Raw genomic sequence first — 144,179 nt, forward strand, 5'->3', positions numbered from 1 at the left:
GGGTCCATGGCCAGGAAATTCCCCAGACCTTAATCCCATTGAGAACTTGTGGTCAATCCTCAAGAGGTGGGTGGACAAACAAAAACCCACAAATTCTGACAAACTCCAAGCATTGATTATGCAAGAATGGGCTGCCATCAGTCAGGATGTGGCCCAGAAGTTAATTGACAGCATGCCAGGGCAGATTGCAGAGGTCTTGAAAAAGAAGGGTCAACACTGCAAATATTGACTATTTGCATCAACTTCATGTAATTGTCAATAAAAGCCTTTGACACTTATGAAATGCTTGTAATTATACTTCAGTATTCCATAGTAACATCTGACAAAAATATCTAAAGTCACTGAAGCAGCAAACTTTGTGGAAATGAATATTTGTGTCATTCTCAGAACTTTTGGCCATGACTGTAGGTAGTGTAGAGAAGCCTATGAGCTCTGATCCCATCTGGACCAGGGGAAATGTAATTGAACCAGGGGAAATGTTTTCATAGCCTAAGTTATGTATTTATAGCCTAAAAGAGCCAATTTTATTTGTGTTCTGAGAAAATGTGAATGTGATCAAATTTGATTTATATTAACACTTCGGGTGCTAGGCTTCCTAGGCCTTTTTAATAAAAAATGGATTGACTGGAATTAATCAATCAACTCTAGTGATGCCATACTTAAGAGCACATTTTTTTTACAGAAGTGAAGGCCTACACATTGCAACCCTGCATACAGTGAGTTCAGCCCTGTTAGTTTTATGTACATTTTCGTCCAATCGCAGTTGTTGTCTGTGTAACGGGTTTTAATGTTTTCATTCTCCTTAGGGCCAGGACTTTTTCCAGGATTCTTTTTTTTTACCATATCACGTGATAAGAAATATAATCTGCTCCTATCATTAGTCCATATCAAAGCCCATATAGAATAGTTTTTTACAGCTGATTTATTACTATGTCATACGCTACAACTAGGGTCCGGCGTTGGTTAGGTTAGCCTACTACCAGCTCAGGAAAAACTCTGGGCCCCAGGAAAACAATACCACCCCACCACTCTAAGACCTGTGTGGCCACCTCTGAAATCACCACCCAATATTACAAATAAAAAAACATATCCTGTTTGTATGATCAACATTTTACATGGTTTTGGTGGTGGGGATGGACTTACATGGTTTTACATGGCTCAGTGCTGCCGGCAACTACTGCAACAATTTCAGAATGTAACAGGCAGTTACTGCAATTTCAGGTAAAACCCCAATAAAACCACGGGCATAGCACAAACCCCAGAAGCCCCCGCAAGGCAGGTTTGTGAATTTTAAAGCTGCATATGGAAATGTGAGTTATAGATATGTCATAGTCATTGAAAGCAAGTCTAAGAAGCGGTAGATATGCTCTATGTGTGCTATTTCTATACTTCCCTTTTTTAAGTTTAGTTTTCGTGTCTTTTACCTTCGGTTTTGTACACCAACTTCAAACAGCTGAATATACAATATTTTGGTTATGGAAAATATATACAACGGTTTAGATGGTACAATAATTCTCTACACTATACTTGCTTGTTTTGACACATAAACTGAAATTAGGCGAACTATTAGAATTTTAGCAACCAGGAAATGGCGGAGCGATTTCTGCGTAGTGCATCTTTAACTGTGTCATTGCAGGAGCTGTCCCATGCTGAAAATTATTCCAGAATAGAGGCTATAAAGAGTTATCTGTAGCTCTTAAATTATTTATGGCTATTCAAATTCATCTTTATTTATTTTTATTTTACAAAATACAGTTTTTCCATCAAGCGAAATGTTCTTTAGCCTATTGTGTATTGTATGTTTTCCATATATTGGAGAGTTCATCAATGAGCTTGACGCCTTGATAAGTTCCTTTCCTGAAGATGGCTCACCTCTCACAGTTCTGGGTGACTTTAACCTCCCCACGTCTACCTTTGACTCATTCCTCTCTGCCTCCTTCTTTCCACTCCTCTCCTCTTTTGACCTCACCCTCTCACCTTCCCCCCCTACTCACAAGGCTTGACCTCATCTTTACTAGATGCTGTTCTTCCACTAATCTCATTGCAACTCCCCTCCAAATCTCCGACCACTACCTTGTATCCTTTTCCCTCTTGCTCTCATCCAACACTTCTCACTCTGCCCCTACTCGGATGGTATTGCGCCGTCCCAACCTTCGCTCTCTCTCTCCCGCTACTCTCTCCTCTTCCATCCTATCATCTCTTCCCTCTGCTCAAACCTTCTCCAACCTATCTCCTGATTCTGCCTCCTCAACCCTCCTCTCCTCCCTTTCTGCATCCTTTGATTTTCTCTGTCCCCTATCCTCCAGGCCGGCTCGGTCCTCCCCTCCTGCTCCGTGGCTCGACGACTCACTACGAGCTCACAGAACAGGGCTTCGGGCAGCCGAGCGGAAATGGAGGAAAACTCGCCTCCCTGCGGACCTGGCATCCTTTCACTCCCTCCTCTCTACATTCTCCTCTTCTGTCTCTGCTGCTAAAGCCACTTTCTACCACTCTAAATTCCAAGCATCTGCCTCTAACCCTAGGAAGCTCTTTGCTACCTTCTCCTCCCTCCTGAATCCTCCTCCCCCCCCTCCTCCCTCTCTGCGGATGACTTCGTCAACCATTTTGAAAAGAAGGTTGACGATATCCGATCCTCGTTTGCTAAGTCAAACGACACCGCTGGTCCTGCTCACACTGCCCTACCCTGTGCTTTGACCTCTTTCTCCCCTCTCTCTCCAGATGAAATCACGCGTCTTGTGATGGCCGGCCGCCCAACAACCTGCCCACTTGACCCTATCCCCTCCTCTCTTCTCCAGACCATTTCCATAGACCTTCTCCCCTACCTCACCTCGCTCATCAACTCATCCTTGACCGCTGGCTACGTCCCTTCCGTCTTCAAGAGAGCGAGAGTTGCACCCCTTCTGAAAAAACCTACACTCGATCCCTCCGATGTCAACAACTACAGACCAGTATCCCTTCTTTCTTTTCTCTCCAAAACTCTTGAACGTGCCGTCCTTGGCCAGCTCTCCTGCTATCTCTCTCAGAATGACCTTCTTGATCCTAATCAGTCAGGTTTCAAGACTGGGCATTCAACTGAGACTGCTCTTCTCTGTGTCACGGAGGCTCTCCGCACTGCTAAAGCTAACTCTCTCTCCTCTGCTCTCATCCTTCTAGACCTATCTGCTGCCTTTGATACTGTGAACCATCAGATCCTCCTCTCCACCCTCTCCGAGTTGGGCATCTCCGGCGCGGCCCACGCTTGGATTGCGTCCTACCTGACAGGTCGCTCCTACCAGGTGGCGTGGCGAAAAATCTGTCTCCGCACCATGCGCTCTCACCACTGGTGTCCCCCAGGGCTCTGTTCTAGGCCCTCTCCTATTCTCGCTATACACCAAGTCACTTGGCTCTGTCATATCCTCACATGGTCTCTCCTATCATTGCTATGCAGACGACACACAATTCATCTTCTCCTTTCCCCCTTCTGATAACCAGGCGGCGAATCGCATCTCTGCATGTCTGTCAGACATATCAGTGTGGATGACGGATCACCACCTCAAGCTGAACCTCGGCAAGACGGAGCTGCTCTTCCTCCCGGGGAAGGACTGCCCGTTCCATGATCTCGCCATCACGGTTGACAACTCCCTTGTGTCCTCCTCCCAGAGTGCTAAGAACCTTGGCGTGATCCTGGACAACACCCTGTCGTTCTCCACTAACATCAAGGCGGTGACCCGATCCTGTAGGTTCATGCTCTACAACATTCGCAGAGTACGACCCTGCCTCACACAGGAAGCGGCGCAGGTCCTAATCCAGGCACTTGTCATCTCCCGTCTGGATTACTGCAACTCGCTGTTGGCTGGGCTCCCTGCCTGTGCCATTAAACCCCTACAACTCATCCAGAACGCCGCAGCCCGTCTGGTGTTCAACCTTACCAAGTTCTCTCACGTCACCCCGCTCCTCCGCTCTCTACACTGGCTTCCAGTTGAAGCTCGCATCCGCTACAAGACCATGGTGATTGCCTACGGAGCTGTGAAGGGATCGACACCTCCATATCTTCAGGCTCTGATCAGGCCCTACACCCAAACAAGGGCACTGCGTTCATCCACCTCTGGCCTGCTGGCCCCCCTACCTCTGAGGAAGCACAGTTCCCGCTCAGCCCAGTCAAAACTGTTCGCTGCTCTGGCACCCCAATGGTGGAACAAGCTCCCTCACGACGCCAGGACAGCGGAGTCAGTCACCACCTTCCGGAGACACCTGAAACCCCACCTCTTTAAGGAATACCTAGGATAGGATAAAGTAATCCTTCTAACCCCCCCCCCCCTAAAAGATTTAGATGCACTATTGTAAAGTGGTTGTTCCACTGGATATCATAAGGTGAATGCACCAATTTGTAAGTCGCTCTGGATAAGAGCGTCTGCTAAATGACTTAAATGTAATGTAAATGTAAATATGTTATTTATTCTAAGGGTTTTCTCGTGCTATTTTGTATTTCATGTTTGATTATGTAAATTCTGCATTCAGTTTGTGTAAACTGTGAGCAAGAATGAATAAAGCCAAAGTCAGTCGCGCTTTCCTTTGTTCGCTATGGAAAATATCAATGTGACCTAAAAAAAAGGATGACAGAGGTTTTTGTAACTGCTCAACAAATCATTTTAGCCTAATGGCAGGCAGGAATTGGGCTTCAAGTAAGCCTACAGATATTCTCCAATTAAATAATTCAACAATTAAAATTAAATAATTCAACATGAAGTAGCAAGTTAAGCGAAGTTGCCATATACGTAATATGTTGACCTTTAGGTTATTGGTTAGGCTGCTGAAGGCCTAATGGATACTAATATTGAAGTGGCTCAGATGTAGCCTAATGGCTTAATACTAGGTAGTTCTATTTATTGCACATACACTTAGTGTAGAGAACATTAAGGACACCTTCCTAATATTGAGTTGAACCCGCCCCCCTTTTGCCTTCAGAACAGCCTCAATTTGTCAGGGCAGGGACTCTACAAGGTGTCGAAAGCGTTCCACAGGGATGCTGGCCTATGTTGACTCCAATGCTTCCCACAATTGTGTCAAGTTGGCTGGATGTCATTTGGGTGGTGGAGCATTCTTGATACACACGGGAAACTGTTGAGCGTGAAAAACCCAGCAGCATTGCCGTTCTTGACACAAACCTGTGCGCCTGGCACCTAATACCACTCCCCGTTCAAAGGCACTTAAATCTTTTGTCTTACGGATTCAGCCTCTGAATGGCACACATACACAATCCATGTCTCAATTGTCTCAAGGCTTAAAAATCCTTATTTAACCTGTGACATCAATAAATAACATATAAGGGATCATAGCTTTCACCTGGATTCACCTGGTCAGTCTATGTCATGGAAAGAGCAGGTGTCCTTAATGTTTGGTACATTCAGTGTACATGAAAGTGATGTCAATATTTAGCCTGATTATCTCGATATTAAATCATTTGGTTAATATGGTTTTCATACAAATAAATGTGTCTTTGCTTGTTTATAACATTGTAAACTTTTTAGTCTATTTATATTCAACAAATTAGTTTTCAATGGTCACAGCTAGACAAATAAACATCTTCATTCTATATTTAACAGAGATTTTCTGCGAGTAAAGTGACGCAGGAGGGCAAATCGTGATCTAATGACGCACTTATCTGTCCTATGAGTGGTCTGAGACAGGCATTAGATTACAAGCAATTGCAATGTTAATGAGGATGGTTTTCAGAAACTGCTTGGAAATTTAAAGATGCTCCTACGAAGATTCTAATGATGAACTGAGCCTTAAGATACTTTTGGGAAACCGAGCCCAGGACCAAAGCCAGATCCCAGGACGGTACCATAGGCTTAGACACTGGTCTGAGCCAACGCAAGCCTTCAGGAACCACACCACCAGAGGATGAGACCCCGGGGTAGAGCCATCAATCCCAGCATGTCACAGCGATATGGCTGCCACATAAACTTTCAATGTAAAAAAAGAAAAGCCAAGCTCAAAAAGCTCTTGCAAGATATCAAAGCGTCCACCAAAGATCTCTGAAAAGCTCCTTTAATCTGACACCAACCCTCAAATGCGTCACTTATACGTATTCAACCCCCTCGTAGAGGTCGCTCGTGCTGACTGTATAGTCATAGTCATATTCGAGGGTAAACCCCTAACTGTCAATGTCAGCCTTTCAGGGGCCAAACCCACAGATTCCGCGACAGAAAATGCACACAATGAAGGGCAAGGTTCAGGAGAGATAGAGACCACGCTCCCCCTGCCTGATGAACACCACCGATATCCTGTTGTCAGACCTTACCAACACATGCTGGCCCTCCAATATCGGAAGAAAACGCCTGAGCGCCAGCAAAACAGCCAGTAGCTCCAGGTAATTGATATGCAGCAACCTTAGCACTGTCGTTCCCAGTATCCCACACACAGCACTCCCCATCCCAGTGAAGATGCATCTGTTGTGATCACCTGGCCCATGGGAACGCCTTAGGGCATGGTCGGAGGTTCAAATACGGTTGGTTAGCCGTTTAGAGCTTATAGGCTGACCACACCGCTCGCGTCGCATGCGCGAGCGTTGCAAAATAAATTTAGAAATCCATGTTATTCAATTATTGCACCCACACTGCTCGCCCGCGCCAACAAGCATCTGCGTTGCCAAGGGCTAAAATCCAAGTAATTCCTATTTCTGATGCAGATTGCGCTGCAATTTCTGCCTCTCCCATCTCCTCATTGGTTTATAGAAGCAGGTACCCACGTGGGTGACTGAAAGACGAAATGTTTTGCCGGTCGTTGTGGTAATTCTATGAAAGTTTAGATGCCAATCACCAAGTTCTAAGTTCAACGATGAAAAAGCTTGGAAGGAGGAGAGATGACTAGAAACGATTCGGTTGACCGTTTTATGTGTGGATTAATTGTCGGAGTAGAGGACCTTGTGCGTTTCAGGTAAAATAACAACTCAATGTTTATATCCCAGGACAAATTAGCTAGAAACAGCAAGCTAGCTAAATAGGACAAATTAGCTAGCAAGTGCAAGCTAACTAGCTAAATTGCCATAAATGTTTAATGCTTTTCGACCTGTCCCCAAATTAATGTAATTGGTTCAGTGTTTGTTTTGATATTTTAACCTGCATGTCGTGATCGCGTTTGGTGCGGGAGGACAAAATATATTTATGCACGATGGCGCACACTCGCAGCCGGTTTGGGTTCCGTGTTACTCTTACCACTAGCCATTTTATTCAAGCAGGGAAGCACAAGCAGAGCAGAAGTGTTAAGCTTTTAGCCAACACAAATGCTACCCAAGCAAGCAAGCATTAGCTACACAAACAGAGCAGAAAGTAGTTAGCTTTTAGAAAACACAAAAACCGATACCAAGACCCAAAACTCGCTACATCTAGGGGGACGAGTACTCTCTCCCCACTAACAGACACCTAAGTCAGAGCCGAATCCAGTAGTCTTTGTGTGACACGTTGCGTGACACGTTCTCCTTCAGGCGGGCTGAAGAGCGAAGAATTTAGGAAATTAATGTGAGCCCCGGTGTTCTAGCCAGGAAGGCAGGACTTCCGAGGGCACGCTCTGCATTCATTGACCCGTTGGGCGTTTTTTGGTCGTTGACTTCCCGTAGTATGTTATACCAAGTGACCGACTGAAAGGGAACTGCCTATTTTTCTCTCTGCCCCATAGTAAAAAATCCCCCCCCCCCTATTTTTTAAAAAATTGTTGTAGTGGCCCTTGCTCGAACCTTGTGGGGGGCTCAATGAGACAATTCTGTTTACACCGCCCTGCTTCAAGGGGGGCAACTGTCAAGACATAGCAAGTACACGACTTTACTGCGCTACGCCACTGAATAAAACAAGTCTCAAATATTAGATGTCTGTACATTTCAGCTGTTACAAAAACATTGCGCTGCTATTAACATTTAAACTGTAGGAGTGTTGGCTCAATGAGACAATTCTGTTTACAACGCCCTGCTTCAAGGGGGGCAACTGTCGAGACATAGCAAGTACACACGTTTACATTTGAGTAAAATGTGCAGCCCATGGTATTTTTATGAAAAGTAGTAAGTGTGAAGAGGCTCTTTCATTGGGCCCTGCTGGTGGGCGTTTTCCATTGCGCTCTTCAAACCACATCCAGTGCCGTAACTGGAGGGGTGCCAGGCCACATCTGGAGCTCATTGCAGCTGACGCCACGCTGCACAAGTGGAGAGAGAGGGGGTGAATGTCATGCTGGCTAACCAGGCCAAGTGAGCCATTAACCCTCAGTGACAAGATTGTCCTTCCACATTGTGTTGTGAGTGTGACTTCAGCATACAGTACATGTGATAATACCTTGTGTTGCTGTGATGCACAGAGTTGGGATGTCCTTTGGCCGTTAGCCTCTGCCGAGTCCCCAACAACCTGATGTTCTGTTTTTCAGGTGAAATGGAAAGAGCCTGTGACACAACTTCCACTTTGGACGTTAACAAGGCGACAATCTATCTTAACTCCTCCTCCACATTTACTGTATTGGTTGAACAGTACAGAAGAGAACCTCCCCCGACAGTTATTTATCTTCTCATCAAGACCAGTATGTAGGAGATCTAGTTTCAGGCGTTTCGTTTACGCCTGCTACGTCAAGTTATTTGGCCATTGGAGGATATGGGAAGATATTTGGGGGAAAAATGGCTATTGCAATGTTTTGAGGGTACCATGGAAAATAAAGAATAATATGCAACGTAAGTGAGCTGATTCATTTCAGATGGCACACAGATAATCATAGCTAATCATGGCAGCCTATCTGATTGTATCTTTGCCAGATTTTGTGAAAGACAAACAATCACTCTAAAACGTTTATGCCGTCTCTGGTTTGCCAATGAGCGAGCTAATGAAAACCTTATGTGGCATTGGGGGAAATGGAGGAATGTTAAAAGGCTTTCTCATTCCTTTTTGATATGTTTTCATGTGTCGGCTTGAATTGGAGAATTGCTTACACTTTTATGTGAGAAGCACATCATAGAGCGAGCAATTGTAATTGGGACAAATCTGCTCTTGAACTGTGTTAATCAACATATTGCTGAACAACAATGCAACTTTGCTACCCACGTTATATGTACTTAAAAAACACAGATCTAAATGTAGTTTGCACTACATTTGAACTTACATTGTGTTATATACGCATTTCTCAAGGTTTCAAAACCTTTTACAGTTAGCGTTGACTCATCTCATTCACAATGTTACTATACAGTCGAAGAATGGATTGATTTCCACAAATCCCACATTTTGATTATTTGTGTATACATCTGCATACCTGAAAGTGTAAACAATATGGATGATTCACTGAAAAAGAATGTTCTTCTCTCTCTATCTCTCTCGCTCTCTCTCTCTCTCTCTCTCTCTCTCTTTGAAACTATATTCTCCCTGTGTGAAAACTAGAGGAGGACTCCACAAGACGAGTAAATGTATACTGCTCTATTTCGTGGGATTTTTTGGGCAAGCAATGAAACTTCCATTGGCCCGAGAACCCACTTCCTCAATAATGAAACCAAGTTAAGCCAGGACTGGATGTTTTTCCCCTCAGAAATAGAAGGTGGTCTGAAAACGCTGGTGTTGGAGAACTTTAGTGCAGGAGCTACATTTTAAACAGGGCCTACTGTGGCCAGAGGAGCAGAAAGAGTGGATTGTGTGCATATGTGTAGAGCATGTTTTCTCCCTCTTGCCTTCTGTAAACTTTGGAAAACAGGAAAGGACATAAACGGAGCTCAAGGCTGTACATCTCTGGTAAAGTTGAGTCAATCAAAACTGGGTCTGAATTAATGTTATTGCACTATAAGAAATAATGTTTTGATACATGAACTGAACTGTGTTTACCATGTTAAATACATTTAGTCCCGGAAACGTTACAATTTGATTCGTTTTGCTGGATTTTAGACTATTTTAGACTCTAAACTGTGCCAGAAAAAAAAGCCCTGAGGCCTATGATTTCTTAATCTGGCCCTGCTGAGTTCCTTTTGTGTGTTTGACCTACACAGGCCTGGTCACTGTCATCTTGGCTGCTGGAAAAGCTCTCCTTCCACCTGTTCTCTACACAGGAGCCATTCCCTGGTCTCCCAGCTGCAGGACCAGAGAGCAGGGCCTGGCTGGTTGAGCCTGAAGTAATCAGCTAAATGGCTGGCAGATGGGAACACATCTAAAAGGGAGTGGACTTCCAGATACTGGCATAGAAGACTGCCCAATATTATCAAATGTAACCTGGAATGAGGAAGGGGGGTCATAATCAAATCTCAGGGGGCTACTCCTCAGAGATCCAACTTAATCTAATTCAACTCCACTCCTGCTTTATAGCAGCCTGATGATTGAAGTGATGTTGGAAATCTTACTCTCCCACTGTCCAGGTTAGGTGGTAACGGAAGGCTACACAGACTCAGATCCAGGGGCTGCTGCTCCTCTCAATCAGCACTGTCACTATCTAGGGTTTTAAAACAGAAGTGTCAAACGCGCTTTGACATGACGCCCAAAACAAAGCTAAAGTTGTTCATATTGTCAGATCCTGCCATAAATACTTGAATTTGCAACCCTTGACCATGGGACACTAGCATCCTCGAAGTTTTACTGCAGGGAGTGACTTTAGTAGAGGAGCATTTTTAACCAGCCCTTTAGAATATATTGACAATAAGGAAGAGGCCCAAATTCCCGTCAGTCATCTAAAGGTGGATTTCAGTGGTTCCGCCTTAAAAAGAAATGTATTAATTAAGATCCCCTTTAGCTACTGCTAAAGCAGCAGCTACTCTTCCTGGGGTTCACGCAAACATAAAACATGACATAATACATCACATTAATAGACAAGTACATCACACGGACAGAACTACATGCATTTAAAATGAATACACACTTTTGTACATTTATTCCTTCATAATTATGTGATTAATAGACGCTACTAAATGGCTTGCCCCTCAGTCATACCCAGTGGTGACCCGTCATTCAGGGCAGGTGCAGAGCTCCACCTGTTTTGAGCCCCACCTGTTTAGCTAAAGAAAGAAATATATCTATATTTTTGTTGTTGCCTGTTTTGCATGTTATTTTGGCATTAATACGTGTCACATATCAGTTTGCAAACAATGTAAAAACATTGAGTTAATAAAGCCGTATACAAACATGGTCTCTTTTTTACTTTCTTGAGTGAGGCAGCTCCAAAATGCAAGTGTTTCAGCCTAGCTCAGTGCTTTCTGTGATGGTGGGGGAGCTAGCAGAAAATACGGAGCGTAGGTGTTGGTAATGTTCTCTAGTTGCGCCGTGATTGGCTCAGTGTTCTGTCACTCATGGGGACACTACGTCACCACAAAATCTACGGTGTGAGCTTGAAAATTCAAGCCGCTTGGGTACTGCCATAGAGTTACATTAGAAGTGCCCATCCAAGAAGGGTCAAGGTCATTGGCCACAGATAAAATGACATTAAATTACATTCTATCTACCATAGCATTGATTGGAATGATCATGTCAACATCATACTTTCAAAATCTTAGTTAGCAAGGTAGCAGTCATCACCATGAATCAAGTTGACAATCTACTGGAAAATCCTTTTCAATCCTTGACATCTGAAGAGAAATTATAGATAAAATGTATCATCAGCCATTGGACATAAACAAAATATTGCAAATTAAACAATGAGTGGTTTGGAAGGAATCAGTGGCTAACTGCAAGTGTTGCAAAGCAATCACTAGCCTATTCAGTGGAGTGGGTGTGTGATCCAAGTTTGGGTTTAAGAGTCTCTTTCCCAAGCTTAAACGATAAACGTTCACATGCCTTGGGCCAGAAAAGGTTGAATACATTGACCATGCTGTCAATCCAGCATGACTTCTGCTGCATTGAAAACAACTGGAAACTCGGAATTGGGAAATCTCAGACTCTGAAAAAAACAAGCTCTGACTGGGAAAATTCCAAGTCAGGAACTCTGGCCTCTTTCTAGAGCTCCGACATGAAGATCACTGACGTCATGATTCAACATTGTTTTTTTCCGAGTTCCCAGTTGTCTTGAAAGCACCGTATTATGCCAGGGAGATATGTATACTGTAGCTACGAAAGTAATACTAAGTGTATGTTGTGTAGTAAGCTGTTAGTAGTCCATGTGCCTCACCCTAATAAAAACCTCACTGTTCCCCTCACTGTTCTGACTTGGTGGTGCACATGTAGCCTAAAGCCTGTTTTAGTTATATTGACCACGGACAGCCTAGCTTGCTCATTCATTTCTTAAATTAAATTACGGATTGCCTCTTATCCACTCTTCGTCCCCTTATGCCATAGTTTGTACATCTCAATTGTCAGTAGAAACCATATCAGCTATGTTTTTTAAAAGGCAGTAAATGAGGCTGAATGAACTGTTTCGCTGCCAGACAAGGCTCTGCTGACAGCCAGGTGTAGCAGTGGTAAGGATTCACTCCATGGTGCTGAAAAGAAAGCTTTGCTGTTGCGACAGCTTTATGTAGGCACTAACAGTTTGTGGGCACCGTTTGTCACCGTTATAGTGTGATTGATGTATTGTTTAGTTATGTGTTGTGTAGTGGCTTTGCTGGCATTCATCCCTAATGTTTTTTGTTGAGTTTGCCCCACCAAGATTTACATGCTAAAATTACCACTGGTCATACCAATGGAGGATGACATGTCAGTGTGATGTGTGGAATACGAGAATGTGTGTCTAATTAAGACATCGTGTTTCTGTGCAGCTAGTTCCTACATGCCTGGAATGAGACTGAATGACATGCAATCATAGACTGCAGTGGACCTCCGGCATACTTCCTTCTGAGGTAACCAGAGAATGCAGTTGTAAAAATTTTCCCATATGTCTCTTCCTTCACTGGGTACAAGCTATCTATCCAGTATAATTACAGACATTTTATGACGTCAACATTACTTTTTATTTAGTTGTTTAAATGTTGGTAAGTGCAGTTTTAGGTAACGTAAAGACAGTGGGACAGAGCTCGCAAGTGCATTTGATAACGTGAAACCATCTGAAAGACCTAATTTGCAGTAAATTGACATTACAAGCAATTATTTACTGTTCCATGCATCCCATTAGTTAGATTCTCAAGAACTTTGCCTTATCATAGTACTTTCTTTTGATTCATAACCAAAGATGACAACATCAGAAATGTGTAAAACAGATCATACTCTCCAGCCATAAAAGTTTACAGCACACCAAATGCTGTGGATATACAGCTCTGGAAGACCACTGCAAAATGTTAGTTTCTCTTTACTATTTATAGGTATGTGTTTGGGTAAAATTAACATTTTTATTTTATTCTAACTACTGAAAACATTTCTCCCAAATTCCAAATAAAAATATTGTCATTTAGAGCATTTATTTATAGTTCAGAAATCAATATTTGGTGGAATAACCCTGATTTTCTATCACCGCTTTCATGCGTCTTGGCATGCTCTCCACCAGTCTTTCACATTGATGTTGGGTGACTTTATGCTTTTCCTGGTGCAAAAATTCAAGCAGCTCGGCTTTGTTTGATGGCTTATGACCATCCATATTCCTCTTGATCACATTCCAGAGATTTTCAATGGGGTTCAGGTCTGGAGATTGGGCTGGCCATGACAGGGTCTTGATCTGGTGGTCCTCCATCCACACCTTGATTGACCTGGCTGTGTGGCATGGAGCATTGTCCTGATGGAGAAACCAATCCTCAGATTTGGGGAACATTGTCAGAACAGAAGGAAGCAACTTTTCTTCCAGGACAACCTTGTACGTGGCTTGATTCATGCTTCCTTCACAAAGACAAATCTGCCCGATTCCAGCCTTGCTGAAGCACCCCCAGATCATCACCAATCCTCCACCAAATTTCACAATGCGTGAGAGACCTGGAGAGGCCTACAAGCCACACCGTCTCGCACCCACCGTGAAATTTGGTGGAGGATCTGTGTTGATCTGGGGGTGCTTCAGCAAGGCTGGAATCAGGCAATTTTTTTACAGAAATTCAATGGTTCCTTCGATCAGTCTAAAACTTTGCACATCCACTGCTGCCATCTTGTGGCCAAAATCTAAATTGCGCCTGGGCTGGAATAATACATTATGGCCTTTCTCTTGCACTTCAAAGATTATGGTACAAAAAAAATACAAAATAACTGTTTTTTTGTATTATCTTCTACCAGATCTATTGTGTTATATTCTCCTACATTCCTTTCACATTTCCACAAACTTCAAAGTGTTTCCTTTCAAATGGTACCAAGAATATGCATATCCTTGCTTCAGGGCCTTAGCTACAGGCAGTTAGATTTGGGTATGTCATTTTAGGCGAAAATTGAAAAATAAGGGGGGATCCTTAAGAGGATTTATTAAAACATTAGTATTGTGTTGTTTAAAAATGAATATGAACTTATTTTCTTTGCATTTTTTGAGGTTTGTTATTTTGATCATATAACGTTTCAGGTAAGACCCAAGTGCAGACTGTGTTGAAGTAACAATGTTTAGTACAGCAACAGGGGCAGGCAAACAACAGGTCAAGGCAGGCAGGGGTTGATAATCCAGAGTGGTGGGGCAAGCAGGCTCAGGTCAGGAAGAGGTCGGTAATCCAGAGTAGGGGCAATGGTACAGGACGTCAGGCAGGCTCAGGGTCAGACAGAGTGGTCAGGCAGGCGGGCTCAGAGTCCGGACAGGCAAGGGTCAAAACCTGGAGGGCGAGAAAAAGAGAGACTGGGGAAAAGCAGGAGCTGAGCAAGCAGAAGGTTCACTTGACAAACAAGATGAACTGGCAACAGACAAACAGAGAACACAGGTATAAATACACAGTGGATAATGGGGAAGATGGGTTAAACCTGGAATGGGGTGGAGACAATCATAAGGACAGGTGAAACAAATCAGGGCATGACAGATCAGTTGTCATTTTCTGCAAATAAATGCTCTAAATGACAATATATTTATTTGGAATTTGGGAGAAATGTTGTCAGTAGTTTATAGAATAAAACAAAAATGTTTATTTTACATAACTATAAATAGTAAAACCAGAGAAACTGATTTTTCATTTGCAGGGGTCTCTTAATTTTTTTTCCAGAGCTGTATATATATCATATATGTTGTACATTGCTTGTGAAGGGTCATTTTGAAGAATGGTTGGTGTGTTTGATTTTCAGATGGAGGGAATAAGTATGCACTTATTATTTTATGATTATGGAGATGTAATCTCCTGAAAAGCATACCCAGAAAAACAACCCCTAGCCTTCACCACATCACTCAGAGGACAATTAGTGAATCTGCTGTATACATTAACATGAATCATCTGTTCTTCCTGGTTCCCATCATGCAAGAGTAATTGGCAGTTAATCACCTTAACAAGAATCTCATGTAAACATTGATGGACCTACATTACTGATGAAACTGTAAAAACGCTGCGCTCGATTCAATCACAACTGGGTACTGGAATACTGGGGTAAGGATAAATCAGCATCCTTCTTGTACCTGAGTTGCATGTACTATCGGGTTCATGCACAATACAAAAAAACAACAATATTGTTTTTTCTTATCGTGGAAATCCCAGGTAAAAGTTTTACATTCATAGAGCCCTTGGGATCTGTAAAATGCAGGCCCTACCAGAGCTCTATATCTCTTTTAGAAAGTAGAATATGTCAGGTTGGGTTTTGTCCATACATTTATCATATGAAACAATAAAACTTCAATGGATGAGCACATATGTGGACAAGATGCTGTATGTAAGTACTTGTTGTGTACTATCCCTCTCCTCCTCACCCTAGGCACTATATGAAGAGGTCCTCTCCCATCTGGCTTCCCTGAAGCTCTGTTTTCTCAGTCGTACAGATAGTTGATCATGCTGTTGAAAGAACCTACAGAAAACCTTGTGCTCAAACTGATTGGCAGGCTCAGTGATTCACCAAGAAATGGGAAATCAGGAGGGATGGGGTGGGGAGAGTTTTGGGGAAAAGACAACAAAAAACATATTGCATCAGGTGATATTGATCAGTTCCAGTTAAAACATTGAAGCAGATTTGGCAGTCTTTGCTGCTCCATCCACTGAGTTATGTCACACAGCACTGAAACACAAAGCAACAGCACAATCCGCACAAAGACAGAAACAATGGACAATCTCTCTGCATGAATAACAAGAGAATGCAGCACCCGGCTACACATGTAATTGAACAAGATGATTGTGCTGGTGAACTGAGACACACACAGGCATACAGGCCCTGTTTCAGCAGGTGCCCAGCACACACTAGCCCATTCATATGCGCATTCCTGTCTCTCCGCTCGGAGCCCAGCAGGTTCCTCCAAGCCACTCAGGACAGGCCTGACACAAAAGGGTCTTCAATTTGCCTCAGACAACAGCCAGCATAAAGGCCCGGAAAGCCACAACAGCGTGATGTCAAAGACCAGGGTGGGGGTGGGGGTTGAAGTTGGGGGCTGCGTGAGGAATGGGGGCATTGCTGATGGATGGATGAGGGCTGGGTTTGGTTTTGATGTAGAGGAGGGATTGACAGAGGCTTTTTTGTTGTCTATGAAAAAGGTTATTTGTACTTGGCCAGTGACAATGGAATGCAAACAGGGAAAGGGAGGACGATTTAACAGCACTTTTGGATGTGGAGAAGCTGGTATGCAAATCAGCATGCAAACCAATCCCAGACAGATATTGTTGATATTGTTGGTACAAGAATGCCCTCTCTGTTCTCATGCTGATGTGTGGTTTTACCTACCTTTGGTTTTCTTTTGCAGAGGGCATTCTTGGGTTAAACAGTATCCTGAACATTTACTTACTTTGAAAGAGAGGGAATAGAAATTAGTCTATCCTAAACCAATATCTATGGACCATTGTGGGACAATAAACGTTCAACTGACTTTGAAACATACGCAGCAAAGGCAACTCAGTGCAACTCATAAATGAGGTTGAGACCTATGTTTTTCTAGACATTTCTTGGAAAAACTATATTAATCATCTTCCTCAGATGGGGGTTGGAGTAAAGTATCCGGTTAAAGGAACCAAGTGAATAAATCACTAAATCCATCAACATATGTTCTGAATTTGGTCCCGTCTTTCATGTGTCTTTGGCATAATTCTGTAACTTCAAATTCATACCCCACACATTCATTTTCATAGTGGATGACCTAATGCTTTTATGGGCTCCCGAGTGGCGCAGCGGTCTAAGGCCCTGCATCTCAGTGCAAGAGGCGTCACTACAGACCCTGGTTCGATCCCGGGCTGTATCACAACTGGCAGTGATCGGGAGTCCCATAAGGTGGCGCACAATTGGCCCAGCATTTGTTTTTATTTTATTTTATTTCACCTTTATTTAACTAGGCAAGCTAAGAACAAATTCTTATTTTACAATGACGGCGTACCCAGGCCAAACCCTACCCTAACCCAGACAATGGGCATCACCACCCTGGACAGTTCTGACCTATATGTGGACAACTATAAATACTTAGGTGTCTGGCTAGTCTGTAAACTCTCCTTCCAGACTCATATTAAACATCTCCAATCCAAAATCAAATCTAGATTCGGCTGTCTATTTCGCAACAAAGCCTCCTTCACTCATGCTGCCAAACTTACCCTAGTAAAACTGACTATCCTGCCGATCCTCGACTTCGGCGATGTCATCTACAAAATAGCTTCCAATACTCTACTCAGCAAACTGGATGCAGTCTATCACAGTGCCATCCGTTTTGTTACCAAATCACCTTATACCACCCACCACTGCGACCTGTATGCTCTAGTCGGCTGGCCCTCGCTACATATTCGTCGCCAGAACCAGTGGCTCCAGGTCATCTATAAATCTATGCTAGGTAAAGTTCCGCCTTATCTCAGTTCACTGGTCACGATAACAACACCCACCCCTAGCACATGTTCCAGCAGGTATATCTCACTGATCATCCCCAAAGCCAACACCTCATTTGGCCACCTTTCCTTCCAGTTCTCCGCTGCCAGTGACTGGAACAAACTGCAAAAATCGCTGAAGCTGGAGACTTTTATTTCCCTCACCAACTTTAAACATCAGCTTTCTGAGCAGCTAACCGATCGCTGCAGCTGTACAAAGTCCATCTGTAAATAGCCCACCCAATCTACCTACCTCATCCCCATACTGTTTTTATTTACTTTTCTGCTCTTTTGCACACCAGTATCTCTCCTTGCACATCATCATCTGCTCATTTATCACTCCAGTGTTAGTCTGCTAAATTGTAATTCTTTGCTACTATGGCCTATTTATTGCCTACCTCCTCATGCCATTTGCACACACTGTATATAGACTTTCTTTTTTCTACTGTGTCATTGACTTGTTTATTGTGTTATTGGCTTGTTTATTGTTTATTCCATGTGTAACTCTATGTTGTTATCTGTGTCACACTGCTTTGCTTTATCTTGGCCAGGTCGCAGTTGTAAATGAGAACTTGTTCTCAACTAGCCTACCTGGTTAAATAAAGGTTAAATAGAATAAATACAGCAGCTCTGAAGGTGGTTTTACCTACCTTTGGTTTTCTTTTGCAGAGGGCATTCTTGGGTTTAACAGTATCCTGAACATTGACTTACCTTGAAAGAGAGGGAATAGAAATTAGTCTATCCTAAACTAATATCTATGGACCATTGTGGGACAATAACCATTCAACTGACTTTGAAACATACGCAGCAAAGGCAACTCAGTGCAACTCATAAATGAGGTTGAGACCAATGTTTTTCTTGGGCTACCATTATATGTGCATATCAGAGAGAATAGTTAATGATTAGTTGAGAGTGCATGCTTTTTATAAACCTCAGATAACACAGGGCCTTAAGTTTTATTGCTCCTTTGTGACAGTCAGGGAGTTGTGTTCTTTGTTCCTCCTCCCTCTGCTGTAGTTGGCCAACACACACTGGGAGGCCTGGAGTCTGTTCATCTATCTAGCACATAACCCCCCACACACCCCATCCCATCCCTGCCACACACCTTGAGAGTCCCATCCCAAACCTCTGTTACCACCACAACCCCTTATTACCATACCTCTTCACTGAGCAGAGGGAGAGAAACAAGTTCATTCAAAACACCTGCTTTTAAAATTCGTCATTTAGCACTACCTTTGTTATAACAGTATTTGCTTACATTTATTCACAACACACCACCCACAGAGGTTTGTTTACACAGACTGTTAGTCCTATTATACTTGCGCATGAAATCACACCATGAATACTTACTAGTACATTCAGTAAAAAGACAGTGATATGCACGGTTGGGTAGGTTACTTTCTAAATGTAATCCATTATAGTTACTAGGTACCTGTCCAAGATTCTAATCAGTAACGTAACTTTTGGATTACCCAAACTCAGTAACGTAATCTGATTACTTTCAGTTACTTTTGGATGACTTTAACCTTAAGAGGCATTAGAAGAAGACAAAAAGGATCCATCAAGCGTATTTGGTGTGTCATCATATGGAGCGGCAGGTAGCCTAGTGGTTAGCGTTGGGCCAGTAACCAAAAGGTTGCTGGATCGAATCCCCGAGCTGACAAGGTAGAAATCTGTCATTCTGCCCCTGAGCAAGACAGTTAACCCACTGTTCCCTGGGTGCCGTGGATGTTGATTAAGGCAGCCCCCCGCACCTCTCTGATTCAGAGGGGTTGGGTTAAATGCGGTAGACACATTTCAGTTGAAGGCATTCAGTTGTACAACTGACTAGGTACTCCCCCTTTCCCATAGTGGTCTCTGACTTATCCTCTCACTCAGGTGGAACAAACTTAAACTTGTGCCTTTTTTCAATGCTGAATTGAGAAAACAGAAAGGTCTCATAATGCATTTTTTTCCCCGAAAACATCCTTTCTGAATTTAAAAGTTATCCAACAAGTAATAAATAATACATTTTTCTACATGTACATGTAATCAGTTACTCCCCAACCCTGGTGATATGTAAGGTCTAGTTGTCCTCTAGTAATTAAAATGGCTACTGACTCTCTCAAAGAAACTAAGATTAAACAAATGAATCTCAAAATGTATAGCCTCTGCCTTTGCTATCCTATCATTATAATGTTTGACAGAACGCACTTATGAAAAATATAAATATAAAAGTAGACATTTCTTGGAAAAACTATATTAATCATCTTCCTCAGATGGGGGTTGGAGTAAAGTATCCGGTTAAAGGAACCAAGTGAATAAATCACTAAATCCATCAACATATGTTCTGAATTTGGTCCCGTCTTTCATGTGTCTTTGGCATAATTCTGTAACTTCAAATTCATACCCCACACATTCATTTTCATAGTGGATGACCTAATGCTTTTATGGGCTCCCGAGTGGCGCAGCGGTCTAATCCCCTGCATCTCAGTGCTAGAGGTGTCACTACAGACCCTGGTTTGATCCTGGGCTGTATCACAACTGGCAGTGATCGGGAGTCCCATAGGGTGGCGCACAATTGGCCCAGCGTTGTCTGGGTTAGGGTAGGGTTTGGCTGGGGTAGGCCGTCATTGTAAAATAAGAATGTGTTCTAAACTGGCTTGCCTAGTTAAATAAAGTAAATGCTGCAGCTCTGAAAAATTATACAAATAGAAAGTGTATGTAGGGTCTCTGGTTTGAAACCATTCCGTTTACATCTAAGCTTTGTGTGATAAGCATAGCTTTGGCAAGATTGAGTGCTGTGTAATAACGTGATGTGGTTTTTCAGCACGTCTGGGGCTTTAGCTCATGTGCTCCCCACTAATATGTAATTTGCCCAAGTCCTATAGTATGGGTTTTTGGTTCTGCTAACCTGAGTGTTAGGCCTAGATGTCTAGGTCTGTCTCAGATCATCCTTTGATAAGATATCTATTTCGAGTAGATTGTGTGAGGCACGATTATGCTTTCTATTTCATAATGAAGAGGCACTTTTGATACAATGCCCGAAAAACAAACGTGTTTTCTAACTGCATACAACCATCAACTCATGTTTCTGATCGTCAGTTCCAAGGCCACCTTACCCTTCCCAGCCCTAGAGCCTCCCTTTATGTTTGTGATGATGAACAGATAGGAAGATATTGGGGTTGTGAGGAAATTAATCTACCTAGTAGAAACTCTGCACTAGTTGCCTGGAGCTGTAGCCAATGCAGCAGCAGAAAGATTATGCTTGTTCAGTTTTTCATTAGAGGATAAACGTACACCTATAATACCGGAGGAACACAATGCCATTGTTTGAGGCTTGTAAGATAGCTGGGGGGTAATTTCCACCAGTAAATCTATACAGCAGCTTTTATCCTGAGTGTCAAGACAGAGTTAGTGATAAGCCTTGAGGTTGCTCCTCACATTACATATCCATACAAATAAGCATAACCATACTCTGTCACCAACATAAACTCTGTTTTTTGTGTATTTATCAATACAATAAAGACAACAAATTAAATATGACTGATTGATATACTTTTTAATACTATAGAATATTGATTTCGGCCTATCCCTTCCATCTCTGCCCCCTTCCATCTCCTGTATGGCCATACAACCAAACTGGGACGCATGTGTCAATGCATATGAGATTAGGAGACCTTCATTTATTAGACATGCAAATCAAATGAGACATGGCAGGGGTGACATAGCATCAAAGACAATATAAAAGAGAATATAAAAGAATATAGAGAATATAAAAGATGTGATTGATCGGAGTCAGAGAGCAGTTGCTTTTATGTTTTGTAGTGAGTAAGTTACCAGATGTGCTCATACAGCTGCTATTTGAAATAGTGCCAATATCCTCATATGGTTCTCTATCGAGTTACTGTGAAGTGGTTTTAGATGTGACATACAGTATTAGCTTGCTATTGCCATCAAACATGGGCTTGGCATTTCTGATCTCTTGGAATGTCTCAGCCAGAGAAAAAAAAAGAAAAAGCATATACTTAATATTCACCACAAAACCTTATGTCTGACAGGATTTTATTTACCGGTATGTATCATTATCTGTTGCATAGATACATCTTTAGGGGGCTTATTTACATCCTTCAAACTAGTTTATTTTACTTGTCCCCCTCCTGTCTCTCTCCCCCCTCTCTCTCTCCCTCCCTGCCCCTCCCTTCCCACTCTCTCTCCTCTCTCCCTCTCTCTCTCCCTCTCTCTTTGAGTATGCTCCTCATTAGTCTCTGTTGGTCTAGTTCACACCTCATTGCCACCTCCATTCATTGCTATATTTGGTGATAAGCTCTCTTTATTAGGTCAATGGGGGCCTTTCAGATCCGCCTGTGTGCTCTCAAAAAAGAATAAGACTGGGGGTAACGGACAATTAGGTAGATTTATTCTTTCTTTCTGGCATTTTCTGTAACAAGCTTCAGTAACTGCTTCCTGTTCTAAGTAACTAACTTGTGGCCCAGCCTGAGATGAGGTATTTGTCTTTCAGTAGCAGAATCTGTAGCATAATCTGAGAGTGCTCTCTATCAAGCTCAAAGTGGAAGGGATGTACAATCCTTTAAAAGATGTTGGGTGTGGTAGTTCTTCCACCAAAAATATACTGAAATGATATGTCTAATTGCCAACACATTGTGTTCTACACAGATAAGCCTAACTGCCAAGCAGCTACTGTGTTAAATAGAATGACGTGTGTGTAAGAGAGAGAGAGAAAGAGAATAAAATGATAAAAACATGATGACCATCATAAAGGGAAGAACTAAAGTTCCGCTAGGGTTACATCTGGATTTTGTAGGTCATATAAAAAATGTCTTTGTCACATGCTTCGTAAACAACATGTGTGGACTAACAGTGAAGTGCTTACTTACGGGCCATTTTCAACAAAGCAGAGAGAAAGAAAATAGAGAAATAATAGAACAGTAAAACATGTAATGATAAAAGTTTATAATAGATACACAATGAGTAATGATAACTTGGCTATAGACAAGGGGTACCAGTACCGAGTCGATGTGCTGGGGTACGAGGTCATTGAGGTAGACATGTACATTAAACAGGGAATAAAGTGACAGATAATAAACAGTAGCAGCAGCGTATGTGATGAGTCAAAGTAGTTAGTGCGAAAAGGGTCAATGCAGATTGTCTGGGGTAGAAGCTGGCTTGGTGATAGAAGCTGTTCAGGGTCCTGTTGGTTCTAGGTTTGGTGCATTCGTACAGCTTGCCATGCGGTAGCAGAGAGAACAGTCTATGATTTGGGTGGCTGGAGTCTTTTAAAATTTTGGGGACTTCCTCTGACACCGCCTGGTAGAGAAGTCCTGGATGGCAGGGAACTCAGCCCCAGGGATGTACTGGGCTGTACACACTACCCTCTGTAGGGCCTTGCCAAGCAGTTGTCATACCAAGCCGTGATGCAGCCAGTCAAGATGCTCTCAATGGTGTAGCTATATAACATTTTGATGATCTGAGGGCCCATGCCAAATCTTTTCATCCTCATGAGCACGAAGAGGCGTGGTCGTGCCCTCTTCAAAACTATGTTGGTGTATTTGGACCATGATAGATACTTAATGATGTGGACACAACGGAACTTGAAGCTCTCAACCCGCTCCACTACAGCCCTGTCGATGTGAATGGAGGCGTGCTCAGCCCTCCGTTTCCTGTAGTCCACGATCAGCTCCTTTGTCTTGCTGACGTTGAAGGAGAGGTTTTTGTCCAGGTACCACACTACCAGGTCTCTGACCTCCCTATAGGCTGTTTCTTTGTCGTCTGTGATCAGACTTACCACCGTCGTGTCATCGGAAAACTTAATGATGGTGTTGAAGTCGTGCACAGCCGCACATTCGTGGTTGAAAAGGGAGTACAGCAGGGAACTAAGCACGCACCCCTGAGGGGCCCCCGTGTTGAGGGTCAGGGTGGCAGATGTGGTGTTGCCTACCTTCACCACCTGGGGGTGTCCCGTCAGGAAGTCCAGGATCCAGTTGCAGAGGGAGATGTTCAGGCCCAAGTGGTGAAACAGTGCCCAAATGGGCTTTTATAATAAGTCTGTTCTGGGATAAATACTGAGGATTCAAAGGAACATCAGCATACACATTCAGTAATTAGGATAAGTGAGGGCAAAGAGTGAGGGCAAAGATGGAGCATAGAACTAAAATCCCATAATGCAAAGTATGTGCTGAAAAACTTGGATAGGCTCATAGACTTAGATAGACATTGCATCATTGTATCTGCCTCATTATGGCATCTGTGAGAGCCCGGGTAGTGCCATTGAGGCCAAATCTTAATTTTGAAGTAGTACATTTTCTTCTTCTACTACGTCTATGAGCTGGCAAACAAACTGAAAGGCTGCATACTGCCTGGAGTGTGTAGTTTGAACAGGTATAAAACCAAGGTTGGTGATTTACTGCCACCTGTAGTTATGGAATGTTTGCTCACGAGTATAATTCATTGGCTTATCCCTCCTGGTGACCTGGATGGATTTATGTGATCCTTCCTTAACTCATAGGAAGTCCCACCCAGTTGACTACTTCAAAAGGGTGAAAGCAGGGTTGCCATGTCCACGGGTTTCCAGCAATTTGGCTACTTTGAAAAACAATGTCATGGGTGAAAATGTATTGGTCGGGGGTTGTGGGTTTTTGGGCTACTTTTAAATTGCACCGTGGCCGCGATGGCATTTAAAAAAAAGAAATATATATATATACACACAGTACATTTGAAAAGTATTTAGACACCTTGACTTTTTCCACATTTTGTTACTTATTCTTATTCTAAAATGTATTAAATTGTTTTGTTCCCTCATCAATCTGCACACAATACCCCATAATGACAAAGCAAAAACAGATTTTTTTATATTTTTGCAATGTATTAAAATAAAAAAATTGAAATATCACATTTACATACGTATTCAGACCCTTTACTCAGTACTTTCTTGAAACAACTTTGGCAGTGATTACAGCTTAGATTCTTCTTGGGTATGACGCTAAAAGCCTGGAACACCTGTATTTGGGGAGTTTCTCCCATTCTTCTCTGCAGATCCTCTCAACCTCTGTCAGGTTGGATGGGGAGCGTCGCTGCACAGCTATTTTCAGGTCTCTCCAGAGATGTTCGATTAGGTTCAAGACCGGGCTCTGGCAGAGCCACTGAAGGACATTCAGAAACTTGTCCCAAAGCCACTCCTGTGTTGCCTTGGCTGTGTGCTTAGGGCTGTTGTCCTGTTGGAAAGTAAACCTTTACCTCAGTCTGAGGTCCTGAGCACTCTGGAGCAGATTTTCATGAAGGATCTCTCTGTACTTTTCTCATTTCCTCGATCCTGACTAGTCTCCCAGACCCTGCCACCACTATGCTTCACCGTAGGGATGGTGCCAGGTTTCCTGCAGATGTGACGCTTGGCCTTCAGGCCAAAGAGTTCAATCTTGGTTTCATAAGACCAGAGAATCTTATTTCACATTATCTGAGAGTCCTTTACGTGCCTTTTGGTAAACTCTAAGCAGGCTATCATGTGCCTTTTACTGAGGAGTGGCTTCCGTTTGGCCAGTCTACCATAAAGTCCTGATTTGTGATGTGCTGCAGAGAAGGTTCTCCCATCTCCACAGAGGAACTCTGGAGCTCTGTCAGAGTGAACATCGGGTTCTTGGTCATCTCCCTGAACAAGGCCCTTCTTTCCTTTTTGGTGGGTCCAAACTTCTTCCATTGAAGAATAATGGAGGCCAGTGTGTTGTTGGGGACCTTCAATGCTGCAGAAATGTTTTGGTACCCTTCCCCAGATGTTTAGCCTCGACACAATCCTGTCTCAGTGCTCTATGGACAATTCCTTTGACCTCATGACTTGGTTTTTGCTCTGACATGCACTGTCACTGGACATTATATAGACAGGTGTGTGCCTTTCGATATCATGTCCAATCAATAGAATTTACCACAAGTGGACTCCAATCAAGTTGAAGAAACATCTCAAGGATGATCAATGGAAACAGGATGCACCTGAGCTCAATTTCTAGTCTCATTGCAAAGGGTCCGAATGCTTATGTAAATAAGGTATTTCTGATTTTAATGTTTTATACATTTGAAAAAAATATATAAATTCCCCCCCCCCCCCTTGACATAGTGTGGTATTGTGTGTAGATTGATGATGATGTTACATTTATTTAATCCGTTTTAGAATATGGTTGTAACGTACTGTAGTTCACTTTGGCCTGCTGCTGCTGACTATTAGTCACTGAGCTGGCTGTTGCTGAGTGAGTGAGTAAGTGATTGGTGGGGTTGGCCGGAGGGCTGTATGTGTGTTGAGAGCACTGGTTAAGAGAGCGCTGCAGCCGGCAGCTGAGTCACTTGCTCATTTCGTGATAACTTTTTACCAGTTGTACGTAGGCTATTTAGATTGTCATTATGGAGACATCTATTTCAAACCCTCTTCCCATAAAATATATGAACGTGCGCATCAAGAAATAACAGCGACAAGGAATTGGAAAACAACATTCGGTGCACTAGAACGCTGTAGATAACTTTAAACCAGTTCTGAGCGAATTTAACTGCATTCTAATGTCTGCTTACGGAAAACCGTATCAAGTTAAGGGTTTTACGAATGCTCCGTTTTTGGGTCTAGCCCCGCGGCGGCGAGTGGACATTTGAAATGGATGTTATGGAACTCCCTCCTGTGCTTCTGTCATGGGGGGTGGGGAGTCCACAATGAAACTGACATTAAATGTGGAGAATGACACATTTGCATCTGTTGGCCATCAAGTAGTCTATACATTTTATTTATGCCATTGAAGGCTACTGTAGCCTAACGTTACCATTTGATACAATAAATATGTTGAAATTATGATATCGCTGGAGTCATTGCAAATCAATTTGTGCCACTTGTGTAGCCTACCTGGAGCTGGCAAACGGATTTAATAAATAGCCTATAATTTAAGTTTATTGTTGTTGTAGCCTTGTGTTATAATGCAATTATTCATGGACATGTTTAGTTAATTAATTGGAAGTTATGAATTGTGATCATGGTCACAGCTCCATCGCAAATGTATCATTCTTCATATTTATTGTCAGTATTATTGTGGACCCTGAAATTAGATGTAGGCCTATCAGGGGCTATAAGTTACCTGCATCTAGTTCAGTAACCCATAGCAAAATTGAATTACAATCATAAACCCAGATTTTCTTCAGCAGCCTATGCTTATTGAAATGACAAGTCGATTTCACAAATAGGTCATTTATAAGGGTTTATTGTCTTTTGGGGCGGCAGGTAGCCTAGTGGTTAGAGTGTTGGGCCAATAACAGAAAGGTTGCTGGATCGAATCCCCGAGCTGCTTAGATATACAATCTTTCATTCTCCCCTTGAAAAAGGCAATTAATCCCCGGTAGGCCGTCATTGTAAATAAGAATTTGTTCTTAACTGACTTGCCTAGTTAAATAAAGGTGAAATGAAAATGTAATTAACATCTGGCACATAGTAGTATCAATGGCGCTGTCCATGCTAAAACAGGGTTTTGGGTACTATAGTCCTCTATGGGTACGCTACAGCGGTGTTGCGGATGGGATGGCAGGGGGAGCCAGCTTTCTTCAATCCGAGTGATGCGAAAAGGCATTTGCTATGCAATGCTAGGGGGGAAGGCTTCCACGAGTCCGGAATCTCGTTGTCTATGCAGTCATTTGACCCGGGGTGGTGAGGAGAAGCCTGAGTCGAGAGAAGTTAGATAGGCATGAGCGCACAATTATTTTTATTTTTTTATACATTTACCCTCTCGTCTTTCGGGCAGTAAAATCATAGTAAAGGAATATTTGAGCCGGTGAGTAAATGGATTTATGAAAAACGACGAACGGATCTTCTATCGATTCTAAAATCTCTTACAACTGGAGTAGGGGAGATTTGTGACAAAAGTACAACTAGACTTAATCATATTTTATTGTAGCCGATGTAGGCCTATGCTAAATGTTTTCCTCTTTCTACGTAGCTACTGACATTTTGAGTTCTGTGATCTGGGATTGGGGCACGCTTTTCTCAGGAGCGATTTTTCTTTTGATGCCTTGCACATTTTATTTTATTTTGGGCAAGTAGGGTAAAGGCAAATATCTTCTAAAAGTTTCCTCTTAATACTGGAGTGTCTTTACGGGCTAAAGTTAACGACGTTGGATATTCAAGCTTTTATAAAGTTTTAACATCAATCTCGCACTCTTGAGTACGACATTTTTCTACGCTGGCTGTTTCGTCGACCCTCAAGAAGGTAGGTTTTTCCAAGGTGGGAATTGGGATCATTACTTAAGGCTACATGTTCGGCACAGAGCGTGCGGTTCGAATAACTTTTAGGGAGGTATCTAGCATGAGTTAGATCAGTATCAGGTATCCACATTTTGACAGATACACACAGGTCCCAGCAAGGACATTTTGTTAGTGTTTTTATAGTCTGTAGTAGCACTAGTCCCCCCTCCTATATGGAGTCTCCAGAGGGCATGTGTTTCTAGTTTGGAAACAAACCCTGACACTAATGACGTGACTAGAGCTTTTCTTTTCCCCTTTTTCACAGATTTTAGAATTTTGTTTTCCCTCCTGTGAAGTCCGGTTGACAATTTATTAACATTTGGTGCTAGTTTTGTATTTTAATTTGTTTTTCATGTGCTTAATTGGTTGGGAAGAGTGGGGGGCAATTAAGTTGCCATCTGTGGACGCTCAGTCACCACTGCTAACATTTTGGGAGAGATGACATTAAAGTTGTCAGTATTTGTTGGAATTTGTGACTTTCGCTTGATCTCTTCAATTAGCCCACGCATAAGCTTACATTAGGATTCAAATTACCCTAGGTCAGTGTGACATGCAAAATGTAAATACATTTAGCGTAGGGTTGTGCATCGGTTTGCATTTTAAATCAAGAAGTGTTAGGGCATGGTGGCTATGCAATGTATTTTACTGTTTTCTTTGTTTGATTTGATCATTGTTTGTCATTCCCAAGCTTTACCAGAGATATTCTATAGGCTTTTCCTCCATCACCTGTGTTACTGACAAATTACAAATACAAGTCGGTGCTTGTTTTGACATAAAACACTTTTGCGCAAGAATTTGCTTGAGCGCATCATCAAAATAGCCAATCATCTGAAATGAATATCTGAAGAACAGTTTTAGTTTCCTTAGCATGCTTAATTTACACCAGCGAGATTGGAAGTAGGTGCCCTTAACTTTAAAAAATGAGAGGGTGTCGTACTTTAAAGGTAGATGGTCACCTTTTGCTTTAGAAGAGATAAGACTAAGGGGATCACCACGCCCCTGCTCTCTCTATATATAGCACATCACTAATTTTCCAGTGGAGTCATGAAGTCATCACCCATCCTAACATCCCCAATCTTTTCAAGAGGGAAGAATCCTGATTTACACCAGCCAAATCACTACACCATCATAGTCCATCTCCCTCAGATTCAGCATCTTTGGATAGTTTTTAGGGAAAGATGCTTCAGTACTCCAGAGGTGTTCTGTTAAACAAAAACAAGAAAACTATAAACGGGTTTTCGAGAATGAGCTCAGTCAAAAATGACATGCAGTAGCAAGAATGCACATGTTGAATGTACACAACAAAAGTGTTTAGTGCGAAACAAACATTTACATTTAGCATACGCTCTTATCCAGAGCCACTTACAAACATGCTCTCAAAAGCATATTGATTGAATTAGGCGTTCTTGCTGTACAAAAACACTGCTTACTGGTTTCAGTTCCAGGTTTTGATTTCGGCCCCTCGGTTGTCAACCCCAGCTAGGGGTGCGTACTTACTGGGAGAATAACATATACAATGCGAACAGGTGACTGTGCTGTTTGCCGATTAATCCTTACATGTGACTCTTCTTGAAAACAACTGACTGAGATCTACCATCTCTTGCTATGTGAATTAAGGTAAAGGATAATGTCCATGACACTCACTCTGGGTATCATCCTTGTAGCCTATGTGTTGCAAGGAAAATTTCTCCCATCACTTTCTGTAGTACACACCTCAGTGAAACTCACTACGTGAAATCATCTGTCCGTCCCTAAAGCCCGCTTTGCCAATATTAGTGTTGCTGATGCTGCCTGCCTTTGGAAGCAGGTTAAGCATGGATAGTGTCAATGCACCCTAAAATGTTACTTCCAAGTTGGTTTGAAATGAGAGAGAGAGGATGGATGGTTGAGCTAAGAGGCATTCCCTTAAGGAGTTCACCAGGAAAACAGTTGTTCTGTTGAGCTGTAGGAAAGGAAGTTAAGAGTTTTCCTGCCCTCTAATTTACTGGGTTGCTGGGTTGGCACATCATTATTGTTGCTTGCTGTTGATGTGGAAAGTTGTGGCATTAAATAACTTATCAAGATGTTCTCGAATGTAGATTATGTATAACTTACACTGAGTTTGCAAAACGTTAAGAACACTGACTAGGTGAATACAGGTGAAAGCTATGATCCTTTATTGATGTCACTTGTTAAATCCACTTCAATCAGTGTAGATGAAGGGGAGGAGACAGGTTAAAGAAGGATTTTTAAGCCCGGAGACAATTGAGACATGGATTATGTATGTGTGCCACTCAGAGGGTGAATGGGCAAGACAAAATATTTATGTGCCTTTTGAATGGGGTATGGTAGGGTTTTCTAATGTTTGGTTTACTCCGTGTATATGAAAAAATAGACTGAAGTTGCACATCTTTTGAAATGGAGATCAGCTACAATACAATAATGAGTATGCATAATAACTAAAAAATAGTTATACACTTGGGAGAATTCAAAGGACCAAACAAATCTGACTGCTGCCGTCATGTGAAAGCATCATAACTGGGTGGAATTGGCAAATTTAAGTCCTCAAAATTGAACTGACAACACCATGGTTGTAGGCATGAAAACCAACAACAACGAGTCAGCCTATAGGGAGAAGGTAAGTGAACTGGCATTGTGGTGCCAGGACAACAACCTCTCCCTCAACATCAGCAAAACAAAGGAGTTGATTGTTGACTACAGGAAGCAGAGGAGGGAATACGCCCTGGTCCATATCAACGGGACTGCAGTTGAGAAAGTCCACATCACCGAGGATTTGACATGGACCAACAACAGCACCACTCTTGTCGGGAGGGCGCAACAGTGCCTTTGCTTCCTAAAGTGGCTGAAGAAATTTGGCATGCCAGCCAGGTCCTCTTGAAATACTACTACTGCACCATCAAGTGTCCTGACCAGTTGCATCACAGCCTGGTACGGGTATTGCTCCGTCCACGACCGCAAGGCTCTCCAACAGGTGGTGAAGAAGTTTCAGTACATCACTGTGGTCGTGTTCCCACCCATCCAGGACATCTACACAAAATGGTGCCTGAGGAAGCCCAATAGCATCATCAAGGACCCCACACACCCCAGCCACAAGCTGTTCACTCCCTTACTGTCGGGTTGAACCGAGCACCTGCACTGACTCCCTGCACCTGAGCACACTCCCACACCTATACCTACAGTGCCTTCAGGATGTATTCACACCCCTTGACTTTTTCCACATTTTGTTGTGTTACAGCCTGCATTTTAAATGGGTTCAATTTAGATTTTGTGTCACTGGCCTACACACAATACCCCATAATGTCAAAATGGAAATATGATTTTACAAATTAATACAAAATGAAAAGCTGAAATTTCTTGAGTCAATAAATATTCAACCCCTTTGTTATGGCAAGCCTAAATAAGTTCAAGAGTAAAAATGAGCTTAAGTCCCAATAAGTTGCATGGACTCACTATGTATGCAATAGTGTTTAACATTACTTTTTAAATCACTACCACCTCTTTGTACTCCAAGCATACATTTATCCGTAAGCCCCTCAGTCGAGCAGTGAATTTCGAACACAGATTCAACCACAAAGACCAGGGAGGTTTTCCTTGCAAAGAAGAGCACCTATTGGTAGATAGGTAAAACAAACATAGAAAATGCAGACATTGAATATCCCTTTGAGCAAGGTGAAGTTATTAATTACACTTTGGATGGTGTATCAATACACCCAGTCACTACAAAGATACAGGCGTCCTTCCTAACTCAGTTGACAGAGAGGAAGGAAACCGCTCAGGGATTTCTCCATGGGGCCAATGGTGCCTTTAAAACATTTACAGAGTTTAATAGATGTAATAAGAGATACTAACCTAAATGACAGAGTGAAAAAAGGAAGCCTGTAAGGAATACAAATATTCCAACACATGCATCCTGTTTGCATTAAGGCACTAAAGTAAAACTGCAATATAAAGGGGCAAATAATGCTTTGTATTCAGGACAAAGATAATTTATGTTTGGAAATCCAAATTCAGCAACACATCACTACCACATTTATATTTTCAAGCATGGTGGTGGCTGCATCATGTTATGGGTATACTTTAGCCAGCAACACATCCCACACATCCCCCTACATCCCACTGATGGCTTCCCTCTGAAGCTATGCAGGGTTGGTCCCTGGATGGGAGACCAGGTGCTGCTGGAAGTGGTGTTGGAGTGCCATTAGGAGGCACACTTTCCTCTAGACTAAAAAATAAATAATTATCCCAATTCCCCAGGGCAGTGATTGGGGGCATTGCTCTATGTAAGGTGTGTTCTTTTGGATGGGATGTTAAACGGGTCTCCTGACTATCTGTGGTAACTAAAGATCGCGTGGCACTTATTGTAAGAGTAGGGTTGTTAACCCCTGTGTCCTGGCTAAATTCCCAATCTGGCCCTCATACCATCATGGCCACCTAATCATCCCCAGCTTCCATTTGGCTTATTCATCACCCCTTCTCTCCCTGTAAGTATTCCCCAGGTCGTTGCTGTAAATGAGAATGTGTTCTCATTCAACTTACCTGGTAAAATAAGAGTATAAAAGTAATCGACAAGGACTAGGGAGGGATTTGGGATAAAACAGAATAGAGCTAAGCACAGGCAAAATCCTAGAGGAAAACTTTGTTCAGTCTGCTTTCCACCAGACACTGGGAGACAAATTCACCTTTCAGCATGACAATAACCTAAAACACATGGTCAAATCTACACTGGAGTTACTTACCAATGAGTACATTGAATGTTCCTGAGTGGCCTAGTTAGTTTTGACTTAAATCGATTTGAAAATCTATGGAAAGACTTGAAATTGGCTGTCTAGCAGTGATCGACAACCAACTTGACAGAGCTTAAAGAATGTTCTAAAGAATAATGTGCAACTATTGTACAATCCAGGTGTGGAAAGCTCTTAGAAATGTACCCAGAAAGACTCAGCTGTAAGCGCTGCCAAGGTGATTCTAACATGTAATGACTCAGGGGTTTGAATACTTATGTAAATGGAATATTTCTGTATTAAATTGTCAATAAATGCGTAAAGGTTTCTAACATGTTTTCACTTTGTCATTATGGGGTGTTGTGTGTAGATGGGTGAGAAAATGTATTTCATCAATTTTGAATTCAGGCTGTAACAAGATAATGTGGAATAAGTCAAGGAGTATGCATACTTTCTGAAGGCACTCATACATGCTACACACACATTACAATGCATTATTGCAACCACATGAAAGGTATTCCTCTCCTCTCTTGCAACTTTGGTGTCCACCTACAGTCCCATTTCCTGGTCGATCAAGGAAGTGGTTAATAGAAATTGGCGCATTATTTCACAGCGACCCCAGTTTTGGTAAAGCATTTCAATCCGTCCTGAGGTTTTTCCTATAAAAGACCCTCAAATTTAAGGAATTGCTTAAGGTCAGATTTGCCCCCCCAAAAAAGCATAGCATTTCATGTCTATCATTCTAGGTGGCAATTTCCCTTGTCACAACTACGTTCACTGTTATGCCATGATCAGAGGGAGCTCTCTTATCCATTCCATTCGGGTGACAGGACAAAGGTTTGAGGTTGAATAACCTGTAACATGAAATATGTTGTATATCTCCTTAAGTGTTCCTCTAACTGAATGGCGCTGAAGGGAATAGCAGTCTTTTTACGGGCTCCTGACCAATTCTGCTATTTTGTGGGGTTTTTTTCGCTGATCTTACCTTTTTATGTACATAAAAAGTTCCCGCCATCGTTTCCTATGACTGTAAAGAGCTTCTGGACATCAACAGTGATCACTATCCTCGATTTGGATGAAGATTTCTACTTCAATGAGTCGGAAGCGAAGAACAAACTGCTCATCCAGGACCAGGCCCAAATCCCTGACACTCAAAAAAAGAAAAGGCGTTATAGAGTCCGGCGTGCGGGATACCTGACGAGCCTACGTTGGAAAGTGGATAAACCGCCTCTAGCCTCCATTCCATTGACGAGCGTGCAGTCACTGGAGAATAAACTAGACGAGCGCCGTTTGAGACTATCCTATCAACGTGATCTGAAGAACTGTAATATCCGGCGTTTTTCAGAGTCATGGCTGAAAATAGAAAACATACATCTATACATCGGCAGGACAGAACTGCAGATTCAGGTAAGGTTGGGGGGGTGTCTCTTTATTAACAGCTGGTGCTCGATCTCTAATATTAATGAAGTTTCGAGTTTCTGCTCCAATCAGGAGAATACCTCTTGATAAGCTGTAGACAATACTATTTACTTAGTGGTCTATTTACCACCATAAACTGATGCTGGCACTAAGACCGCCCTCAACAAGCTGTATAGGGCCATAAGCAAACAAGAAAATGCTCATCCAGAGGCGGCGCTCCTAGTGGCCGGTAATTTTAATGTAGGAAAACCGGTTTACCTAATTTCTACCAGCATGTCACCTGTGCAACTAGAGGCGAAAAACTGTAGATCACAACTCCACGCATAGAGATGCATACAAATCTCTCCCTCGCACTCCATTTGGTAAATCTGACCATAACTCTATCCTCCTAATTCCTGCTTAAAAACTCAAACCGGAAGTTTGTCTCTGTGCCCAAGAATGCCAAGGTAACATGTCTAAATGACTATCACCCCGTAGAGCTCACATCTGTAGCCATGAAATGCTTTCAAAGGCTGATCATGGCTCACATCAACACCATCATCCCAGATACCCTGGACCCACTCCAATTTGCATATCGCCCCAACAGATCCAGAGATGACGCAATCTCTATTGTACTCCACACTGCCCTTTCCCACCTGGACAAAAGGAACACCTACTTGAGAATGCTGTTCATTGACTAGAGCTAAGTGTTCAACATCGTAGTGCCCTCCAAGCTCATCACTAAGCTAAGGACCCTGGGATTAAACACCTCCCTCTGCAACTGAATCCAAGACTTCTTTACAGCCCATCCCCAGGTGGTAAGGGTAGGCAACAACACATCCGCCATGCTAACCCTCAACACGGGGGCCTCTCAGATGGGCATGCTTAGTCCCCTCTTGTACTCCCTGTTCACCCACGACTACGTGGCCGTGCATGACTCCAATACCATCATTAAGTTTGCCGATGACACAACAGTGGTCGGCCTGATCACTGATGACGATGAGACGGCCTACAGGAAGGAGGTCAGAAACCTGGCAGGAGTCGTGCCAGGACAACAACCTCTCCCTCAATGTCAGCAAGACAAAGGAGCTGATCGTGGACTACAGAAAATGGAGGGACGAGCACGCCCCCGTTCACATCGACAGTGCTGTAGTGGAGCGAGAGCTTCAAGTTCCTCTGTCTACATCACTAAGGATCTATCATGGTCCAAACACACCAACACAGTCATGAAGAGGCCAAGACTATGCCTCTTCCCCCTCAGGAGGCTGAAAATATTTGTCATGGGCCCTCAGATCCTCAAAGTTCTACTGCTGCACCATTGAGAGCATTTTGATTGGCTGCATCACCGTTTGGTATGGCAACTGCTTGACATCTAACGGCAAGGCACTCCCAGCCATCCAGGACCTCTTTACCAGGCGGTGTCAGAGGAAGGCCCTAAAACTGTTCAGACTCCAGCCACCCAATTCATGGGCTGTTCTCTCTGCTACCGTACAGCAAGTGGTACTGGAGGGTTTAGTCTGGGGTCCAAAAGGCTCCTGAACAGCTTCTACCCCCAAGCCATTAGACTGCTGAACAGTTAATCAAATGGTTACCCGGACTATTTGCGTTGAACTCCTTTTTTTGCATTGACTCTTTTTTTTAACTGGCTCTATGCACACTCTCCAGACTCTACCCACACACTCACATATACTAAACCAACATACACACGCTCACACACACATACGCTCAAACACAAAACACACACATGCATATTGACGCCACACACACTCTCACATACAGTACCAGTCAGAAGTTTGGACATAGCTACTCATTCCAGGGTTTTTATTTTTTACTATATGTGAAAATAAGACATGGAATCATGTAGTAACCAAAAAAGTGTTAACCTCTTTGGGCTAGGCGGGACGATTTCGCAACAGCCAGTGTAATCCCGTGGCGCGATTTTCAAATACCTTAGAAATGCTATTACTTCAATTTCTCAAACATATGACTATTTTACACCATTTTAAAGACAAGACTCTCGTTAATCTAACCACACTGTCCGATTTCAAAAAGGCTTTACAACGAAAGCAAAACATTAGATTATGTCAGCAGAGTACCCAGCCAGAAATAATCAGACACCCATTTTTCAAGCTAGCATATAATGTCACAAAAACACAGAAGACAGCTAAATGCAGCACTAACCTTTGATGATCTTCATCAGATGACACACCAAGGACATTATGTTATACAATACGTGCATGTTTTGTTCAATCAAGTTCATATTTATATCAAAAACCAGCTTTTTACATTAGCATGTGACGTTCAGAACTAGCATACCCCCCGCAAACCTCCGGTGAATTTACTAAATTACTCACGCTAAACGTTCACAAAAAAACATAACAATTATTTTAAGAATTATAGATACAGAACTCCTCTATGCACTCGATATGTCCGATTTTAAAATAGCTTTTCGGTGAAAGCACATTTTGCAATATTCTGAGTAGATAGCCCAGCCATCACGGCTAGCCATTTAGACACCCACCAAGTTTAGTCCTGACCAAACTCCGATTTACTATTACAAAAGTTTGATTAACTTTGATGTTCTTCATCAGAATGCACTCCCAGGACTGCTACTTCAATAACAAATGTTGGTTTGGTCCAAAAGAATCCATCGTTATATCCAAATAGCGGCGTTATGTTCGTGCGTTCAAGACACTATCCCAAGTGTAAATAAGGGTCACGAGCATGGCGCAATTTGTGACAAAAAAATTCTAAATATTCCATTACCGTACTTCGAAGCATGTCAACCGCTGTTTAAAAGCCATTTTTATGGCATTTTTCTCGTTAAAAAAGCGATAATATTCCGACCGGGAATCTGCGTTTAGGTAAACAGAGGAAAGAAAACAAAGCATTCGGTCGACGCTGGCACGCGCCTGAGTCTCACAGTACTGTAACCAGCCACTATCCAAACGCGCTACTTTTTTTCAACCAGAGCCTGCAAAGCCACGATTCAGCTTTTTCCCGGGCTCTGAGAGCCTATGGGAGCCGTAGGAAGTGTCACGTTACAGCTAAGATCCTCACTCTTCAATAAACAGAGACAAGAAGAACGACACCTTGTCAGACAGGCCACTTCCTGCATGAAATCTTCTCAGGTTTTTGCCTGCCATATGAGTTCTGTTATACTCACAGACACCATTCAAACAGTTTTAGAAACTTTAAGGTGTTTTCTATCCAAAGCCAATAATTATATGCATATTCTAGTTACTGGGCAGGAGTAGTAACCAGATTAAATCGGGTACGTTTTTTATCCAGCTGTGTCAATACTGCCCCCTAGCCCTAACAGGTTAAACAAATCAAAATATATTTTAGATTTGAGATTCTTCAAAGTAGCCACCCTCTGCCTTAATGACAGATTTGCACACTCTTGGCATTCTCTCAACCAGCTTCACGAGGTAGTCACCTGGAATGCATTTCAATTAACAGGAGTGCCTTGTTAAAAGTTAATTTGTGGAATTTCTTTCCTTAATGCGTTTGAGCCAATCATTTGTGTTGTGACAAGGTAGGGGTGGTATACAGAAGATAATATAGATTTGGTCTTTTACCAAATAGGGATAAGGCAAGAACAGCTCAAATAAGCAAAGAGAAATGACAGTCCATCATTACTTTTAAAACATGAAGGTCAGTCAATATGGAAAACTTCAAGTACTTTGAGTGCACCCGCAAAAACCATCAACGGCTATGATGAAACTGGCTTTCATGAGGACCGCCACAGGAAAAGAAGACCCAGAGTTAATAAGTCCATTAGAGTTAACTGCACCCAAATAAATGCTTCACAGATTTCAAGACACATCTCAACATCAACTGTTCAGAGGAGACTGCGTGAATCAGGCCTTCATGGTTGAATTGCTGCAAAGAAACCACTATTACTAAAGGACACCAATAAGAAGAGACTTGCTTGAGCCAAGAAACACGAGCAATTGACATTAGACCGGTGGAAATCTGTCATTTTGTTCTGATGAGTCCAAATTTTTGATTTTGGTTCCAACCGCCGTGTGTTTGTGAGACGCAGATTAGATGAAAGGATGATCTCTGCATGTGTGGTTCCCACCCTGAAGCATGCTGGTGTGATGGTGTTGGGGTGCTTTGCTGGTGACACTGTCTGTGATTTATTTAGAATTCTAGGAAAATTTAACCAGCATGGCTACCACAGCATTCTGCAGCAATACACCATCCCATCTGGTTTGCGCTTAGTGGGACAATCATTTGTTTTTCAACAGGACAATGACCCAACACACCTCCAGGTTGTGTAAGAGTTATTTGACCAAGAAGGAGAGTGATGGAGTGCTGCATCAGATGACCTGGCCTCCAGTTGAGATGGTTTGGGATGAGTTGGACCGCAGAGCGAAGCCAACAAGTGCGATTATTCTACAATTTAGAAAATAGTGAAAATAAAGAAAAACCCTTGAATCAGTAGGTGTGTCCAAACTTTGGACTGGTACTGTCCATGTCGACACACTTACACACCTTTCACATACGCTGCTGCTACTCTGTCTATCCTGATTGCGTAGTTACTTTTAGCCCTACCTACATGTACATATTACCTCAACTGCCTTGTACCCCTTCACATTGACTCAGTACCGGTACTCTGGTATATAGCATTGTTATTTTATTGTGTTACTATTTCCTTTTTTTTTATCCATTGCAATGGCTCATAAGTAAGCATTTCACTGTAAAGTTGATACCTGTTGTATTCGGTGCATGTGACAAATGCATTTGATTTGTGCTTCTATTTTTATTATGTGGGTAAGACCAAACGGGGACTGAAGACAAGGATTTTTGAGCAAAAGAGCTCCATTTGCAACCTCGCATTTCAATAGCCATAATCTTGAACTAAGTGCCTTGCGTGATATGGGCATTGAAATGGTGAAGATGCCATGTAGGGGAGGAGATTGGGATAAATTACTTCTCCAAAGAGAGACATATTGGTTAGACCACTTGGGCATTCTTGCCCCAGCAGGTCTCAATGAGTTACGTTCCTTTTCTTGTTTTTTGTGGAAGGCTATACATTTGTAGGCCAAATATACCCTCCTATTGGCTTTAACATCATAATGTACTGTGTGTGTGTGTGTGTGTGTGTGTGTGTGTGTGTGTGTGTGTGTGTGTGTGTGTGTGTGTGTGTGTGTGTGTGTGTGTGTGTGTGTGTCTATATGTATGTATGTATGTATGTGTGTGTGTGTGTGTGTGTGTGTGTGTGTTTCCCCCACAACTCCCTCTGCTGGGATCTCTTGATTGGAGTAATACTGACATTGTGAATCTATAATTATGCCCACCTGTGTGTGGCCTGTATTCTTGTCGTAACATTGCCTCCTATGCATGCTGAAGATGGGCTCATACCCAAAACATTTGTGCGGCAATACAAATATGTTTAGTTAAGTTTATTCACCGGAGTGCTCTCCTATTGTTTTTTTGTTCTTCATGTACATACGACTAATAAAACTTAAACTTGAACCCCCGTGGAGAGAAGCTTGGTGAATCTGCACTGTAGACTGGCGCTGGGGGTGGAGAAATTAGTGGGGTTGGACTACAGAATCAAACGGAGAGCTAAGGAATTTCATGCATGGATGGATGGATACAGTGAACAGTAATTACGGGGCCATGCTTGGGCTTATACCCTGTCTCTGCATGTTTGGGTGGGAAGGAAAATAAATGCACCATAACTTTTCATTGTCAATGTGAAGGCAGAGCATTCTGATTTCTTAATAACTTTACCTTTTATCTTCTCAGATTTCTGTGTCTCTCTGTAAAAGTGTTTGTTTTTGCAGAACTCACCACTCGGGTGTAAACTTCATTGCTCATCTCTGTCTCAGCTAGTGTGGCTCAGTGTGGATTCAGTGTGATCGTAAATTCAGTGGAGGCTATGTGACACGAGGAGCAGCTATTGTTTGGGAGAAAATGTTTTTGTTTACTTGGATGAATGTCTGCTTACTTTCAGTGTGATTGTATTGAAGCAGCCTTAGGGTCCCATTTCAAGGACCCATAAACAATGTCCGTGTCAACTGTCCGAGGCTACGTGTTTTTAACATCCGTGAGACGAGGAGGATATTTTTCCACGAGTCAAGCTTTTCTGCAGACTCGCAATGCATAATATGTCAATGACTGTTATTCTCCTTAGTTGTAGGAAATGCTGAGAATAAATGTAATTTCATGTCTTGTTCCTATTTTGTGTGCTTTTCTCAAAATGTCTTATCAGGTCCCAGAAAAGACTAGCAGACCACAACCTAGGCCTGAACACTTTGTTCATGTCAATTATCCCTTTTATGTGAACTTAAAAATAACCGTCAAAGGTGATGGGTTTTTCTGATTTACGTAATATTCAGAAAAACTCTCACTCACCATTAGTGTGTGTCTTATGCAGTATGTTTTTAGCATAGGCCTACAGTAAAAACACAGGTTGCACTTGACAAACTTGGAAGTGGGCCGTTGCATCATATTTCACTCCCCGAAGACCCCATTTGTTCCTTCATCATGAAACGTTGTCTAAATGGTTGTGTAGTGGTCGCGCTCGGGGAACGTGGTTGGCTGTGTGGACTTCTGTCTGGCAGCTGAAGTGGATACTTGGAGCCTGACCAGGCACTGACTCACTGCTTACGGGCCTGTGATGACCAAGCTCCTTTATCCCCCGGGACCCTCTGATACAACTCAGCTGCCGGAACACTGGGCCATTCTTGGAAAGTGAAATTGAATTTCTTTAGATGACAGTACAAGGAACATGTTTAAGTGAAGAACACTTATGAAGACCATCAGAATTGACTGAACATTATTCCTCTGTCGAGTCATGGGGATGACCTGACCTCCATTGGATGTTTCCCATAGATTATTTTCTGATTGCTTGGATCTGTAGAATCTGGATCACACCAACCTGCTTTTACATAAGTGAACTATGTAGACTGTTACCACATGCACTGACACATCCTATATCTCCTCACGTTTATTGCTGATTCATTCTAGAGATTATTCATATTTCCATATGTCTTTTAATGCTTGATACTTTGGACAAACTGTAAGTTAATTGTGTATAGCCTACTTCATGAATGTTTTAATGCAACAATTAGGCTAGTTCTCAGAAGCCTGCACCCTACAACAAGCATTTGTTTCACACCACTTGACAGGCATGAGAACAAATGGGGGTTGGGGCCAAAACCAACTGTTAGGTGATAGATCTGTAAGTGTGGAAACTACGTCTTCGCTGCCTCTCTACAGGGGTATCACATAACAACCCTGAGTTTTGGGGTCCTTTAACAAATTCCTTAAGGGGGATTATGGGAGTTAGGGGCAAGTGTTAATCTCCCTGGCCAGATGCTGCAGGGTGATGGGGCGAGCAGATGTGCATGTGAGGGTCACCCACAGCAGCGTGCCTATTTACAACACGTCCTCAGCTTCATTATGCCATCGACAGCCATGGGGGAGCAATACTCTCAATGCTCTTGGGATTCCCCATCCCCCCTGTCCGTGACATGAGCTCTGCCTGCCCAGTTATCTATCGCCTTTCATGAATCCCTATAGGAATTCACCTTTTGTTTCCTCTCTTCATTCTTCTTAATTGTATCGTCCTTGTTGTATCTTGGCAAGAAGATGACTAACACTCATTGTAGCCTTTTCTTTTTTAGAACACGCTTATTTAAAGTTACTGTTTGTGAAGAAAGGTGTTTTAGATACTGTTGCATATAAATACTTTTTGTTACAATGTGAGTTAAAGTAACCCTTTTCCTCTGTGTAATTAGAGACTATCTGTATGAGTTTGACAGTGAAACATTTGCATCTCGCCTCCCAGGGTTTGTATGTAGTAATACTATTACGTACAGGCCATGAAAATGTATCATGCCTCTTGTTTCTTTTGTTCTTACTTCTTTAGAACTACGTAATACAATTTCACTTGTTTGTTTTGTAATACCTGAACAATCTGATGCATGCTTTGTTTGTATTTTCTTATCACACTGGGAGTATCTGCATTTGCAAAAATTGCAAACCACCAAGCTCATTTGAAATTCAAAATCATACTGTCCAAAAATATATATTTTTTTAATCAAATCAAACTTTATTTGTCACATACAACACATACAATGCCGAATACAACAGGTGTATTATACCTTACCATGAAATGCTTACTTACAAGACCTTAACCAACAATGCAGCTCAAAAAGATTCTAACACAATTTTTAAATCTGCTGTACTTGTTAATTCTCAATTGTACAGTGTTAGTCTTTACATGAATAATGAGTGAGTTTGGCTTAAAATGCAATAGATCCCTTGTGAGAAATCCCTCTGAGTGTTTCAGCACAGCTCAGCATCTACTCTTCCTCCGCACGCTAACTCTCAAAGCTCTCGTTTTCTGCAAGGCACTCAACAAAGGCTCATAACTTCGCATTTGTGTTTGACATGCCTCATTTGTGAGCACAGTTTCACCTGGTGGTGTTTTTGTTCCTCCAGGTTGGCACAGTGAATGGCTCACTGCTGATTCCCCAGAGGTCCCGATGGCATTCCATTCACAGAGCAATCAACAGCTGTAGCGGCCCTCACAGGATGTTGGCGGTGCGGAGTACGCTGGTGGTTCTGGCCTTGCTTGCCCACATTTTACCATCCCAGGCCCGGCCTGCCATCCCCGATGAAGGTAAGGCTCCTGCCTGGCCTCTTTTAAAATATACACATATATGGCGCAGTCCGTCACCTAAATGTATGTCTTCTTGTGTGTCACATTTCTCTTGATCATGTTTTCTAGTCAAAATGAACCACAATATATTTTACTGGCTCTTATCCCAGACCCTTTTGAAATGGGTCATACGATGGCCTTTTCTATTATTCATTTACATCCGTACATGGATTTAGAGATGATGTAGTTTTATTTTACAAGCACTCCATTTTACCAGTAATTCTTTAATTCCTCTGGTCTCTGTAGCTGTGCAATAATCTGGAGACTTTTCCAGTGTTTGAAGTTTTTCTCTTTGTAGTCTGTGTAGCCCCCTCCCATTTCCCTGTATTTGATGTAATGTAGTGAGCCTGACTGGATCTAACTTGACGGGGCTGCGTTTGTAACCCTGGAGACATTTCGCTGTATGCTCTCAGTATCTACTCTTTAATATTCTTGTAAAGCTCAGATAGGTAACTTCTAAGTTGCCTTTTCGTAGGCTACCTATTTGTTACACAAGCTCAGCTGGAAAAAATGGAATAGAGTCACTGAAATAGAATCCTGAAAAATGTTTATTTGGGCTGAATTCCAATACTGTAATGGCTGCCTGGACTTGTGGGTGGATAGTTTTGGGTGTTTACACTCTGGAATCGGAAGTAGAGTGCTGCAAATGGAATATAATGAAGTCCAGCATTATAATTAGAGTAATTATGAAAGAGTGTATTTTTTTGGGCAGTAAGCCTTAAAATAAAACTAGTCAGAGCTGTGTTTATCCCAACACTGAGACAGGGAGGGAGTAAATAGCTCCCATCTGTAGCTTCAGGCCCAGGCAGCTACACTACATAGCTAGAAATTCCTGCTCCTATCCTCTCCTCCTTTGTAATGAAAAGGTTTTTTTTGTCACAGAGGGAAGAGTTAACTGCCAGAGACACTATAAATAAGCTGTACAACTTTTTTTAACCTTTGTTTTAAGGTTGGAACCCTTGGAGCCCTTTCTAAGCCAAAGAGAGATGGTTTTTAAGAAAACAGTGTATTTTCTTACAGCTAGAATGAGAGAGACCGGAGGATATATGTGACCGCCCAGCTCGATTCGGTCTTGGGTAGCAAAATTTGAAATGGTGTTTTTTACATTGGATGAAAGTAGAGACTAAGAGCTAGAAAATTGTTCCTCAACTGTAGTGTATGATATACAATGTAAAAGTAATTCTGCTTTAAAAGTTGATCAACTTTTGAGAAAATGGCCCTTGAATGATTTGGTACATGAACTGTAGAGCTCTTCTTTGTCTACACTCATTCAGCATAGTTCACACCCTCTTAAGCCTTAGCCCCACCCATCTCTTTTAAGGATTCACATGCGTCAGCAGCCTGGTGGTCCAAAATAGTATAACTGGTGTATTTTAACACCAACAAACCCATCCTTTAAAAAAATAATTTAGTATATGTCAATATAGCATACCAGGCAACTAAAAGCAACTTTCTACACAATATTATTTTTTGTTTCTAGCTTGTACACCTGACAAGGATAAATCGTGCTGTCTCGGGGGTGCGGGGAGGGGGCCTCATGTTGACTCGTGGGAACCCTTCGTTCCCTTCTGACATGAAGTCTGGTTGACGCAGAGCAAACTGTCTCTGGCATGTTAGTGCAGGGAGGTAAATGGCTAGCCAGTTCAAATAATGACCACATCATATAGCTGACAACGTCTTAACTTTAGCTAATTTGTATTCATTATTACAGGAAAATAAACTCACAACATGATAATTATTTACAAGTTAATAGCAAGCTAATTACAGAAAATAGCTTACGGTTGTGAGTCTCGAAACAAAAGCAGGGCATTCTACTGGATCATTTTAGAACTTGGACACTTTCGTTGACCTAACGTTATATCCTAATTTGACTTTGGTGAAGGTCATGTTGTTCTTCACATTAACGTCTCTGGTAAACACACACTATATGAAATAAAATCAAAGTTTCACATGCGCAGGATACAGAAGGTGTAAACGGTACAGTGAAATGGTTACTTGCATAGTGGAGTCTTTTGTTTAGACATGTAGCTAGCTAGCTAAACAATGAACCGTAATCCCAACTCATAATGTTAATACCCTGAGATTCAATATTAGCCTGCGAGCTAACATTAGGCTATATAACTAGCAATGCAAATGGCTCTGAGATACGAATAATAGTACTACACAGATCATACAATTAATGTTAGCTAACGAGCCAGCCAGTCAGATAAGTGGAGGAACAATGCGCTTCATCTTAAATGTTTAAAATCTGAAAATGAAGCTAGATAGATGCTGTTACCCGTATACATGGTTGCACGCTTCTCCTTCTCTGTCACGGATGCCATGGTTGCCCTTATTTTTGTATTTATTTGACAAGGCAAGTCAGTTAACTTCTTTGGGATAGGGGGTGGTATTTTGACGTCCGGATGAAAAGCGTGCCCAAAGTAAACTGCCTGCTGCTCAGGCCCAGAAGCGAGGATATGCATATAATTGGTAGATTTGGATAGAAAATACTCGAAAGTTTCTATAACCGTTACAATAATGTCTGTGAGTATAACAGAACTGAAATGGCAGGCGAAACCCCGAGGACAAACCATAAAAATAAAAAGAATATCAGCATACCACTGATTTCAATGCCTGGCACTTTTATAATAGGGTGAAATCGTGCCCGATTGCAGTTCCTAAGGCTTCCACTAGATGTCAACAGTCTTTAGAAAGAGTTTGAGGCTGGTTTTTGTAAAAATGAGGGAGAAGTTGTAGTTTTTCTAAGTGGCTCCCATTTTGGCTGTAGTTTCCAAGCGCATGGCCGAGACAGCGCATTCTTTTTGTTTTTGTTTATCTCCGGTAAAGACAATAACGATTCTCTGTCTTAAATGTTATTGTTTATTTGTGTATTAGGGTACCTAAGGATTGATTATAAACGTTGATTGACTTGTTTGGATAAGTTTATTCTTAACGTTTGGGATTCATTTTGTATGCATTTTGAAAGAGGGAAACCGAGTGGATTATTGACTGAAGCGCGCCAGCTAAACTGATTTTTTTTTTATGGATATGAAAAAGGACTTTATCGAACAAAAGGACCATTTGTAATCTAACTGGGACATTTTGGAGTGCCAACAGAAGATCTTCAAAGGTAAGGCATATATTATATCGCTATTTCTGACTTTCGTGTCGCAACTCCCTGGTTGAAAATGATTTGTTATGCATGTGTGTGCTGGATGCTGTCCTCAGATAATCGCATGGTTTGCTTTCGCCGTAAAGCCTTTTTGAAATCTGACACCATGGCTGGATTAAGCTATAAGCTATAAATTAAGCTATATTTTGATGTATTGGACTTGTGATTTCATGAAAGTTTTAATATTTATAGTAATTTAATTTGAATTTCGCGCTGTGCAATTTCACCGGATGTTGGCCAGGTGGGACGCTAATGTCCCACCTATCCCAAAGAAGTTTTAACAAATTCTTATTTACAATGATGGCCTACCCCGGCCAAACCCTCCCCTAACCTGGACGATGCTGGGCCAATTGTGCGCCGCCCTATGGGACTCCCGATCACGGCCAGTTATGATACAGCCTGGGATCGAACCAGGGTCTGTTATAACGCCTCTAGCACTCAGATGCAGTGCCTTAGACCGCTGCGCCACTCGGGAGCCATTACAATGTAATCCAGAGATGGGTGTTTTATACAACAGCCTTCTGTGTGTTCTCTTTTCGACTCCGCCCGCATATCAAATGCCAGAATTTTCTCCACCTCCTTAGCTATCCTACTCTGCTTCCACCGGGCATTCCACTGATTTCAAAACTGTCCTCCAGAAAGTGTAGAGCAACACTTTTGCAGTTATTTGTGATATCTTTCAAAAAAGCTATGTTAGAAAGGATTACCAACACATACTGAGCAGCCCTTCAGTTACAGACTGAAGCGTTCTACATGGAGGACCAATCGCAACTCCTCTCTCGGCATGTCCAGCCCATCCATTATCTCAGCCAATCATTGCTAGCTGGAAGGTTCCAGTCTTTTTCCGTGGCTAAACCAACTCGGCTCGTCATTTAACAATTGTATTCATATTTACAGATGGCATACAAGTTGGTTATTAAGTTCACACGTTCCAGAAGGCATTTCTGCCAAAAAACGCATTTTGACAAAAAAAAAAGTTAAATTTACATTCAAATGCCTCTCGTGTGAAGTAGTGACGCATGACATACGCCTAGTTTTCTGAAACAAGTCACATATTGCCAGTGGGGTGGGGAGCATGATGCATTGTCTTTCTCCAAACAGTTTTCGTACCCAAATGGTCAGGTACTGTCTAGGGCCCCCTCTGCATTTCCTCCAGTCCTTTCCCTGTGCTCTCCCACTGGGGGACTGATCGCTTCAGCTGTCCACAAACCATCACGGTAGAAGCATTTGGTCACATTCTTTTTGCACATGAGTGGGAAACAAAATAGCTTATGTGGAAATTGTCATGTTTTTAGGCCTCAGGACAGGAGGACAGCACAGTCAAAAGATTCCACTGGGAAACAATATATAATTCTAGGGAGGGCCTTTTAAACACAATCCTTCTCACAGACAAACAAGCCACAAACAAATACTCAAGCCTCCACATGTTTATAACACTCAAGATAGTGAGTGCGCTAAGATAACTTACTTTAAAATACAAAGAGAAATACTCTTTTGCCTGTGCTTAGCTCTATTCCGTTTATCCCCCCCCCAATAAAAACCAAGCATACCCATAACATTATGCAGCCACCACCATGCTTGAAAATATGAAGAGTGGTACTCAGTGATGTGTTCTGTTGGATTTGCCCCAAATACACTACATGGCCAAACGTATATGGACACCCCTTCAAATTAGTGAATTTAGCTATTTCAGCCAAACACGTTGCTGACTTGTACATAAAATCAAGCACACGACCATGCAATCTCCATAGACAAACATTAAGCAGTAGAATGTCCTGTACTGACGAGCTCAGTGACTTTCAATATGGCACCGTCATAGGATGCCACCTTTCCAACAAGTCAGTTCGTCAAACCTCTGCTCTGCTAGAGCTGCCCCGGTCAACTGTAAGTTATGTTATTGTGAAGTGGAAATGTCTAGGAGCAACAACACCTCAGCTGTGAAGTGGTAGAATACACAAGCTCAAAGAACAGCACCGCTAAGTGCTTAAACGCGTAGCGCGTAAAAATCGTCTGTCCTTGATTGCAACACTCACGACCGAGTTCCAAATTGCCTCTGGAAGCAACGTCAGCACAAGAACTGTTCGTCAGGAGCTTCATGAAATGGGTTTCCATGACCGAGCAGCCGCACACAAGCCTAAGATCAACATGCACAATGCCAAGAGTTGGCTGGAGTGGTGTAAAGCTCGCCGCCGTTGGACTCTGAAGCAGTAGAAACGCGTTCTCTGGAGTGATGAATCACGTTTCACCATCTGGCAGTCCGACTGACGAATCTGGGATTGGCAGATGCCAGGAGAATGCTACCTGCCCAAATGCATAGTGCAAATTGTAAAGTTTGGTCTGTGGCTTTTTTTCATGGTTTTAGGCTATGCCCCTAATTTTCAGTGAAGGGAAAATGTAATGCTACAGCAAGTCCCTGCAGCAATGTTCCGACATCTAGTGGAAAGCCTTCCCAGAAGAGTGGAGGCTGTTATAGCAGCAAAGGGCAGACCAACTCCATATTAATGCCCATGATTTTGGAATGAGATGTTTGACGAGCATGTGTCCACATACTTTTGGCCATTTATTGTGTGACGCTTTGTATTCATAAAGTTAATTTCCCATTTTTTGCAGTTTTACCTAAGTGACTTATTGCAAACAGGATGCATGTTTTTGGAATATTTTTATTCTGTGCAGGTTTCCTTGTTTTCACTCTGTCATTTAGGTTAGTTAGTATTGTAGAGTAACTACAATGTTGTTGATCCATCCTCAGTTTTTCCCTATCACAGCCATTAAACTCTAACTGTTTTAAAGTCACCATTGGCTTCATGGTGAAATCCCTGAGCGGTTTTCTTCCTCTCCGGCAACTAGGTTAGGAAGGGCGCCTATATATCTTTTAGCGACTGGGTGTATTGATACACCATTTTGTTGTTTTTACACATCTACAAATAGGTGCCCTTCTTCGCGAGACATGTCTTTGTGGTTGAATCTGTTTGAAATTCACTGCTCGACTGAGGTACCTTACAATTATCTGTATGTGTGGGGTACAGAGATGAGGTAGTCATTCAAAATGATGTTAAACACTATTATTGCACATAGTGAGTCCATGTAACTTATTATGCGACTCGATAAGCACATTTTTACTTCTGAACTTATTTATGCTTGCCATTTAAACGCGGTTGAATAATTATTGACTCAAGACATTCCAGCTTTTCATTTTTTATTAATTTGTAAAGAAGTCTAAACATAATTCCACTTAGACATTATGGGGTATTGTGTGTAGGCCAGTGACACAAAACCTCAATTAGCTCCTTTTTAAATTCAGGCTGTAACACAACAAAATGTGGAAAAAGTAAAGGGGTGTGAATACTTTCTGAAGGCACTGTATACAGAGAGCGGGGTTAAAGGCACTGTATACAGAGAGCGGGGTTAAAGGCACTATATACAGAGAGCGGGGTTAAAGGCACTGTATACAGAGCGAGAGGTTAAAGGCACTGTATACAGAGAGCGGGGTTAAAGGCACTGTATACAGAGCGAGAGGTTAAAGGCACTGTATACAGAGAGCGGGGTTAAAGGCACTGTATACAGAGAGCGGGGTTAAAGGCACTGTATACAGAGCGAGAGGTTAAAGGCACTGTATACAGAGAGCGGGGTTAAAGGCACTGTATACAGAGAGCGGGGTTAAAGGCACTATACAGAGAGCGGGGTTAAAGGCACCATACCTGCTGAACATCAGGGATATTATGGTGCTAATGAAGTAGACATGAGGGGTCCAGATGGAAATGTTGGCCATTGAAAAACTTTAAGCAAAGGTTATCCCATTAATGTAAACTTTTGGGTTTGCTAATAGACTCTGTGTTGTTCTCACTTCCTGCTATTCCTGTCTGCTGTCACGATCAACCCTTCACTCACTCTGTGTCGGGGTCAAATCAGTGGGGGTAGACTGGCCACAGAGAGAGCGAGGTCTTTCTTCTCACGCCATCTCCCTGCTTTAACTGGTCTCTGTGCTGCACTCAACCATCACTCCGGCAGGAAATCCCAACAGTCATTCACATGGCATATTGCTTCCTATCTGGAAGCCAGCACAGGTTCTATAGACTGCTGCCTATATGTTCCGTTTTTGGATTCAGTCCTGCGCTCATAAACTCATGAACTTTTTGTTGTTGTTGTTCAAACCCTGTCTTGCATGCTTACTTCTCGGTCAAAATACCTTTCATGATTTTGTGTAATTAAGTTGATTTTCAGGAATGTCAATCAATTTTTCCAAATAGTTGGAAGAAAGCATGCAAGCAGGAATATTCCAGCTGGGGTGCTTTCTGAAAATATGGTCTCTAATCCAATCATTGAAGCAGAAGGATTAACTGAGCCACAATTTTCTAATGGGCTAGCTGTCTGTTCACCTTTTATATTTTGAGTTACACACAGATACCGCTTACTGAATGGAAATAATGATGGAATGACTGTTTGTGAAAATACTGTGACTCACAGTATTAGTTAAGATGACACTTTCTTTCTAAATACACAAACTAGACAGGCCTCAACTGGACATTGACTCAATCTCCTTACAGCATGTGCGTTTCCCACTTGATTCTCCCATTTGGAAGAAAGAAATAATGTATGCAAGGTATGTCTGCTCCTCAATAGTGATGACAATGTTGTACTTTGTTGCTGTTCCCAGCGGTAATTATAAAACTGGATTGACTTTGCTCCACAACAGTGACGAGTACATTTTGTACATCTTTCATGGGATATTTATGGGGCGTCTGCAGCTAGATTAATAACTAATGTTGACATAGCCTTATCAGGTTTAGGACGAGGAGGAAAAAGACAAGCAAGATCATGGCCCCACACAGAGCATGGTGGAGCCCTTAACGTTTTAGCCCAAGTCTCAATTGGATAGTTCTGGGCTTCCCGTCCCCCCCTTCCCTTTGGTTTTGTTTTTGAGGAGAAAGTTGATCCTACCCCCTGGCCCCTTTTCCTGCTGGGATTAAAGGCCTGTCAGACATATGTGATCCAGGAAATACCTTTACTAGGCCCAACTGAGGGTCACCATGGCAACTGGCACTAGAACTTGCCACTGCAGGCCCTAACTCGCTCTCTCTCTCTCTCTCCCTCATTCTCTTGTGCACATGCTCTTTCTCTCTCCCCCTTTATTGTTGAGAGGCCTTTGTTGAGATGGAGGGAGGGATTACTGTGATCAGGTTTGCTAACGTTGTCCTGAGGGTATGGTATATGGGTGTGCTCCCTGTGTTGGAGGAAGAGCCTAGTATATGTTACATGTAGCAGTGTGCTGTATGTTCAGTCTTCACTTCATTATGAACGCACCAAGAATCTGTCTTCTTTGGACCCAGGAAGAAAGTAGATTCAACAACACTAACTTTTCTTTACATCAATCTGTAGGTTATCTGTTCATAACTAAGCGATCTTTAGATTATGTCTAGAAGCATTTGGGATTCCATGTTCTTGGAATCATAATTGTTGGAATGTATGGATTTTAATCCATCAAGGATATAGGAGGACCTAGGTACGTGAGATGTACAGATAGTTGTGACAGAGGAGCAATGAGAATGGCAAAGGATGCAGAACATGTATTTGGGCCACAGTGTTTGTGACAGACATTACCATCTGGAAATGGCAAAGATGGCTTTTTCACTGTATAGCCCAGTCCGCAGCCTATAGCTAAGATTCAGATCACATTGTCCTCTAATGCTTTTCCAGTGTCTTTTCAACAAATGTCCCCATAAAGAGCAAGACTCCCAGGCAAGTTTAGCTTGTGACGCTGTGTGCTTTTGTAACCAGACAGACAACACCGTTGTGATGGACAATGTGTCAACATAATTGGGTTACCCCCTCCCCCTGGTCGACTGTGTAGTCATAGAGAACAGGGGCTCAGGTGTCTAGCTCTGTGTCGCCGTCCCCCTCCCCATTCCTCAAATCTAATTCCACCTTCCTCTCCCGAGGAGCTCCTTGCCAGCCTCACAATTTGGCCCTTGACTAATTCAGGGTGCGATTGAATTTAAGGGAGAGGATAGGCAGGGATTGGGTGAAGAAGGCAAGAGGCTGTAGCTCGATTTTCAGCTCTGCAAACGCAAACAAGAGCCTAGATTCAATAAGCTGCCTGTGAATGTGGACGATGGTTCTTTCAGGGACATCGAGGAACGAGCTGCTCCCTTATCTTTGTCATTCCTTTCTCATGTAGCTGGGCACAACATTTAGACAGATGGTTGCATCACAGTATATGAGCTTTTTGGACATTTACCGAATGTCAGACATGTTGCAAATTTTACGTTGAGTTATATGCACTTTTGAGTTATGCACTTTTTTCTTCAATACATTTCCTCAAGACCGGTTGTTGTGGATACTATATGCTGTCTCCTGCTGTATACTATTACATACATGTTGATATGCATCTCCCAGTATCATATGAACAATTGAGTCTGTCTGTGGTTTTACTATTTGCCCAGTGAAGCTATTGTGTTAGTTGGACCTTGCCTGCATTTTTGATGTATACTATTGTACTGGAAGGTACTCAAATAAATCACATTTTATTTGTCACATGCTTCGTAGGTGTAGGACAACAATCAGTGTCGACAAACAGTGAAATGTTTACTTACTGGTCCTTTTCCAACAATGTAGGGTTAAAGATAAGATAAAAAATTGAAATAGTGACATGAGTAATAAATACATACTGAATAACAATAACGAGTAAGAATAACATGGCTATATACAGGAACTAGAAAATAACATGGCTATGTACAGGGAGTAGAACATAACAACATGGCTATGTACAGGGAGTAGAAAATAACAACATGGCTATGTACAGGGAGTAGAACATAACAACATGGCTATATACAGGGAGTAGAACATAACAACATGGCTATGTACAGGGAGTAGAACATAACAACATGGCTATGTACAGGGAGTAGAACATAACAACATGGCTATATACAGGGAGTAGAACATAACAACATGGCTATGTACAGGGAGTAGAACATAACAACATGGCTATGTACAGGGAGTAGAACATAACAACATGGCTATATACAGGGAGTAGAACATAACAACATGGCTATGTCCAGGGAGTAGAACATAACAACATGGCTATGCACAGGGAGTAGAACATAACATGGCTATATACAGGAACTAGAAAATAACATGGCTATATACAGGGAGTAGAAAATAACAATGTGGCTATGTACAGGGAGTAGAACATAACAACATGGCTATGCACAGGGAGTAGAACATAACAACATGGCTATGCACAGGGAGTAGAACATAACATGGCTATATACAGGAAGTAGAACATAACATGGCTATATACAGGGAGTAGAACATAACATGGCTATATACAGGGAGTAGAACATAACATGGCTATATACAGGGAGGAGAACATAACATGGCTATATACAGGGAGTAGAACATAACATGGCTATATACAGGGAGTAGAACATAACATGGCTATATACAGGGAGTAGAACATAACATGGCTATATACAGGGAGTACAACATAACATGGCTATATACAGGGAGTAGAACATAACATGGCTATATACAGGGAGTAGAACATAACATGGCTATATACAGGGAGTAGAACATAACATGGCTATGTCCAGGGAGTAGAACATAACATGGCTATGTCCAGGGAGTAGAACATAACATGGCTATGTCCAGGGAGTAGAACATAACATGGCTATGTCCAGGGAGTAGAACATAACATGGCTATGTCCAGGGAGTAGAACATAACATGGCTATGTCCAGGGAGTAGAACATAACATGGCTATGTCCAGGGAGTAGAACATAACAACGTGGCTATGCACAGGGAGTAGAAAATAACAACATGGCTATATACAGGGAGTAGAACATAACAACATGGCTATATACAGGGAGTAGAACATAACAACATGGCTATGTACAGGGAGTAGAACATAACATGGCTATGTACAGGGAGTAGAACATAACAACATGGCTATGTACAGGGAGTAGAACATAACAACATGGCTATGCACAGGGAGTAGAACATAACAACATGGCTATGTACAGGGAGTAGAACATAACAACATGGCTATGTCCAGGGAGTAGAACATAACAACGTGGCTATGCACAGGGAGTAGAAAATAACAACATGGCTATATACAGGGAGTAGAACATAACAACATGGCTATATACAGGGAGTAGAACATAACAACATGGCTATGTACAGGGAGTAGAACATAACATGGCTATGTACAGGGAGTAGAACATAACAACATGGCTATGTACAGGGAGTAGAACATAACAACATGGCTATGCACAGGGAGTAGAACATAACAACATGGCTATGTACAGGGAGTAGAACATAACAACATGGCTATGTACAGGGAGTAGAACATAACAACATGGCTATGTACAGGGAGTAGAACATAACAACATGGCTATGTACAGGGAGTAGAACATAACATGGCTATGTACAGGGAGTAGAACATAACAACATGGCTATGTACAGGGAGTAGAACATAACAACATGGCTATGTACAGGGAGTAGAACATAACAACATGGCTATGTACAGGGAGTAGAACATAACAACATGGCTATGTACAGGGAGTAGAACATAACAACATGGCTATGTCCAGGGAGTAGAACATAACAACATGGCTATGTACAGGGAGTAGAACATAACAACATGGCTATGTACAGGGAGTAGAACATAACAACATGGCTATGTACAGGGAGTAGAACATAACAACATGGCTATGTACAGGGAGTAGAACATAACAACATGGCTATGTCCAGGGAGTAGAACATAACAACATGGCTATGCACAGGGAGTAGAACATAACATGGCTATATACAGGGAGTAGAACATAACATGGCTATATACAGGGAGTAGAACATAACATGGCTATATACAGGAAGTAGAACATAACATGGCTATATACAGGGAGTAGAACATAACATGGCTATATACAGGGAGTAGAACATAACATGGCTATATACAGGGAGTAGAACATAACATGGCTATATACAGGGAGTAGAACATAACATGGCTATGTCCAGGGAGTAGAACATAACATGGCTATGTCCAGGGAGTAGAACATAACATGGCTATGTCCAGGGAGTAGAACATAACATGGCTATATACAGGGAGTAGAACATAACATGGCTATATACAGGGAGTAGAACATAACATGGCTATGTCCAGGGAGTAGAACATAACAACGTGGCTATGCACAGGGAGTAGAACATAACAACGTGGCTATGTACAGGGAGTAGAACATAACAACGTGGCTATGTACAGGGAGTAGAACATAACAACATGGCTATGTACAGGGAGTAGAACATAACAACATGGCTATGTACAGGGAGTAGAACATAACAACATGGCTATGTACAGGGAGTAGAAAATAACAACATGGCTATGTACAGGGAGTAGAACATAACAACATGGCTATGTACAGGGAGTAGAACATAACAACATGGCTATGTACAGGGAGTAGAACATAACAACATGGCTATGTACAGGGAGTAGAACATAACAACATGGCTATGTACAGGGAGTAGAACATAACAACATGGCTATGTACAGGGAGTAGAACATAACAACATGGCCATGTACAGGGAGTAGAACATAACAACATGGCTATGTACAGGGAGTAGAACATAACAACATGGCTATGTACAGGGAGTAGAACATAACATGGCTATGTCCAGGGAGTAGAACAAAACAACATGGCTATGTACAGGGAGTAGAACATAACAACATGGCTATGTACAGGGAGTAGAACATAACAACGTGGCTATGTACAGGGAGTAGAACATAACAACGTGGCTATGTACAGGGAGTAGAACATAACAACATGGCTATGTACAGGGAGTAGAACATAACAACATGGCTATGTACAGGGAGTAGAACATAACAACGTGGCTATGTACAGGGAGTAGAACATAACAACATGGCTATGTACAGGGAGTAGAACATAACAACATGGCTATGCACAGGGAGTAGAACATAACAACATGGCTATGTACAGGGAGTAGAACATAACAACATGGCTATGCACAGGGAGTAGAACATAACAACGTGGCTATGTACAGGGAGTAGAACATAACAACGTGGCTATGTACAGGGAGTAGAACATAACATGGCTATGTACAGGGAGTAGAACATAACAACATGGCTATGCACAGGGAGTAGAACATAACAACATGGCTATGTACAGGGAGTAGAACATAACAACATGGCTATGTACAGGGAGTAGAACATAACAACATGGCTATGCACAGGGAGTAGAACATAACATGGCTATGTACAGGGAGTAGAACATAACATGGCTATGCACAGGGAGTAGAACATAACAACGTGGCTATGTACAGGGAGTAGAACATAACAACGTGGCTATGTCCAGGGAGTAGAACATAACATGGCTATGCACAGGGAGTAGAACATAACAACATGGCTATGTACAGGGAGTAGAACATAACAACATGGCTATGTACAGGGAGTAGAACATAACAACATGGCTATGCACAGGGAGTAGAACATAACAACATGGCTATGTACAGGGAGTAGAACATAACAACATGGCTATGTACAGGGAGTAGAACATAACAACATGGCTATGCACAGGGAGTAGAACATAACAACATGGCTATGTACAGGGAGTAGAACATAACAACATGGCTATGCACAGGGAGTAGAACATAACAACATGGCTATGTACAGGGAGTAGAACATAACAACATGGCTATGTACAGGGAGTAGAACATAACAACATGGCTATGTACAGGGAGTAGAACATAACAACATGGCTATGTACAGGGAGTAGAACATAACAACATGGCTATGTACAGGGAGTAGAACATAACAACATGGCTATGTACAGGGAGTAGAACATAACATGGCTATATACAGGGAGTAGAACATAACAACATGGCTATGTACAGGGAGTAGAACATAACAACATGGCTATGTACAGGGAGTAGAACATAACAACATGGCTATGTACAGGGAGTAGAACATAACAACATGGCTATGTACAGGGAGTAGAACATAACAACATGGCTATATACAGGGAGTAGAACATAACAACATGGCTATGTACAGGGAGTAGAACATAACAACATGGCTATGTACAGGGAGTAGAACATAACAACATGGCTATGTACAGGGAGTAGAACATAACAACATGGCTATGTACAGGGAGTAGAACATAACAACATGGCTATGTACAGGGAGTAGAACATAACAACATGGCTATGTACAGGGAGTAGAACATAACAACATGGCTATGTACAGGGAGTAGAACATAACAACATGGCTATGTACAGGGAGTATAACATAACAACATGGCTATGTACAGGGAGTAGAACATAACAACATGGCTATATACAGGGAGTAGAACATAACAACATGGCTATATACAGGGAGTAGAACATAACAACATGGCTATGTACAGGGAGTAGAACATAACAACATGGCTATATACAGGGAGTAGAACATAACATGGCTATGTACAGGGAGTAGAACATAACAACATGGCTATGTACAGGGAGTAGAACATAACAACATGGCTATGTACAGGGAGTAGAACATAACAACATGGCTATGTCCAGGGAGTAGAACATAACAACATGGCTATGTCCAGGGAGTAGAACATAACAACATGGCTATATACAGGGAGTAGAAAATAACAACATGGCTATGTACAGGGAGTAGAACATAACAACATGGCTATGTACAGGGAGTAGAACATAACAACATGGCTATGTCCAGGGAGTAGAACATAACAACATGGCTATGTACAGGGAGTAGAACATAACAACATGGCTATATACAGGGAGTAGAACATAACAACATGGCTATATACAGGGAGTAGAACATAACAACATGGCTATGTACAGGGAGTAGAACATAACAACATGGCTATATACAGGGAGTAGAACATAACATGGCTATGTACAGGGAGTAGAACATAACAACATGGCTATGTACAGGGAGTAGAACATAACAACATGGCTATGTACAGGGAGTAGAACATAACAACATGGCTATGTCCAGGGAGTAGAACATAACAACATGGCTATGTCCAGTGAGTAGAACATAACAACATGGCTATATACAGGGAGTAGAAAATAACAACATGGCTATGTACAGGGAGTAGAACATAACAACATGGCTATGTACAGGGAGTAGAACATAACAACATGGCTATGTCCAGGGAGTAGAACATAACAACATGGCTATGTACAGGGAGTAGAACATAACAACATGGCTATGTCCAGGGAGTAGAACATAACAACATGGCTATATACAGGGAGTAGAAAATAACAACATGGTTATGTACAGGGAGTAGAACATAACAACATGGCTATGTACAGGGAGTAGAACATAACAACGTGGCTATGTACAGGGAGTAGAACATAACAACGTGGCTATATACAGGGAGTAGAACATAACATGGCTATGTACAGGGAGTAGAACATAACAACATGGCTATGTACAGGGAGTAGAACATAACAACATGGCTATGCACAGGGAGTAGAACATAACAACATGGCTATGTACAGGGAGTAGAACATAACAACATGGCTATGTACAGGGAGTAGAACATAACAACGTGGCTATGTACAGGGAGTAGAACATAACAACGTGGCTATGTACAGGGAGTAGAACATAACAACGTGGCTATGTACAGGGAGTAGAACATAACAACATGGCTATATACAGGGAGTAGAACATAACATGGCTATGTACAGGGAGTAGAACATAACAACATGGCTATGTACAGGGAGTAGAACATAACAACATGGCTATGTACAGGGAGTAGAAAATAACAACATGGCTATGTACAGGGAGTAGAACATAACAACATGGCTATGTACAGGGAGTAGAAAATAACAACATGGCTATGTACAGGGAGTAGAACATAACAACATGGCTATGTACAGGGAGTAGAACATAACAACATGGCTATGTACAGGGAGTAGAAAATAACAACATGGCTATGTACAGGGAGTAGAACATAACAACATGGCTATGTACAGGGAGTAGAACATAACAACATGGCTATGTACAGGGAGTAGAACATAACAACATGGCTATGTACAGGGAGTAGAACATAACAACATGGCTATGTACAGGGAGTAGAACATAACAACATGGCTATGTACAGGGAGTAGAACATAACAACATGGCCATGTACAGGGAGTAGAACATAACAACATGGCTATGTACAGGGAGTAGAACATAACAACATGGCTATGTACAGGGAGTAGAACATAACATGACTATGTCCAGGGAGTAGAACATAACAACATGGCTATGTACAGGGAGTAGAACATAACAACATGGCTATGTACAGGGAGTAGAACATAACATGGCTATGTACAGGGAGTAGAACATAACATGGCTATGTACAGGGAGTAGAACAAAACAACATGGCTATATACAGGGAGTAGAACATAACAACATGGCTATGTACAGGGAGTAGAACATAACAACGTGGCTATGTACAGGGAGTAGAACATAACAACATGGCTATGTACAGGGAGTAGAACATAACAACATGGCTATGTACAGGGAGTAGAACATAACAACATGGCTATGTACAGGGAGTAGAACATAACAACATGGCTATGTACAGGGAGTAGAACATAACAACATGGCTATATACAGGGAGTAGAACATAACAACATGGCTATGCACAGGGAGTAGAACATAACATGGCTATGTACAGGGAGTAGAACATAACATGGCTATGCACAGGGAGTAGAACATAACAACGTGGCTATGTACAGGGAGTAGAACATAACAACGTGGCTATGTACAGGGAGTAGAACATAACATGGCTATGTACAGGGAGTAGAACATAACAACATGGCTATGCACAGGGAGTAGAACATAACAACATGGCTATGTACAGGGAGTAGAACATAACAACATGGCTATGTACAGGGAGTAGAACATAACAACATGGCTATGCACAGGGAGTAGAACATAACATGGCTATGTACAGGGAGTAGAACATAACATGGCTATGCACAGGGAGTAGAACATAACAACGTGGCTATGTACAGGGAGTAGAACATAACAACGTGGCTATGTCCAGGGAGTAGAACATAACATGGCTATGCACAGGGAGTAGAACATAACAACATGGCTATGTACAGGGAGTAGAACATAACAACATGGCTATGTACAGGGAGTAGAACATAACAACATGGCTATGCACAGGGAGTAGAACATAACAACATGGCTATGTACAGGGAGTAGAACATAACAACATGGCTATGTACAGGGAGTAGAACATAACAACATGGCTATGCACAGGGAGTAGAACATAACAACATGGCTATGTACAGGGAGTAGAACATAACAACATGGCTATGCACAGGGAGTAGAACATAACAACATGGCTATGTACAGGGAGTAGAACATAACAACATGGCTATGTACAGGGAGTAGAACATAACAACATGGCTATGTACAGGGAGTAGAACATAACAACATGGCTATGTACAGGGAGTAGAACATAACAACATGGCTATGTACAGGGAGTAGAACATAACAACATGGCTATATACAGGGAGTAGAACATAACATGGCTATATACAGGGAGTAGAACATAACAACATGGCTATGTACAGGGAGTAGAACATAACAACATGGCTATGTACAGGGAGTAGAACATAACAACATGGCTATGTACAGGGAGTAGAACATAACAACATGGCTATGTACAGGGAGTAGAACATAACAACATGGCTATATACAGGGAGTAGAACATAACAACATGGCTATGTACAGGGAGTAGAACATAACAACATGGCTATGTACAGGGAGTAGAACATAACAACATGGCTATGTACAGGGAGTAGAACATAACAACATGGCTATGTACAGGGAGTAGAACATAACAACATGGCTATGTACAGGGAGTAGAACATAACAACATGGCTATGTACAGGGAGTAGAACATAACAACATGGCTATGTACAGGGAGTAGAACATAACAACATGGCTATGTACAGGGAGTATAACATAACAACATGGCTATGTACAGGGAGTAGAACATAACAACATGGCTATATACAGGGAGTAGAACATAACAACATGGCTATATACAGGGAGTAGAACATAACAACATGGCTATGTACAGGGAGTAGAACATAACAACATGGCTATATACAGGGAGTAGAACATAACATGGCTATGTACAGGGAGTAGAACATAACAACATGGCTATGTACAGGGAGTAGAACATAACAACATGGCTATGTACAGGGAGTAGAACATAACAACATGGCTATGTCCAGGGAGTAGAACATAACAACATGGCTATGTCCAGGGAGTAGAACATAACAACATGGCTATATACAGGGAGTAGAAAATAACAACATGGCTATGTACAGGGAGTAGAACATAACAACATGGCTATGTACAGGGAGTAGAACATAACAACATGGCTATGTCCAGGGAGTAGAACATAACAACATGGCTATGTACAGGGAGTAGAACATAACAACATGGCTATATACAGGGAGTAGAACATAACAACATGGCTATATACAGGGAGTAGAACATAACAACATGGCTATGTACAGGGAGTAGAACATAACAACATGGCTATATACAGGGAGTAGAACATAACATGGCTATGTACAGGGAGTAGAACATAACAACATGGCTATGTACAGGGAGTAGAACATAACAACATGGCTATGTACAGGGAGTAGAACATAACAACATGGCTATGTCCAGGGAGTAGAACATAACAACATGGCTATGTCCAGTGAGTAGAACATAACAACATGGCTATATACAGGGAGTAGAAAATAACAACATGGCTATGTACAGGGAGTAGAACATAACAACATGGCTATGTACAGGGAGTAGAACATAACAACATGGCTATGTCCAGGGAGTAGAACATAACAACATGGCTATGTACAGGGAGTAGAACATAACAACATGGCTATGTCCAGGGAGTAGAACATAACAACATGGCTATATACAGGGAGTAGAAAATAACAACATGGTTATGTACAGGGAGTAGAACATAACAACATGGCTATGTACAGGGAGTAGAACATAACAACGTGGCTATGTACAGGGAGTAGAACATAACAACGTGGCTATATACAGGGAGTAGAACATAACATGGCTATGTACAGGGAGTAGAACATAACAACATGGCTATGTACAGGGAGTAGAACATAACAACATGGCTATGCACAGGGAGTAGAACATAACAACATGGCTATGTACAGGGAGTAGAACATAACAACATGGCTATGTACAGGGAGTAGAACATAACAACGTGGCTATGTACAGGGAGTAGAACATAACAACGTGGCTATGTACAGGGAGTAGAACATAACAACGTGGCTATGTACAGGGAGTAGAACATAACAACATGGCTATATACAGGGAGTAGAACATAACATGGCTATGTACAGGGAGTAGAACATAACAACATGGCTATGTACAGGGAGTAGAACATAACAACATGGCTATGTACAGGGAGTAGAAAATAACAACATGGCTATGTACAGGGAGTAGAACATAACAACATGGCTATGTACAGGGAGTAGAAAATAACAACATGGCTATATACAGTGAGTAGAAAATAACAACATGGCTATATACAGTGAGTAGAAAATAACAACATGGCTATGTACAGGAAGTAGAACATAACAACATGGCTATGTACAGGGAGTAGAACATAACAACGTGGCTATATACAGGGAGTAGAACATAACATGGCTATGTACAGGGAGTAGAACATAACAACATGGCTATGTACAGGGAGTAGAACATAACAAAATGGCTATGCACAGGGAGTAGAACATAACAACATGGCTATGTACAGGGAGTAGAACATAACAACGTGGCTATGTACAGGGAGTAGAACATAACAACATGGCTATGTACAGGGAGTAGAACATAACAACATGGCTATGTACAGGGAGTAGAACATAACAACATGGCTATATACAGGGAGTAGAACATAACATGGCTATGTACAGGGAGTAGAACATAACAACATGGCTATGTACAGGGAGTAGAACATAACAACATGGCTATGTACAGGGAGTAGAACATAACAACATGGCTATGTACAGGGAGTAGAACATAACAACATGGCTATGCACAGGGAGTAGAACATAACAACATGGCTATGTACAGGGAGTAGAAAATAACAACATGGCTATATACAGTGAGTAGAAAATAACAACATGGCTATGTACAGGGAGTAGAACATAACAACATGGCTATGTACAGGGAGTAGAACATAACAACATGGCTATGTACAGGGAGTAGAACATAACAACATGGCTATGTACAGGGAGTAGAACATAACAACATGGCTATATACAGGGAGTAGAACATAACAACATGGCTATGTACAGGGAGTAGAACATAACAACATGGCTATGTACAGGGAGTAGAACATAACAACGTGGCTATGTACAGGGAGTAGAACATAACAACGTGGCTATATACAGGGAGTAGAACATAACATGGCTATGTACAGGGAGTAGAACATAACAACATGGCTATGTACAGGGAGTAGAACATAACAACATGGCTATGCACAGGGAGTAGAACATAACAACATGGCTATGTACAGGGAGTAGAACATAACAACGTGGCTATGTACAGGGAGTAGAACATAACAACGTGGCTATGTACAGGGAGTAGAACATAACAACATGGCTATGTACAGGGAGTAGAACATAACAACATGGCTATATACAGGGAGTAGAACATAACATGGCTATGTACAGGGAGTAGAACATAACAACATGGCTATGTACAGGGAGTAGAACATAACAACATGGCTATGTACAGGGAGTAGAACATAACAACATGGCTATGTACAGGGAGTAGAACATAACAACATGGCTATGCACAGGGAGTAGAACATAACAACATGGCTATGCACAGGGAGTAGAACATAACAACATGGCTATGTACAGGGAGTAGAACATAACAACGTGGCTATATACAGGGAGTAGAACATAACAACATGGCTATATACAGGGAGTAGAACATAACATGGCTATATACAGGGAGTAGAACATAACAACATGGCTATGTACAGGGAGTAGAACATAACAACATGGCTATGTACAGGGAGTAGAACATAACAACATGGCTATGTACAGGGAGTAGAACATAACAACATGGCTATGTACAGGGAGTAGAACATAACAACATGGCTATATACAGGGAGTAGAACATAACAACATGGCTATGTACAGGGAGTAGAACATAACAACATGGCTATGTACAGGGAGTAGAACATAACAACATGGCTATGTACAGGGAGTAGAACATAACAACATGGCTATGTACAGGGAGTAGAACATAACAACATGGCTATGTACAGGGAGTAGAACATAACAACATGGCTATGTACAGGGAGTAGAACATAACAACATGGCTATGTACAGGGAGTAGAACATAACAACATGGCTATGTACAGGGAGTAGAACATAACAACATGGCTATGTACAGGGAGTAGAACATAACAACATGGCTATATACAGGGAGTAGAACATAACAACATGGCTATATACAGGGAGTAGAACATAACAACATGGCTATGTACAGGGAGTAGAACATAACAACATGGCTATATACAGGGAGTAGAACATAACATGGCTATGTACAGGGAGTAGAACATAACAACATGGCTATGTACAGGGAGTAGAACATAACAACATGGCTATGTACAGGGAGTAGAACATAACAACATGGCTATGTCCAGGGAGTAGAACATAACAACATGGCTATGTCCAGGGAGTAGAACATAACAACATGGCTATATACAGGGAGTAGAAAATAACAACATGGCTATGTACAGGGAGTAGAACATAACAACATGGCTATGTACAGGGAGTAGAACATAACAACATGGCTATGTCCAGGGAGTAGAACATAACAACATGGCTATGTACAGGGAGTAGAACATAACAACATGGCTATATACAGGGAGTAGAACATAACAACATGGCTATATACAGGGAGTAGAACATAACAACATGGCTATGTACAGGGAGTAGAACATAACAACATGGCTATATACAGGGAGTAGAACATAACATGGCTATGTACAGGGAGTAGAACATAACAACATGGCTATGTACAGGGAGTAGAACATAACAACATGGCTATGTACAGGGAGTAGAACATAACAACATGGCTATGTCCAGGGAGTAGAACATAACAACATGGCTATGTCCAGTGAGTAGAACATAACAACATGGCTATATACAGGGAGTAGAAAATAACAACATGGCTATGTACAGGGAGTAGAACATAACAACATGGCTATGTACAGGGAGTAGAACATAACAACATGGCTATGTCCAGGGAGTAGAACATAACAACATGGCTATGTACAGGGAGTAGAACATAACAACATGGCTATGTCCAGGGAGTAGAACATAACAACATGGCTATATACAGGGAGTAGAAAATAACAACATGGTTATGTACAGGGAGTAGAACATAACAACATGGCTATGTACAGGGAGTAGAACATAACAACGTGGCTATGTACAGGGAGTAGAACATAACAACGTGGCTATATACAGGGAGTAGAACATAACATGGCTATGTACAGGGAGTAGAACATAACAACATGGCTATGTACAGGGAGTAGAACATAACAACATGGCTATGCACAGGGAGTAGAACATAACAACATGGCTATGTACAGGGAGTAGAACATAACAACATGGCTATGTACAGGGAGTAGAACATAACAACGTGGCTATGTACAGGGAGTAGAACATAACAACGTGGCTATGTACAGGGAGTAGAACATAACAACGTGGCTATGTACAGGGAGTAGAACATAACAACGTGGCTATATACAGGGAGTAGAACATAACATGGCTATGTACAGGGAGTAGAACATAACAACATGGCTATGTACAGGGAGTAGAACATAACAACATGGCTATGTACAGGGAGTAGAAAATAACAACATGGCTATGTACAGGGAGTAGAACATAACAACATGGCTATGTACAGGGAGTAGAAAATAACAACATGGCTATATACAGTGAGTAGAAAATAACAACATGGCTATATACAGTGAGTAGAAAATAACAACATGGCTATGTACAGGAAGTAGAACATAACAACATGGCTATGTACAGGGAGTAGAACATAACAACGTGGCTATATACAGGGAGTAGAACATAACATGGCTATGTACAGGGAGTAGAACATAACAACATGGCTATGTACAGGGAGTAGAACATAACAAAATGGCTATGCACAGGGAGTAGAACATAACAACATGGCTATGTACAGGGAGTAGAACATAACAACGTGGCTATGTACAGGGAGTAGAACATAACAACATGGCTATGTACAGGGAGTAGAACATAACAACATGGCTATGTACAGGGAGTAGAACATAACAACATGGCTATATACAGGGAGTAGAACATAACATGGCTATGTACAGGGAGTAGAACATAACAACATGGCTATGTACAGGGAGTAGAACATAACAACATGGCTATGTACAGGGAGTAGAACATAACAACATGGCTATGTACAGGGAGTAGAACATAACAACATGGCTATGCACAGGGAGTAGAACATAACAACATGGCTATGTACAGGGAGTAGAACATAACAACATGGCTATGTACAGGGAGTAGAACATAACAACATGGCTATATACAGGGAGTAGAACATAACAACATGGCTATGTCCAGGGAGTAGAACATAACAACATGGCTATGCACAGGGAGTAGAACATAACATGGCTATATACAGGAACTAGAAAATAACATGGCTATATACAGGGAGTAGAAAATAACAATGTGGCTATGTACAGGGAGTAGAACATAACAACATGGCTATGCACAGGGAGTAGAACATAACAACATGGCTATGCACAGGGAGTAGAACATAACATGGCTATATACAGGAAGTAGAACATAACATGGCTATATACAGGGAGTAGAACATAACATGGCTATATACAGGGAGTAGAACATAACATGGCTATATACAGGAGGAGAACATAACATGGCTATATACAGGGAGTAGAACATAACATGGCTATATACAGGGAGTAGAACATAACATGGCTATATACAGGGAGTAGAACATAACATGGCTATATACAGGGAGTACAACATAACATGGCTATATACAGGGAGTAGAACATAACATGGCTATATACAGGGAGTAGAACATAACATGGCTATATACAGGGAGTAGAACATAACATGGCTATGTCCAGGGAGTAGAACATAACATGGCTATGTCCAGGGAGTAGAACATAACATGGCTATGTCCAGGGAGTAGAACATAACATGGCTATGTCCAGGGAGTAGAACATAACATGGCTATGTCCAGGGAGTAGAACATAACATGGCTATGTCCAGGGAGTAGAACATAACATGGCTATGTCCAGGGAGTAGAACATAACAACGTGGCTATGCACAGGGAGTAGAAAATAACAACATGGCTATATACAGGGAGTAGAACATAACAACATGGCTATATACAGGGAGTAGAACATAACAACATGGCTATGTACAGGGAGTAGAACATAACATGGCTATGTACAGGGAGTAGAACATAACAACATGGCTATGTACAGGGAGTAGAACATAACAACATGGCTATGCACAGGGAGTAGAACATAACAACATGGCTATGTACAGGGAGTAGAACATAACAACATGGCTATGTCCAGGGAGTAGAACATAACAACGTGGCTATGCACAGGGAGTAGAAAATAACAACATGGCTATGTACAGGGAGTAGAACATAACAACATGGCTATGCACAGGGAGTAGAACATAACAACATGGCTATGTACAGGGAGTAGAACATAACATGGCTATGCACAGGGAGTAGAACATAACAACGTGGCTATGTACAGGGAGTAGAACATAACAACGTGGCTATGTCCAGGGAGTAGAACATAACATGGCTATGCACAGGGAGTAGAACATAACAACATGGCTATGTACAGGGAGTAGAACATAACAACATGGCTATGTACAGGGAGTAGAACATAACAACATGGCTATGCACAGGGAGTAGAACATAACAACATGGCTATGTACAGGGAGTAGAACATAACAACATGGCTATGTACAGGGAGTAGAACATAACAACATGGCTATGCACAGGGAGTAGAACATAACAACATGGCTATGTACAGGGAGTAGAACATAACAACATGGCTATGCACAGGGAGTAGAACATAACAACATGGCTATGTACAGGGAGTAGAACATAACAACATGGCTATGTACAGGGAGTAGAACATAACAACATGGCTATGTACAGGGAGTAGAACATAACAACATGGCTATGTACAGGGAGTAGAACATAACAACATGGCTATGTACAGGGAGTAGAACATAACAACATGGCTATATACAGGGAGTAGAACATAACATGGCTATATACAGGGAGTAGAACATAACAACATGGCTATGTACAGGGAGTAGAACATAACAACATGGCTATGTACAGGGAGTAGAACATAACAACATGGCTATGTACAGGGAGTAGAACATAACAACATGGCTATGTACAGGGAGTAGAACATAACAACATGGCTATATACAGGGAGTAGAACATAACAACATGGCTATGTACAGGGAGTAGAACATAACAACATGGCTATGTACAGGGAGTAGAACATAACAACATGGCTATGTACAGGGAGTAGAACATAACAACATGGCTATGTACAGGGAGTAGAACATAACAACATGGCTATGTACAGGGAGTAGAACATAACAACATGGCTATGTACAGGGAGTAGAACATAACAACATGGCTATGTACAGGGAGTAGAACATAACAACATGGCTATGTACAGGGAGTATAACATAACAACATGGCTATGTACAGGGAGTAGAACATAACAACATGGCTATATACAGGGAGTAGAACATAACAACATGGCTATATACAGGGAGTAGAACATAACAACATGGCTATGTACAGGGAGTAGAACATAACAACATGGCTATATACAGGGAGTAGAACATAACATGGCTATGTACAGGGAGTAGAACATAACAACATGGCTATGTACAGGGAGTAGAACATAACAACATGGCTATGTACAGGGAGTAGAACATAACAACATGGCTATGTCCAGGGAGTAGAACATAACAACATGGCTATGTCCAGGGAGTAGAACATAACAACATGGCTATATACAGGGAGTAGAAAATAACAACATGGCTATGTACAGGGAGTAGAACATAACAACATGGCTATGTACAGGGAGTAGAACATAACAACATGGCTATGTCCAGGGAGTAGAACATAACAACATGGCTATGTACAGGGAGTAGAACATAACAACATGGCTATATACAGGGAGTAGAACATAACAACATGGCTATATACAGGGAGTAGAACATAACAACATGGCTATGTACAGGGAGTAGAACATAACAACATGGCTATATACAGGGAGTAGAACATAACATGGCTATGTACAGGGAGTAGAACATAACAACATGGCTATGTACAGGGAGTAGAACATAACAACATGGCTATGTACAGGGAGTAGAACATAACAACATGGCTATATACAGGGAGTAGAACATAACAACATGGCTATATACAGGGAGTAGAACATAACAACATGGCTATGTACAGGGAGTAGAACATAACAACATGGCTATATACAGGGGAGTAGAACATAACATGGCTATGTACAGGGAGTAGAACATAACAACATGGCTATGTACAGGGAGTAGAACATAACAACATGGCTATGTACAGGGAGTAGAACATAACAACATGGCTATGTCCAGGGAGTAGAACATAACAACATGGCTATGTCCAGTGAGTAGAACATAACAACATGGCTATATACAGGGAGTAGAAAATAACAACATGGCTATGTACAGGGAGTAGAACATAACAACATGGCTATGTACAGGGAGTAGAACATAACAACATGGCTATGTCCAGGGAGTAGAACATAACAACATGGCTATGTACAGGGAGTAGAACATAACAACATGGCTATGTCCAGGGAGTAGAACATAACAACATGGCTATATACAGGGAGTAGAAAATAACAACATGGTTATGTACAGGGAGTAGAACATAACAACATGGCTATGTACAGGGAGTAGAACATAACAACGTGGCTATGTACAGGGAGTAGAACATAACAACGTGGCTATATACAGGGAGTAGAACATAACATGGCTATGTACAGGGAGTAGAACATAACAACATGGCTATGTACAGGGAGTAGAACATAACAACATGGCTATGCACAGGGAGTAGAACATAACAACATGGCTATGTACAGGGAGTAGAACATAACAACATGGCTATGTACAGGGAGTAGAACATAACAACGTGGCTATGTACAGGGAGTAGAACATAACAACGTGGCTATGTACAGGGAGTAGAACATAACAACATGGCTATATACAGGGAGTAGAACATAACATGGCTATGTACAGGGAGTAGAACATAACAACATGGCTATGTACAGGGAGTAGAACATAACAACATGGCTATGTACAGGGAGTAGAAAATAACAACATGGCTATGTACAGGGAGTAGAACATAACAACATGGCTATGTACAGGGAGTAGAAAATAACAACATGGCTATGTACAGGGAGTAGAACATAACAACATGGCTATGTACAGGGAGTAGAACATAACAACATGGCTATGTACAGGGAGTAGAAAATAACAACATGGCTATGTACAGGGAGTAGAACATAACAACATGGCTATGTACAGGGAGTAGAACATAACAACATGGCTATGTACAGGGAGTAGAACATAACAACATGGCTATGTACAGGGAGTAGAACATAACAACATGGCTATGTACAGGGAGTAGAACATAACAACATGGCTATGTACAGGGAGTAGAACATAACAACATGGCCATGTACAGGGAGTAGAACATAACAACATGGCTATGTACAGGGAGTAGAACATAACAACATGGCTATGTACAGGGAGTAGAACATAACATGACTATGTCCAGGGAGTAGAACATAACAACATGGCTATGTACAGGGAGTAGAACATAACAACATGGCTATGTACAGGGAGTAGAACATAACATGGCTATGTACAGGGAGTAGAACATAACATGGCTATGTACAGGGAGTAGAACAAAACAACATGGCTATATACAGGGAGTAGAACATAACAACATGGCTATGTACAGGGAGTAGAACATAACAACGTGGCTATGTACAGGGAGTAGAACATAACAACATGGCTATGTACAGGGAGTAGAACATAACAACATGGCTATGTACAGGGAGTAGAACATAACAACATGGCTATGTACAGGGAGTAGAACATAACAACATGGCTATGTACAGGGAGTAGAACATAACAACATGGCTATATACAGGGAGTAGAACATAACAACATGGCTATGCACAGGGAGTAGAACATAACATGGCTATGTACAGGGAGTAGAACATAACATGGCTATGCACAGGGAGTAGAACATAACAACGTGGCTATGTACAGGGAGTAGAACATAACAACGTGGCTATGTACAGGGAGTAGAACATAACATGGCTATGTACAGGGAGTAGAACATAACAACATGGCTATGCACAGGGAGTAGAACATAACAACATGGCTATGTACAGGGAGTAGAACATAACAACATGGCTATGTACAGGGAGTAGAACATAACAACATGGCTATGCACAGGGAGTAGAACATAACATGGCTATGTACAGGGAGTAGAACATAACATGGCTATGCACAGGGAGTAGAACATAACAACGTGGCTATGTACAGGGAGTAGAACATAACAACGTGGCTATGTCCAGGGAGTAGAACATAACATGGCTATGCACAGGGAGTAGAACATAACAACATGGCTATGTACAGGGAGTAGAACATAACAACATGGCTATGTACAGGGAGTAGAACATAACAACATGGCTATGCACAGGGAGTAGAACATAACAACATGGCTATGTACAGGGAGTAGAACATAACAACATGGCTATGTACAGGGAGTAGAACATAACAACATGGCTATGCACAGGGAGTAGAACATAACAACATGGCTATGTACAGGGAGTAGAACATAACAACATGGCTATGCACAGGGAGTAGAACATAACAACATGGCTATGTACAGGGAGTAGAACATAACAACATGGCTATGTACAGGGAGTAGAACATAACAACATGGCTATGTACAGGGAGTAGAACATAACAACATGGCTATGTACAGGGAGTAGAACATAACAACATGGCTATGTACAGGGAGTAGAACATAACAACATGGCTATATACAGGGAGTAGAACATAACATGGCTATATACAGGGAGTAGAACATAACAACATGGCTATGTACAGGGAGTAGAACATAACAACATGGCTATGTACAGGGAGTAGAACATAACAACATGGCTATGTACAGGGAGTAGAACATAACAACATGGCTATGTACAGGGAGTAGAACATAACAACATGGCTATATACAGGGAGTAGAACATAACAACATGGCTATGTACAGGGAGTAGAACATAACAACATGGCTATGTACAGGGAGTAGAACATAACAACATGGCTATGTACAGGGAGTAGAACATAACAACATGGCTATGTACAGGGAGTAGAACATAACAACATGGCTATGTACAGGGAGTAGAACATAACAACATGGCTATGTACAGGGAGTAGAACATAACAACATGGCTATGTACAGGGAGTAGAACATAACAACATGGCTATGTACAGGGAGTATAACATAACAACATGGCTATGTACAGGGAGTAGAACATAACAACATGGCTATATACAGGGAGTAGAACATAACAACATGGCTATATACAGGGAGTAGAACATAACAACATGGCTATGTACAGGGAGTAGAACATAACAACATGGCTATATACAGGGAGTAGAACATAACATGGCTATGTACAGGGAGTAGAACATAACAACATGGCTATGTACAGGGAGTAGAACATAACAACATGGCTATGTACAGGGAGTAGAACATAACAACATGGCTATGTCCAGGGAGTAGAACATAACAACATGGCTATGTCCAGGGAGTAGAACATAACAACATGGCTATATACAGGGAGTAGAAAATAACAACATGGCTATGTACAGGGAGTAGAACATAACAACATGGCTATGTACAGGGAGTAGAACATAACAACATGGCTATGTCCAGGGAGTAGAACATAACAACATGGCTATGTACAGGGAGTAGAACATAACAACATGGCTATATACAGGGAGTAGAACATAACAACATGGCTATATACAGGGAGTAGAACATAACAACATGGCTATGTACAGGGAGTAGAACATAACAACATGGCTATATACAGGGAGTAGAACATAACATGGCTATGTACAGGGAGTAGAACATAACAACATGGCTATGTACAGGGAGTAGAACATAACAACATGGCTATGTACAGGGAGTAGAACATAACAACATGGCTATGTCCAGGGAGTAGAACATAACAACATGGCTATGTCCAGTGAGTAGAACATAACAACATGGCTATATACAGGGAGTAGAAAATAACAACATGGCTATGTACAGGGAGTAGAACATAACAACATGGCTATGTACAGGGAGTAGAACATAACAACATGGCTATGTCCAGGGAGTAGAACATAACAACATGGCTATGTACAGGGAGTAGAACATAACAACATGGCTATGTCCAGGGAGTAGAACATAACAACATGGCTATATACAGGGAGTAGAAAATAACAACATGGTTATGTACAGGGAGTAGAACATAACAACATGGCTATGTACAGGGAGTAGAACATAACAACGTGGCTATGTACAGGGAGTAGAACATAACAACGTGGCTATATACAGGGAGTAGAACATAACATGGCTATGTACAGGGAGTAGAACATAACAACATGGCTATGTACAGGGAGTAGAACATAACAACATGGCTATGCACAGGGAGTAGAACATAACAACATGGCTATGTACAGGGAGTAGAACATAACAACATGGCTATGTACAGGGAGTAGAACATAACAACGTGGCTATGTACAGGGAGTAGAACATAACAACGTGGCTATGTACAGGGAGTAGAACATAACAACGTGGCTATGTACAGGGAGTAGAACATAACAACATGGCTATATACAGGGAGTAGAACATAACATGGCTATGTACAGGGAGTAGAACATAACAACATGGCTATGTACAGGGAGTAGAACATAACAACATGGCTATGTACAGGGAGTAGAAAATAACAACATGGCTATGTACAGGGAGTAGAACATAACAACATGGCTATGTACAGGGAGTAGAAAATAACAACATGGCTATATACAGTGAGTAGAAAATAACAACATGGCTATATACAGTGAGTAGAAAATAACAACATGGCTATGTACAGGAAGTAGAACATAACAACATGGCTATGTACAGGGAGTAGAACATAACAACGTGGCTATATACAGGGAGTAGAACATAACATGGCTATGTACAGGGAGTAGAACATAACAACATGGCTATGTACAGGGAGTAGAACATAACAAAATGGCTATGCACAGGGAGTAGAACATAACAACATGGCTATGTACAGGGAGTAGAACATAACAACGTGGCTATGTACAGGGAGTAGAACATAACAACATGGCTATGTACAGGGAGTAGAACATAACAACATGGCTATGTACAGGGAGTAGAACATAACAACATGGCTATATACAGGGAGTAGAACATAACATGGCTATGTACAGGGAGTAGAACATAACAACATGGCTATGTACAGGGAGTAGAACATAACAACATGGCTATGTACAGGGAGTAGAACATAACAACATGGCTATGTACAGGGAGTAGAACATAACAACATGGCTATGCACAGGGAGTAGAACATAACAACATGGCTATGTACAGGGAGTAGAAAATAACAACATGGCTATATACAGTGAGTAGAAAATAACAACATGGCTATGTACAGGGAGTAGAACATAACAACATGGCTATGTACAGGGAGTAGAACATAACAACATGGCTATGTACAGGGAGTAGAACATAACAACGTGGCTATGTACAGGGAGTAGAACATAACAACGTGGCTATATACAGGGAGTAGAACATAACATGGCTATGTACAGGGAGTAGAACATAACAACATGGCTATGTACAGGGAGTAGAACATAACAACATGGCTATGCACAGGGAGTAGAACATAACAACATGGCTATGTACAGGGAGTAGAACATAACAACGTGGCTATGTACAGGGAGTAGAACATAACAACGTGGCTATGTACAGGGAGTAGAACATAACAACATGGCTATGTACAGGGAGTAGAACATAACAACATGGCTATATACAGGGAGTAGAACATAACATGGCTATGTACAGGGAGTAGAACATAACAACATGGCTATGTACAGGGAGTAGAACATAACAACATGGCTATGTACAGGGAGTAGAACATAACAACATGGCTATGTACAGGGAGTAGAACATAACAACATGGCTATGCACAGGGAGTAGAACATAACAACATGGCTATGCACAGGGAGTAGAACATAACAACATGGCTATGTACAGGGAGTAGAACATAACAACGTGGCTATATACAGGGAGTAGAACATAACAACATGGCTATATACAGGGAGTAGAACATAACATGGCTATATACAGGGAGTAGAACATAACAACATGGCTATGTACAGGGAGTAGAACATAACAACATGGCTATGTACAGGGAGTAGAACATAACAACATGGCTATGTACAGGGAGTAGAACATAACAACATGGCTATGTACAGGGAGTAGAACATAACAACATGGCTATATACAGGGAGTAGAACATAACAACATGGCTATGTACAGGGAGTAGAACATAACAACATGGCTATGTACAGGGAGTAGAACATAACAACATGGCTATGTACAGGGAGTAGAACATAACAACATGGCTATGTACAGGGAGTAGAACATAACAACATGGCTATGTACAGGGAGTAGAACATAACAACATGGCTATGTACAGGGAGTAGAACATAACAACATGGCTATGTACAGGGAGTAGAACATAACAACATGGCTATGTACAGGGAGTATAACATAACAACATGGCTATGTACAGGGAGTAGAACATAACAACATGGCTATATACAGGGAGTAGAACATAACAACATGGCTATATACAGGGAGTAGAACATAACAACATGGCTATGTACAGGGAGTAGAACATAACAACATGGCTATATACAGGGAGTAGAACATAACATGGCTATGTACAGGGAGTAGAACATAACAACATGGCTATGTACAGGGAGTAGAACATAACAACATGGCTATGTACAGGGAGTAGAACATAACAACATGGCTATGTCCAGGGAGTAGAACATAACAACATGGCTATGTCCAGGGAGTAGAACATAACAACATGGCTATATACAGGGAGTAGAAAATAACAACATGGCTATGTACAGGGAGTAGAACATAACAACATGGCTATGTACAGGGAGTAGAACATAACAACATGGCTATGTCCAGGGAGTAGAACATAACAACATGGCTATGTACAGGGAGTAGAACATAACAACATGGCTATATACAGGGAGTAGAACATAACAACATGGCTATATACAGGGAGTAGAACATAACAACATGGCTATGTACAGGGAGTAGAACATAACAACATGGCTATATACAGGGAGTAGAACATAACATGGCTATGTACAGGGAGTAGAACATAACAACATGGCTATGTACAGGGAGTAGAACATAACAACATGGCTATGTACAGGGAGTAGAACATAACAACATGGCTATGTCCAGGGAGTAGAACATAACAATCATGGCTATGTCCAGTGAGTAGAACATAACAACATGGCTATATACAGGGAGTAGAAAATAACAACATGGCTATGTACAGGGAGTAGAACATAACAACATGGCTATGTACAGGGAGTAGAACATAACAACATGGCTATGTCCAGGGAGTAGAACATAACAACATGGCTATGTACAGGGAGTAGAACATAACAACATGGCTATGTCCAGGGAGTAGAACATAACAACATGGCTATATACAGGGAGTAGAAAATAACAACATGGTTATGTACAGGGAGTAGAACATAACAACATGGCTATGTACAGGGAGTAGAACATAACAACGTGGCTATGTACAGGGAGTAGAACATAACAACGTGGCTATATACAGGGAGTAGAACATAACATGGCTATGTACAGGGAGTAGAACATAACAACATGGCTATGTACAGGGAGTAGAACATAACAACATGGCTATGCACAGGGAGTAGAACATAACAACATGGCTATGTACAGGGAGTAGAACATAACAACATGGCTATGTACAGGGAGTAGAACATAACAACGTGGCTATGTACAGGGAGTAGAACATAACAACGTGGCTATGTACAGGGAGTAGAACATAACAACGTGGCTATGTACAGGGAGTAGAACATAACAACGTGGCTATATACAGGGAGTAGAACATAACATGGCTATGTACAGGGAGTAGAACATAACAACATGGCTATGTACAGGGAGTAGAACATAACAACATGGCTATGTACAGGGAGTAGAAAATAACAACATGGCTATGTACAGGGAGTAGAACATAACAACATGGCTATGTACAGGGAGTAGAAAATAACAACATGGCTATATACAGTGAGTAGAAAATAACAACATGGCTATATACAGTGAGTAGAAAATAACAACATGGCTATGTACAGGAAGTAGAACATAACAACATGGCTATGTACAGGGAGTAGAACATAACAACGTGGCTATATACAGGGAGTAGAACATAACATGGCTATGTACAGGGAGTAGAACATAACAACATGGCTATGTACAGGGAGTAGAACATAACAAAATGGCTATGCACAGGGAGTAGAACATAACAACATGGCTATGTACAGGGAGTAGAACATAACAACGTGGCTATGTACAGGGAGTAGAACATAACAACATGGCTATGTACAGGGAGTAGAACATAACAACATGGCTATGTACAGGGAGTAGAACATAACAACATGGCTATATACAGGGAGTAGAACATAACATGGCTATGTACAGGGAGTAGAACATAACAACATGGCTATGTACAGGGAGTAGAACATAACAACATGGCTATGTACAGGGAGTAGAACATAACAACATGGCTATGTACAGGGAGTAGAACATAACAACATGGCTATGCACAGGGAGTAGAACATAACAACATGGCTATGTACAGGGAGTAGAAAATAACAACATGGCTATATACAGTGAGTAGAAAATAACAACATGGCTATGTACAGGGAGTAGAACATAACAACATGGCTATGTACAGGGAGTAGAACATAACAACATGGCTATGTACAGGGAGTAGAACATAACAACGTGGCTATGTACAGGGAGTAGAACATAACAACGTGGCTATATACAGGGAGTAGAACATAACATGGCTATGTACAGGGAGTAGAACATAACAACATGGCTATGTACAGGGAGTAGAACATAACAACATGGCTATGCACAGGGAGTAGAACATAACAACATGGCTATGTACAGGGAGTAGAACATAACAACGTGGCTATGTACAGGGAGTAGAACATAACAACGTGGCTATGTACAGGGAGTAGAACATAACAACATGGCTATGTACAGGGAGTAGAACATAACAACATGGCTATATACAGGGAGTAGAACATAACATGGCTATGTACAGGGAGTAGAACATAACAACATGGCTATGTACAGGGAGTAGAACATAACAACATGGCTATGTACAGGGAGTAGAACATAACAACATGGCTATGTACAGGGAGTAGAACATAACAACATGGCTATGCACAGGGAGTAGAACATAACAACATGGCTATGCACAGGGAGTAGAACATAACAACATGGCTATGTACAGGGAGTAGAACATAACAACGTGGCTATATACAGGGAGTAGAACATAACAACATGGCTATGTACAGGGAGTAGAACATAACAACATGGCTATGTACAGGGAGTAGAACATAACAACATGGCTATGTACAGGGAGTAGAACATAACAACATGGCTATATACAGGGAGTAGAACATAACAACATGGCTATGTACAGGGAGTAGAACATAACAACATGGCTATGTACAGGGAGTAGAACATAACAACATGGCTATGTACAGGGAGTAGAACATAACAACATGGCTATGTACAGGGAGTAGAACATAACAACATGGCTATGTACAGGGAGTAGAACATAACAACATGGCTATGTACAGGGAGTAGAACATAACAACATGGCTATGTACAGGGAGTAGAACATAACAACATGGCTATGTACAGGGAGTAGAACATAACAACATGGCTATATACAGGGAGTAGAACATAACAACATGGCTATATACAGGGAGTAGAACATAACAACATGGCTATGTACAGGGAGTAGAACATAACAACATGGCTATATACAGGGAGTAGAACATAACATGGCTATGTACAGGGAGTAGAACATAACAACATGGCTATGTACAGGGAGTAGAACATAACAACATGGCTATGCACAGGGAGTAGAACATAACAACATGGCTATGTACAGGGAGTAGAACATAACAACGTGGCTATGTACAGGGAGTAGAACATAACAACATGGCTATGTACAGGGAGTAGAACATAACAACATGGCTATGTACAGGGAGTAGAACATAACAACATGGCTATATACAGGGAGTAGAACATAACATGGCTATGTACAGGGAGTAGAACATAACAACATGGCTATGTACAGGGAGTAGAACATAACAACATGGCTATGTACAGGGAGTAGAACATAACAACATGGCTATGTACAGGGAGTAGAACATAACAACATGGCTATGTACAGGGAGTAGAACATAACAACATGGCTATGTACAGGGAGTAGAACATAACAACATGGCTATGTACAGGGAGTAGAACATAACAACATGGCTATGTACAGGGAGTAGAACATAACAACATGGCTATGCACAGGGAGTAGAACATAACAAAGTGGCTATGTACAGGGAGTAGAACATAACAACATGGCTATGTACAGGGAGTAGAACATAACATGGCTATATACAGTGAGTAGAAAATAACAACATGGCTATGTACAGGGAGTAGAACATAACAACATGGCTATGTCCAGGGAGTAGAACATAACAAGATGGCTATGTCCAGGGAGTAGAACATAACAACATGGCTATATACAGGGAGTAGAAAATAACAACATGGCTATGTACAGGGAGTAGAACATAACAACATGGCTATGTACAGGGAGTAGAACATAACAACATGGCTATGTACAGGGAGTAGAACATAACAACGTGGCTATGTACAGGGAGTAGAACATAACAACGTGGCTATATACAGGGAGTAGAACATAACATGGCTATGTACAGGGAGTAGAACATAACAACATGGCTATGTACAGGGAGTAGAACATAACAACATGGCTATGCACAGGTAGTAGAACATAACAACATGGCTATGTACAGGGAGTAGAACATAACAACGTGGCTATGTACAGGGAGTAGAACATAACAACGTGGCTATGTACAGGGAGTAGAACATAACAACATGGCTATGTACAGGGAGTAGAACATAACAACATGGCTATATACAGGGAGTAGAACATAACATGGCTATGTACAGGGAGTAGAACATAACAACATGGCTATGTACAGGGAGTAGAACATAACAACATGGCTATGTACAGGGAGTAGAACATAACAACATGGCTATGTACAGGGAGTAGAACATAACAACATGGCTATGCACAGGGAGTAGAACATAACAACATGGCTATGCACAGGGAGTAGAACATAACAACATGGCTATGTACAGGGAGTAGAACATAACAACGTGGCTATGTACAGGGAGTAGAACATAACAACATGGCTATGTCCAGGGAGTAGAACATAACAACATGGCTATGTCCAGGGAGTAGAACATAACAACATGGCTATATACAGGGAGTAGAAAATAACAACATGGCTATGTACAGGGAGTAGAACATAACAACATGGCTATGTACAGGGAGTAGAACATAACAACATGGCTATGTACAGGGAGTAGAACATAACAACGTGGCTATGTACAGGGAGTAGAACATAACAACGTGGCTATATACAGGGAGTAGAACATAACATGGCTATGTACAGGGAGTAGAACATAACAACATGGCTATGTACAGGGAGTAGAACATAACAACATGGCTATGCACAGGTAGTAGAACATAACAACATGGCTATGTACAGGGAGTAGAACATAACAACGTGGCTATGTACAGGGAGTAGAACATAACAACGTGGCTATGTACAGGGAGTAGAACATAACAACATGGCTATGTACAGGGAGTAGAACATAACAACATGGCTATATACAGGGAGTAGAACATAACATGGCTATGTACAGGGAGTAGAACATAACAACATGGCTATGTACAGGGAGTAGAACATAACAACATGGCTATGTACAGGGAGTAGAACATAACAACATGGCTATGTACAGGGAGTAGAACATAACAACATGGCTATGCACAGGGAGTAGAACATAACAACATGGCTATGCACAGGGAGTAGAACATAACAACATGGCTATGTACAGGGAGTAGAACATAACAACGTGGCTATGTACAGGGAGTAGAACATAACAACATGGCTATGCACAGGGAGTAGAACATAACAACATGGCTATGTACAGGGAGTAGAACATAACAACATGGCTATGCACAGGGAGTAGAACATAACAACATGGCTATGTACAGGGAGTAGAACATAACAACATGGCTATATACAGGGAGTAGAACATAACATGGCTATATACAGGGAGTAGAACATAACATGGCTATATACAGGGAGTAGAACATAACAACATGGCTATATACAGGAAGTAGAACATAACATGGCTATATACAGGGAGTAGAACATAACAACATGGCTATATACAGGGAGTAGAACATAACATGGCTATATACAGGGAGTAGAACATAACAACATGGCTATGTACAGGGAGTAGAACATAACAACATGGCTATGTACAGGGAGTAGAACATAACAACATGGCTATGCACAGGGAGTAGAACATAACAACATGGCTATGTACAGGGAGTAGAACATAACAACGTGGCTATGTACAGGGAGTAGAACATAACAACGTGGCTATGTACAGGGAGTAGAACATAACAACATGGCTATGTACAGGGAGTAGAACATAACAACATGGCTATATACAGGGAGTAGAACATAACATGGCTATGTACAGGGAGTAGAACATAACAACATGGCTATGTACAGGGAGTAGAACATAACAACATGGCTATGTACAGGGAGTAGAACATAACAACATGGCTATGTACAGGGAGTAGAACATAACAACATGGCTATGCACAGGGAGTAGAACATAACAACATGGCTATGCACAGGGAGTAGAACATAACAACATGGCTATGTACAGGGAGTAGAACATAACAACGTGGCTATGTACAGGGAGTAGAACATAACAACATGGCTATGCACAGGGAGTAGAACATAACAACATGGCTATGTACAGGGAGTAGAACATAACAACATGGCTATGCACAGGGAGTAGAACATAACAACATGGCTATGTACAGGGAGTAGAACATAACAACATGGCTATATACAGGGAGTAGAACATAACATGGCTATATACAGGGAGTAGAACATAACATGGCTATATACAGGGAGTAGAACATAACATGGCTATATACAGGAAGTAGAACATAACATGGCTATATACAGGGAGTAGAACATAACAACATGGCTATATACAGGGAGTAGAACATAACATGGCTATATACAGGGAGTAGAACATAACAACATGGCTATGTACAGGGAGTAGAACATAACAACATGGCTATGTACAGGGAGTAGAACATAACAACATGGCTATGTCCAGGGAGTAGAACATAACAACATGGCTATGTACAGGGAGTAGAACATAACAACATGGCTATGTCCAGGGAGTAGAACATAACAACATGGCTATATACAGGGAGTAGAACATAACAACATGGCTATGTACAGGGAGTAGAACATAACAACATGGCAATGTACAGGGAGTAGAACATAACAACATGGCTATGTACAGGGAGTAGAACATAACAACATGGCTATGTACAGGGAGTAGAACATAACAACATGGCTATATACAGGGAGTAGAACATAACATGGCTATATACAGGGAGTAGAACATAACAACATGGCTATGTACAGGGAGTAGAACATAACATGGCTATGTACAGGGAGTAGAACATAACAACATGGCTATGTACAGGGAGTAGAACATAACAACATGGCTATGTACAGGGAGTAGAACATAACAACATGGCTATGTACAGGGAGTAGAACATAACAACATGGCTATGTACAGGGAGTAGAACATAACAACATGGCTATATACAGGGAGTAGAACATAACAACATGGCTATGTACAGGGAGTAGAACATAACAACATGGCTATGTACAGGGAGTAGAACATAACAACATGGCTATGTACAGGGAGTAGAACATAACAACATGGCTATGTACAGGGAGTAGAACATAACAACATGGCTATGTACAGGGAGTAGAACATAACAACATGGCTATGTACAGGGAGTAGAACATAACAACATGGCTATGTACAGGGAGTATAACATAACAACATGGCTATGTACAGGGAGTAGAACATAACAACATGGCTATATACAGGGAGTAGAACATAACAACATGGCTATATACAGGGAGTAGAACATAACAACATGGCTATATACAGGGAGTAGAACATAACAACATGGCTATGTACAGGGAGTAGAACATAACAACATGGCTATATACAGGGAGTAGAACATAACATGGCTATGTACAGGGAGTAGAACATAACAACATGGCTATATACAGGGAGTAGAACATAACAACATGGCTATATACAGGGAGTAGAACATAACAACATGGCTATGCACAGGGAGTAGAACATAACAACATGGCTATGTACAGGGAGTAGAACATAACAACATGGCTATGTCCAGGGAGTAGAACATAACAACATGGCTATGTCCAGGGAGTAGAACATAACAACATGGCTATATACAGGGAGTAGAAAATAACAACATGGCTATGTACAGGGAGTAGAACATAACAACATGGCTATGTACAGGGAGTAGAACATAACAACATGGCTATGTCCAGGGAGTAGAACATAACAACATGGCTATGTACAGGGAGTAGAACATAACAACATGGCTATGTCCAGGGAGTAGAACATAACAACATGGCTATATACAGGGAGTAGAAAATAACAACATGGCTATGTACAGGGAGTAGAACATAACAACATGGCTATGTACAGGGAGTAGAACATAACAACGTGGCTATGTACAGGGAGTAGAACATAACAACGTGGCTATATACAGGGAGTAGAACATAACATGGCTATGTACAGGGAGTAGAACATAACAACATGGCTATGTACAGGGAGTAGAACATAACAACATGGCTATGCACAGGGAGTAGAACATAACAACATGGCTATGTACAGGGAGTAGAACATAACAACGTGGCTATGTACAGGGAGTAGAACATAACAACATGGCTATGTACAGGGAGTAGAACATAACAACATGGCTATGTACAGGGAGTAGAACATAACAACATGGCTATATACAGGGAGTAGAACATAACATGGCTATGTACAGGGAGTAGAACATAACAACATGGCTATGTACAGGGAGTAGAACATAACAACATGGCTATGTACAGGGAGTAGAACATAACAACATGGCTATGTACAGGGAGTAGAACATAACAACATGGCTATGCACAAGGAGTAGAACATAACAACATGGCTATGTACAGGGAGGAGAAAATAACAACATGGCTATATACAGGGAGTAGAAAATAACAACATGGCTATGTACAGGGAGTAGAACATAACAACATGGCTATGTACAGGGAGTAGAACATAACAACATGGCTATGTCCAGGGAGTAGAACATAACAACATGGCTATGTACAGGGAGTAGAACATAACAACATGGCTATGTACAGGGAGTAGAACATAACAACATGGCTATGTCCAGGGAGTAGAACATAACAACATGGCTATGTCCAGGGAGTAGAACATAACAACATGGCTATATACAGGGAGTAGAAAATAACAACATGGCTATGTACAGGGAGTAGAACATAACAACATGGCTATGTACAGGGAGTAGAACATAACAACATGGCTATGTACAGGGAGTAGAACATAACAACGTGGCTATGTACAGGGAGTAGAACATAACAACGTGGCTATATACAGGGAGTAGAACATAACATGGCTATGTACAGGGAGTAGAACATAACAACATGGCTATGTACAGGGAGTAGAACATAACAACATGGCTATGCACAGGGAGTAGAACATAACAACATGGCTATGTACAGGGAGTAGTACATAACAACGTGGCTATGTACAGGGAGTAGAACATAACAACGTGGCTATGTACAGGGAGTAGAACATAACAACATGGCTATGTACAGGGAGTAGAACATAACAACATGGCTATATACAGGGAGTAGAACATAACATGGCTATGTACAGGGAGTAGAACATAACAACATGGCTATGTACAGGGAGTAGAACATAACAACATGGCTATGTACAGGGAGTAGAACATAACAACATGGCTATGTACAGGGAGTAGAACATAACAACATGGCTATGCACAGGGAGTAGAACATAACAACATGGCTATGCACAGGGAGTAGAACATAACAACATGGCTATGTACAGGGAGTAGAACATAACAACGTGGCTATGTACAGGGAGTAGAACATAACAACATGGCTATGCACAGGGAGTAGAACATAACAACATGGCTATGTACAGGGAGTAGAACATAACAACATGGCTATGCACAGGGAGTAGAACATAACAACATGGCTATGTACAGGGAGTAGAACATAACAACATGGCTATATACAGGGAGTAGAACATAACATGGCTATATACAGGGAGTAGAACATAACATGGCTATATACAGGGAGTAGAACATAACATGGCTATATACAGGAAGTAGAACATAACATGGCTATATACAGGGAGTAGAACATAACAACATGGCTATATACAGGGAGTAGAACATAACAACATGGCTATGTACAGGGAGTAGAACATAACAACATGGCTATGTACAGGGAGTAGAACATAACAACATGGCTATGTACAGGGAGTAGAACATAACAACGTGGCTATATACAGGGAGTAGAACATAACAACATGGCTATGTACAGGGAGTAGAACATAACAACATGGCTATGTACAGGGAGTAGAACATAACAACATGGCTATGTCCAGGGAGTAGAACATAACAACATGGCTATATACAGGGAGTAGAACATAACAACATGGCTATGTACAGGGAGTAGAACATAACAACATGGCAATGTACAGGGAGTAGAACATAACAACATGGCTATGTACAGGGAGTAGAACATAACAACATGGCTATGTACAGGGAGTAGAACATAACAACATGGCTATGTACAGGGAGTAGAACATAACAACATGGCTATGTACAGGGAGTAGAACATAACAACATGGCTATGTACAGGGAGTAGAACATAACAACATGGCTATGTACAGGGAGTAGAACATAACAACATGGCTATGTACAGGGAGTAGAACATAACAACATGGCTATGTACAGGGAGTAGAACATAACAACATGGCTATGTACAGGGAGTAGAACATAACAACATGGCTATGTACAGGGAGTAGAACATAACAACATGGCTATGTACAGGGAGTAGAACATAACAACATGGCTATGTACAGGGAGTAGAACATAACAACATGGCTATGTACAGGGAGTAGAACATAACAACATGGCTATGTACAGGGAGTAGTACATAACAACGTGGCTATGTACAGGGAGTAGAACATAACAACGTGGCTATGTACAGGGAGTAGAACATAACAACATGGCTATGTACAGGGAGTAGAACATAACAACATGGCTATATACAGGGAGTAGAACATAACATGGCTATGTACAGGGAGTAGAACATAACAACATGGCTATGTACAGGGAGTAGAACATAACAACATGGCTATGTACAGGGAGTAGAACATAACAACATGGCTATGTACAGGGAGTAGAACATAACAACATGGCTATGCACAGGGAGTAGAACATAACAACATGGCTATGCACAGGGAGTAGAACATAACAACATGGCTATGTACAGGGAGTAGAACATAACAACGTGGCTATGTACAGGGAGTAGAACATAACAACATGGCTATGCACAGGGAGTAGAACATAACAACATGGCTATGTACAGGGAGTAGAACATAACAACATGGCTATGCACAGGGAGTAGAACATAACAACATGGCTATATACAGGGAGTAGAACATAACATGGCTATATACAGGGAGTAGAACATAACATGGCTATATACAGGGAGTAGAACATAACATGGCTATATACAGGAAGTAGAACATAACATGGCTATATACAGGGAGTAGAACATAACAACATGGCTATATACAGGGAGTAGAACATAACAACATGGCTATGTACAGGGAGTAGAACATAACAACATGGCTATGTACAGGGAGTAGAACATAACAACATGGCTATGTACAGGGAGTAGAACATAACAACGTGGCTATATACAGGGAGTAGAACATAACAACATGGCTATGTACAGGGAGTAGAACATAACAACATGGCTATGTACAGGGAGTAGAACATAACAACATGGCTATGTCCAGGGAGTAGAACATAACAACATGGCTATATACAGGGAGTAGAACATAACAACATGGCTATGTACAGGGAGTAGAACATAACAACATGGCAATGTACAGGGAGTAGAACATAACAACATGGCTATGTACAGGGAGTAGAACATAACAACATGGCTATGTACAGGGAGTAGAACATAACAACATGGCTATGTACAGGGAGTAGAACATAACAACATGGCTATGTACAGGGAGTAGAACATAACAACATGGCTATGTACAGGGAGTAGAACATAACAACATGGCTATGTACAGGGAGTAGAACATAACAACATGGCTATGTACAGGGAGTAGAACATAACAACATGGCTATGTACAGGGAGTAGAACATAACAACATGGCTATGTACAGGGAGTAGAACATAACAACATGGCTATGTACAGGGAGTAGAACATAACAACATGGCTATGTACAGGGAGTAGAACATAACAACATGGCTATGTACAGGGAGTAGAACATAACAACATGGCTATGTACAGGGAGTAGAACATAACAACATGGCTATGTACAGGGAGTAGAACATAACAACATGGCTATGTACAGGGAGTAGAACATAACAACATGGCTATGTACAGGGAGTAGAACATAACAACATGGCTATGTACAGGGAGTAGAACATAACAACATGGCTATGTACAGGGAGTAGAACATAACAACATGGCTATGTACAGGGAGTAGAACATAACAACATGGCTATGTACAGGGAGTAGAACATAACAACATGGCTATGTACAGGGAGTAGAACATAACAACATGGCTATGTACAGGGAGTAGAACATAACAACATGGCTATGTACAGGGAGTAGAACATAACAACATGGCTATATACAGGGAGTAGAACATAACAACATGGCTATGTACAGGGAGTAGAACATAACAACATGGCTATGTACAGGGAGTAGAACATAACAACATGGCTATGTACAGGGAGTAGAACATAACAACATGGCTATGTACAGGGAGTAGAACATAACAACATGGCTATGTACAGGGAGTAGAACATAACAACATGGCTATGTACAGGGAGTAGAACATAACAACATGGCTATGTACAGGGAGTAGAACATAACAACATGGCTATGTACAGGGAGTAGAACATAACAACATGGCTATGTACAGGGAGTAGAACATAACAACATGGCTATGCACAGGGAGTAGAACATAACAACATGGCTATGTACAGGGAGTAGAACATAACAACATGGCTATATACAGGGAGTAGAACATAATAACATGGCTATATACAGGGAGTAGAACATAACAACATGGCTATGCACAGGGAGTAGAACATAACATGGCTATGTACAGGGAGTAGAACATAACAACATGGCTATGTACAGGGAGTAGAACATAACAACATGGCTATGTACAGGGAGTAGAACATAACAACATGGCTATGTACAGGGAGTAGAACATAACAACATGGCTATGTACAGGGAGTAGAACATAACAACATGGCTATATACAGGGAGTAGAACATAACATGGCTATGTACAGGGAGTAGAACATAACAACATGGCTATGTACAGGGAGTAGAACATAACAACATGGCTATGCACAGGGACTAGAACATAACAACGTGGCTATGTACAGGGAGTAGAACATAACAACGTGGCTATGTACAGGGAGTAGAACATAACAACATGGCTATGTACAGGGAGTAGAACATAACAACATGGCTATATACAGGGAGTAGAACATAACAACATGGCTATGTACAGGGAGTAGAACATAACAACATGGCTATATACAGGGAGTAGAACATAACATGGCTATGTACAGGGAGTAGAACATAACAACATGGCTATGTACAGGGAGTAGAACATAACATGGCTATGTACAGGGAGTAGAACATAACATGGCTATGTACAGGGAGTAGAACATAACATGGCTATGTACAGGGAGTAGAACATAACAACGTGGCTATATACAGGGAGTAGAACATAACAACGTGGCTATGTACAGGGAGTAGAACATAACAACATGGCTATGTCCAGGGAGTAGAACATGACAACATGGCTATATACAGGGAGTAGAACATAACAACATGGCTATATACAGGGAGTAGAACATAACAACATGGCTATATACAGGGAGTAGAACATAACAACATGGCTATATACAGGGAGTAGAACATAACAACATGGCTATGCACAGGGAGTAGAACATAACATGGCTATGTACAGGGAGTAGAACATAACATGGCTATGCACAGGGAGTAGAACATAACAACGTGGCTATGTACAGGGAGTAGAACATAACAACGTGGCTATGTACAGGGAGTAGAACATAACAACATGGCTATATACAGGGAGTAGAACATAACATGGCTATGTACAGGGAGTAGAACATAACAACATGGCTATGTACAGGGAGTAGAACATAACAACATGGCTATGTACAGGGAGTAGAACATAACAACATGGCTATGTACAGGGAGTAGAACATAACATGGCTATGTACAGGGAGTAGAACATAACAACGTGGCTATGTACAGGGAGTAGAACATAACAACGTGGCTATGCACAGGGAGTAGAACATAACAACATGGCTATGTACAGGGAGTAGAACATAACAACGTGGCTATGTACAGGGAGTAGAACATAACAACGTGGCTATGTACAGGGAGTAGAACATAACAACATGGCTATATACAGGGAGTAGAACATAACAACGTGGCTATGTACAGGGAGTAGAACATAACAACATGGCTATGTACAGGGAGTAGAACATAACAACATGGCTATGTACAGGGAGTAGAACATAACAACATGGCTATGTACAGGGAGTAGAACATAACAACATGGCTATGTACAGGGAGTAGAACATAACAACATGGCTATGTACAGGGAGTAGAACAAAACATGGCTATGTACAGGGAGTAGAACATAACAACATGGCTATGTCCAGGGAGTAGAACATAACAACATGGCTATATACAGGGAGTAGAACATAACATGGCTATGCACAGGGAGTAGAACATAACAACATGGCTATGCACAGGGAGTAGAACATAACAACATGGCTATGCACAGGGAGTAGAACATAACAACATGGCTATGTACAGGGAGTAGAACATAACAACATGGCTATGCACAGGGAGTAGAACATAACATGGCTATGTACAGGGAGTAGAACATAACAACATGGCTATATACAGGGAGTAGAACATAACAGCGTGGCTATGTACAGGGAGTAGAACATAACAACATGGCTATGTACAGGGAGTAGAACATAACATGGCTATGTACAGGGAGTAGAACATAACAACGTGGCTATATACAGGGAGTAGAACATAACAACGTGGCTATGTACAGGGAGTAGAACATAACAACGTGGCTATGTACAGGGAGTAGAACATAACAACGTGGATATGTCCAGGGAGTAGAACATAACAACATGGCTATGTACAGGGAGTAGAACATAACAACATGGCTATGTACAGGGAGTAGAACATAACAACATGGCTATGTACAGGGAGTAGAACATAACAACATGGCTATGTACAGGGAGTAGAACATAACAACATGGCTATGTACAGGGAGTAGAACATAACAACATGGCTATGTACAGGGAGTAGAACATAACAACATGGCTATATACAGGGAGTAGAACATAACAACATGGCTATATACAGGGAGTAGAACATAACATGGCTATGTACAGGGAGTAGAACATAACGTGGCTATGTACAGGGAGTAGAACATAACGTGGCTATGCACAGGGAGTAGAACATAACAACATGGCTATGTACAGGGAGTAGAACATAACAACATGGCTATGTACAGGGAGTAGAACATAACAACATGGCTATGTACAGGGAGTAGAACATAACAACATGGCTATGTACAGGGAGTAGAACATAACAACATGGCTATGTACAGGGAGTAGAACATAACAACATGGCTATATACAGGGAGTAGAACATAACAACATGGCTATGTACAGGGAGTAGAACATAACAACATGGCTATGTACAGGGAGTAGAACATAACAACATGGCTATGCACAGGGAGTAGAACATAACAACATGGCTATGTACAGGGAGTAGAACATAACAACGTGGCTATGTACAGGGAGTAGAACATAACAACATGGCTATGTACAGGGAGTAGAACATAACAACATGGCTATGTACAGGGAGTAGAACATAACAACGTGGCTATGTACAGGGAGTAGAACATAACAACATGGCTATGTACAGGGAGTAGAACATAACAACATGGCTATGTACAGGGAGTAGAACATAACAACATGGCTATGTACAGGGAGTAGAACATAACAACATGGCTATGTACAGGGAGTAGAACATAACAACATGGCTATGTACAGGGAGTAGAACATAACAACATGGCTATGTACAGGGAGTAGAACATAACAACATGGCTATGTACAGGGAGTAGAACATAACAACATGGCTATGTACAGGGAGTAGAACATAACAACATGGCTATATACAGGGAGTAGAACATAACAACGTGGCTATATACAGGGAGTAGAACATAACAACATGGCTATGTACAGGGAGTAGAACATAACAACATGGCTATGTACAGGGAGTAGAACATAACAACATGGCTATGTACAGGGAGTAGAACATAACATGGCTATGTACAGGGAGTAGAACATAACAACATGGCTATGTACAGGGAGTAGAACATAACAACGTGGCTATGTACAGGGAGTAGAACATAACAACATGGCTATGTACAGGGAGTAGAACATAACAACATGGCTATATACAGGGAGTAGAACATAACAACATGGCTATGTACAGGGAGTAGAACATAACAACATGGCTATGTACAGGGAGTAGAACATAACAACATGGCTATATACAGGGAGTAGAACATAACAACATGGCTATGTACAGGGAGTAGAACATAACAACATGGCTATGTACAGGGAGTAGAACATAACATGGCTATGTACAGGGAGTAGAACATAACAACATGGCTATATACAGGGAGTAGAACATAACAGCATGGCTATGTACAGGGAGTAGAACATAACAACATGGCTATGCACAGGGAGTAGAACATAACAACATGGCTATGTACAGGAAGTAGAACATAACAACATGGCTATGTACAGGGAGTAGAACATAACAACATGGCTATGTACAGGGAGTAGAACATAACAACATGGCTATGCACAGGGAGTAGAACATAACAACATGGCTATGTACAGGGAGTAGAACATAACAACATGGCTATGTACAGGGAGTAGAACATAACAACATGGCTATGTACAGGGAGTAGAACATAACAACATGGCTATGTACAGGGAGTAGAACATAACAACATGGCTATGCACAGAGGTACAAGGTTGTTGAGGTAGCTATGTGTTGTACATGTAGGTAGGGGTAAAGTGACTAGGCAACAGGATAGATAATGGACAGTAGCAGCAGTGTGTGTGTGTGTGTGTGTGTGTGTGTGTGTGTGTGTGTGTGTGTGTGTGTGTGTGTGTGTGTGTGTGTGTGTGTGTGTGTGTGTGTGTGTGTGTGTGTGTGTGTGTGTGTGTGTGTGTGGCGTCAGTATGCATGTGTGTGCATAGTCGGTGCAAAAAAAGGGTCAATGTAGCTAGTCCGGATAGCCGTTTGATTAGCTATTTAGCAGTCATGTTTAGAAGTCTTATGGCTTGGGGATAGAAACTGTTCAGATTCCTTTCCTGTTGGTTCCAGACTTGGTGCATTTGTACTGGTTGCCATTTGGTAACGGGGAGAACAGTCTGTGGCTTGGGTGACTAGAGTCTTTGAAAAATGTTTGGGCCTTCCTCTGACACTGCCTGGTATAGAGGTCCTGTATGGCAGGGAGCTTAGCCCCAGTGATGTACTGGGCTGTACGCACTACCCTCTGTAGCGCCTTGCGGTCGGATGTCAAGCAGTTGCCATACCAAGCGGTGACGCAGCCAGTCAAGACGCTCTCGACGGTGCAGCTGTAGAACTTTTTGATGATCTGAGGGCCCATGCCAAATCTTTTCAGCCTCCTGAGGGAGAAGAGGCGTTGACGTGCCCTTTTCATGACTGTGTTGGTGTGTTTGGACCATGATAGATCCTTAGTGTTGTGGACACCGAGGAACTGGAAGCTCTCAACCCGCTCCGCTATAACCCCCGTTAATGTGAATGGGGGCGTGCTCTGCCCTCGGTTTCCTGTAGTCCACAATCCGCTCCTTTGTCTTGTCTTAACAAGATTGAGGGAGAGGCTGTTGTCCAGGCACCACACTGCCAGGTCTCTGACCTCCTCCCTATAGTCTTATTGTTGTAGGTGATCAGGCCCTCACTCCTTGCCCTGTTTGTACCCTAGTCATCCCTGTGCCACCTGTGGAAATCCAAGCAGAGCGTTACACCCTTTACCCTGGGGACCGACTGGAGCTGAGCTGTAAAACCGACTCGGTCAACTGGACCAAGGACCATGCAGTGGTGCTGGACGGGGAGCACACACGCTTACGAGATGGCCAGCTGGAGATCGAGGGGGTGGAGCCGGCTGACTCGGGCCTGTACACCTGCGTCACCTTTGGCAACCACAGCTCTTACTTCTCTGTCAATGTCACAGGTAAGGTCAAAACAACCACTGAGGGCTCAAATCACTGGTCCTGTAGAGAGAAACAATTCAAGGTATGTGGTAATGCAGCTACGCCCAAGTCAAATGACATATATTGTCCTATCTGCCTATTCACCAGTTGATATCCTGGCATCCTCTGAAGATGAAGACGAGGAGGATGAGTCTTCCTCAGAGGAGGCAAAGATGTCTAGCAGTCAAAAGCTTTTACGTAAGTGTCTGATCCTCCTAGTCCACCTGTCACTGGAATGGTAGACCAGGACTGGGTTTGGACCCGATTCTGCTCCTGTTGAGGTTAATGCCCTGAACTTAACATGACAACCCTGACTAATTTGGTTATTTCCTGTTACATTTCATATGTGATTCACCTATTAGGCATTTGCTGTTCATATAAGAGTGATTTGTTCACAGTTGTGATTCAGAGGGCCAGTAGCACCACACACTGCTGTTTACACTTGAGTAAGGAATGTCACACTAGTGACTAAACTCAGTACATTCCAGACGTCCCCTGATTACTGTTTGTCTACGCAGCATTATAAAGCCAGTCAGGCGTGGTCAGCTGCCTACTGCCGTCTGGTGAACGCCATGTGCCCACAGGGAAGTAAGCAGCTAGCGTGGCGGGCACCCCTGACGATGACCTTGGGCCCCAAGAGACTAGGCAATCCTATATTGGAGTTTTGTATGTTTTTAAGCAAAACTGGAAATTGTCACTTGACTTGTACTGTTTTTGTGGATCTTTGTATAGAACTCTCCTAAGCCAGATGGAAACTACCTGCACACACAATTGTTGTGTCAATTCTTCTGTCAGAATAGGTGTTTAAGTGTTCTCTCTTTCTCCCCATTGTTCCTCAGCAATGGCCCCTCAGTGGGCTCAGCCCGAGAAGATGGAGAAAAAGCTACATGCTGTCCCAGCCAGTAAGACGGTCAAGTTCCGCTGCCAGGCCAGTGGAAACCCCACCCCAACACTCAAGTGGTTCAAGAACAGCAAGGAATTCAAGAGGGATCAGCGCATCGGGGGCTTCAAGGTAAACCCCCTCCCTGTATTCACCCCTTGGTACTGGACGGCCAGAGACCATACTGTATTATCCTAATTGAAGATCCCCAAACTCCCTGAACATGAGTGCAGGTGTGATGGTGATCTCGTCACTGTTAAATCACCAACCCCCACCCACAGCATTAGAGGCATGTTGCACCTGACTAGGGAACAATGCACAGTGAAATCCAATGCCACAACGAGATGATTGTGCCACAAAAAAGCATGCCTCGAGGATGGCAATTTTTGCCCTGGAGGCAGAATACGCCTGGCTGTCCTCATTTAACATATCTGGGTATCTGCTGTTTACAGCATTTGTTTTCAGTCCAGATTTCTCTGCTTATAGCAAAACCAACTTCTCAAAGGAAATGTGTTTATAATGAGGAGACGGAATAAATCCTGCAGATCTCCCACATCTCAGTGTTGGGGAGCAGGACAGGACAGCTCACTGTCACAGAGGAAGTGAGACGGGGTAAACATTTCACAATAATGGGCGTGGTGGTGATAAGTCCGTTTCCTTTTCTTTTCCCTGGTGCAGATAGCATGTGTATACTGTGCGCTTGGCTTTTAAAGTTGACCATATCCGTGCCGTGGTGTGGACGATGGTGAGTGTGTTGGCTTGCGACAGCCTCATGTAGGATGTGCTGGGATGTTGTAGGAGTCTAGGGTCCTGTGCATCTGCTCTTCCCATCAAGGTGTTGTCCAGCCTTGTCCTCGGCAGCCCCCCCCCTCCCCCCTGCTGGGAAACATTAAAGAGTTTCCTTTCAGCTGCCTTCTCTCCCCCAGCTCGGCCCTGCCGGGCCACGCAGCACACTTTACCATCTGGCTGCTGTTTTTTCAGTTAAGGTGCAAAGGTCTAGATGGGCAGCTGGGGACGTCTATGAACGAGGCTCGCCAACCCCCCCCCCGCGCTTTGGTTTTATGACCACAGCTCCATTGTTTATATAGTCTTAATGTATGGAGAGGGAAGGCAGGGGGAATAATACAGACCACATGTATTAACCCAAGCACAACACATCTGGCCAACAGCAGCTGTGGAACCCCAGCGCATTTAAGCTAAATGAGGGAAACCTTAACGCAGGCTCTGTGTACGCATGTTTGATGTTGCCATTGCCTGAGAGGTTTGTTAGTTTAATCACACACTGCCGGTCTTGGTCAGATATATGGAAGAAAAATAATAACTTGGAATATAGAGAACAGGATTTAGCCTTCGATGTGCATAGGATGTAACCTGGTCATAGTGAGCTACAGTTTTTCCCGGAGCAGGTTGTGACAAGTCATGTAACCACTAAGAAAACCGTTTCCCCGCTCCAATATGTTTCTAAGGGTGCATTAATGTACTGTTTCTCAAGCAATGGAGCACAATATAGTTTTATGTGACATGGGAAATAGTCTCCTGACAGCAAGTTCCTCCTTCCCATGGATGTTAAAATAAAAACAAAGTAATTATGGTTTGATCTGCATTTCATTACGCGTCATTGAACTCGTACATTTTCCCCCATTTTGTACAAATAACTAACTAGCAGTATGACAAATTAAATGTGCTCTGGAGAGGTTATGTACACCCCAATGTCAAAGAAAATAATTCCAGAAATGAACTTATGAATGAATAGTGTTGTATCAGGCTGACTTGCCCATCTTTTTTATAATCTAGACACAAGTGTCTCACTAAAGTGTTTTATAGTAGGTGTTATAGGACGTTTTGTGAAAGTATGGGGCTTTGGGGATCTATTTAAGTCTTAGTGCTTTGGTTGGACCAGCTGTCATCTGGAAGTGCATTCCATACTTCCTCCTCTGACTACATATTTTACCTTTCTCTTCTCCCATTTGTAGGTTCGAGAACACATGTGGACCATCATCATGGAGTCTGTAGTGCCATCCGACAAGGGAAACTACACCTGTGTAGTTGAAAACAAACATGGAAGCATCAACCACACTTACCAGCTGGATGTTGTTGGTAAGTCTCTTTCCTCTCCGGGTCATTTTGCTAATCCATTCACCTGGTTTAATCATCAATTGGATATTTATGTAGCTTAAATGTGTTGTTGGTTCAATATCGCTAATGGTTTACAACACTAAGCGCTAGTAATGGTGTGCCCTTTTTCCAAGGAGAGAGTCATATGGTCTGAACTGTTGTCAAATTAGCATTTTTTTTTTTTATTAACCTTGTTTACGTTGTGGCCCTGCCAATGAAGCTGTCTGAAAAGGTGAAATTATTATTTTGTCCTGGACCTGCCCTGTGACTTACTCATGCTCCATTGGTTCTATAAATCAAAGCTCCACCTCCACAGACAGTGGTGTCTCCTGGGATATTTGCGGCCAGGGCCTGTGTTGGCGTGACTTCACTCCCCAACCTCGGTCAACTGTGAGATCATTTTGCAGAAAGAGTAATTCTACAAAATGTGTGCGAAGCGCCACACTCATCTCTGTATCAGGAAAGCAAATGAAGCCTGAACAGTTTGTTTCCCTGCCAGATGCTGGGCTCATTAGTATGGTTTGGCAAGTTATCAGTCATCAAAATGGCACACAGAGAACATTTCTCTCTCAGGGCAATGGCTCGAAACTTGTCTGCAAGCTTGTGTTTCCAGTAATTTGGGAAAAATGGCAGCAATTATACAGGCGGCAGAGTAGTTGGGGGAGCTGCTATTTCCCTGGCTGTGAAATTACCGTCTGTAAGTAGTGAAAGGACATGAGATCTGGGTAACCTTGTAACCTGGCCTGAGATCAACCTCTACCAAGGCCAGACTGACAGAGCTGTCCTCCTCCTGTTGTCTTTTACTTTCCCAGATCAGCCATGCCTCAATGCTTATTCATTACTGGAATGAACGAGAAACATGGCCTAATCATTTGCCGTTGTTTTCCAATGATAATGCATGGTGGTTTTTACCAAGGTATTTCTGTTGCACTGACCGCTTGGATTCTCCACGACTATGTCTTTGACGTGTCTTCGTATGTGATTTAAGGTGTGTCTTTGTATGTGATCGCTGTGTCTTTTTTGTTATTAATGTTCGTATTTCAATGTTATTGTCATGCGTCTGTGTGTATCTGTTGCAGAGCGTTCCCCCCACAGACCCATCCTGCAGGCCGGACTGCCAGCCAATCTCACTGCGGTGGTGGGCAGTGATGTGGCGTTTGAGTGTAAGGTGTTCAGCGACCCCCAGCCTCACATCCAGTGGCTGAAGCACATCGAGGTCAATGGGAGTCGCGTAGGCCCTGATGGCTTACCCTACGTCCGCGTCCTCAAGGTAGGGGCTCGCAGCGCACTGACTGGGTCCACCACCAGCCTACACAGGACACAACATAGCTTTGTTTATTCTGTTCAGTCAGGAACTAAATGTGAGAACCTCCATTAAGTAAGAGATGACACCCCATGTTATGCTTGGGGGAATGCAGACATACAACTGTGTAGTAATACAGCCAAACCGTATTAGATTTCAATGAAATTGTGTAGTACAGTCTTAAGCGCATGTCTTTGTTGAGTAGTTTGTATCATTTTCATTTCCTGTTGCATCATGTCTATTATAACCCTTCAAGACTGTCTGGCAAAGGATGGCAAATAGTATCCCTCTTCGAGGATATGGCAGGTAGGTAGCCTAGCAGTTAAGAGCGTTGGGCCAGTAACCAAAAGGTCGTGGGTTCCAATCCCCTAGCCGACCTAGTGAAAAATCTGTCGGCGTGCCCTTGAGCAAGGCACTTTAACCTTAATTGCTTCTGTAAGTCACTCTGGATAAGAGCGTCTGCTAAATGACTAAAATGTAAATGTTATTTTTCTATATACCGTAAATTCCAGACTATAAGCCGCAACTTTTTTCCCAGCTTTGAACCTCGCGGCTTAAACAATGATGCGGCTAATATATGGATTTTTCCCGCTTTCACATTTTTTTTCTCCAACAACACACATTCTGTGACGTGCTCAGTTTTTTGGCGGCATGAAGCCTTCATTAGACCAATGAAATTGCCGAACGGGTTAAGGTCAAACAACTTTTTTGTTTACTGTTTAGATTAAATCGAGCGCTCTCAAACTTCCCATCATTCTGATTACGGTAGTCATTTTGTCACCCTCATCATGGCAAAGACACGGAGAAATGCATATGATGCAGCTTTCAAGTTGAAGGCGATTGATCTGGCTGTTGGAAAAGGAAATAGAGCTGCTGCACGGGAGCTTGGTCTTAATGAGTCGATGATAAGACGTTGGAAACAGCAGCGTGAGGAATTGACTCAGTGCAAAAAGACAACTAACGCTTACTGCTCATTTTTTATTTTTTGTTACAAGCCGTGTTTCGTTAAAGCCTATTTATTTTTTGTTACAAGCCGTGTTTCGTTAAAGCCTATTTATTTTTGTTACAAGCCGTGTTTCGTTAAAGCCTATTTATTTTTGTTACAAGCTGTGTTTCGTTAAAGCCTATTTATTTTTGTTACAAGCCGTGTTTCGTTAAAGCCTGTGTAAAGTTAATTTGTTTCAATGTACCGGTAGGCACCTGCGGCTTATAGACATGTGCGGCTTATTTATGTTCAAAATAATATATTTTTTTAAATTCAGTGGGTGCGGCTTATATTCAGGTGCGCTTAATAGTCCGGAAATTACGGTAAGTAGTTTCCTGTGCCTTGTAAAAGTCTATGCTTGAGAGGGGAAAGTCAATGCTAACAAATGATTGTAATCTCATTCAACAGAGACGTTTGTTACAACCTCATCTTGATTTGTTGTTGCACATGACATGTTTTTGTTTACAGCACTCTGGGGTCAATAGCTCGGACACTCAGGTGTTGACCCTCTACAATGTCACTGAGGAGGAGAGCGGGGAGTATATATGTAAAGTGTCCAATTATATAGGAGAGGCCAATCAGTCGGCCTGGCTGACCATCGTCAGGCATGAGGCCCAAGGTAACCGCCCCACGCAGCAGCAGCAGCAGCAGCACATTGAGAGATCCTCAGCCAGGGGCTGCTAGGGCCACCTGGAGACCTAGGGACTTGTTTAGGGATGACCTCAGCTGTTTCTCTCCTCCCTCGCTCCCTCCCTCCCTTCTATCCCGCCTCAGTGCTCCTGACTGTAAATTACACTATGGAAAATTCCCAGCAGAGCGGTTGAATGTGTTTAGTCTTGCTTTATGTTGGACTGCTTTCTCTTTCCTGCCCCATGCCTCTCCCGTGCCCTCCTAATAAGGGCCTCTCCTGCCATCCACTGCTGTTAGTTTCACTCCCTCGCCCTTCAAAGTCTTCTGCTCAGATCTCTGACTGCCTCTCTCTTATTACTGCCTTGTCCCCCCTACTTTTCAGCTGTCTTACTCAGCCTTTCCGTCTTTCACTGAGCTCCTGCTGTTTGCCTCGTGGATTTGTTGTATAGTGAACTGTGTGTGTGGCCTTGAGAGTGAGTGTGTGTGTGTGTGTGTGTGTGTGTGTGTGTGTGTGTGTGTGTGTGTGTGTGTGTGTGTGTGTGTGTGTGTGTGTGTGTGTGTGTGTGTGTGTGTGTGTGTGTGTGCTCTGCTGAGGGGTTTTCCATGTAGCCCATCTCTTGCATGTAGAGATGAGTCTTTAGGGTATGGGATGTCCGTCCCTGCTCCTTCTCAAATGGTGATGGTCCAGTGAAGGGTTCAGTGCTGCGGTGCGGTCTCTACCTAACTAGCTCCTCCACTAACTGACTGGAGGGCCAATACTGGTTTTTACTCTTGGGGGGGATGGTGTTGGACAGAGGGGAGTATGAACACCCCACCCACCCTCTGTCCTGTCCCCTCCTCTACCAGAAGTCTTTCCCTTTCAGAATCTTTTACTCATGCCTCCATTTTTCCTCTGGGCCTCTTGTCGGGTCTGCTACCATTGTTCTTTTCTAGACTGCTGGCCTTAACACCACCGACAAGGAAATGGAAATCCTCCAACTGAGGAATGTGTCTTTTGATGATGCTGGGGAGTATACCTGCTTGGCGGGCAATTCTATCGGGTTCTCTCATCACTCTGCATGGTTGATCGTTTTTAAAGGTATCAATGGTTTTCTCCTCTGATCTCCTTCCCCTCCCTCCTCTCCACTTTGGCTTGGCCATCCACTGCCCACATTTATCTGAATATGGTCTCTGTAGACCCTACTTCAGTGAGCAATGTGGATGTGTGTGGAAGCCAGGCCAAGTTGTGATACTAACCTTTTCCCTTCCCCTGTCAGCATGGTTCCATGCCCATCCAACCTTTTCTGGATGGGACGGTATGGTCCATGTTGAGAAATGATTCCCAGAAATCACAGAATGCCAAACAACCCATCTGACCCATAAAATCTACCTCAACTGACAACCCCTGAATCAGAAAGTTTAGGTGTTTCATACCCTCAAAATAAATGACCATTTCCTCTGCCAATTTCATAAAAATCATTTGTCAGATTTCCACATTGTTTCAAATGGTTAACGGGTAACTTTACAATGCACTTCTACTTGACTGCCTTAAGATGAAGTTTTCCATTCAGAAGGGGTTGTTTGGCAATACTGTTGGTGTTTCACTCCAACTTGTCTTTCCCATTCTGGTTTCAATTTGGTGTTTACATTTGATTCCTTGTGAGGCTGATTTTTTTCTGACAAGCACTACAAATGACATATGTCCCTGATGTCATTTCCTGCTGTGAGGACGAAGCCTGCTCTTAAGGCTAGCTTTGATAATTGGCTCATTGTTGTGGACGGCTCATTCCTCTGGGTTGGAATAGGCATTTGTCCAATTATCAAGCTGCTTGTCATTCAGCCTCAAGACACAAGGACAGCTCACTTGTGTTGCTGGTGTTTGTGTCATTCTGGTGTTTTTTGGAAAGCGAGGTAAAAAAAGAAACATCCAATATGTTAATTTTAAACCATATTGTAAAATTTTGGAGATAATTAGATTAAACATTTTATCTTTTGTGTCTTCAGCACGTAGGTAGATTTGATCCTCATACCGAGAGACAATGTCACATTTTGTACTGTCTAAATTACAAGGGAATCATAATGACAATTGTTTGTACCAACAATCACCACACAAGCCGCCATTTTAAAACCAAACTGGGCTTTTATGCAGAACCACCATTTTATGTGCTCTAAGGAAGTCAGAATGGGACATTTACTTTAAATAAATAATTAGCTTAAGTTAAACTACTGAACACATTCTATTTATAACATATATTACAACATTTATGAATGAGTAGTATGTTTGAAAAATGTGTATTAGTGTGGAGTGGCATGGTTTTTGTCTGTGATGTTAACACGCATTGTCCTGAATAACCGAGCCTTTGCACACAAAAAGAAATACATTTGGGGGAAAAATGGTTTTAGGAAGCTAAGATTGAACTTAATGTACATCCGTGTTAATGCTCATCAGTTTGCACAAGGCTCTGTATTATTTGGGTTTGTCCCAGCTCAAGAGGACTTGGCCGTTCTCTGCCACTAGAGACTATGGCTGCTGGTCAAACTGGCAAAGAATGTGGAGTGAAACCCTATGCCTGAAAGAAGTGATTATGGTGCCACAATAGGAGTTTGTGCTCCGCTCTCTATGCCAGTGGTGTTAAGGGCTCTGTTTTTCTGTACATGTCAGCTGAGTGGTCTTAGTGAATGTATCAGGGTGGTGTTTGTGTGTTCAGTGTTTTTGTTACATGCCTGTTGTGAAAGTGTGATTGATATTTGAGAATGCATGGACCTCTGTTGTTGTGTGATTTGACCCTGTGTGGCTGACCTATTGCCCCGTATCCTATTGTCCCCCGTCGCGTTGCCCTCATCCAGCAGTCCCCCGCTCCCCACCACCCAACCAAACCTACCTGGAAGTGCTGATCTACTGCGTGGGCTTCTTCCTCATTGCTGTCATGGTGGCCGTGGCCATCATCATCAAGATGCGCACCTCGTCCAAGAAAAGTGACTTCAACAGTCAGCTGGCTGTCCACAAGCTGGCTAAAAGCATCCCCCTGCGCAGACAGGTAACAGAAAGTAGATAGGGGGTTTGACATCTTTATACCTTTTCTGCTTTCTCATCCCATTTAGTGTAATCTTTATGGTATCTTAATAATTTTTTTTACGTATTCCTATCACTTATTCTTATCAAATGGAAGTGTTCATTATCTTGTGAAAATAAAAAACCTTAATTCCTCGAGCTTCTGGTTCCTCAAAGAGGCCATGAGGTGAGTCAGGTTGGTATGAGTAGAGGGCAGGTGTTCGTCTCATCCTGCTATCTGCTTCCACTGGGATTCAAGTAGTTTTAGTTGTTACATTTAGTGTCTACAGACTTATTTATGTAACATTTTGAAGGTTTAACATAATTTTCTGTCCACACACTGGATATCCTTCTGTCTGTCTCTGTTGTACCTTCCCTGGCTCCACTATGAGAGAGTAATGGCAGGCTTCTGTATTCCAGGTGTCAGTGGACTCTAGCTCTTCTCTCCACTCCGGGGTGATGTTGGTGCGGCCCTCCCGCCTCTCGTCCAGCGGCTCTCCTATGCTGTCTGGGGTGTCTGAGTACGAGCTGCCCCAGGACCCACGCTGGGAGCTGCCCAGGGACAGGTACACAGATGACTGGAACACACCTATTAAATACAGACATAACATCACACTCCTTTGAATGGGAACATTGCCTGACTGTTTCAATCATCTCACATTTGTTGTTTTTTCCTATCCCTGTGACCCACTTAGACTGGTGCTTGGGAAGCCCCTGGGAGAAGGCTGCTTTGGCCAGGTGGTGATGGGAGAGGCTTTAGGGATGGACAAAGAGAAGCCAAATAGGGTCACCAAAGTGGCCGTCAAGATGCTCAAATGTAAGTCAAGTTTTTTTTCTTTCATAAACCATATCAAACCTGTGATTTAGGCACATGTCTGGGTTGCCGATACTGCATGTTGGAAAGTTATTTCAAACGCAAGGAGCACAGAATTGAGCAGAAAACCACAACTGCTATTACAGGATGGGAGGAGAGTTCTACTTAGTGCTGTGATGCACAGACATTATAAGAGGCATCTGCCACTGGCTCCTGGCCACTGTGCAAATGGGAGACCAGAGTAAACATTTATGAGAACCCCTGAGTTTGGATATATGACAGGGTTCATAAAACTGTGAAGAGTGGGGATGTAGGAAAATAACCATTTATTGCTTGGTACTTTTTAAGTGCCTCCCCCCAGAGTGCTGCCTTCATCTCCGCCTCCCCCTACCTGCATGTCCCTCTGAAAGTAGACTCTCCTCTTGGTTAGCTTAGTGGTGTCTGTAGACTTTTCCCTACAGTTGGTGCCTTTGAAACATTTTTAAATAGGGTATGTAAATTTACTTTGAAATCATTTTGCATAGCAGTGTCCTTTGCGCTGTACACAACTGGGATGTTTTACATGAGAACTCTTTTTGATTTGCCAATCATAGAGAGTTCAGGGTTGGGTGATTTGTTGTAATGAGTCTAATTTCTTTCTCATTTTTTCCCTCCCCTCAGCTGATGCTACAGAGAAAGACCTGTCAGATCTGATCTCCGAGATGGAGATGATGAAGATCATTGGGAAGCACAAGAACATAATTAACCTGCTGGGAGCCTGTACCCAGGATGGTAGGTCTCACACTGGCACACTCCCTTCAAATCCTTCATTCAGAAAGGCTGAAAACATGTTTCATTTTGGAGAGGGGAAAGGGAGTGTTTTGGGAATGTGTTTTTAGACCCTTGCATTGTTCAGTTGTTTAACAAGACCACAAAAAGCACAGCATGATCAGATCAGCATGCAAAAATGTGTGTAATGGTATGAGTAAGGGGATTCTGACACCAACTTCCGAGCTCTCAGTTTGAGATGACCACAGCTGCTGCCAGGGTTGCCATATCTTTCAAATCTTGACTGACAAGCCCTGGCACCATGAGCTGTGTTCTGCTGGGGAGGAACATTAGCCTTCTCTGACCCTGCTGTGAACATTGGAGAGCTCTCTGTTCTAAATATCATGTAGCAGAACACAGGAGGCTGCTCTTTGTTCCACCTGGTCCCTTGAGAAGTTCCAGTAGGTTATTGTAGCAATCTGTTAGCATTTCACACCTTATTACCCAAACCTGTTTGACATACAAACTTTCATCTTTGGCAAAATGTTTTCAAGTCTTTGCATTTACTTACTATAGATGGTGGAGATTTTTTTTTTTTTCACACGGCATACAAGTGTTAACAGACATTTGGTTTCTTTTTCTTGTTCTTTAGTTACAGCTTGTAAATTCTTAATGCCTTGATTTGTAATGGTCTTTTTCCCTGACCACAAAATAGCTGTCCAGAATACACCATTACTCTTGGCGCTCATTGGCATGTTAGGAGAAAGATACAGCTGTTGGTTATAATTCAGAGCTTAACTCTCTCACCATGACCCCTCCACCGCTCAGTGACATCCCTCCTCACTGCCGGAAATGCTGTTCTCTGACAGTAAAGATGGTGTGCTCCTATCAGTCTGTCTTGTTGCGTTAGGTGTCACATAAAAGGTATTTCAAATGTCACGTCCTCCAGTGGTGTTGAGGAGTGACCCTTGTCTCCCTCCCCAGGCCCTCTTTATGTTATTGTGGAGTATGCCTCCAAGGGAAACCTCCGGGAGTACCTGAGAGCTCGGCGTCCACCAGGCATGGAGTACTGCTACAACCCTGACCAGGTGCCCATAGAGAACATGTCTATCAAAGACCTGGTGTCCTGTGCCTACCAGGTGGCCCGCGGCATGGAGTACCTGTCCTCTAAGAAGGTAACATCAGGATCCGACTCTACCTACATCAGCACAGTTGAGTATAGAGTACACAGTAAAGATGCAGTGAATGTACCAGGCCGGCTGGACCTTGTTCTTATGTTTGTTTGTGTACAGTGTATCCACCGAGACCTTGCTGCCCGCAACGTGCTGGTGACAGAGGACAACGTGATGAAGATCGCAGATTTTGGCCTGGCCAGAGATATCCACCATATTGATTACTATAAGAAGACCACCAATGTCAGTGTGCTACTAATTACCTACCTCAGCCATGCCAATCAATGTGAAAATTGCTTCCCCTGACCTTATTCCATCTCCTGTGTCAATTTGCCAATTTACACTAGCATTTAACCCATAGGGTCGTTTACCAGTCAAGTGGATGGCCCCAGAAGCTCTATTTGACCGGATATACACGCACCAAAGTGATGTGTGAGTATGGAAGAAATACACATTTACCATATTTGGAATGGGCAGAAGTTGGCCAGATACCCGTGGCTTGTATGATATGACCTGTGTGTTGACTGATGGGGCTTGTCCTGTCCCTCTGTATCTGCAGATGGTCTTTCGGGGTGCTGCTGTGGGAGATCTTCACCCTGGGGGGCTCGCCGTACCCGGGGGTCCCTGTAGAAGAGCTGTTCAAGCTGCTGAAGGAGGGCCACCGCATGGACAAGCCCTCCACCTGCACTCACGAACTGTAAGCCTCCTTCCTCCGCGTTCTATCATTAGAATGGATGCTATGGGTTTATCCCAGAGCACAGGGATGCAGCTGCTGCAAAGACATTGATCTCTGATAATAAAAAAAGACAGGCAAGCCAGCAGCAGAATTAGGACTCTTTCCCACTCTCTTACTCTCCCTCTCTATTCTCTCTATTTCTCCACCTCCCTCACAGATACATGATGATGAGGGACTGCTGGCATGCCGTTCCCTCTCACCGGCCCACGTTCAAACAGCTGGTGGAAGACCTGGACCGCACCCTGGCCATGACGTCCAACCAGGTGAGTCTCCACATTGAGCACACCTCAGCAGTTCACACAGTCAACAAAGGTGATAAACTCACATCCTTGTATTACTGTCAGGACCGAATGTTAAAATGTTGTGTTTACTTGATATTTAAGCCACTTGTCTGTATGTGGGTGTGAAATGGATGATATCCAAAGACAGATATATGACTGTGTTCTGGCCAGTGTGTCCAATCCTCTCTCTCATAAATTCCATCTGTGTGTGTTTGCAGGAGTACTTGGAGCTGTCTGTGCCTCTGGACCAGTATTCCCCCAGCTACCCCGACACTCGCAGCTCCACCTGTTCCTCTGGCGAGGACTCTGTCTTCTCCCACGATGCTGGGGCTGAGGAGCCCTGCCTGCCAAAGTTCCCTCCCCATTCCAACGGGGTGGCCCTCAAGAAGCGCTGATACCTCACTCCCCTCAAACACCCTGACATTCCTCTTACTGTCGTTCCTTCTCTGCACCGCTGGCCTGGTATGAACTCTCCCAACCCTCCCAGAGACTAGGCAAAACACTGGTTTAGAGTGGGACAAGCTTAATTCTGAAACTTTTAAACGTACCGGTTGGGCATCAAGGACTCAAGGCCGCAGCAGTTTCTTGGCTCGTGATTGAGGTGGATATGTTTTCGGGGCACTTTGCATTGCTGGGATTGTCTTTTTGTGTCAAACGGTGCAGGAGAAGGAAAGACTAATTTCTCCACTTTGGGCATTCCATGGAACAAGATAAACAGACCGTACTAAACTGAAAGAATTATGAATTGGATGGATCTGAGTTAGGATTATGTCTGTTGTATTTTTTCCAATGTTCATCAATAATAAATGAAAGTATTTTGCTTCTAAGACCAAATCCAGAGAATATATTAACAAGGGACATTCATTCAGTGCCTTCAGAAAGTGTTCACACCCCTTGACCTTTTTAAAATGTTGTTGTGTTACAAAGTGGGATTAAAATAGATTTAATTATCATTTTTTGTCAACGATCTATACAAAATAGTAATATCTAAGTGGAAGAAAAATATGTAAAAATATGAAAAATAAAACACTAATATACCTTGATTAGATAAGTATTTATATTCCTGAGTCAATACATGTTATAATCACCCTTGGCAGCGATTCCAACTGTTAGTCTTTCCTGGATTGTAAAATATCTGCCCATTATTCTTTAAAAAGTTATTCAAACTCTGAAGTTCTTTGTGATCATTCCTAGACAGCCATTTTCAAGTCTTGCCATAGATTTTCAAGCCAATTTAAGTCAAAACTGTAACTAGGCCACTAAGGAACATTTGATGTCATCTTGGACAGTGTACGCCAGTGTATTTTTGGCCTTGTGTTTTACATTATTGTCCTGCTGAAAGGTGAATTTGTCTCCCAGTGTCTGTTGGAAAGCAGACTGAACCAGATTTCCCTCTAGGATTTTGCCTGTGCTTAGCTCTATCTGTTTATTTTTATCCCCCCCCCCCAAAAAAAAAACTCTAGTCCTTGCCGATGACAAGCATACCCATAACACGATGCAGCCATCACCATTCTTGAAAATATGAAGAGTGGTACTCCATGATGTGTTGTTGGATTTGCCATAAACATAACACTTTGTATTCAGGACATAATGTTTAATTCTTTGACAATTTATTTGCAGTTTTACTTGCATGCATGTTATGGAATATTATTTTTACCTTTATTTAACTAGGCAAGTTAGTTAAGAAAAAATTCTTATTTACAATGACGGCCTAGGAACATGACGGCCTATGAACAGTGGGTTAACTGCCTTGTTCAGGGGCAAAACAACAGATTTTTACCTTGTCAGCTCGGGGATTTGATCTAACAACCTTTCGGTTACTGACCCAACGCTCTAACCACTAGGCTACCTGCCGCCCCAGGTACAGGCTTCCTTCTTTTCACTCTGTCATTTAGGTTAGTATTGTGGAGTAACTACAATGTTATTGATCCTCAGTTTTCTCCTATCACAGCCATTAAACTCTGTAACTGTTTTAAAGTCACCATTGGCCTCATGGTGAAATCCCTGAGCGGTTTCCTTCCTCTCCGGCAACTGAGTAAGGAAGGACGTCTGTATCTTTGTAGTGACTGTGTGTATTGATACACCATCCAAAGTGTAATTAATAATGTCACCATGCTCAAAGGGATATTCAGTCTCTGCTTTTTTTTATTTTTACCCATCTACCAGTAGGTGCCCTTTGCGAGGCATTGGAAAACCTCCCTGGTCTTTGAGGTTGAATCTGTGCTTGAAATTCACTACTCAACTGAGGGACCTTACAGATTATTGTATGTGTGGGGTACAGAGATGTGGTAGACATAAAAAAGAAAATGTTAAACACTTATTGCAACTTATTATATGACTTATTAAGCAAATGTTTACTCCTAGACTGTAGGCTTGCCATAACAACGGGGTTGAATACTTATTGATTCAAAACATGTCAGCTTTTTATTTTTTTGTAATTTAAAAAAAACTTAATTCAACTTTGACATTATGGGGTATTGTGTTTAAGCTAGTGACACAAAATCTCAATTTAAAATAGATTAAATTAAGACTAACACAACAAAATGTGGAAAAAGTCAAGAGGTGTGAATACTTTCTGAAGGCACTATACCTTGTATATGTTGGTGCAGTGGTCAGTTATTTCATTCATACTACAATCTCCTTGTAAATACAGTTACATTTATAAATATGAATATATATTTACACAGCACTCTTTATTTTTATTACCATATTTGTTTTATTTTCTTTTTGTACAAGGAAGCTTATGTTTGATCCATTTTTGAGTATAGTCCATAAGGGGAGTCGCTACATGAAAATAACTATAAATTGTATTAAATATTACTTGGCCAGTTTTCGCTGTTTCTAAATTTGTCAGCTTTGCTTTTTTCTCATTAATCAATTGGCTGCTTAACCACTAGTGGAAACGTATGTATTTTCTATCAATCTTTTCAGGTCCAAATGGTTTTTCATGACATAACCTGCAATACAGCGTTATTCTTAGCTCAATATCTGCAGTTGGTGTCGATCAGAGACACCAACAATGTTCCTTTTACTAAAATCCATGCTGTAGTTGTGTGTGCGTACATATGTTTAATGTCTGAAGTGTATGCTTGTGTACTTGTACGTTGTGGGAGTGTGCGTGTGAGGGTTTAGTCTTTTATGTACCTCTTCTCATTCATGATCTGTCGTTTATTTTAAGTATGATCACAACTGTAAAGATTTCTAGTTGTTAACCATGCTTATTAAAAAGAACCAGAATTCTATGCTTTAGATAACACCATGCACTTTCATTGTGCATGCCTGCCATGTAATGAACTGATCCTCTTCATGCTTTAACAGGAGGCCCATTTGTTTTTAGGGATCTTCTGATAAAGGTTTGCAGAGCACTTATGTCATCGTAAAAGAATTACATTAAATGAAATGCTATCGAAAAAACAAATCAATAAAGCTTTCAGAGTTTGAAAGGACTTAATAAACAGGTGCATAAATATCTTGATTTTGTTGTTTATGATGTAAATCATACTTACAAAGATGGACTGATGGCCACTTCAATCTCCTACCCATTTAGTGCAGGTTACTGGGGGCGATTAAATATGATAATGTGCTGCTGACACCAGAAGAAATGTCCGCTAGTACAGAGAGCTGTGGGCAGCCGTAAACATTTAATTTATTGAAGTGTAAATGGCTTGCTTTGGCTGGCTCTCCAGTGCCATCCATCAACCCCCACAGACCCTGATACCCATGTCTGCCTCTGGCTTCCTGCTATGGGCTGATGCATCACCTGGATTGCTGTCTCCATGCAACAGGCTTAAACTAACGCCACGCAATGGGACAGCTCCTGATCCCTGTTAAGAGCTAGCTTTGACTGCTGGGTTCAATGGAAGTAGCCTTTAGTGCTTGCTGAAGGTAAATATGGAAGGATGCAAGAACGAGTTAGGTTTTTGATTCATGTGTGAGCTGTTTTATCCTTCAGACCTGTGTGTTTGAACTGAAATAACGTCAACTAATGACTAATTGCTGCAGGAGGGATGAAGTGAACGTTTCAAATGGCACTGTTTTGAGAAAAGGCCTTTCCAGGGACACAGTGCCTCATCTGTCCTTTACCAGGAAATGAGAAACCACCTCTGTTCCCTTCCTGGAATCTGAGAGGCCAATGATGTCACCTGAATGTTGTTTTTGGGAGGAATTGTATTAATCCCTGGAAACGTGTACTAATAAAAGGTACATCTGTGTGCTGTGGCTGAGGTGACCATCAAGGGCTCCATGTAGGAATAGAATGGACCCCAGGAACCTGGGTTTATGGGCAGCTAATGCATTGCTAAGACGGCAGGTGCAATTAAATGGATGGTATTATCACTTCTGACAGATGGTCCAGGAAGAGTTGGGTGGGGCAAAGTTAATTAGTGAGTGTTCAGTATAGCAACAGTGAGATGATCAGGGCTACTAATAGCTCCCTACCTGCTTGGGGTGCAGCTTTGATTTATGAGCACATAAATGTGTTAAATAATGTCTCATAGTGTTCAATATCTGTTTATTTTAGAAGCGGGCAACGCTAGGTGATGTCTTCAAGCATCACTTTTTGTTCATCGTTGTCATTAGGATGTGCTATTGAGTCTTTGAGACAGAAAAACAAGCATAGTGTGAAGAAATAACAGTCAATAAAAAGTCCTAATTTGAAGTCTGGGAATGATATTTTAAAACAGAACTGCTTCAGCTTCAAGAAAATGCCTGATTTAAAATGCATAATGTTTCCACAGAGTGCTGGATTAGTTATTGGTGTTTTAACACTGACCCTGTCCATGGCTGTAGGGACTCAGATGAATTGCTTTATTTTCTTGTTTACTTAAGTTGTCCTGATTTATTCAACCTTGGGCTCCTAGTCCCTGTTTTTCAAGCAACACAAATCCTCCATTATTGTCCAGACTTTGTGCCCTGTCAGGACTGACAGATGACCTGCCCTTCACCTTGCAGACTCCCCACAGAGGTGACGCATTGTCAATCAGACATCATTATTCACCTTCAATAGCGAGTGGAGCTTGTGAGGATGGCGGGGGGTACTTGCTTATTAAAGCCTCCACCAGAGAGAGGAGTGGTGACATCAGCCTGTTGTTGTGCGCCTTTGGCTGTCACATCGCAATTGAGCCGATAATTTATGGGAACAAGGGAGGAGAAAGTGGAGGGGACTGTCAATGCACATGCGGGGTAGAAGGGGACAAAAGGGAGCGGTACAATGCAGGTGCTCATGAATATCAATTCGGCCAGCTTCCATCTGCTATGAGTTGTGGAGGAGACCGAGGCCCGTCTCCTGTCCTAGAGGCAGTGTCTCCACATGCTGAGGCCAGAGTGTGAGGGAGGCAGTGCCCAAAGTGAAGGGTGGGCACATTCCCAGAATGAGGGAGCACTGTGCTGTTAGAGCCGATGAACATACTGGTCTCTTTAATAGCCACTAAGGGTTCTATTCAGTCTGTATCTGTGAAGCGCTAAAGATTGCGTGATAGAAATGTAAAGGCCATTTCCGTTTCAGACGACATATGCAGCATTTACCGTGAATGTGGTCTCTGCTAACGCGGGAACTTTGCCTTTAAATTTCAATCACACTATAACTCGGAACTTCCGTGATACGGATGGAATCGAGCCCTAAAACCATGTCACCTATAATGAGCTGTAACCAAGACTTACAACCCAAAATAAATATTTTGAAGCACAAATGCAGACAAGGAAGGAAAACCGTGGTCTGTGAATTACTCAGTAATAACGTCAGAAACAATATATTTTACTTTCTCTAGTGGGTTGTTTCGCCAGCCTCTTTATTGAGGGTTAGGAGTTGATGATCATCTGTGTTTTCATCCTACTGTGGCCATTGTGGTTTTTGGGGTGTAGTTCAGTTCTTGCAGTTTGCAGTGGAACAAAATACGTAATCTTTTTATGATGATGTAAATGTTTTCAAAAGAAAAGGATAAAGAAAACAGCAGTCTCAGCAGTATAGCATAGAATTTCTAACAGCACACTGAGGTAAATATGACAGCTGTTGGCAGGGAGTATACATGCACTTTGGCTGTTGATGCAGGGGTCTCTGTTGAGGGCTGGGCCCCTGTCTATGGGATGGCTGTGTCTGTGACAGGTCCCCAGTGCCCTCTGCTTACTGGGACAGAACTGACAGTCGGGGGTTATCGTAGGGCGAGGCCTGTCACTCACTGTTCATCACAGTATTGTCTCTCAGTTTCTGCCCTGCTCCTCCCTCCATGCCCATCACGGGAGCGGTCTTGTACTCAAAGGGAAAGAATAAACTTGGCATACACACGTCACAGAGAAAGGGAAAACTAATGCATGCAGTGACGTCCAGCCACATTCATGTCCTCTCTGAACTACTAATAGCCACTCTGAAAACATAGCCTCTTTGAGACATTAAAATGTTTGTGGGGGACACCAGGGGCAATTCCAACAGGGGGCAATTGTAACATTTTGAATTTCTCTAAACAGAAACAAGTTTCTTGTGAGGAAACTCCCTCAGTACATGCCCATTTAGGTTCTTTCCCTGCTTGAAATTTTGAGCCAAATATCTGACTTTTTATACTGTCCTGAATTCAAACTGGCATAATTTTCATCACTATATGCTGGCTAGATATTGACATGTGTCACTATTGTTGTCTCTTGCTAGGCACATGATGTTTTGTTATGGCTGCTTAATCCAAGCAGCCAAATGATGAAAACAACCCACTGGGCACAGATGTCATTTCAACCTCTAGTTTTGATTTACATTTGGTTGAGTTGTCAACTAATGGAAAATAAAATAAAAATTCACCATGTCATTGGATTCAGGGTATCACATCAGGGTATCACATTTGATATTTTTTGTTGAAATGTCATGGAAACAAAGTTGATTTAATCAGTTTTTGCCCAGTGATTTTAACTTTAAGATGGTATGAATTATACGTGAATTATACAAATACTAACTAACCAAATAATACCAGCCTTGGGGTCCTGTAGGGTGCCAAAGAAGTTGTAAACAGACATGATCTGGGCACCATCAGACTATTCAAGATGTTTTGAGAGGAACTGAATGGCCATGCACAAACAGGGGTTTTTACTGTAAATATTGCTTACATACATAAAAATACTTACATTCAAAATACTTACATTCTGATACAAAATGCAATGATGTGTACTGAACCTATCGCCTGTAATAAAGTGCAATGCGATTTTCTTATATAAAAAATAACTAGCCTAGTTCAAGTGATCTCTGAGCAGTAGAGTAAAAGACAAACATTGTTACAATTGCCCCTAGTCTCCACTACACGTTTATATTGTGTAAAAACATTTGGTGACTAATTCTTTCCACAAATGAGTGATTATGACTGTGAAAGAGGAGGACTGGAGTGGACATTGTGGCAATAAGCTACTTGATTCAAGCATTGATGGAGTCTGTCTGGTAGTGTGGGTGTGGTTGGGGAAGAGGAGATGGAGGACAGTGGTTTTGTGTAGGTAGGTGTAAAGCTACCAGTGGATGGATGTGTCTGGTTGACAAGGTGTGTTGCCCTTCCTCCTCACAAAAGTGTTGCTTGCAGGCATGGCCCCTCCTCTTTCCCACCGGATCAACTTTCTTCTGCGTTGGATTGAGAGTCAGACACTTCCTCCAGGCTGAGACATATAACCTGGTCTTGCCAGGGCCTTTATCAAACAGGATCAACTGGTGTGCCAAGCCATTGCTCCCCTGTCCCCACGGGCAGGAGGATACCTGCACATGCATTCCTCCAACACATCCCACTCCCAAGAGGCATATCACCTATCTTTTATGACTGCTCCGCTCAAATGGGGAGATGGTTGCTCTGCGTAGTACTGCATGATAGCAAGCTATGATAAAGATATGCTTGGTTGTTGGAGATTTCTGAGCTCTCATGGTAATTCTCAAAATATCAACATCGAAATGCTGCTCAACAGACATCCCACTGTCTTGGAAAAAGGTGGGAATTGATATTTGGACCGACAAGAGACTTATCAAGGTTGTCTGCTTAGAACAGTGGTATATGAAAATAGTAATCTGTTTTCCTAGTAATGTATAAAGGATGAAAACACCAGTTATTAATGGTGTGACAGATTGGTGTGGCTAGTGTCACGTGTTCCCCGGAGGATACTCTAGCCTACCCCAGAGCTTTTCTCAACTTGGTTCTATTTCCCGGCTGGCTGCAGCGAGCATTCTGAGTGTTCCCTCTGCTAGTCAAAGTGAGTGACGAGATAGGGGAGGGAATGAATCAAAGCAGGGTCATTCTCCTCAGGACTACCTGACTAACATACCATCCTGTGTGTAATTCTGAGCCCCAGCATGACAACATGGGGAACACATACAACATATTATACTTGTGCTTTTTATGGTTGTTTTGTATTTTAGATGATGTCTTGTCACAAAACAAACAGTAACATCATATCGCCTTTGTGCAGAGCAGCAGATAACATTTCAGCCCACCTGCTACACCCTTAAAATGTCATCTGCTCTGCAGCAAGTAGCCTAGGTAAAAAGGTTTTATCCTCCGTTTTTTATTGACTAATATGAAATAATCAGAAGTTTTATTGGTATGTTTGGGACATTTGGATTGTCTGTAAAAGACAGAGTCATCAAACGTGACAGAATTGTGTTGGATGGGACATGTTGTGACAAACACCTTATTGGATTTTGGTCAAATGGTTTATGAATGTAGTTGGATGTGTTTGAGCCTGAATCACTGGGCTTACTGCTGGCTCCTCCAGGACTTTGATGTCACCATGTCCCTTTGAGCTCTTTTGGCTCTTAGTGACGTCTAAGGTTGATAAGTGTTCGAGTTGCGTCGGGGGTAACTTTAGCATTTTAGCTAACCCTTCCCCTTCCCCTTATTCTAAACTTAACTCAATTCACCTACCTTTGTAGTTTTAGTTCCCCTAACCTTTCACATAAATTATCCCAACCTTTGTCGTTAGTTCACCTAACCAACAACGTAAATTCTCCCAGTAATTATCCTTTGTTGTTGCAACAAGCAACCTGGTCTCAGAGAAAGAGGTATAATGAAATTCGTCCACAAGATACATTTTAAATTAATTCTTCCAATTCGTATGCTATTGTATGACGAGTTAAAACAAATTATACTATAGTCCTCTAATTCCTATGATATTGTATGACTGCTATTTCATTCATAATATAAACTAACGTAATGTAACATATCATACTGAGTGTCACAGATTTACTGACAGAATAATATTAATATTAAACTAACCCTTGTCATTAGTTCACCTAAAAACCAAAGATAAATTCACCCAATAATTCTCCTTTGTTGTTATGAAGCAACAAGCAAACTGGTCTCAGAAAGAAGCATAATACTATAAGTCCTCCAAGACTTATGATAACTTACATTCAAAAACTCAATCATGGACACTCTTACTGACAGTTGTGGCTGCTTTGTGTGATGTATTGTTGTCTCTACCTTCTTGCCCTTTGTGCTGTTGTCTGTGCCCAATAATGTTTGTACCCTGTTTTGTGCTGTTACCATGTCGTGCTGTTGCCATGTTGTGTTACTATCATGTTGTGTTGCTACCATGCTGTGTTGTTGTCTTAGGTCTCTCGTTATGTAGTGTTGTGTTGTCTCGCTTGTCGTGATGTGTGTTTTGTCCTATAATTTTATTGAATGTATTTTTATTTTTAATCCCAGCCCCCGCCTCCGCAGGCGGCCTTTTGCCTTTTGGTAGGCCATCATTGTAAATAAGAATTTGTCCTTAACTGACTTGCCTAGTTAAATAAAGGTTAAATAATTAAATAAATAAAAATACATATTCCAATTCGTATGCTGTTCTACTACCAGTTAAGACGTATAATACTATACATCCTCTAATTTGTATGATTTTGTACAAATGCTATTCCATTCATATAATATTATAACTCATCCAAGACTTATGATAACTTACATTATCCAATTCATCCAATTCGTAATGTAACGTAACATATCATACGTTACATGGAGTGTCACAGATTTACCTACAGAATAATATGAATATTATCCTGACCTTTGTCGTTAGTTCGCCGAACCATCAATGTACAGTTGAAGTCGGAAGTTTACATACACTTAGGTTGGAGTCATTAAAACTCATTTTTCAACCATTCCACAAATTTGCTGGTGTTGCTTTTGTCCAGGTGACAAAGGGCAGTGTGGAGTGCGATTGAGATTGAGATTGCGTCATCTGTGGATCTGTTGGGCCGGTATGCGAATTGGAGTGGGTCTAGGGTGTCCGGGAGGATGCTGTTGATGTGAGCCATGACCAGCATTTCAAAGCACTTCATGGTTACCGACATGAGTGCCACGGGACGGTAATAATTTAGGCAGGTTACCTTCACTTCCTTGGGCACAGGGACTATGGTGGTCTGCTTGAAACATGTAGGTATTACAGACTCGGTCAGGGAGAGGTTGAAAATGTCAGTGAAGACACTTGACAGTTGGTCCGCGCATGCTTTGAGTACATGTCCTGGTAATCCGTCTGGCCCAGCGGCTTTGTGAATGTTGACCTGTTTAAAGGTTTTGTTCACATCGGCTAACGAGAGCATTATCACACAGTCATCCAGAACAGCTGGTGCTCTCGTGCATGCTTCAGTGTTGCTTACCTCAATCGAGCATAAAAGTACTTCATCCAATTCGTATGCTATTGTACGACCAGGTAAGATGTATGATACCGTATGTCCTCTAATTTGTACGACCTCTATTTCATTCATAATGTAACCTAACATAACATAACATATCATACTAAATGGAGTGTAACAGATTTACGTAAAGAATAATACGAATTGCCCTGAGAACACATAGGCCAAACAGAGAGCTCCCTTTTCAGGCTGCTTGACCCTGGCTCAGGATATGGGATGTGGGTTAGAATCAGAATTTAAAAAGTAAATGTTGTGAACACTGTAAGAGTCATGCCAGTGACGCACAGTAGCAGTTATCCAAACATGTCGGATCGCCACAGGTAACAGGCCGGGGCAATGAGGAAACTGAAAAGGCTCCAATATAGAGGTGACTAGCTTTAATTCAGAATACACATGTGACACACAGGAGACAGAATGGTGGGTGGAGGAGCACAGACTGGTAGAGGAGAAAAGAGGGCTTTACACAGTCAACTGCTTCTAATCCAAAGTTTTTCAAATGAGTGGAGGGGGTTGCTACTTTTTGGCTTGGATCTCATTTGCAGGAAAGCTGAAATGTTGAAATGAATCAAGTCCATTCCAAAAGCACAGCTGTTTATGCTATACCTGTGGGAGACATGCTGACTGGACAGAGGAAGCTGCTGTGCTAATCTCCAAGTTTTCTCCTCACTTCTGTTGCTGTGCTCTACAGCAGGCAGCCCCTTGTTTTGTCTAAAGTATTGCACTATTTACACTCAAATGAGTAGAGCACATCCTCTTTGGTTGAAAAAGTAATAGCTGCTTATAGAGTAAGACTCCAACAAAATGTTATTAGAAAGTTCTCAAAGAGTTATTTCTTTTAAGTCTTGTTTATACCTGGAATTAACATGGATCCTTTGTCCTGATCTTGTCCACATTCTTATTGTGCCCTTTCTTTTCAGACATGCGTCTGAAACATGTATTAAAGTATGATATTCTTTCAAAATAATATGATTTATTTATTTTAACACATTGATGCCATAAGTCCATAGTGCCAGCTGTCAATGATTTTAGAAGGTGGGATAGTTATGATTGAAATAGTTTCACTATCCAGATCCGCATACAGTGCGTACCTGACTACCTCCTGAGGTGGTCAGGAAGATCTGATCACAATCAGATCATTTTTTTATGGTCCTGTCTAAAAATGTGTGCACAGTCAGAATGTGGACAAGATCAGGACAAAGGATGCATGTTAACGTCAGGTATAAACAGGACTTTAGGCAGCATAAACTGTATTGTAAATGAAAGTATGAGGTATAGGGCAAGGGAGGCAGTAGTGAATGAAAACCCTGACAGAGAATGCCATTTTGTCAACTCTAATGTATATGAATCTTCCAGGTAGACTTTAAAAGGGTAAAAAACTGTATTATTATTTTTTTTGTAATGCTATAATTGAGAACACACGTACAAACAATACCATTGAAAGCTAAGGTAGTATACTATCTTATGTACTGTATATAGATCAGTTGTTAATAATGGTTGCCGTTTTAGCTGCAGTTGTAGCTAGTTGACATGGCAGTGGTTCTCGTCTTTTTTTCTACCAATGTAAATGTTCCCTGATATGTACTCTGAATATTGATGCCCTTTAGTTATATTGTCCCTGGAGTGGGAAGGGGATAGAATGGAGCACTGTTGAGCACCACATGGAGTCCCTCCCTCTATTATTGCCTGGAATTAATTGTCTGATAAATTACAGGAAATAAATGTAGCTTGGGCTAAGGCTAGACTAACTGATTCTATGTCTGATTGGCAGTCCTTCAGACATTCGAGAAATAGATGTCTATCCCTGGTTATAAAAGCAAAATCAACATACTGTATTTCTTGAAGTGTGTGGTAATCCAACCAATTTCTGGAAAGTGGTCAAATCTTTGAAACAAAACTCCACCCCCAGGTTGACCTCGCAGGTTTTCACAGCCTCTGGTTCCATAGTAGACAAAATTGATGAGGGCACAAGGTGAGACCCAGACCCGAACCAGGTGGTAGGCATTCCGAAAGTCCAGCTTGGAAAAAATGGTGGCCCCCTGGAGAGGTTCAAAACCCGAGGAGAGGAGTGGTAGGGGGTAACGATTCTTAATCGTAATATCATTAAGACCTCAGTAGTCAATGCACAGATGCAGGGTCTTGTCCTTCTTCTCCACAAAGAAAAACACTGCCCCGGCAGGAGAAGCAGACGGCCAGAGACTCCTCTATGTACTCCCCCAAGGCCTTGGTCTCGGGCCCAGACAGAGAATATAACCTACCACGAGGTGGTGGGGTGCCTGGTAGGAGATCAATGGCACAATCATAAGGAAGATGCGGGGGAAGAGAAGTAGTCCGTGCCTTGCTGAAAACCTACAGGAGGTCGTGGTACTCTGTGGGGACGGTAGAGAAATCCGAGACTTGACTTGAGCCCTGAGCAGGCTGTCTCGGGGAAGGCTGCGCTGCTTTGAGGCAATAGGAATGGCAAAACAGACTCCAACCCAGGGAGTGCTCTAGCGTCCATGGGAACAGAGAGAAGTTGAGTGGGAATACCTAACTCAGAAACTAGAGTTGCATCCATAAAACTCTCACCTGCCCCAGAGTCAATGAGTACCCGTAGAGATTTAGACTTGACTCCCCACAGCAATATAACAAAGGAGGGAGTACGGTTAATGGGATTGAGAAGATTCCCAGTCTGGCTCACCAGAGTACTTGTGCCTACTATAGAGATAGGTATCTTAACTGGGCAGGTGGCTATATAATGTCCTGCAGCCCCACAGTACAGACAGCTGTTGGAACTCAGTCTATGTGAACGTTCCTTAGGCGATAATATAGCTCTGCCCAGTTGCATAGGTTCCGGAGTATCTGACTCACCTGTTGCTGATGATTCTCGATGGAGCTCAGGTGTCTTCGGATCCTCTCGGTAAAATAGCCATCGGGGACTTCCGGATTCCTTCGAAGGTGAGCGAGCCACTGCAGATGAACGAGTGTGACCCAGGCCAGACCTCCTCTCACTCTTGCGTTCCCTTAGCCGCCCATCAATTTGAATGGTGAGGGCGACGAGGGAATCGAGGTCCACCAGCAGTTCCAGGTTGGCTAGCTCATCCTTTATCTCCTCAGATAGTCCGTGGAGGAAGGTATCAAAAAGGGACTTTGGATTCCAGGCACTCTCGGCGGCCAGCATGCGAAAGTCAACAGCGTAGTCTGCCACACTATGAGAATTTTGACGTAAATCCAGCAGTTAATGGGCCGCTTCTCTCCCGGATACCGGAGAATCAAAAACCTTTCTCACCTCGGCCATAAAATCCTCCAGATGACGACAAATGGTGGATTGTTTCTCCCAAACAGCCGTCGCCCAGGAGAGCGCCCTTCCCGACATTAGCGTAATAATATATGCTATCTTAGATCGGTCCGAAGGAAACGAAGATGGTTGTAGCTCAAAAATAAGGGAGCATTGAGAAAGAAAACCCCGGCAGGTACCAGGATCCCCAGAGTATCGCTCCGGAGGAGGTAAGCAGTGTTCTTGGGGAGCCGGGGTAGGCTGTACAACCTCACCACTCACAGGAAAAAGTTTCTGAGTGGTTGGGGATTCTCAGAGGTGGTAGGCTGCCTATGAGCTAACTTCCTGATTTACTCCATAATAGCCTTAAACCCCTGGTCGTGGCGTTCCATCAGGGAACGAAGCCCTTCCAGAAGGTCCTGAAGTAGCTCCTCATGCTCCCTGCAGGGAGACAGCGTGGCAGAGCTGGTCCAGGTCTGCTGGGTCTGTCATGGCCAATTCGTACTATAAGGGCACAAGGCGAGACCCAGATGCAGACACAGGAGGCAAATGGTTAGAGTCCAAGATGTTTATTAACAATCCAAAAGGGGTAGGCAAGAGAATGGTCGTGGACAGCAAAAGGTCAAAACCAGTTCAGAGTTCCAGAGGTACAGAATGGCAGGCAGGCTCAAGGTCAGGGAAGGCAGAATGGTCAGGCAGGCGGGAATGGAGTACAGAAAAACAGGCAAAGGTCAAAACCGGGAGAACTAGTAAATGAGAATAGAAAAGCAGAAGCACGGGAAAACATGCTGGTTGACTTGAACATACAAGACGAACTAGCACCGAGAGACAGGACACACAGTGATAAATACACCAGGGAAAATAAGCGACACCTGGATGGGGTGGAGACAATCACAAGGACAGGTGAAACAGATCAGGGCGTGACAAAATTAACATTTGTAGTGCTTTTAAATAACCATTTTGCTTCAGGTGGCCACCTGTTCGAAAGGATAGTCTCTGAAAATTCATCTCATTCCACTAGAGGGAGTCCTTTAGTCACCTCCGAACAGATTGTAGAGAATGATGCACTAGCAGACTCACATACTTTATTTTCATTTCAACCATTTGATGTCTATGATGTACCAAGTGCTTTGGTAAAGAATAATGTAAACAAATCCATAGGGGCTGATTCATTTGATCCCTTCTCATTGCAGCTCTCTGCCCCACTTATTGCAGAACCATATACCTATATGTTTTACTTGACAATCGTTTCGGGTGTTATCCCTAATATCTGGAAAGTGGCATGCCTTCCCCCTACATAAAGTAGGAGATCCCTCTGATTTAGATAACTACTGTTCAATTTCCAAATGATCTTGCCTTTCCAAAGTTTTAGAATCTCTGACCAACTTTCAGAAAATAATATTGCTCACTCTGTTCTTAATGTGCATCACTCCAGTTTTAGACCTGGACATAGGACTGTTTCAGCTGCTATACTTGTTTTAGATGATTTGTTAAATTGTTAGATCATAAAATCATTGTGCTGTCTTATTTATAGACCCTTCCAAGGCCTTCGATACTGTTGACCATCACATTCAAAGGTTGACTGAAATAGGCCTGGATCAGGCTTCTTGCAAGTAGTTTGAGAATTATTTGTCAGACAGGACACAATGTGTGATTTCTCATGGTTAAGCCTTGTTTCCTGGATATTACAAAAGGTGTACCGCAGGGGTCAGTATTGGGACCTGTTCTCTTTGCTATTTATATAAATAATATTAGTCTATCTGTTAAAACTTGTCTCCCAGGAGGGCTATGGCATGTCCCATTGCTCTACTCCAATCAATGTAGTCTAATTTGTACTTAATGTTAATCTGCATGCAGACGACACTGTTATGTATGCCCTTGCCCAACTGTTGACCAAGCTATCTTAGAGCTGCAATCTGACCTTGTTGCCTTACAGAAAGCCCTGCTTGGTTTAAAACTTGTACTTAATGTAGGCAAGACTAAAGACATGTTGTTCTCTAATTATTGCAAGTCCATTCAGATGGACTACATATTTATTCATTGGATCATTCTCCCAATCTATCGGGTTCCCGCCTATAAATATTTGGATTCAATGTAAAAAAAATATATATACGGATGAGCTAGTTAAAAAGCTAAGATTTACAGTGGGCTTCTTTTTTAGAAATAGATTTTGTCTCTCCCTAAATAGCAGGAAGCAGATTGTACAGTCAACTTTCTTACCAGTTCTTGACTATTGTGACACCATTGACCAGATTGCAGCAGCCACTAGTCATAAATCTTTGGATGCCGTCTACCATAGCACCATTCGTTTTATCACAGGTGACAGTTTTAATACTCACCACTGCATTCTGTATCAAAAGGTTGGCTGGTCCTCATTAAAGTCATTACTCCCTTTTTGTTTACAAAACTTTACTACACAAGCTTCCAGGTATAAAAACATGATACAAACCCTTTCACAGGGTTGGCGAACTCTTGAGGTTCCTCGGGTCTACACTGAACTAGGTAAATCCGCTTTTAGTTTTAATGCACCTCATTGCTGGAACCAACTACAAAATACATTTGAGTTGGATTTTCTGTTGCTGCTCTGGCAATTTCAAATATTGATTGGGGACCTTCGTACTGAGGAATGTAACTGTTTTTCTTGAATATTTGTGTTGTGCTGTATTTTAGTTCGTTTCACAATTGTTCTGATTTTGATTCGATTTTGTCTCATGAATTGTATATGCAAGGCTCTCTTGTGAAAGAGACCCTGCACTCAATGGTGACTCCTTGTTTAAATAAAGGTAAACAATAATTTTTTACTAAAACAGTGTTGGGACCTAGGCTACATGATAATGGTAGACAGTAGGCAGCAGACTGAAAGTGCTTGCTATCTGCTCATGACAACATTGTTGTTGTGTGGGAAAGCTGTCTGTGCCTGGCACTGCAGCTCTACTCTTGTCATGTCCCCTCCTCTGGCTGCCATCAGACTACTGTCTTCTGGATCCTCACAGCTCCACTATATGGCCAACAGCTCCTCCTTGTGGGGATTCGACTCAGTTTTCCATATTTTTATTTCCATATCCTATAGATTACAGTGCCTTCGGAAATAGGTTTTACTATTCTAAAATGTATGAAATAGTTTTTTCCCACTCATCAATCTACACACAATACCCCATAATGACAAAGCAAAAACAGGTTTATAGAAATGTTATATGAAATGAAATATATTATTTACATAAGTATTCAGACCCTTACTCAGTACTTTGTTGAAGCACCCTTGGCAGCAATTGCAGCCTCGAGTCTTCTTGGGTATGACGCTACAAAATTGTCACACCTGTATTTGGGGAGTTTATCCCATTCTTCTATGCAAATCTTCTCAAGCTCTGTCAGGTTGAGTGGGGAGCGCTGCTGCACAGCTATTTTCAGGTATCTCCAGAGATGTTCGAATCGGGTTCAAGTCCGGGCTCTGGCTGGACCACTCAAGGACATTCAGAGACTTGTCCCGAAGCCACTCCTGCATTGTCTTGGCTGTGTGCTTAGGGTCATTGTCCTGTAGAAAGGTGAACCTTTGCCCCCAGTCTGAGGTCCTGAGCGCTCTGGAGTAGGTTTTCATCAAGAATCTCTTTGTACTTTGCTCTGTTCATCTTTCCCTCGATCCTGACTAATCTCCCAGGCCCTGCCGCTGAAAAACATCCCACAGCATGATGCTGCCACCACCATGCTTCACCGTAGGGATGGTGCCAGGTTTCCTCCAGACGTGACTCTTGGAATTCAGGCCAAAGAGTTCAATCTTGGTTTCATCAGACCAGAGAATCTTGTTTGTCATGGTCTCCGAGTCTTTAGGTGCCTTTTGGCAAACTCCAAGCGGGCTGTCATGTGCCTTTTACTGAGGAGTGGCTTCCGTCTGGCCACTTTAAAATCTAAGCCCTGATTGGTGGAGTGCTGCAGAGATGGTTGTCCTTCTGGAAGGTTTTCCCATCTTCTCCCCCGATTGCTCAGCGGCCAGCTAAAGGAAGAGTCTTGGTGGTTCCAAACTTCTTCCATTTAAGAATGATGGAAGCCAATGTGTTCTTGGGGACCTTCAATGTTGCAGACATTTTTTGGTACCTTTCCCCAGATCTGTGCCTTGACACAATCATGTCTCGGAGCTCTACTGACAATTCCTTCGAACTCATGGTTTGATTTTTGCTCAGACATGTACTGTCAACTGTGGGACCTTATATAGACAGTTTTGTGCCTTTCCAAATCATATACTTTCAATTGAATTTACCACAGGTGGACTCCAATCAAGTTGTAGAAACATATTGAGGATGATCAATGGAAACAGGATCCACCTAAGCTCAATTTCAATTATCATAACAAAGGGTCTGAATACTTATGTAAATAAGTATTTATTTATTTTTCATAATTTAGCAAACATTTCTGAATACCTGTTCTCACTTTGTCATTATGGGGTATTGTGTGTAGATTGCTGAGGATAAACAATATATATATTTTAGAATAAGACTGTAATGTAACAAAATGTGGAAAAAGTCAAGGGGTCTGAATACTTTATGAATGCACTGTATATAGGATTCAATGGAATTCTATAGGTTCTAATATGGGTTGTTCATGCTCTGAATCAGCCTCCAGATCTGTCTATGTGTACACCATTGACCTACATGTAAATAAAAAAGAAGAGGTAATATATGTTGTTACTGGCAATTACTGATTCATGGGATATGTAGTACATTACTTATACAAATACAATGTTTAATATAAAAATATAACTTGGTATATTATTGTTTCAAAAAGGGTATTACTATTACTAGTTGAGTACCAGGACATATTGATACATTGGTGTCTGTATACTGTAAAGTTTGAAATGAGGCCAGCAGCTTAGCTCTGATATGCGGTAGCTACTGCAGTGATTCTCAGTACTCTTCCATCCTTGTGGATGTTATCTAAGAGATTGTTCTCTTCTCTTCTCTCCTATCCTAATATCTATTATCCTTTCATATGCCTCCTCTTTCCTTTATTATTTTGTGAGGCTTTCTTCCTTGCCTATCTCCTCTCATTTAAATGTTAAAAGTGGTATTTCTGTTATTGTCTCCATAACTCCACTCCCGATAACAGGATGATAACAGGCTCAGAGAGAGAGAGAGAGAGAGAGAGAGAGAGAGAGAGAGAGAGAGAGAGAGAGAGAGAGAGAGAGAAGAGAGAGAGGGAGAGAGTCTGAGGCAGTGTGAAGACCCCAGAACCCCCTTCCATTCCCTCCCAGCCTGCCAGGCCTGACACTGCCTTGTTCCTCCTCTCCCCTCCCCCTGCCTGGCTGCCTCCCTGGTCATATTTTTAAGTCTTCTGTGTACGATAGTAAATAATTCAGAGTCAGTGGCGCTGCGTACAGGTCCTAGTGCGGGGAATTGCAGCCTCGCTCCCGCAGTCTGCACTCTGACAGCAGCTCTAGGGAGAACACACACATCCAGGGCAGCTGCAGAGCACACACACACATTCAGTGAAGATACCATCTGACTGCTTTCTCTCTCTCTCTCTCTCTCTCTCCCCAACTCTTCACAGTCTTTCGATAGCTCAGCAACATCCCTTCTACTGCTGCGGCTGCTGCTGCTACAAGGTAAACAGAGATTTTGTCTTGTTCTTCTTTGAAGGGAAAATACAACTTCTTGAGGCTCAGCAGTCTTTGTCACCAGTCCCTTTGCCTCTGTCCATCCGTAGAGGAAATATGCTGAATACCGGATCGAGAAGGGTCCCGGGATGGCTGAAGCTGTTGTCTGGCCTATGTTTGCTTCTCTGCCTGGTGGGGGAGACCGGGGCCAAGAGGGTCCCCAAAATCCCCCGCTGTCCTTCCACCTGCTCCTGCACCAAAGACAGTGCCTTCTGTGTAGATACCAAGACTATTCCCAAGAGCTTTCCCCCTGGGATCATCTCCCTGTGAGTACAACACTGATCACTCTGTGTGTGTCTGTTCATGTATACTCTTTCTGATTTTTGGTCTATTCCTTACATTTCATTCCAAAATGATAAAACCAGCTGTTGATAATGTACATGAAGACTGTGATGTCATGCATGGTTTTTACGGATGACATTACATCACTCAAACATGGGATACACTTTTACAATATATTCTGCAGTGTCTACTCTGGTTACCAAAGCTTATACTTCATGTCTACAACATTTTAAATCGGTTTCAGATGATTTTATATTATACTAAGTTTCTCAAGAGAGAAAGACAGTGTTTGTGCTCCTCAAGAACATGTGTCTGATAGATTTTAAAGAGACATTATGAGAAAGAAAATATGATGTTCACAAATGCTAATAAAAGATAACAAATGGGCACTGTGCCTCAGTCTCTCCTCATTCTTGGACAGAAGCCAGGGGGAGCTGGCAGAAATGAGACTACATTGATTGGAGCAGAGCAATGGGATGTGCCATAGCCCTCCTGGGAGAGACACTTACAATAGATTCACATCTCACAGCAAAAGACCTGCATGTCCTCCAAGGAATAGTAACCTTACGAAGGTTAGATAGATAGTGCGCACTCAGTAAATGGAAAGCCAATAATGTAGTAGATAGCATACTCTATCTGCATACATTTTACTTATACAGGAATGTTGGGTTTACTTAGATTTTTGTCTATATTGACTCTGAATGTATTATCTTTCTGTAATTGAGCATTATGTTCTTGTATTTAAAGAGTTTGGGGAATTGAAGAGCACAAGCACTGCAAGGTGGAGGTGGCCTCATTTTAAAGTGATGAAGACATGAACCTGTGAATAAGGAAACTGTGTGCTAGTTTTAAAAGATGTTTCCCTTCTTGAAATTCAAATAGTAAGACAGATTGAGCCACAGGAGGTCTTGGTAAAACATCCCATGCTGCATGTTCAGTTCTGTCAATAGATTGACGTGCCTGGGGACTGAGGAGAACATTCCCATGCAGGCCCCATCCCCTTATATTGATTATGTGTGATGCAGTACCACCGTCCATCAGGGCCTAACGATTCTTATTTTTCCCTTTCAACTTTTAACCAACAGTTATGCTAATAAACATACAGAATTCACGAACCTCTGTGGCTGACTGGCAACATACGTCCACTTTAAGCATGGAGCAACAAGCCCTTTCGCACAACAGGGGTTGGATAAGGATTATGAAATTGACTCACTGTTAATTGATGGCGCCTGAATGATGATAAGTTGATTGTCTGTACTCCTCAGGACGATGGTGAATGCAGCCTTCACTACAATCCCAGAGGGAGCCTTCTCCCACCTGCACCTTCTGCAGTTTCTGTGAGTATTCATGTATATCCCATCATCCTATTCTCTCCCTTCCTGTCTGAGGTAGAGGAATTAGAGCAAACAGTCTCAACTTTACTTCTGTGGTTTGGGTTAAAATGAAAATGTTAAACATGTTCTCTCCAAGACACCATCTTCGATACAACAACAAAAAATCAGCTAGACCAATCTCGCCTGTTGTTTTGGAGACCAAAATCAAGATAATACATGTAGTAAGTTTGAGGGCTAAACATACACATACAGATAACTAGATAAAAATCACAAGTCGTGAAGTAACATTTGTTAGACAATACAAGCACTATAAATCTCTTGAAATAAACTGTTATTGAAAACAGTGGTGACATGGCAGTAGTGAAAGTAAAGTGGCTCTGTATCAGTGTCATCGCCAATGACTGACTCCCTTCAGTTCTCTTCTATTTAAACAATGGCTTATCTGTCTACGCAGATTCAATGGAGTGTGTGTGTTTGTGTGTTTGTGTGTGTGTGTTTTCACATTTTGTGGTTTTGAGCTCATATTAAAAGGCCCAATGCAGCTGTTTTTATCTCAATATCAAATCATTTCTGGGTAACAATAAAGTACCTTACTGTGATTGTTTTCAATTAAAATGGTAAATAAGGAAACAAAAATAGCTTCTTAGTAAAGAGCAATTTTCTCAAGCAAGAATTTCACTAGGACTGTCTGGGAATGGTCTGAGTGGGGAGGGCAAAACTGAAAACTAGCTTTTTGGCAGAGAGGTTTGTAACTCTCTTTCTTATTGGTCTATTAACTAATTCATCACCTGGTGATGTCACCAGGCATGACAAAACTCCATCCCACCAAAACAGGCTGAAATTTCAGGAGGTATTTTCAAATAGCTCTTACTGTAAAATGGCATTATCATCATTTTAAAAATGTCACAGTATTATTCCAACCATATAGCGTTTAAATATATATAAAACACAGGAAAATGATGTTTTTGACTGCACTGGGCCTTAAAGCTGACCTATACTATATTGAATATTGAATAGTTGAATAGTTGTTCCTTGAAATTGAATAGCTCTTCTTATTTCCACTCCACAACCATTCAGGTGATTTATTTGTTACTGGAGGAGATGTTTCGTACACTACTTGTGTCCATGTGTAATCCTGTGTAAATAAATACACATTTACAGTACCGGTATTGATTAGCATGTTCTTTACCTCTCCAGCAGTATTTTTCTGGAGATCAAACATTTGAAATGGAAAGTGAAACAGATTTCCTTCCAGTGTGTTATAAACCTTCTCTCTCTTTCTCTCCCTCTCTACAGTCTGCTGAACTCCAACACCTTCACTGTTGTGGCTGATGATGCCTTTGCAGGTCTGTCACACCTGCAGTACTTGTAAGTGTTATACTTTGTGCCCTTATTCAACCACAGATATACCTGAGAGGATGAGGTAGTGGTGTTACAATGAAAGATCCAGTTCTCAGCCAGACAAGGATCGCTTAAATAACATTGGATATTGATCCTCCTCCTACCATAGAGCCTTACTGCCTTTGTGGGGCCTGATGAAGCTGAGCATACCATTTTGTTAATTGATGGGAAGTTGGGCCCCAGGAAATATGAGGTTGCTGATACCATCACATTTGCTGCATTCCACGGAAACAATGCATTAGGCTCCATAAAATGATTGTGTGGATCTGGCTGCAGCTTAGCCCCAGTGCTTTGCATCGCCCTGCCAGCTCTACCCAAGGTGGCTCCTCACTGTGAATGCTAATGAACTCATATCTTCATATTCAGTGGTGCTCAATATAGGAGACAGAATGCAGGCTGGCTGAGCTCACATTGTGTAGCCCTGGGATGCTTCACAGATCAAGAATGAATACAGAGAATGCACTTCTAGTCAATTGTCACGTGAACTTTGATACAGGGCTCAGGCAATATTTATATTCATTACTGAACCCATGTAGAGGCACCCTACTAAGTATCTGATGACGGGGCTCTTTTGCCAACTGTCAATTCTCAATTTTAAGTATATCCAAAACATACACCTGCTATGTTAACTTAATTCGAAAAATGTGAGTGGGGGATGATGGCTTGCTTGTTTTGAACACTTTTCACCGCAGCCAGTAAGTGGCTGTTCCTAGATCCCCTCCCCCCTCTTCTTCAACACTTGGCTTATCCTCAAGGTCAGTGCTGCTCTTACTGCAGACATTCCAGCCAACAGCCAGGCCCAGGTCCATTCCTATTATTGCTGCTTAAGATTCAGGAAGCAGGACATGGTCCCCTTGGTAACAAGCTTTTTAATTAAATAAATAAATGAGGGACAGACAGAGACACAATTATGATAAAAGGTTCAGTAAGACCAATGTTACACTCTGAATATGGAAAAGAAGGCTGTGTACTATTGACATGGATTGACATGGCAATGTATTCAAATTACCTTTATTGTATTATATTGGCAAATGACCCCGAGTTCTACCAGAAAGCATGTTTTTATCATAAGAATACATATTCATTGAGATGCCACTATTAATATAAAGCTGTCTGTCTGAATCATTCATTCACTGGGTTGATCTTGATTGTCATGATTACTTGCATTTTTTCAGAAGTCTACTTACTACACTGAGTATACAAAACATTAAGAACACCTGCTCTTTCCATGACATAGACTGACCAGGTGAATCCAGGTGAAAGCTATGATCCCTTATTGATGTCATTTGTTAAATCCACTTCAATAAGTGTAGATGAAGGGGAGGAGACAAGTTAAAGAAGGATTTTTAAGCCTTGAGACAATTGAGACATGAATTGTGTGTGGGTGCCATTCAGAGGGCAAAACACAATATTTAAATGCCTTTGAACCGGTTGAAGGTGCCAGGCACACCGGCTTTGTCAAGAACTGCAACGCAGCTGTTTTTTCCACGTTCAACAGTTTCCCGTGTGTGTCAAAAATGGTCCACCACCCAAATGACATCCAACCAACTTGGCAACTGTTGGAAGCATTGGTGTCAACATCGGCCCACATCCCTGTGGAACGCATTCGACACCTTGTAGAGTCCATGCCCAGACAAATCGAGGCTGTTCTGAGGGCAAAAGGGAGGAGTGTTCTAAATGTTTGGTATACTCCGTGTATGTGGGTCACAGTATAATGAGTGAGCCTCTCTCTCTGTATGCCCATCAGATTTATAGAGAACAATGACATCCAAGCCTTGTCAAAGCACACCTTCAGAGGGCTTAAATCCTTGACTCACCTGTGAGTATATCTTCTGCCTATTTCTCTGTAAATATCAATGGAAGAATACTAGTTATGAATTGCATGGACATGTTATGGCATTATTAACTTTCTTTAAAATTAATATCTGTTTTTTGTAGTTCTCTGTCAAATAATAACCTGCAGCTCCTTCCACGAGAACTCTTCAAATATTTTGACATTCTGACAGACTTGTAAGTACATATATTTTTAAAAGGGAACATGGTATCCTTATCATCATTGGTTTCATCTTGTTATTTTATGTTTTTAAAACAAGTAACTAGAACCTTACTATTACCATGTTATTACCCACGTTATGAAGTGTTGTAATTTAAAGTGCTACAGAGAATCCTTAATACAGATAGTTTTCTAAGAACTGTGTCATGGGTGGACAATAATGATATTTTCTATGTGTTACCCAGAGACCTGCGGGGTAACTCTTTCCGCTGTGACTGTAAAATCAAGTGGCTTGTGGACTGGATGGAGAAAACCAACACCTCTGTCCCTGCAATCTATTGTGCCAGCCCATTTGAGTTCCAAGGCCGCAGAATCCATGATCTCACCCCACGAGACTTCAACTGTATCAGCGCAGGTTTGTCCCCAATTATTAAAATAATTATTCATTTCGCAGGACATCAGGGCACTTAATTTGCAGGTTGATAATCTTCATCTCTCTCTTCCCCTGTAGACTTTGCAGTTTACGAGACCTTTCCCTTCCAGTCTGTGTCAGTGGAGTCCTATGAATTCAACGACGATCAGTTTGTGGCCTTCGCCCAGCCTGATACTGGGTTCTGTACACTGTTTGTATGGGATCATGTGGAAATGGTCTTCCGGAAGTACCATAATATAACAGGTACGTTTCTTCCGAGACTCGTGCCTTCTAAAAATAAGCATTCATGCCAGAAGACAATCAATGCATTCAACTGTTATCACTTAATTATAGACCAAGGGAATTTACATTGTATCTTGGAGCAAACTACTTCTTTAAGTACACAGAGGATACTGAAGTCAGCTAAACCTGCTACTTTCTGCTTCTGTGTTTCTCCTAGCTCGCTCCGCTGTCTACTGCAAGCCTGTGGTAATAAACAACACTCTTTACATGGTTGTGGCTCAACTTTTTGGAGGATCCCACATCTACAAGTGAGACTTATTCCAATTCCTATAAGCAATACAGTGTCATTGACTTGTTCATTTTCTTAGCCACAAATTGTGTTAAAGGGATACTTCGAGATTTTGGCAATGAGGCCCTTTATCTACTTTCTCAGAGTCAGATGAACTCGTGGATACCATTTTTATGTTTCTATGTCCAGTATGGAAGTTAGAGGTAGTTTCACGAGCCAATGCTAACTAGTGTTAGCTCAATGACTGGGAGTCTGTGGATATCAACTTAAGGTTAGATTTCATGATTTAGGGATGGCTGACCTGATTGACACCCTCTTTTCAGGTGGGAAGAGGACCCACAGCGATTTGTGAAGATCCAGGACATTGACACCACACGTGTGAGGAAACCCAACTTTGTTGAGACCTTCCAGCTGGATGATGAGTGGTACTTTGTAGTGGCAGACAGTTCCAAGGCAGGGTCTACGAGCATATACCGCTGGAACAGCAACGGTTTCTACTCCCACCAATCCCTTCATCCCTGGCATCGTGACACCCATGTGGAGTTCTTAGATGTGGAGGGGAAGCAGCGTCTCATTCTCTCCAGTGCCTCCCAGCCCCCAGTGGTTTACCAGTGGAACCGCAGCCTGCGCCAGTTTGCCTTTCATTCCCAAATCACTGAGACGGCTGACGTGCAGATGGTCAAGCATTTCTGGGTGCGCAAAGTTCTCTACCTCTGCCTTACACGCTTCATTGGTGACTCCAAGATTCTCCGCTGGGAGGGGCAGCGCTATGTTGAGATTCAGACCCTGCCCTCACGTGGCTCCATGGCTGTGTATCCATTCACAGTGGGCCCCCGCCAGTATCTCCTCTTAGGGAGTGATTTCTCCTTCTCTCGAGTTTATTTGTGGGACGACCTTACCCAGCGCTTCCAGCCCTTCCAGGAGCTAAACATGAGAGCACCCCGGGCCTTCAGCTTGGTGTCAGTGGACAACAAAGACATCCTGCTGGCAGCCAGCTTCAAAGGCAACACCCTGGCCTACCAGCACCTAATAGTGGATCTCAGTGCCAAATAGACCAATCCAGTCAGAATCTCTGAGACCATTCATGAGTCTTCTGTTCTTATGGGGCCCGATTCCAACTTAGGAATTTACGCCTTTCCTACACACGTCTTTCCGACGCATTTCTTAGTATTTTGTATTCAGACTTACCTTATTTAGTCGCATAATGCGCTCTGCAGGTGTGGCTACCTTGCACACTGAATAAATTTCATTCAACCTCTGAAAACCCTCCCACTTGCTAGCCAACAGATTTCCTCATGAAATCTTCATTCAATATTGTTTTCAGTACATTTATCTTAAGCCATCCCTTTAAATACGGTGTACCTTTTAGTTTGAATTTTGTCGACAGACTCGAGAGAACGGGTTCAAAATATTAGGGATCAATGAAAGAAAACACCAATTGGTAGATGGTAGATATAAAAATACTCTGATCTTGCAGATTATTTGGGTTTAGGAAAGTATTTATGAATCATAAAAAACAGGTTTAGAGAAACTTTACGCACGAAAGAAAGAAAACGGTGATTTAATTCATTCTGAAAATGGCCACATTCAGTTCTTCAACCCATGGTATTGTTGGAAGATTAGTGTACATAGAATTATAACAGGGAGAATAGTGTACAACAGTGTTCTATCCTCTCGTCTATTGCCTGCACTAACCATGGAACTGTGTGATGACACAGCCAAGTATTGTGCCATGCATGCTGTTCAAACTATTACAGCTTGGTCTGCGCTCCGCTCCATAATGATTGAATTATGTATTTTTATATTATCAACTGTTACTAATGATCCTCAGCAACAACCACACAGTCGTGACGGCGTTTACAGAGGAAGCAAATGAAGCTAAACAAAACAATGTAAGTAAATGGAATGATAATGAAGGCTATACCAACTAAAGGGAACTAAAAGTAAATTGTTAGTTGAATATGTGTTGTTATTAGGCCTACAGTACTGACGGTCGATACTGATAGTGGCTAATATTTAACATGATAGAAATAGGAAACAGAGAAAGTCACGGTAGTCAAGACATTCGAGAGTGCCCATCCCTGCAAGTTAAAAAAGACTGTACAATTTAAATTCTACATAATGGCACAGTATTTCATAAACTTTACTGTGGGAAAGTTGATATGTTCATATGCTTCAGTTTGCTACCATATGACTGGTTTCATGTCTCCAGCGATTATAAGGTAAAATAGACCTAACACAAGTGTCATTTATATTTACAATTCCCTTATCAAAAACGGATTACTCATTTACCTAGCTGTTATCAAAAGCTCTTATCAAGTTGTAAATTACAGTGCATGGAGAATGCTGTTATTTCTATCAGAAAAAATTAAGTAGATGCTTTTTCCTCTTGGAACCGGAAGGTTCACTCGACCTTATTCATGGTTTCCTCGTGCGTAAAGGTAGTGGAATTATGAAGGAATTAAGTCAAGATCAGAATATGGCATATCTGTAGACATATCTCTGCCACACCTTAATTTCTTAGATCTCCACCACAACGAATTGCAGGTGAATAGCATGCTATTCTCATGCTTAAGTTTAAGGTCAGAATACGCATAGAGGGAAAAGTGCATAAAAAGGGAATTATGTTCAATTTAAGCAAGGTTAACTCGGGTCGGAATCGGGCCCATGGAGAAAAGCAAATCATCTAAGCCATGTGACTAAATGCCTGTTAGGTTAGCTAACCACTTTTGAAGAGTGAGTACTAACAAACAGGAAATGCATGATATCTTCTGATGTCTCTGATTGAATCAATTAATGTGTAATGACAAAACATATCACCATGATTAATACATGTCAAATCACTTTGCAACATCACTACTTACTCTATTTGCCATGAATTTATGCTACATGGAAAATATAATGGAAGGTACAGATATAGTACATATAAAAACATATAAGTAACATCAGATTATGTGAAAAGCATGTGCATCTACTGAACGGTTTTCTATTGACTGTTATAAAATCATTTTATTCATGCAATAGGGAGAAAACGAGTAGGCGGCCAGTACGTTGCAATAAACTTTAGTGAACTATTAACAGAATATATTCTGTTAATAGTTCACTAAAGATTATTGCAATTTACTGGCTGCCTACTCATCTTCTTTCTTGAATTACCTGCCATTAGGGGCCTGCCCTAATCTCATTCATGCAATAGGAAAATAACTGTTCACATCAAATAGAGTTTGATATGGAAATTCTATGAAATGCTAGTTAATATATTTTGTTCAAAGCAATATAAACTGTAATCTGCATGCCATAATGGTCTCTTTACAGTAAATTATATTTTATAAAATAATGATTATTCTGTATAAGTTTTATAATGTTTCACAGGTAATAAGAGCTATCAATGTTTTTGTCATAAATAACATGTATCTCTCTATGTTGTTGATCATGATTGATACCAATATATTTTCATTAAACTAGAATGTAGCTAGGCTACACAGATTTCCCTAAATTAATGTTAACTGAATAGTACTGGAAGGTTATGTCAAGCTCCTGTCATATATGTGAAAATATGCATGAATATGTACACTTTGTATGTTGTGGCAAAACTACACAGGCAGTCAATTCCCGAAACATTTGTATTCCCAATTTGAATGCCTAACAATTGAGAATCAGTTCAAATCCAGGCTTGACTCCTCATGTCTGTATTTGCTAAATGTTCAACATTTTGGCTAGAGAATGTGTCAACATCCAAATTCTGGCCAAATCCCTGTGCACTTTGATTCTACATAACTTATAGCTTGTCTTCAGACATTTTATGTTATTCTCCTCTGTGCATTTTATGTATCTTTACACTGTATGTAATGTAATGTATCCATGCATCTACTGAAATAGTGCACCCACATTAACCAAAAAACTTGCAATAAATACTCAATTTAAACATCCTCATTTACACAGTTGACATTTACACATTTTTCTGTGATTGGCCTTTACTGCATTTGTATGGAGAAAAGTTACTCTCTTTATGTCAAATATAAAATAACTAGGTTCAACATTATTCTTTATATGGTCTACCATGTCTACACATTGTATGTGGGTTATTATTAGTATAGTGATTGTATGGTGCACTAAAGTGTAGCTACTTCACCGTTACCACCATGGAAGTGAATATAGTGTGAGAGCAAAATATTTTCCCTGAAAATTGTTGCCACTTGTATGTATCTGAAGTAATAAATGTCCTATTAAAAATGCTGCATCTAAGCTTTACTATTCCGCACTTTATTTCTCTGGACTTTAGTTTTCCTTGATCAGCCAATGAAGTTGGAAGTCCCACCCAGTTGACTACATTAAAATGGGGTTAGCTCTCAATGGCGCTACTCATGCTAATACGGGCTTTTGGCCACTAGAGGCCTCTGTAATTTTCTATGGGTGCTTCCTACTGCAGCTATCTAGCCAATATGGGTGACAGTCACAGTAAGCACATGCATACAACTAATGAAGCAACAGTACAACCCTCATTAGTACTTTTTATAAAAAATAAATAATAATCAATTTTCAACCAGATCTTTTTTTCTAAGACGACCAGTGAAATTGTTATTGCTATTTGGTATCCTTGGGACGTCCCTACCCTAAACCCTAAATCTTAACCCATACCCTAACCTTAACCTTTTAAAATGTTTAACTTCAATGGGGTAACGTCAGACTTTGGACATCCCAAGGATTCCGGATAGCAAGGACCACATTGATATAAGACTCAGTTTTGTGAGCGATGGTCACGTTACCACCTTTCAAAGTTTGTTGCATTATGGGGTAAAAAAGTGTTCGACTTGCATGAACTTTACAACAATCATGTGATCAAAAGTCATTAAGTTTTGACTGCAAGTTTCAGCAGTTGCTCTTTACGAACGTCATCCTGAAGCCATCATCTGCATTGTGGTAGGCTCTATCGCCAACCAATCATTAGGGTGTTTTTGTTTGACACACACGAATGTGTCCAAAGGCATGACTAAAACAGGAACCAACTTTGCCATGATTCACGTATACAGTGGATGTATTGAGAGTACACAAGTATGATTTCAGTTTGTGAGCCAGTGATATGGGAGTTGGAGCCATGTTAATTTCGACATTATAAAGAAAACTTTTATAAACACTGGCAACACTGCCATGTTGATCTTATTGAGCCTTGCTGTTGGAAAACCACATTAGTGTCCGACATTCGGCTGTCACAGATGCACATCCCCCTACTTCAACTCCTTGACTTTCATCTACAGTTGGTTGCTTTCGCCTTACCACTCAAACACGCCCCTTGTCCACCCACACCAGACATGTATGTATACATTTATTTTGCAATAGCATGTATATGTAAATGTATTTTGCAACGCTCGTGCACGCGACTCGAGCGGTATGGTCAGCGCTTGCGTTGTGTGAGTGAGCGATGCAAAATAAATTGACACATACATGTTATTCGATCATTGCTCACGCGCGTCAACAAGTGTCTGTGTAGCCAAGTGATAAAATAGAACTTGGTAATATTTTTGACGCTTAACGTGCTGAAAGTCTCGCCTCTCCCATCTCCTCATTTGTTTTTAGGAGCATAGACCCATGTGGGTGATTAAAAGATGAACTGAAGTCCACACTCCAGTCGGTAGTGTTAATGCACCTTAAAGTTGGTTGCCAACCGCCATATGAAGTCCAAAGAAGAAGAAGAAGCCTGAACGAGGAGAGATTACTAGAAAACAAACTGTTACCTTTTGATTTTTCCTTTATTTAACTAGGCAAGTCAGTTAAAAACTCATTTTTATTTACAATGACGGCCTTCCGCGGCCAACCCCTAACCCGGAAAATGCTGGGCCAATTGTGCACCACCCTATGGGACTCCCAATCACGGCCGGTTGTGATACAGTCTGTAGTGACAGCTCTAGCACTGAGATGCAGTGCCTTAGACCGCTGCACCACTCAGGAGCCCTGGATTAATTGTCGGACTATAACAACCCAATGTTTATATCCCAGGACAAATTAGCTAGCAACAGCAAGCTAACTAGCTAAATTGCCATAAATGTTTAATGCTTTTCGACCTATCCCCAAATGAATATAGTTGGTTCAGAGTTCGTTTTGATATTTCAACCTGCGTATCCTGTTCGCGTCTGGTGTGGGAGGACAAAATCAACATGCGCGCGAGAGGTCTGGTCAGCATGTAATGAAGCCGACTATAGATGAAAATCGGTGGGTGACGTCGGAGAGGTGCATCTGCAACAGCAAAAAGTTGGACACTAGTTGTTTTCCAACAGCAAGGCTTAATTAATAGGATCAACATGGCAGTGATGCAATTGTTTATAAAAAAAATTCTTTATAATGTCGAAATGAACATGGCTCCAACTCCCATATCACTGACTCATAAACTGAAATCATACGTGTGTACATTTTACAATTGTACAATGTCATACTCTTTTTTTCTTGGTAAATAAATACACGCCACAGCTCGCTTCACCTCTTCCTCTCTGCTGAAACTCTCTCACTGGAGCCTGCAGAGGCCAATGAGTGAGCAAAACAGCGCCCCTCTGTCTTACTAAATGGAGCCCATGTATCTGATGTTGTATGGTCAGAAATAGTATGACATGCCATACTCTATTGGTCCAGACAGAATCAGATACATGGTCTACACATACGGAAACTGTTTCGCTCGCTCGGATGCTTTATCTTAGATAGATGCGTCTTTCTGTCAGCCGTGTCTCGGTCAAATAAATGATCAACATTTCAATATTTGATTTGGACGGGCAAGGAGGTATAGTAGGGCGGGCCAGGCCCCATAAGCCCCACCCATAATGCCGGCCTTGCTCTGTAGCTTTAGAATGAAGGCAAAGTTGGTTACTGTTTCAGTCCCGCCTCAGAATGGAACTTCAGTGTGATTCTTGAATGGGAAGCAATGTTCAAGTGAAATTTCGGAACTAGGAGCTTTTGATAACTCCGATAGGACGTGATCGCGGCATATGCGCAAGGAAAACTAGCCTGGGGACGAGGTTAGCATGGGTCAAACAAAAACACCCTAATGATAGGTTGACAAATAGTGCCTTCCACAATGCCGCCTTTACAAAAAAAAGATTGCAGTCAGAGTGCAGTATAACTGCAGTATGCTGCAAATACTGCGTCCAAAATATATATATATATTTTTTACTGCAGTAATTTTGCAATGTAACTGCACTTAGAGTGCAGTATAACTGTAGTACACTGCAGTTATTCTGCAATTACTGCATCCAAAATACAACAGTCAACTGCAGTTACTGCACTTTTACTGCAGTTTCAAAACTGCAATCTTTTTTTGTAAGGCAGGTGATGGCTGTATGGTGCAGTTGGTGAGAAGCAACTGCAGTGACTTGAAGGAGACTAAATCAAAAACTGCATGACCTTTGATCAGATGAGTCTGAAGTCGGACAATTTTTATAACCATAATGGTTATGCAACCTACCTTTTTGGTTACCGACTTGACAAAAGTGATCCGCTCGAACACGCCCTCTGATTCCGACCATCGTGAACATGCACAGAAACAGCACAAATCTGACGTTGAGGAAGTGAGCTGGCAGCTGCTAGCGAGGGTTGGTTGCATTCCGCAAGGTGATTGTAAGTGGGAAGATGGCGGAAGTGGATGCTGAGTTCAAATCAAGCAGCACGTCAAGCTATTTTGGTGAAGACGAATACTCTGAATAGACTACAGTAGTATCAAAAACTGGAACAAAAAGGGAATGGTCTAAAATTGGAGTGGAGGATACGTGTGTGAATGATAATGAATCACTTCTTGTTGGGATGCGTTTGTTGAGTAAGGATGCATATATGTGGAAAACCCATTTGACGTGTCAGAAATGGGGAAGTATGCGCTTGGAAAGGTGGAGTCTGTCAGAGTGACCAGGAGAAGTCTTATTTTGATAAATTGTATTTCTGAAGAGCAGAGGGAGATTGCAGTGGGCCTCAAAAGAATCCGGACAACATAAGTTTTGTGTTTTAAACTTTGGGGTAGAGCACCTGTCAAAGAAGTCATCTCAGGGGTGACGACGAATGTTCAGGTTGAACACCTGAAGAGAATTGCTGGTGTGGTTAGTGCCCGGCGTCTGACCTGCTGGGTGAATGGGGAAAAAGAAGAAAGTCGGTCCTATTGTTTTTTTTGATAAAGAGCAAATACATACACATGTGAAGCTTGGTTCTGTAAGATACGCCATAAAAGCTTTCATCCCCAAACCACTGCAGTGTAAGGATTGCAAAGGATTTGACCATGTTTCAATTGTGTGCAGACGAACAGCGTATACTAAGGAATGGTGTATAGAAGGATGACGAGGTATTGCAATTGTGGTGGGGATCAGGATCCTGAGTTCCTGGAGTGCCCTGTAAGGGTGAAGGAGATTGAGGTGGCAAGAGTTAGAATGGTCAATAGAATCTCCTATGCAGAGGCGATTTAAAAGCATTGAGAAAACACGTGTTGCTAGTGAAGATACTGTATAGTAGTGGATACACCACAGCCTGTAGTAAATGTTTTCTGCCAGACAAAAAATACCGTGTATGTTAAAAAGGTGGATTTTGTTGCATTCATTGCCACCGTTATAAACTGTACAGCGCAAATCTCAAAGAAGTCTAAGAAACTGGACATTATTGTGGCTGCGGCAGAAAAGGTTTTGGGACTTAAGGATTTTACATCTGAAGACTTGCAAGGGGTACTGGCGCCAAAAGACCCACCCTCCACGGTTTCCCTTGAGCCTGTGTAGGGATCAGATCTGTTTTATTTTTTTTACAGAAAAGTTGTTTGATTTAGTTTTATCTTATTTCTTTTTAAAAATATTTTTTGTTGTATTTGGTAGATTGTTCAGTTTTTGGGGGGAATCCTGTTTCCATCCCACATAAGATGCAGATTAAATTGTGTGATTGCCAATATACCGAAGAAGAAGAATAACAAGAAGAAGCTGCTAGCAAGCGAACTTCAAGGACAAAGATGCGAAATGTTTTGCTCTCAAGAAAATGGCGCCATTGAAAGGAGTGATTACTGGGGTAGTGGTAAATGGAAAAGTTGACCAACTGAAGGGGAAGATTCCCGGTGTTTGTGATGCTCCTCGTTTGGTGCGACGCAGACAGGGTGGCGTGACTGGTGGAACAAGAATTGTCAAATCAAATCAAAGTTTATTTGTCACGTGCGCCGAATACAACAGGTGTAGACCTTACAGTGAAATGCTTACTTACAAGCTCTTACCAATAGTGCAAAAAAGGTGTTAGGGGAACAATAGGTAAATAAAGAAATAAAACAACAGTAAAAAGACAGGCTATATACAGTAGCGAGGCTATAAAAGTAGCGAGGCTACATACAGTCACCGGTTAGTCAGGCTGATTGAGGTAGTATGTACATGTACATATGGTTAAAGTGACTACGCATATATGATGAACAGAGAGTAGCAGTAGCGTAAAAGACGAGTTGGCAGGTGGTAGGTGGCGGGACACAATGCAGATAGCCCTGTTAGCCAATGTGCGGGAGCACTGGTTGGTCGGCCCAATTGAGGTAGTATGTACATGAATGTATAGTTAAAGTGACTATGCATATATGATAAACAGAGAGTAGCAGCAGCGAAAAAGAGGGTTTGGGGGGGGGTTGGGGGGGCACGCAATGCAAATAGTCCGGGTAGCCATTTGATTACCTGTTCAGGAGTCTTATGGCTTGGGGGTAAAAACTGTTGAGAAGCCTTTTTGTCCTAGACTTGGCACTCCGGTACCGCTTGCCATGCGGTAGTAGAGAGAACAGTCTATGACTGGGGTGGCTGGGGTCTTTGACAATTTTTAGGGGCTTCCTCTGACACCGCCTGGTGTAGAGGTCCTGGATGGCGGGCAGCTTAGCCCCAGTGATGTACTGGGCCATAGGCACTACCCTCTGTAGTGCCTTGCGGTCAGAGGCTGAGCAATTGCCATACCAGCTGTCTGTTCTCTTTTAGTTTTGACGTTGAGTTTTGCCTGACAAAGTGGTGTTAGGATATATAAATTATCCCATACAAGCATTTGTGCTGAATGCATTACATTGTTACAGGTGTCAAGCTTCTGGGCATGTGGCAGCAGTATGTAGGAGGGAGATTACTAGGTGTGAGAGGTGTGGAGAAGGGCATGAGACAAAGGAATGTGTAGCATAGGGGAAGTAGTGGTATGTGTCAATTGCAGGGGTGCCCATGGGCCTGGGGTTCAGAAATGTCCGGTGTGAGAGAGGCAGGTTGAGGTTTCCAGGGTTAGAGTAGAGCAGAAGTTGTCATATGCCGAGGCAGTGAAGAAAGTAGAGGAAGATGGGTCAAGCGGGAGGGATCCTGAGAGAAGTGTTGTGAGTAGTAGATCTGTACCAGTACAGAGGGATAGGCCAACAAGTGATATATGCTTCAGTAAGATTGTATTTTTAGCAATTTATGCAATGGTTATCAACTGTACTGCAGGGATGGAACATAAGTCACAGAAAATTGAGGTTTTGGTGGCAGCTGCAGAGGGGTATTTTGGTGTATGAGACTTGAAGTCCGAAGAGTTACAAGGTGTGTTGAGTGGTGGTGTCTCGTCCTTTCAGGCAGTTGGCCTGAGGTAGGACTAGGTAGATTGAAATAGTGGAGTAGGGTGGTGGGTTTTTAGTGAGTGTAGGGTATTTGTAAATTGTATGTTTTATTTTCAAGCAAAGTATGAGGGAGTTATACTCCAGTCTAGTAGGTGGCGGTAATGCAACATCTATCGGATGCCAACCGCCGTTAAACCTCATTGAAGAAGAAGAAGAAGAAGCAGCAGCAGCAGCAGCATCAGAAGAAGAAGCTAACTTCAAAACAATACGTTGTGGAGCACACAGGCAGTAGGTATTGGTTAGATGGTTGCTTGCTGATCATCTGGGTGAAATGATATCATAGAATATTCTAGTGAAACAGCTCAGTTTGATATAACCTTGGTCACTTAATATTTGTTATTCTGTCTGCTAGCTTAGCTAACGTTAGCGTTTCACTGTCATTGTCTGTCTTTTGCTGTACAGAAATGGTTCCATCAAATCTTGGGGAAGAAATGTCTACTGAAGTAGCGTTACCACCTGAGTGGGAGGACGATGAACGGATGAATTTCCTGTTCTCTGACTTTAAAGAAAACCGGGATGTCAGCACAACAGATTGGGACAGTAAAATGGATTTCTGGACATCACTCATTCTTAAGATCTGCAGGAGTCGCGGAACCGTCTGTGTTAATTTGCAGGAGCTGAACCAGGTTTTTCAGAGAAAAGGAATTATGCCTTTGGGTTTGGCTACTGTCATTCAGTGCATGGCCAGGTATAATATCAATGAAATTCAATCTGCTAAAGTGTGAGCAAAATGTTGCCTACCTAAAAGTGCCATAGTCCCACTTTCCTTACCTGACCGTACTTGTTTGTATTTCTGGCAGGTGTGGCAAGATACAAAGGGAGTCAGAGTTTGCCGCAAATGTAGACTGTGGGTGGGTGTCTTGGGGTGTTGGCCTGTTGCTGGTGAAGCCTTTAAAATGGACCTTTTCAACTCTTCTTGGTAGCAGTGGGGTTACTTTGAAGGAGTTGTTTGTTGTTATCGAACTGGTAAAGGTGTGTATTATAATTAGTTAATTTAAAACATGTTAAGGGGCAACTAGCATTTAACACTAACCTCTTACTTATGTACTGTATGTTTCTTCTAGGAGAAGGCAGCA

General features: G+C 41.9%; 3 protein-coding genes across 15 annotated transcripts in view; all 3 read left to right on the top strand.

The window, feature by feature from the left end:
• The first annotated feature begins 27,321 nt into the window (after positions 1-27,321).
• Positions 27,322-108,540, top strand: fgfr1a (fibroblast growth factor receptor 1a). 12 transcript variants are annotated; one of them, XM_014160168.2, is made up of 18 exons: positions 27,322-27,552; positions 42,608-42,788; positions 94,064-94,312; positions 94,440-94,529; positions 95,171-95,343; positions 97,185-97,308; positions 98,406-98,596; positions 100,083-100,233; positions 103,071-103,267; positions 103,696-103,841; positions 103,971-104,092; positions 104,750-104,860; positions 105,821-106,047; positions 106,129-106,251; positions 106,370-106,440; positions 106,568-106,705; positions 106,902-107,007; positions 107,244-108,540. In XM_014160168.2, the coding sequence occupies exons 2-18, from the start codon at positions 42,701-42,703 to the stop codon at positions 107,418-107,420; spliced, it is 2,484 nt and encodes an 827-aa protein (XP_014015643.1). In that variant the 5' UTR covers positions 27,322-27,552; positions 42,608-42,700; the 3' UTR covers positions 107,421-108,540. The 12 variants fall into 12 exon arrangements, with proteins under 12 accessions (XP_014015643.1, XP_014015649.1, XP_014015644.1 ...); XM_014160174.2 differs by having other exon boundaries at positions 27,357-27,987; positions 103,071-103,261; positions 105,821-106,011; XM_014160169.2 differs by having other exon boundaries at positions 27,357-27,987; positions 103,074-103,267.
• Positions 108,541-126,181: 17,641 nt separating this feature from the next.
• On the top strand, positions 126,182-136,760 carry lgi3 (leucine-rich repeat LGI family, member 3). Its single transcript, XM_014160166.2, has 10 exons — positions 126,182-126,504; positions 126,606-126,821; positions 128,103-128,174; positions 129,468-129,539; positions 131,320-131,391; positions 131,511-131,582; positions 131,811-131,980; positions 132,077-132,241; positions 132,438-132,528; positions 132,833-136,760. Exons 2-10 carry the CDS (start codon positions 126,613-126,615, stop codon positions 133,560-133,562), a joined length of 1,653 nt encoding a protein of 550 aa, XP_014015641.1. The 5' UTR covers positions 126,182-126,504; positions 126,606-126,612; the 3' UTR covers positions 133,563-136,760.
• Positions 136,761-142,387: 5,627 nt separating this feature from the next.
• chmp7 (charged multivesicular body protein 7) overlaps positions 142,388-144,179 on the top strand; it is a 4,785-nt gene continuing 2,993 nt past the window's right edge. Inside the window, exons 1-4 of one of the 2 annotated variants that reach the window (XM_045703105.1) lie at positions 142,388-143,335; positions 143,506-143,791; positions 143,904-144,075; positions 144,168-144,179. The exon at positions 144,168-144,179 is cut by the window's right edge and continues 174 nt beyond it. In XM_045703105.1, coding sequence (XP_045559061.1) covers positions 143,508-143,791; positions 143,904-144,075; positions 144,168-144,179 — 468 coding nt within the window. In that variant the 5' untranslated portion in view covers positions 142,388-143,335; positions 143,506-143,507. The remainder of the gene's footprint in view (positions 143,336-143,505; positions 143,792-143,903; positions 144,076-144,167) is intronic. The other variant, XM_014160165.2, reaches the window with a different exon arrangement.

This window comes from Salmo salar, chromosome ssa20, assembly GCF_905237065.1.
Source record: "Salmo salar chromosome ssa20, Ssal_v3.1, whole genome shotgun sequence".
Lineage (NCBI taxonomy): Eukaryota > Metazoa > Chordata > Actinopteri > Salmoniformes > Salmonidae > Salmo > Salmo salar.

What these genes read in the sequence shown, in the direction of transcription:
- fgfr1a (XM_014160168.2), top strand. Translation starts at nt 42,701, where the DNA reads ATGTTGGCGGTGCGGAGTACGCTGGTGGTTCTGGCCTTGCTTGCCCAC. An exon ending in TAGCAGTCAAAAGCTTTTAC is followed by an intron (nt 94,530 to 95,170) that starts GTAAGTGTCTGA and finishes ATTGTTCCTCAG; the next exon opens with CAATGGCCCCTCAGTGGGCT. An exon ending in AGCGCATCGGGGGCTTCAAG is followed by an intron (nt 95,344 to 97,184) that starts GTAAACCCCCTC and finishes TCCCATTTGTAG; the next exon opens with GTTCGAGAACACATGTGGAC.
- lgi3 (XM_014160166.2), top strand. Translation starts at nt 126,613, where the DNA reads ATGCTGAATACCGGATCGAGAAGGGTCCCGGGATGGCTGAAGCTGTTG. An exon ending in CCCCCTGGGATCATCTCCCT is followed by an intron (nt 126,822 to 128,102) that starts GTGAGTACAACA and finishes TGTACTCCTCAG; the next exon opens with GACGATGGTGAATGCAGCCT. An exon ending in CTGCACCTTCTGCAGTTTCT is followed by an intron (nt 128,175 to 129,467) that starts GTGAGTATTCAT and finishes CCCTCTCTACAG; the next exon opens with TCTGCTGAACTCCAACACCT.